This window comes from Pogoniulus pusillus, chromosome 19, assembly GCF_015220805.1.
Source record: "Pogoniulus pusillus isolate bPogPus1 chromosome 19, bPogPus1.pri, whole genome shotgun sequence".
Taxonomy (NCBI): Eukaryota; Metazoa; Chordata; class Aves; order Piciformes; family Lybiidae; genus Pogoniulus; species Pogoniulus pusillus.
Genome location: NC_087282.1, coordinates 7,671,910 through 7,812,149, shown reverse-complemented (window position 1 = coordinate 7,812,149; position 140,240 = coordinate 7,671,910). Strand labels below are relative to the sequence as shown.

Sequence of the window (140,240 nt, the reverse complement as noted above, 5' to 3'; positions counted from 1 at the left end):
CACAGCAGAGCTGCTGCAGCCCTCTCAGCATCCTCCTGGCCCTGCTCTGAACACTCTCCAGCATCTCCACAGCCCTCTTGTCCCAGGGGCTCCAGAGCTGGATGCAGGACTCCAGGTGGGGTCTCAGCAGAGCACAGCAGAGGAGGAGAATCACCTCCCTGGCCCTGCTGGCCACACTTCTGCTGCTGCAGCCCAGGCTCTGCTTGGCTTTCTGGGCTGCAAGTGCACACTGCTGGCTCCTCTTGAGCTTCTCCTCCAGCAGCACCCCCAAGTCCCTCTCCTCAGAGCTGCTCTCCAGCCACTCACTGCCCAGCCTGGAGTTGTGCTTGGCATTGCCTCAACCCTGATGCAAGACCTTGCATATATATATGTATATATATTTATATATTCACCAAATATATTTCCCCACACACATAAAGAATCCAAAATTTCATCCTAACGTGTATCCATCCCTGGAAAAAGTTACAAAAGTGGATGAAATTCTTTCCATGAAGCACAAGCTGTGGTCCCACCTGAGCTCTCCCTGGCTCTGCTAAAGGCCTTCCCCATCATCCCCCTTGGCTACCTGATCTTCCTTGCCACGGATTCCCTAGCTGCCCAAGGGCTTTTTTCTTCTTGTTTTTACCTATTTTTCCCCAACCTACTAAAAACTGTGCCGAGCCCTCACTAAAGAGGCAAGGAAGATCAACCCTGCCCCTGTTGTTCTTGCAGGCTAATTTCAGACATGATCTAATGAGTGGGTGGTAACAAGACAGCAAGGCGGGACGGGAGAGAAAGGTCCAAGCAGCACTGCTGAGGTTAGAAGGGAAACTCAGCAAAAATCAAGTGCACAGGAGATTAAATCCAAGCTCCTGTCATTTTTTTTAATATTCATTTATTTATCAGAGATAAATAATGAAGAAAAGGAAGTGCAGGCTCATCTGCTGAGGGTAGGTGTTGTTTGCAAGAGGAGAAAAAAAAACCAAGCAACCAAAATGTTTGCAGGAAGAGCTTAGGCAAGGACACAACCTTGTCTTGCAAGACCAGCTTGCTTTGTAGTGGCTTGAAAAAGGGTGAGGGCAGGAGCAGGCAGCGCAGTGCAGCAGCCCTGCCAGCAGCACAGAGCAGATGGGAAAGGCAAAGAAGTGAGACGCAGCAGCAAGCGAGAAGTGGGTGTGCAGAGTCTTGAAGAGTCAGCTGGAACATAACAGGGTAAGGAAAAAGGGCTCATGGTGGAAGAGCTGTGTGACTGTGCCAGGCTGGAAGACAGACAGCAAGGTGTTCCCTGCAGATGCTTATGCCTGGATCTGAAGATGTTTGCCTCTCTCAGATGAGGTTTTTACACCAGATAGGAACAGAGAAATTGGTGGGTGTGCAGAGCCTTGAAGAGTCACTGGAACATAACAGGGTAAGGAAAAAGGGCTCATGGTGGAAGAGCTGTGTGACTGTGCCAGGCTGGAAGCAAGGTGTTCCCTGCAGATGCTTATGCCTGGATCTGAAGATGTTTGCCTCTCTCAGATGAGGTTTTTATACGAGATAAGAACACAGAAATTGAAATCTAAAAGGTCTCTCTCTTTTACTCTCCTGTCTCTTAAGGTTTACATGATGGAGCCTCCTATTGTGCTTGTTCTGGACAAAGAAAAACAAAGTACTTCACTCTCTCTGGATTTGCTCTTTGTTCCTGTTTAGCACTGCTGACCTTGTTCAGTACAGACTGAATTGCTGAACTTCCTGCTCTCTCAGGTCCCAATTTTGTCACTTCCTTGCACTCAGCTCAGTTTTTATGTATTAAGTTTGAAGGTTTGTTAGCAGTAGAGGAGAACCTCAAATCCAGATGCTTCTCCTGTTTACTTGGTGCGTGCTCTTACCTAGTTTCAGATACGAATGCAACCTCAAACTGGACAGGGCTGAAAGAACAAAGTTTTCTCTTCCTTTCAGAAGCTTTTGGCAATTTCCAGGAGTCCAAAGCTGATTATTTTTGGCACACAGAGGCACCAAAGAGTCTTTTAACTCTGCCATTTCTGTGTAATGTTTCCTTGACACTTCTGTCCGAGAGGAAAGAGAGGAGTAAAAAAACAACAAGCCCACATTTATCCTTTCTGAGATCCAGAACAGCTTCACTATGAGAAGAAATTAAATGGACAAGAGTTTTTCAGGTGGGCAAAAAGATATCTGCAGAGGAAAATGGCAGCAGCCTAAAATGCTGAGTGGAGGAGGTGCACAGAGAATAGTTGTTCACTTTCTCTTGCTCTCACAAAAGCTGAGGGGGCATCCAAAGAAGTCATTAAGCAGCAGGTTTAAAACAAACACACCCAAAAGGAAGTACACTTTCATGCTGGCCATAATTGCCTTGTGGCTATCAGTGCCTGAGGAGATTGTGGAGATGGAAAATGGATTTTAAAAGGCACTAAAGCACATTCATGGGGGACATTGTGAGCAACAGCAAATAAATGCAGTTAGCTTAGGGGGAACTTTTGGGTTTCAAACCCTTACCCAGCTGCTTTCCCATCTTTGTGGGTGCCATGGACAGAGGCACTGAGTGCACCCTCAGCAGGTTTGTTGATGACACCAAGCTGTGTGGTGCAGCAGACAGGCTGGAGGGCAGGGATCCAGCCAGAGGGACCTGGGCAGGCTGCAGAGGAGGGCACAAGCCAACCTCAGGAGGGCCAACAAGACCAAGGGCAAGGTCCTGCATCAGGCTTGAGGCAATGCCAAGCACAAATCCAGGCTGGGCAATGAGTCGCTGGAGAGCAGCTCTGAGGAGAGGGACTTGGGGGTGCTGCTGGAGGAGAAGCTCAAGAGGAGCCAGCAGTGTGCACTTGCAGCCCAGAAAGCCAAGCAGAGCCTGGGCTGCAGCAGCAGAAGTGTGGCCAGCAGGGCCAGGGAGGTGATTCTGCCCCTCTGCTGTGCTCTGCTGAGACCCCACCTGGAGTCCTGCATCCAGCTCTGGAGCCCCTGGGACCAGAGGGCTGTGGAGATGCTGGAGAGTGTTCAGAGCAGGGCCAGGAGGATGCTCAGAGGGCTACAGCAGCTCTGCTGTGAGCACAGCCTGAAAGAGGTGGGGCTGTGCAGGCTGGAGCAGAGGAGGCTCCCAGGTGACCTTCTTGTGGCCTTCCAGCATCTGAAGGGGGCTACAAAAAAGCTGGGGAGGGACTTTTCAGGATCTCAGGGAGTGCAAGGGTTGGGGGGTGGAGCAAAGCTGGAGGTGGGGAGATTCAGCCTGGATGTGAGGAGGAAGTTCTTCACCATAAAAGTGGTGAGAGGCTGGAATGGGTTTCCCAGGGAGGTGGTTGAGGCCCCATGGCTGGAGGTGTTTGAGGCCAGGCTGTCTGAGGCTGCGTGCAGCCTGCTCTAGGGTAGGGTGTCCCTGGGCATGGCAGGGGGGTTGGAACTGGCTGCTCCTTGTAGTCCCTTCCAACCCTGACTGACTCTATGATTCTATGATTCCCAAGGCTGGGAGGAGACACCAAGTCTTCACCACTGAACATGTGCTGCTGGCCATTCCCTGGAGCAGGGTGGCAGTTCCTGTTCCTCATTGCGGAGCTGCAGCTCTGAGCATTGCACACCAGTAACAAGCAGCAAACAGTCCTCTGCATTCTTCTGCTCAGCTCTTCTCCTGCTTCTAGCAGGCTTCTTCTGAGGCAGGATCTGCTTCTGGCAGAGCTCTGCAATCCTAACCCTCCCCCTCATTTTCCCTAGAGCAACCACACTTAATAATGGTGCAGAGAGAATATTGCATTAGCTACTGAAGTGCAAAGCTCAGGTTAAAACAAGGGAAATTGTAATCATATGGTCTGGTATTTCATTGTAGCTCACACTCAAAGGGTTGAAAACGTATCTGTCTTCCATTCCAGGTCCAGAAGTTCCTCCATAATAATTTGGTTGTATCTAGAAAATGAAAAAAAGGCAACCAAAGATGAGCTCCTCAGAGCCAGGTGAAAGCAATGATTATCTCAGACAGCAAGGAAAAAAACCAACCAACCAAATAGAAAACCCAGAAACTCCACCCTGAATTTACTCCATTTCATCTTAAAGAACCAAACCAAACCAGAACCAACCAAAGAGGAACTGCAATAAAAGATTTTTATGTGCAACATTCATAGAAGAGAAGAACGAAGAATTATGCCCAGCCCTTTTTTAATGTTTTATTTATCATTATTATCATTGTTTTGGGTTGTGATAATGCCAATCCTCTTCCAAACAGTTTCAAAACTTGAGCTTTAGGACCCTTTTCAAATGCCAATTATTGCCTATTCAGCTAAACTCATCGTGGTTGCAAGGAAAATCCAACTGAACTGGGAGTTCGTGCCAGCTTTTCCCCACGTCACAACACGCTCGTTTGTCGCCCCAGTGCTTCTCCAAGGTACGCTCCACAGCACCACACACACTCCCCCAACCCAAGCCAAGGACAGACAGCTTGTCCACTAACCCCTCAGCAGCCCCTACCCTCTGCTGCTGCAGTCTCCCCTTCCATCCTGCTCCCTCATTGTAGCACCCAGCAGCAAGGCAGAAAAGCCAGGAAAGCGTCAGAGAAGTGGGAAGGGAAAAGGACATGGGAGGATGATCAGTGCTGGGCACAGACTTCACTTAAATACAGAAATGAAACAGGATTAAAAACTCCAGGAGGAAGACCACAAAAAGCCTAGTAATGGTCTGGCACAGTGAAAATCTGAGAGGAGCTACTGATGATGACTCAAGGTTTCCACAGCACTTCTGTGCTCAGCTTTGGAGCACCTGAAACAATATCATAGAATCACAGAGTGTCAGGGGCTGGAAGGGACCTCCAAAGCTCATCCAGTCCAAGTCCCCTGCCAGAGCAGGGTCACCTAGAGCAGATCATAGAATCACAGAGTGTCAGGGGCTGGAAGGGACCTCCAAAGCTCATCCAGTCCAAGTCCCCTGCCAGAGCAGGGTCACCTATACCAGATCACACAGGAACACATCCAGGTGGGTTTGGAATATCTCCAGAGAGGGAGACTCCACAACCCCCCTGAGCAGCCTGTTCTAGAGTTCTGTCACCCTTACAGGGAAAAAATTCCTCCTCATGTTTCCATGGAACTTCCTGTGCCTCAGCTTCCACTCATTGCCCCTTGCCCTGGCATTGGGCATCACCCAGCAGAGCCTGGCTGCAGGCTCTGGGCACTCACCCTTTACATATTTATAACCATTAATGAGGTCACTCCTCAGGCTCCTCTCCAAGTTCCAAGCCCTTGCTCCCTCAGTCCTTGCTTTGAGGACTTCATGGATTTTCAGAGCCTCTTCCATCCCATCCCTGTTTCAGTGGTGCAGTGTCTCCAGCCTTGTGTGCATTGTCCTGACATTGGGCATCACCCACCAGAGCCTGGCTCCAGCCTCTTGGCACTCACCCTGCACATCTTTATCAACATTGATGAGGTCACCTCTCAGTCTCCTCTTCTCCAAGCTAAAGAGCCCCAGCTCCATCAGCCTCTCCTCGTATAAGGCATGAGGTACACTTGCCTGGAGAAGAGGTATTCTAGCCTGGAGAAGAGGAGGCTCAGGGCAGACCTCGTTGCTGTCTACAACTACCTGAAGGGAGGTTGTAGCCAGGTGGGGTTGATCTCTTCTCCCAAGCAACCAGAGACAGAACAAGAGGACACAGCCTCAAGCTGCTCCAGGGCAGGTTCAGGCTGGATGCTAGGAAGAAGTACTTCACAGCAAAAGTGATTGGCTTTGGAATGTGCTGCCTGGGGAGGTGGTGGAGTCCCCATCCCTGGAGGTGTTTAAAAGGAGGCTGGATGAGGCACTTAGTGCCATGGGTTAGTTAATTAGAAGGTGTTAGGTGATAGGTTGGAGTCAATGATCTCAAAAGTCTTTTCCAACCTGGTTAACTCTGTGTGATTCTGTTAAAGCAAGGGGAGTCCTAAGTTCTTTGGCATCTCTGCTAACGTGGTGCTCCTGGGAAGAGACTGGATACTGGACTGTGCCCTGCAAGGGTTACTATCTCAGTGCTAGTGCTTTGGAGCTTCCTACTCAGCTCACAGATACCTTGCCTCCCTCCCTGGAAGTGTTCAAGTTGGACAACCTTAAGCAACCTGCTCTAGTGGAAGCTGTCCTTGCCCATGGCAGGGGGCTTGGAAGTAGATAATCTTGAAGGTCCCTCCAACCCAAACCGTTCTATGATTCTATGCTCAGCTCTCATCAATGCTCACATATTAAGGAACACAGACAGGAGTGAAATGAAAATGGCAGGAGAATAGATGTCTGGAAGCAAACTAAAGAAAAAGCAATTTGAAAAGTAGTTGTGGGGAGGCAACAAAAGGTAGATCAGAAGGAAAATAAGCACAGAAAGAAGCACAGATCTAACAGCTGCTTGTTGTTCTTTAGGATGAATTACACAAAATGCAAAACTTAATAAACTGGGACTATAAACTACCCTTTGATAGAGCTTCCTTGGCAACCACAGGCACCTGCTTAAACTAAAATGACCATAAAAAGAGAAGATATCTTTTATTGTTTTCCAATTTAGAGATTAATAGCAAAGAGGATATTTAGCCATCAGGCTACTTAAAAAGAAATAAATCATAACAGGACATCTCAGTGCATCGAGGGACAACACTTGAGAAGGGTGGCAAAAAAAAAACCCCAAGAAACATTAGCCTCAGCCTTTCCAAGGAGAAATTCAGGGGGAACACAGACATTTCAGCTAATAGGCTCTGACTGGGGGTATTTTAGCTCTAGGCAGTGCAGCCTGCTGCACTTGGAGTTTAATTCTCTGAGGTATCAATCACTGGAAACTCCAGCTGAACTCAGTCAGACGAGCAGCTGATGTTAGTGGGAGTCAGGCACGGCTGTCCCGAAATGGTTAATCAAAGGCATTCCAAAGTGTGTATCCACCAAGGTTTTGACAACCAGGGGGATTAATCTGCAAAAAGGCTAAGAGGGGAGCTGGACCCTAGATCCAAGGATACTGCTTGCATCACTGGCAAAGCAATAAACAGCAAATGGGAAGGCTTTTGTGCTGACAGTGATACCCAAACATGCTCTTTTCCATACGCGCCACAGGCTGCGACGTGCAGCAGCCCTGCATGAAGCGAGGCAGTCCCTGGGCCTGGAGAGAGCAGGACAGCACCTGCAGCTCTGGAGGCTGTGGCTCCTGCAGGGAATGCCCTGCATTCCTTGCTAATTAAATACAGTCCCCAGGCTGCCAGCCAACTACTCCTGCAACCCTCCCATGGCCACGTATGCAAACCTCTGGTCAAATAAAGGCTGTATGGAGAGTTTGGAAGATAAATAAACTCCAGTTTAAAGCCTTGCTGCAAAGCAGATGCAAGCATCAGAGTTTTTTTACTTGTTTGCTGTTTTCAAGCAAAAGCAGCCAAAGATACCTGTCACCAGGCTGGACCCTTACATTCCGTCCTGTGGAGCTGCACCTCACTTGCAGAAACTCAGAAAGCTGCCCTATGGACCCTTCATAGAGTCAAAGATGGGTAGAGGTTGGAGCCAGCAGTGTGCCCAGGTGGCCAAGAGAGCCAATGGCATCCTGGCTTCTATCAGGAGCAGTGTGGCCAGCAGGACAAGGGAGGTTATTCTTCCCCTGTACTCAGCACTGCTCAGGCCACACTTTGAGTAATGTGTCCAGTTCTGGGCTCCTCAATTCAAGAGAGATGTTGAGGTGCTGGAAGGTGTCCAGAGAAGGGCAGCAAGGCTGGGGAGGGGCCTGGAGCACAGCCCTGTGAGGAGAGGCTGAGGGAGCTGGGGGTGTGCAGCCTGCAGCAGAGGAGGCTCAGGGCAGAGCTCACTACTGTCTACACCTACCTGAAGGGAGGCTGTAGCCAGGTGAGGTTGGGCTCTTCTGCCAGGCAAGCAGCAACAGAAGAAGGGGACACAGCCTCAAACTGTGCCAGGGCAGGTCTAGGCTGGATGTTGTTAGGAAGTTGTTGTCAGAGAGAGTGATTGGCATTGGAATGGGCTGCCCAGGGAGGTGGTGGAGTGGCCGTGGCAGGAGGTGTTGAAGCCAAGCCTGTCTGGGGCACTTAGTGCCATGGTCTGGTTGATTGGGCAGGGCTGGATGCTAGGTTGGGCTGGATGAGCTTGGAGCTCTCTTCCAACCTGGCTGATTCTATGACTCTATGGAAGGGACCTCCAAGGATTATCAAGGCCAACTCCCCTGCCAAAGCAGGATCATCTAGGGCAAGTTACACAGGAATGATTCCAGATGGATCTTGAAGGTCTTCAGAGAAGGAGAGACCTTCACCTCTGGGCTCCAGAACCAACACATCCACAGCATGCCAGCTAGCAGGAGCTGGTGATGTGGCAAACAGTGGGCAATAAAACAAGGTAGGGCAGTGCAGTGCTGCAGCAACACCACAGTAAAGCGTGCTGTGCTCACTGCCAGCCTGACATGGAGACTGTGCAGGCAGTGGAGCTCTTTGTCAAAGCACAAAATGAGAACCTTACCTGTGTCAAACCCCACACAGAGCTGCCTGTGTGCAAGCATTATGCTCAGCTGCTGCTTTTCCCAGTAGATAGGCAAAGGAGTGCTAAGTAATCACACTACACCCTGCCTTGTGCCTCAAAATGGAGCTCTTCCCTAACATCATTAAATGAAACCAGCCCATGAGAAATGGGACTCTGTGGACAATGGACTTCAGGGATTTGCAAACTGTTCTTTCCTGCCGAGGTTTATTTTCTCATCCCAGCCTAATCATGAGTTTTATGGAGGTAGAGAGCATGCACATAACTCAGCAAGGCAGCTGGCAGTGGCCACGTCCTGCCTCCTGCCAAAATCCACTTACGAGGATCTAAAGAAGTTTGGTATAAATCCTCATTTTGTGGTTGCTCTCCAACCAAGAAATGATTCTGTCACAACCAGGCCTTCCCACACACCCTTCTTTCATCTTGATTTTTATTCATAGGAACATGCAAATTTCCTGCAAGGCAAGCTGGAAATTGCTTCTGTTCCATTTCCAAAAGACACTGGAGGAGTTCAGCATCAGTCACTGTCTTATGCAGGCCATAAACCAAATGTTAGCAGGCAACAGTGAGGAAAAAGAACAACCATCAACCCTGAACCAAGAGCTAGGATGACAAACATACAAACTCAGCCCTCCCTCTGAAATCACTTTTGTTTATTGCTGCCAAGGTCAATGAAACTGCAGGCAAACTGCTCTAGCAAACCCCACAGATTTACACATGCTGGTGCTTGGCAGTCTTAGTTCTGAAGGTATTTGAGAAGCAGTAAAAATCAGAAGTAGGGAGGCCTCAAATACAGCAGCTGAACTACAACTCGGTGGGCTTGAGTGGCATCAAGGCCAAGACTGACCACAGAATCACACAATTGCTTAGATTGGCAAAGACCTTCGAGATCTTTGAGTCCAGTCATTAATTTCACACTGACAAGGCCTTGACCAACCCAAACCCCTCAGCACAACATCTCATCACTGTGAATCACTGTGGTTGGAAAGGATCAGCATCATCCAGTCCAACCTTCATCCCAGCAGCCTTCATCACCAGACCATAGCCTCAAGCACCACAGCCACTCTCCTCTTAAACACCTCCAGGGATGGTGACTCCACCACCTCCCTGGGCAGCCTGTGCCAGTGCCTGAGCACCTGCTCAGGAAAGAACTTCCTCCCAACATCCAACCCAAACCTCCCCTGATGCAACTTGAGGCCATCTCCTCTTGTCCTAGCATTAGTAACTGGGGAGAAGAGACCAACTCCAGCCTCACTACAACCTCCTTGTAGGTAGTTGTAGAGGGCAATAAGGTCCCCTCTCAGCCTCCTCTTCTCCATATCCAACAGATTCCCTTTCCTTCTGATTCAGGGGAGGGAGGAATATCCATTTTCTGAGACCTGGCACCAAAGGGAGAGTTTGGCATTACCTCAGGGGGACCCAAACTATATCCAGTGGCTTTAAGCCATTCCAGGTGTCTATCCCCAAATACCACAAAGCAAAGAAAGAAGATCCAGTTAAACCTAAGTATAACCAGATAGGAAAAAGCTCTCCAGAACAGCCCAGATCTGGGTTAGGATCATAACAAAACTCACATCCAACATCACATCCATGGTCTGGTTGCTTGGCTAGGGCTGGGTGCTAGGTTGGGCTGGCTGAGCTTGGAGGTCTCTTCCAACCTGCTTGATTCTATGATTCTGTGATTCAATAACTGAGTGCAGAAAATGCCACCTCACTTCTTTATTTGAGTCTGTTTCTTAAGGCTATGTCTTGGGTGATTGTGGAATAGCTTAGGCTGGAAGGGACCTCAGAGATCATCTCCAACCTCCTGGTTATGGACAGGGACACATGACCTTGAGCAACAGACCACATTGCTCAAGGCCTTATCCAACCTTGGACACCCCCAGAGAGGAGACATCCACAACCTCCCTGGGTAACCTGTTCCAGAGTCTCACCACCCTCATACTGAAGAACTTCCTAAGATCCAGTCTAACCCTGCTCTCCATCAGCTCCAAACCTCTCCCCCTTCTCCTGTTTCTAGACACTCTCATGAAAAGTCCCTCTGCAGCCTTCCTATAGAGGAAGCTCTGCTAAGATCAGGATGTGCTGGAATTGCTATTCCACAGCAGGGAGTCTGGTACTCAGGTGGGCATTCCTCTAGTCCCTTTCCTCATAGTGAGGGAGGTCACCCATGGCTTTGGTTGTGCTGCTGCAACCATGGCTGTGCTCTTGCTTAAACCACTCTCTTGCAAAGCCTCTGCTGTTGCAAAGCCCAGGATGTGTCACTTTGGCTGCCTGTGCCCCATGTGCTCTTGGCCAACCTGACCTCCTTCCACAACAAGATGACCTGCTTAGTGCACAAGGGAGAGGCTGCAAATGCTCTTTACCTGGACTGTAGCAGAGCCATGACCTGCACTAGATTCTATGGTCCTGCTTGGGCAGGGGGGTTGGACTCAATGATCTCCAGAGGTCCAGGGAGGTGGTGGAGTGGCTGTGGCTGGAGGTGTTGAAGCCAAGCCTGGCTGGGGCACTTAGTGCAACGGTCTGGTTGCTTGGCTAGGGCTGGGTGCTAGGTTGGACTGGCTGAGCTTGGAGGTCTCTTCCAACCTGCTTGATTCTATGATTCTGTGATCTTAAAGGCCTTTTCCAACCAAAGCAATTCTGTGTTTCTGAATAAGACCAGGCCTTTTATTTCCTTACTTTACTCTTTGGTGCTGCCTCCCTTACTGCAACAGTAAAGCATAAACACAGGCAGTTCCAGTTTTCAGGTTATACGATCCCAGCCTCCCTCTTTTGTTGTTGCTCATTCATCCCTTTTATGTAACTGTTGCCTTAGCTGTGAAAAACCATAAAGGTCAACTTGACACTAAACTGTATCACTGGGGAAGAGGGATCAAAATGATGGACAAAGTATAAAAGCTTGCCACCCATTTTCTTGATTCTGGGGAGAAAGCCTGTTGGGAATGTCACTCCCAACACAAACTGCACTCAAAACCCTTCTGCAGTCGACTTCACTGCCCAAGATTGTGTGTGCAGGAGGGGGAAGCTGCAGATAAATGGCCCAGTCTGGCTACTGGCTGTATCTAGGGCAGGAGCAAGGGCAGATGGCAGTGCTGCTGGTTTCACTCAACTCAGTGGATCTGACTTTTATCTCACACTTGCTATGATTTCAGCAGTGTTAGTTTATCAACTTTTATCCTAATATAACCTAACATGCCCCAGTGGCACCCTGCTGCTCTTAGGACTTTGTTATGAGCGTAATAAGGCTCTGGTGAAGTTATCAGTTCTGCTACAGTAACTGCAAAGGAACAAGAATATGCCAAGTGCAGTATCTGTGTTGTCTACACCAAACTGTGCTGAGGAAAGGAGCAACCCAAAGGATGCTCTAAGGCAGAAGTTTGATGAGGAACTGTGCTTCACTGGTACTGGCAACCACCCCCTTCCTACTCCAAGCCCAAGTTTACTGCAATTAAACACTTCAAGCAATCAACACTTAAAAAATTATCTCATTTTAAGAGAAAAGTGAAAAAAAAATCTCAGAGCATTTGGTGCCTTGCTTTGGTATTTTCCTTTCAGAACAATTTTGCTGTGACGTGTAGCACAGCAGTGTACACCAAGCTGTAGTGTCAGAGACTCTACCATTAAACTGTCAGTCATGCCTCTGTGGCCTGAATGCTGCACTCTTATCCCAAATAATGACCTGAACCTCATAATAACAGTGAAGGAGTTCAGCATTCATTGTGGAATTTCGTGGCTTCTTCCATTTCCCTCCAAAGTGAGGTGGGTGCAGTTCACAGGATGTTAGGGGTTGGAAGGGATCTCCATAGATCATAGAATCAACCAGGTTGGAAGAGATCATTGAGTCCAAGCCCCTTGCCAGATCAGGGCCATAGAATCTAGCTCAGGTCACACAGGAACACATCCAGACAGGGCTGGAAAGTCTCCAGAGAAGGAGACTCCAAAACCTCTCTGGGCAGCCTGTGCCAGTGCTCTGGGACCCTTACAGTGGAGAATTTCTTCCTCATGTTCAGGTGGAACTTCCTGTGCTGTAGTTTGTACCCATTGCCCCTGGTCCTATCCCAGAGCACAAATAAGAAGAGTTTGTCCCCTCCCTCTGCCCTGGGATAAGACAAGGGCAATGGATGGAAGCTACAGCACAGGAAGTTGCACCTCAACATGAGGAAGAACTTCTTGACTGTAAGGGTCCCTGGCACAGGCTGCCCAGAGAGGTTGTGGAGTTTCCTGTGGAGATTTTCCAGCCCTGTCTGGATGTGTTCCTGTGTGATCTGTGCTAGATTGTGTGGTCCTGCTCTGGCAGGGGGAGTTGGACTCGATGATCTCCTTGGGTCCCTTCCAACCCCTAATATCCTGTGATCCTGTGATCCTGAGGTGCCCCTCTCAGGCTGCTCTTCTCCAGGCTAAACAGCCCCAAGATCTCTTAGCCCCTCCTCATCAAAGAGATGCTGCAGTTCCCTCAGTACCTTTGTAGCCTCCCTTGGACTGCCTTCAGTAATTCTCTGTCCTTCTTGAACTGGGGAACCCAGAACTGGATGCAGTACTCCGGGTGTGGCCTCACCAGGGCAGAGCAGAGGGGAGGAGAACCTCCCTTGAATCATAGAATCATAGAATCAACCAGGTTGGAAGAGACCTCCAAGATCTGCTGGCCAGAGTCTTCCTCTATGAAGAAGGCTGCATTTGAGGCTCTCTCCACACGAAGAGCTCTGCAGCTCAGGCTGCCTTCCCCACGCTCACTCCTGAGTTGGCACGCTGGTTCCTTGCTGGCTAATGCTCACCGGGCAAAGCTGAGGAGGAGGAGGAGGAGGAGGAGGAGGTGACAAGCAGCATGTGGAAATGCAGCAGGAGGCTGAAGCAGGCCCTGCTGATGGTGGCAGCATTGCGGTGGCACAGCAGGCACTGCCCACAGCAACCTGCCGCTGGCTGTGCGCAGGCAGGCAGCGCTGAGCTGGCACAAGCCGCGCTCTGAGCATCAAGGAATCTGGAGAGAAAGGTTCCTGGCTGCAAACAGACAGGGATGAGGCTCCAGCAGGGTTGCAGCTGGGCGTCACTGAGCCAGCCTCCACCCCCCAAAACCGCCCCCACCAGCGAGCCGAGCAGCCCTTTTGCTGCATGCAGACTGCGCAGGGCTGCAGTTAGCCCCGGGTTAGGCTGCAACCCTGCCAGTCCCAGTTTTACTCCTACCCTTCTCCCCACCGAGCGAATCACGGAATCATTTCAGCTGGAAAAGCCCCCATCAAGCCCAACCGGCAGCCTAAGACCACCGTGGCCACTAAACCGCGTCCCAGAGTGCCACTTCCACAGGTTCCCTGAACACATCCAGGCATGGAGACTCCACTGCCTCCCCGGGCAGCCTCTGCCAGTCCTTGAGCACTCTTGCAGCAAAGACATTTTTTGTTAATACCGAACCTAAACCTTTCCTGGTGCCACTTGAGGCAATTTCCTCTTGTTCTAGCACTAGGGAGAAGAGCCCAACCCCCACCTCACTGGCTGATCCTTGTGGTCTCTTCCAACCCTGCCTGATTCTATGAAGTGGTTGAGGCCCCATGCCTGAAGGTGCTTAAGGCCAGGCTGGATGAGGCAGTTAGGGTTAGGGTTAGGGTTAGGGTTAAGCACCAGTGGCAGGTAGGACAAGGAGCAATGGATGGAAGCTGCAGCACAGGAAGTTCTGCCTCAACACAAGGGGGAACTTCCTGACTGGAAGGGTCCCAGAGCCCTGGCACAGGCTGCCCAGAGAGGCTGTGGAGTCTCCTTCTCTGGAGCCTTTCAAGCCCTGTCTGGATGTGTTCCTGTGTGCCCTGAGCTAGATTGTGTGGTCCTGCTCCAGCAGGGGGGTTGGACTGGATGATCTCCTTGGGTCCCTTCCAACCCCTAACATCCTATGATCCTTGTGGTCCCTTCCAGCCCTTGACTGATTCTATGATTCTATAATTTAAAATACATTTTGTTATGTTTTGATTTCAGGATAAATGTAAATTTGCAGCAGAACAACAAGCGAGGTGAAATGAGACTTCCAAATGTGCTGGTACAAGCTTGCCCATGAGGCAGTGGCAGATGATTGATATGATGACTGATACTATAATTTAGCTTTTTATGCAGTTGAAATGAGCACTCAATTCTGTAGCCTTTAATCAAAAGTGGCATTTCATCTCCTGCTGTCATTCAATAAAGGAAAGACTGCCCAACAGGAATAGGCAAAGTAGGCTGAGGGCTCCAAAAAGAACAAAACATGATTGGAGAAGTGAAATATTAATAGGGGGAAGGCTTCCAACTAAATGTTTCCTTTGGTATTTGCTCAAGTGAATGTTATACCTCTAGTGGCAGTAGCAGTGAATTACTTAGCATAATGACTCTGGAAAATTCAGACTGGAGTTCACCAGTTCCTATGCCTTGGGTATAGGTTTGTACAGACAAAGGTCTGCAGCGTTTTTGAAGAGGAAGATGAGAAGAAATGGGCTTAAGCTGCACCAAAGCTGGTGAGGAGTCTGGAGAGCAGGGCTGGGGAGGAGCAGCTGAGGGAGCTGGAGGAGTTTAGTGTGGAGAAGGGGAAGCTGAGGAGAGACCTCACTGGTGTCTACAACTCCTTGAAAGGAGGTGGGAAACATGAGGGGGTTGTTCTGTTCTTCCTAGTAACAAGTGGTAGGACAAGAGGAAATGGCCTCAGGTTGTACCAGGGGAGGTTTAGGTTGGAGATGAGGAAAAATGTCTTTGCTGCAGGAGTGGTCAGGGATTGGCACAGGCTGCCCAGGGAGGTGGTGCAGTCCCCATCCCTGGAGGTGTTCAAAGAACCTGTGGACAGGGCACCGTGGGACATGGTTTAACAGGTGAGGTGGTGTTGGTTGGCAGATGGACTTGATCTTAAGGGTCCTTTCCAACCTTTATGAGTCTGGGACTCCATGAAGCTCTTCTTCTGAACAGGCAGCAGGCTGCAATTCCAGCCTCTTGCAGTGCATCCCACCCAGGCTGTGTGTCTGGAGCTCTGCAGGGGATATGCTGCTGTAAACTATTCCCCTTGCGATGCTGCCCTGCTTTGCAGGCTGTTCCTCCTGGAGGCTCTTAGTGCCAGCAGATCTGGTGCTACAGAAAGGGCAACTAGCACAACATCCCTGCCCTCACCCACACACAGAGCCTGAAGAATCACAGAATCAAGCAGGTTGGAAGAGACCTCCAAGCTCAGCCAGTCCAACCTAGCACCCAGCCCTGGCCAATCAACCAGACCATGGCACTAAGTGCCCCAGCCAGGCTTGGCTTCAACACCTCCAGGCACAGCCACTCCACCACCTCCCTGGGCAGCCCATTCCAATGCCAATCACTCTCTCTGCCAGGAACTTCCTAACAACATCCAGCCTAGACCTCCCCCAGCACAAGTTGAGGCTGTGTCCCCTTGTTCTGTTGCTGCTTGCCTGGCAGCAGAGCCCAACCCCACCTGGCTACAGCCTCCCTTCAGGGAGCTGCAGACAGCAATGAGCTCTGCCCTGAGCCTCCTCTTCTGCAGGCTGCACACCCCCAGCTCCCTCAGCCTCTCCTCTCAGGGCTCTGCTCCAGGCCCCTCCCCAGCCTTGCAGCCCTTCTCTGGACACCTTCCAGCACCTCAACATCTCTCTTGAATTGAGGAGCCCAGAACTGGACACAGCACTCCAGGTGTGGCCTGAGCAGTGCTGAGCACAGGGGCAGAAGAACCTCCCTTGTCCTGCTGGCCACACTGCTCCTGATCCAGGCCAGGATGCCATTGGCTCATCTCAAAACCAAACAGGAATTGAAATAAGTGATGAGCTCAGGAAGAAATTGGTGGTGGATTCACCATCCCTGGATGTGTTCAAGAAACCTGTGGACATGGCACTTTGGGACATGGTTTGGTGTTGGGTTGATGATTGTACTGGATGATCCTAGAGGTCTTTACCAGTCTTATTGATTCTGTGATTCTAAATCCCCATGCCAGTAATTGACACTGCTCAGAGCCTGAAAGCCTATCAAGAAAGGTGAGCAGGCCTTTCAAAGCTATTCCTGTCATTTGTCCAAATAAAATGACAGAATGCAGGCACATGCCCAGTGCTTGGATGTGCCCATGGCTTCTGCTGAAGCTGCCAGATCTGACCATCACCTCACTTTGGAGGAAGGCTCATTACAAAAACGCTAAAGTACCCTGCTGGCCCCTGGGAAGGCAAAGTGCACCCTGCAGGAGATGCTCAGGAGAGCGAGGCATTGGGCATGACTGGTTTGGGCTGTGACAGTGCCAGGAGCCTGGCTGTGGACACGTGTCTCCTCCCAAAGCCAGCTGTGTTGACAGCAGAGTCCTCCCCCGGGCTGCCTAGAGGCTGCTGAGCACTGCCCTGCAATAGGCTGCCACCACTCTGATCTGGATATACTTGTTTGAACACTCCCTAACCTATTTCAGTGAGGAGCAGCTGGGCCAGCAAACACTTCTTGCTTAAAATCAGGTAGTGCCAGGACTGGGGGGAATGGAGCAAAGCTGGAGGTGGGGAGAGTCAGGCTGGAGGTGAGGAGGAAGTTGTTGAGCAGGAGAGTGGTGAGAGGCTGGAATGGGTTGCCCAGGGAGGTGGTGGAGGTCCCATCCCTGGAGGTGTTTAAGGCCAGGGTGGATGAGGCTGCGTGCAGTCTACTCTAGGGTAGGGTGTCCCTGCCCATGGCAAGGGGGTTGGAACTGGCTGCTCCTTGGGGTCCCTTCCAACCCTGCCTGATTCTAATGATTCTATGATAATCCCAGGCCAGAGTTTTGCAGACATCTTCTATCACCTGCAAATCCAGCTCCAGCTATTTCTACACTCCTAATCTTTGACCCTGCATCCCCCACCCCAGTGGCCTATGCACTATTTAATCTGTTTTGCCTAATCTAAGTTGTTGTGGGTTGGGCTTTTTTGTTTTGTTTTTAGGTTAGATTCCTCACACACACCCAGACTGACTTAATTAAATGCTTTGGTCTGTGCCAACACAACAGAGGAGGTGGCATGGGCCTGAAAAAAAAATGGCCAGGAGGTCCCTACACCAAATTCAGCCTCAGGCTAAATGTCTTCAGGAAGATGTAGTCTGGTACTCCCCTGGCCTTTGGTAGACTACATGACTCAAGTTACTTTACAGCCCTCTGATCAATGATCTCAATCTCTTGCTAGCATCACACTCTCTGGGTCCACCAAACTCAGTAGGATCTCCACAACCAATTATTTTTTGTTTCTTTTTCGACCTTTGTGTAAGTCAATCAAGATGTGGCTCTGGCTGAGTTGTATCCTCCCTTACACAGTTCAGAATATGCCCCAAAGCAGGTTGCTTCTAATGCCTTGAGCCAAAGGGGTGACCACAAGTGGAGATGTGGAGAACTAAAGTCTAACCACTGGGTGCGCTAACGAGGTATGGGGAGGATCTGTGCTGCTGCTGTCCTCTTCAAGTCAGCCTACACAGATTGTCTGCGCTGTAAACTTCTTAGTCACTGCTGGCAGCAAAGCACAGATCCAGAAACTTTCTGAATGTCCAGGTCAGAGATCAACCCCAGCCTGCTTGCCTTCAGTTGTCCTTTCTCTGTGCCATGTTTGCAACATACCAAAGACTGCATGAACTGAGCACAAGACCATCTGCTTAGCAGCAACAACAGTTTCTTGTTCTCAACTTCTAGCCTGTTTAAATCCCTTGTCTTTGTCCTGCTGGCCATAATAAGGAACAAGTTCAGCAGGAAGGACAAGTGGTTTCCAGAGCAATTCCCAACAGAACTCCAAGAGGGAAAACTCAGAGCACGCCTTGGCGCCGCTGCTCAAGAAAGGGAGCCTGCAGCGTGGAGAGCCCTTCAGAGAGCAGCCAGGATCAGAAAGAGAAGGACAAATGGTACTTGTGGTCAGCTCTGAAAGAGAAACCTAACTATCAGGGTAGGCATTTGCAAAGTGGATAGGCTGCCCTTGCCCCCCCTCTGCACTGCACAAAGCCTTAATAAGTCGCACATGTAGAAGGCTGCAGTGGCGGAGGTGCAAAAGGGATTGCATCAAGTGAAGCTTTTCATAAGATTTTGGTAACAATGATTTTTAGGTTAATCTCCAAAGAGTTTGCTTTTGTAACATTTAACTGATAAGCATATAATCTAGTTTTAATTTCATCTCTGCAGGTGTTGCCCAATGGTAAATGTTACATTTTTATTGCTTCCTCGGGCAGTGAGAGGAGGGGGAAATGTCTGGAAGGCTCCGACCGTCCGTTTGTATGCAGATAGCACCATGGTTTATAATGGCTGTAAATCACAGTATCACAGTATCACAGTATCACCAAGGTTGGAAGAGACCTCACAGATCATCAAGTCCAACCCTTTACCACAGTGCCCAAGGCTAGACCATGGCACCAAGTGCCACATCCAACCTTGCCTTGAACTGCCCCAGGGACGACGACTCCACCACCTCCCCAGGCAGCCCATTCCAGTGCCTAATGACTCTGACAGCATAGCCTCTTACTTTTGAGGTGACGTCATAAATAATGTGCCAACACTGAAACAAACATCTTTGGAAGGAAAATGAAATAGAGATGTTATTAGAGGCCTAATGAAGCAACCATAGCTGCTTAGTTATGAGAGATGTATGCGCAGCTCTTTGAAAGAAGCAGAGCCCACGCTGGGCGTGCAGCTTTCTGATGAGCAGGACAATGGAGAGTCTCAGCAGGGTCCTACAGACGACACAGAAATAGATCTTACACTTCATGAAGATGATGAGTGTCTGTGAAGCTCTAAATGTTGGCCTCCTCTGAGATTTCTAAATGATTATAAACACCATGGTGTCTAAGACTCGGTTATAGAATCACAGAACGCACTGCATTGGAAGGGACCTTTAAAGGTCACCCAGTCCAATTGCTCTGTGGTGAGCAGGGACATCCCCAACTGGATCAAGTTGTTCAGAGCTCCATCAAGCCACACAATTAATGTCTCCAGGGATGGGGCCTCCACCATCTCCCCGAGCCACCTGTTCCAGTGTTCCACCACCCTCATAGTAAAGGCTTCTTCCTAGTGTTCAACTTAAATCTACCCTACTCTAGTTTAAAACCACTTCCCCCATCCTGCTGCTCCAAGACTCTGTAAATATTCCCTCCTCAGCTTCCTTGTAGCCCCCTTCAGGTACAGGACTTGTTTCAGAGCTTCTTGGAGGGCAGCAAGTTCTGTATGGGCCAGCAATGTGCCCTTGTGGCCAAGAGAGCCAATGGCATCTTGGGGGGTATCAGGAAAAGTGTGGCCAGCAGGGCTAGGGAGGCTCTTCTCCCCCTTTACTATGCCCTGGTGAGACCACACCTGCAATACTGTGTCCAGTTTTGGGCTCCTCAGTTCAGGAGAGACAGGGACCTGCTGGACAAAGTCCAGTGGAGAGCCACGGGGATGATTTGAGGACTTGAGCATCTCCCCTATGAAAAGAGACTGAGAGCCCTGGGGCTGGTTAGTCTGGAGAAGAGAAGGCTGAGAGAAGATCTGATCAATGTCTATCAATATCTGAGGGGTGGGTGTCAGGTGGAGGGGACCAAGCTCTTTTTGGTGATCAGCACCAATAAGACAAAGAGCAACAGTTGCAAACTGGAACAGAGAAGGTTTGACCTCAACATGAGGAGAAACTTCTTTAGAGTGAGGGTGGCAGAGCCCTGGAGCAGGCTGCCCAGAGAGGTTGTGGAGTCTCCTTCTCTGGAGACTTTCCAAACCCTCCTGGATGCATTCCTGTGTGAACCATCCTAGGGGATCCTGCTTGGTAGGGGGTCTGGATCTGATGATTTCTGGAGGTCCCTTCCAACCTCTAAAGTTCTGTGATCCTGTGATTTGTGCAGCAGAGCAGATGTCAGGAGCTCCCACATGAAGAACCATAAAGCACCAAGCACAAGGAAGTGAACCCTGCTACCTGTCTGGAGTGACCTTCTTGTGGCCTTTCAAGGGAGGGACTTTTGAGGCTGTCAGGGAGCCTCAAAAGTGGGACTGGGGGGAATGGAGCAAAGCTGGAGGTGGGGAGAGTCAGGCTGGCCGTGAGGAGGAAGTTGTTGAGCAGGAGAGTGGTGAGAGGCTGGCAGGGGTTGCCCAGGGAGGTGGTTGAGGCCCCATGGCTGGAGGTGTTTGAGGCCAGGCTGGATGAGGCTGTGTGCAGCCTCCTCTAGGGTAGGGTGTCCCTGGGCATGGCAGGGGGCTTGGAACTGGCTGCTCCTTGTGGTCCTTTCCAACCCTGACAGATTCTGATTCTGTTCTATGATTCTACGAAGTGTAATGCAGTATTCACTCAGTACAAGATCTGAGAAGGACATCAGTGGTTGCTTGGGACTTACACTAGCCTTCTTCTCAAGGAAGAGCATCCATGAAACCTGCCCTTGTTTACATTTAGTATAAAATACAGCTTTAGGGTATATTTTCCCCAAATCATGTTACCTGTTCTGCAGCAAATATGTCATGCTGAGCTCACTGTGTCCATTGGCACACCTTGGAGACCCGTTAGCATGGCAGAGTTGCTGAGCTAAAGGACTTCTAAGGTGAAACTGGCTTGCCTCCAGCCACTGTGGATAGAGCATGGGCAGAGAGAGAGCTTCAAGCTGCCTTTACTCTCCTGTATAGGCATGCCCTCAAAGGGATTACACTTTAACAGAGGTCTAGATATTTCCTCAGCGGTGCTTTGATATGTGACTCCCAAGGTCCACACTATTAGTCAGAAAAACAAACAGTCCAACCTCTGACACACAAAAAAATCCGTGCTAGTCCCTAGTGACAGGCAAGGGGAATGCAGCATGCTGCCACTGGAAGGGGAGGGACCTGAAAAGCTGCCACATAAGCAAGTCAGAAGAACCCTTTTACTGGTGAAATAAACTTAAAGAACAGCTTGGGCAGCCGAGGTTGAGAAATTCTTGCTTCTATTGCAAGTCAGAACATGCATGCTGCTTTAAGGTGGTGATTTGCATGTGGCATTTTCTTTCTTTGGGTGGTCATTTAAAATGAAAAAGGAAAAGGAAAAGGAAAAGGAAAAGGAAAAGGAAAAGGAAAAGGAAAAGGAAAAGGAAAAGGAAAAGGAAAAGGAAAAGGAAAAGGAAAAGGAAAAGGAAAAGGAAAAGGAAAAGGAAAAGGAAAAGGAAAAGAAAAGGAAAAAGAAGAAGGAAAAGGAAAAGAAGGAGAAAAATAAAAATAAGAATAAAAAGGAAAAGAAAGAAAAAGGAAAAGAAAGAGAAAAATATAAAAAAAAAGGAAAAAGAAAAGAGAAAAATAAAAATAAAAAGGTAAAGAAAAAGAAAAAATAAAAATAAAAAGAAAAAGAAAATGAAAAAGAAAAAGGAAAGGGGAAAAAAGGAAAAGAAAAAGAAAGGAAAAGGAAAAGGAAAAAGAAGAAGGAAAAGGAAAAGAAGGAGAAAAATAAAAATAAGAATAAAAAGGAAAAGAAAGAAAAAGGAAAAGAAGGAGAAAAATATAAATAAAAATAAAAAAGAGAAGAAAGAGAAAAATAAAAAGGAAAAGGAAAAGAGAAAAATAAAAATAAAAAGGTAAAGAAAAAGGAAAAGAAAAAATAAAAAGGAAAAGAAAAAGAAAAAAGAAAAAGAAAAAGAAAAAGAAAAAGAAAAAGAAAAAGAAAAAGAAAAAGAAAAAGAAAAAGAAAAAGAAAAAGAAAAAGAAAAAGAAAAAGAAAAAGAAAAAGAAAAAGAAAAAGAAAAAGAAAAAGAAAAAGGAAAGGGGAAAAAAGGAAAAGAAAAAGAAAATAAAAAGAAAAAGAAAAAAGAAAGGCAAAAAAATGAAAAGAAAAAGGTAAAGAAGAGGAAAAGGAAAAGGAAAAGAAGGAAAAAAAAAGTAAAAATAAGAATAAAAAAGAGAAGAAAGAGAAAGAGAAAAATAAAAAGAAAAAAAGGAAAAGGAAAAGAGAAAAATAAAAAGAAAAAGAAAAAGGAAAAGAAAAATAACAAGAAAAAGGGAAAAATAAAAACGAAAAGAAAGAGAAAAATAAAAAGAAAAACAGAAAAAATAAAAATAAAAAGGAAAAGGAAAAGGAAAAGGAAAAAAAGGGCAGAAAAAGAAAAAATAAAAAGAGGAAAAAAGGAAAAGGAGAAGGAAAAGGAAAGGGAAGAGAAAAAATAAAAAGAAAAAGAAAAAGAAAAAGAAAAAGAAAAAGAAAAAGAAAAAGAAAAAGAAAAAGAGAAAAAAAGGAAAAGGAAAAGAGAAAAAAAAGAAAAAGAGGTAAAAAGAAAAGTAAAAAAAAGACAAAGAAAAAGAGAAAAAGGAAAAAGAAAATAAAAAGAAAAAGGGGGAAAAGGGTAAAGACTTTTTAATAAATGAATTGGAAAGAAAACTCAATTTTCCATAGAAAGACAAGCTCAAAGCAGCACAACATGGGCACAAATGGAAATGCAGATACATCATTGCCTGAGTTACTTCAAACTCAAAAAGGATACAGCACATTTTACCATGGAGAAGGCAACTGTCACTGGAATCATAGAATCACAGAAGGGCTTGAGTTGGAAGGGACCTTAAAGATCATCTAGATCTAACCCCTCTGCCATGGACACCTCCTACTAAATCATGTTGCTCAAGGCTTCATCCAAGCAGGTTGCCCAGGGAGGTGTTGGGGTCACTATCCCTGAAGGCACTCAAGAAACTTCTGGACATAGCACTTTGGAACATGGTTGAATCATAGAGTCAGAGAATGTCAGGGGCTGGAAGGGACCTTGAAAGCTCATCTGGTCCAGCTCCCCTGCCAGAGCAGGATCACCTAGAGCAGATCACACTGGAATGCATCCAGATGGTTCTTGAATACCTCCAGAGAGTGAGACTCCACAACCTCCCTGGGCAGCCTGTTCCAGTGCTCTGTCACCCTCACAGGGAAAAAAAAATCCTCCTCAGGTTCACATGGAACCTCCTGTGCTTCAGCTTCCACCCACTGGCCCTTGTCCTGTCAGTTGGCATCCAGAAGAGGCTGGCTCTATCCTCCTGGCACTCACCCCTTACCTATTTATAAACATTAATGGCCATGGTGGTGTTGGGTTGAGGGTTGGACTGGATGATCTCAAAGGTCTTTTCCAATCAAAACAATCCTATGATTGTAAGAAACACAAAGCATCACACTACAAATATGCACCATTAAGAAGCACAGATGCACCAAGAGCCATAGGTGAGACTCAAGAGAGATGAAATACACAGGTCTCTGCTGCCTGCCTGCTACTCCTTTTCCCATCAGACCTTGTAAAAATACTGTTTTATTTTCTGTTCCTGCCTCAGACTGGGGATTCATTAAAGGATCCTCCTTCACAAAGTGTTTGCAGTCAGGTTCTCCAGCCTCACCACTGCCACACGTGTGACAGGCACCCCAGGCTAGCAGGGAGCACAGAACCCCACTGCCGTGCCCTCTGTACCTCAACACTACACAGTGCCCTTATGCCATGGCAGATGAAGTGGATTTTTTTGCTCCTCAGCAGTGAGAATGACAGGGATCAGGCATAACACTGTTGTTTCTCACAACTTCAGAACATCTTCTGCATGATAGACAGAGCTGAGAATCTCCCATATAAAGTACTTTAACAGATGGATAATCACCGCAGCAACCAAAACCACCAGAGAGTCACCCAGGAGCATTCTCTATCTGCAGACTCCAGGCTCAGGTTTCGTGCTGCAAGGAGGCAATATTTTATGTAACAGAAGACTAGCCAATGCTTGGAGGGAACCCTCAGTGGTTTCTATGGTAGGCTTAAAAAAAAAAAACCCAAAACCCAGAGGACCAAACATTAGCTACAGGAACCAACATTTTCACACCTCAGATCACACCATGAGAGCTGACAAACTCTCTGCAGATGATCTACCGCTTCTGGTGTCTCTAGTCCTTTGCATCTGTATTTCTGACTGCTTCCTCATCCACACTTTTTATTCTTCCCAGCTTTATCAGCATCACAAAGACTGCAGCCCGAATCTGCCTCTGCCCTCAGAAATAATTGTTTGGGCAAAATAAAACAGTCCAAGGAAAAAAAAAAGGGGGGAAAAGTGAAATAGTTTTTATTACCTAATAAGTTTAAACCAGATGACTCTTGGGGTCCTTCCGAACCTGGTGTTCTGTGAATCTATGGAATAACAACTAAGGAAAAAGGAGAAAACTTTCCACAGCTCTGACGTCTGCCACACAAGGCTGTGGTCTCCATCTCCCACACCACAGATGAGCAGCCTAACTGCAGTACACGGCACGTGGGCACCACTCACAGACACCCTGGCAGTGATTTTTTCACCCACCTGAAGCACTGAGCCTTGCCGAGAAGGCAGTGAAAGGAGCAGCAGGGCCGATGCCAAGCCAGGCTTTGTGCATGCCCCAAACCAAAAAGCTCTGCAACAGTGAGCTTACCAATCACAGAATGAGAGAATCATAGAAGTGTTTTAGTTGCAAAAGCCCTCCAAGATCATCCAACCATAAGCCCAACACCACTGTGGCCCAGTGTGCCACAGCCACAGGTTTCCTGAACACCTCCAGGGGTGGTAACTCCATCACCTCCCTGGGCAGCCTGTGCCAATCCCTGACCACTCTTGCAGCAAAGACTAATATCCAACCTAAACCTTCCAAACCTTCCTTGGCACATTTCTTCTTGTCCTATCACCTGATGCTAGGGTGAATAGACCAACCTCCACCTGGCTCCAATCTCCTTTCAGGGAGCTGCAGAGAGCAATGAGCTCTCCCTTCACCTCCTTTCTTCCAGAGTGAACATCTCCAGCTCCCTCAGCTGCTCCTCACCACCCTGTTCTCCAGACCCTTCACCACCTTTGTTGCCCTTCTCTGGACACCTTCCAACACCTCAACATCTCTCTTGAATTGAGGAGCTCAGAACTGGACACAGCACTCAAGGTGCGGCCTGAGCAGTGCTCAGCACAGGGGCAGAAGAACCTCCCTGCTCCTGAGCCAGCCCACGATGCCATTGGCTCTGCTGCCCACCTGAGCACTGCTGCCTCCTCTGCAGCTCCTCTCTCCCAGCACCCCCAGCTCCCTCTCTGCCTGGCTGCTCTCAGCCACTCTGGCCCCAGCCTGTAGTGCTGCTTGGGGCTGTTGTGGCCAAAATGTCAAACCCTGCACTTGGCCTTGTTCAGTCTCATCCCATTGGCCTCTGCCCACCCATCCAGCCTGGCCAGGTCCCTCTGCAGGGCTCTCCTACCCTCCAACAGATCAACACCTGCTCCTAGCTTGATGTCATCTGCAAACTTACTGATGCTGGACTCAATCCCCTGGTGCAGATCATCAATAAAGATATTGAACTCCCTCTGCACTCAGCAGGGTCATCCTCAGCTAGATCAGGTTGCCCAGAGCCCTGTCGAGCCTCACCATGATTATCTCCAGGGATGGGGTCCCAATCACCTCCTCAAGAACCTGCTCTAGTGTATCCATACAAGACTTCACATTTAATTGGAGTTAACACCAGGCTTTTAAAACAACAAAATAACTCAGAAACAAGGTGCAGCAGTAGATGGGTGGCAGAGGAAGGAGGCCAACACGACTGCTGTTTTTCAGCAGGTGGCCTTTGGATCTAGGCATTAAATGTGCATGAGAAAAAAACAACAAAGCTGAATTCTGCCTAACTTACAAAGACCTAAAACCTGCTTTTAGAGATTGTATAAGTCTTTGTAAACCAGCTGGATGAAAATACCAACGTGGCTAATCGATATCCTTTTTCAGGAACAGGCTGCCCAGGAAGGTGGAGGAGTCACCATCCTTGGAGGTCTTGAAGAATCATAGAATCAATCAGGTTGGAAGAGACTTCCAAGATTATCCAGTCCAACCTATCACCCAGCCCTATCACTTTGGGACATGGGTTAGTGGCCATGGTGGTGTAAAGCTCACAGCTGGGCTCGATCTCATCCAACCAAAACAATTCTGTAATTATAAGCCTGGCCATTTTAAATTGTGTGTGTCTGTTTCCCAATTTGATCATTCTGTGCATTAATCTGAATATCTTTGAAGCATGTTTACATGTGCTTTATCTCCCGAGATGGGTTCCCAACATCAGGAACACCCTGCAATTGACTAACAATAAAAACATAGTAAATTCCTGCATGTCTCCTGGAGGCTCAGAGTCTGCTTAAAAACAACAGTTCCAGTTTGTTTTTAAACACGAAAGTGAAACCTTCTTTGGGCTAACAGACACTTGTCAAGAATCCTGGAATCAGTCAGGGTTGGAAGGGACCACAAGGAGCAGCCAGTTCCAACCCCCCTGCCATGCCCAGGGACACCCTACCCTAGAGCAGGCTGCACACAGCCTCAGCCAGCCTGGCCTCAAACACCTCCAGCCATGGGGCCTCAACCACCTCCCTGGGCAACCCATTCCAGCCTCTCATCACTCTCCTGCTCAACAGCTTCCTCCTCACCTCCAGCCTGATTCTCCCCACCTCCAGCTTTGCTCCATTCCCCCCAGTCCAGGTACTCCCTGACAGCCTCAAAAGTCCCTCCCCAGCTTTTCTGTAGCCCACTTCAGATCCTGAAAGGCCACAGGAAGGTCACCTGGGAGCCTCCTATGCTCCAGACTCAACAGCCTCAACTCTTGCAGTCTGTACTCACAGCAGAGCTGCTGCAGCCCTCAGAGCATCCTCCTGGCCCTGCTCTGGACACTCTCCAGCATCTCCACAGCCCTCTTGTCCCAGGGGCTCCAGTACTGGATGCAGGACTCCAGGTGGGGTCTCAGCAGAGCACAGCAGAGGGGCAGAATCACCTCCCTGGCCCTGCTGGCCACACTTCTGCTGCTGCAGCCCAGGCTCTGCTTGGCTTTCTGGGCTGCAAGTGCACACTGCTGGCTCCTGCTGAGCTTCTGGAAGGGGTGTCACCAGAGCAGAGTAGAAAGCCACCTTAACCTCAATCACTCTAATGCCACCTTAGAGATGTCTGGACTAGTACTCAAACAAAGACAATGCCTCACTGGAGCAGTGGTGTGTCCTGTAGAGATTCTAGAGGCAACACATAGTCTGTATTATTGTCAGTCCCTGCACTTCTCAAGGCCCACAGAGAAATGTCACCAGACATCAACAATCAATCAGGGTTGGAGATGTCCCTTCCTGTCCTGGATTGTTTCATGAGAGTATTGTGAAATGCTCATGGCTGCTGTGTTGATTTCACCTTAGAAGTGTGCTCCTTACACTGGTGGGTAAAGTCTGCTAATGGGTAAAGGATTTTCCAATCCTGCTGACGTGGATGGCTTAATATAAATTTTAATGACTCACCTGACTTGCAGATATTTTACTGCACTAATAATCTTACCTCTGGGGATGGATCTTAGGTGGCAACTATGCTGCTCCTTAGCTTTGAGAGGAGACTGAGAGGTGGCCTCATTCACGTTGATAAAGACGTGCAGGGTGAGTGCCAAGAGGTTGAAGGCAGGCTCTGCTCCATGATGCCCAGCGCCAGGACAAGGGGCAAAGTTGAGCCTGAAGTTCCATGGAAAGGTGGGGAAGGTCTTTTTCACAGTGAGGGTGACAGAACCCTGGAACAGGCTGCCCAGGGGGGTTGTGGAGTCTCCCTCCCTGGTGACATCCAGGACCTGCCTGGATGTGTTCCTGTGTGATCTGCTGTAGATGACCCTGCTCTGGCAGGTGTGTTGGACTGGAGGAGCTTTCAAGGTCCCTTCCAGCCCCAACCTTCTGTGATTTTTAATTATTCAAGGCTGGAAAAAACAAGTCAAGGGAAAAAAAATCCTGCAAGCAACGAAAGACCATAGTAGATACCACATAAAATGAGCTGAAGTCCACCAAGAGTTCAATTTCATAAAAGCAAAGTACATAAACAAGAGGAACACGGAACAAAGGTGAACAGGAACCGTTTGCAGAGCCAATGTGCCCCATCTAAGTCGTGCTGCTGTACGTTGAAGGCTCATCGATGCTCTCTGCACCTCTATGACCAGCTGTGTGTTCAGGCAGCTGAAGCCAGGCTGACCCTTCCTGCCCCAGCACCTGTACATCACCGCCCGATCCCGCCGAGCCGCAGCCCTGCAGCCACAGCCGAAGCGGCTTTGGGAACAGGTATGCCCGGACAGACAGCAGCCCCCAAGTGACCAGCAGTGAGGGGCAAGAGAGGGGGCCAAGAGGCTATTCCGGGATAGTCAGGCCTCAGAAACCATTGGATGAGGTAAATGAGCCTCCAGGACAACCTCCCAGAGGAAAGGCGAGCCAAGCCACCACTGCGCCTCCCTTTTTCGCAGCCCGGGAAGCACACCCATAGCGCAGGCATTCCCGGAGCGCCAGGGAAGGCCAGGGCGGCGGGCCGGGGGCAGGCTCTGCCGTCTCCCCGCGGGGAAGCAGCCGAGGCCCAAGGCCCAGCGCCGCCGGGCAGCGCCGCCCGCGCCCAGCCGAGCCGACATGGCGGCGGGGCGGGAGCAGGCAGGGGCGGGCGCAGGCAGGGGCGGGCGCAGGCAGGGGCGGGCCCGCGGCGGGGCGGGGCGGGGCGGTGCTGGCGATGGCTGGCGCCGGCGGGGGGGGGCCGCCGCCATCCCGGCAGCCATAGCGACGACGCTACCTGCAGTGACGGGAGCAGGCGGGGGGGGGGGTGGGGGGAGGCGGCGGACAAAGGGGGCGCCGCCGAGCCCGCACCCAGCGGCCCCGGAGGGGTGAGTTCGGGGCGGGGGACACAGCGCGACACCTCCGGGATGGGACGCGGGGGGACGGGGAGGAGCGACAGTCCCCCTCCCAGGGCTGTTAGGCTGGCTCCGGTCCGGGCGGTGAGGGGCCGTGGCAGGCTGGGCCTTCTTTCTCCTTCAGCGGGGAGAGCGGGGCTTGTCCTCCGGCACCGACAGCTCTGGCCGTGCCGGCTCGAGTGGGCAGCAGTAACAGTCTGGTGCCGCGGCTCTTCCCTTCGGCAGGGCTGTGAGGCGGAGCGGGGCGGCGGCCGCTCTAAGGCCCCCGGCAGCTCGGCGCCGCCTTGCCCAGCTGGGCCCCTCTCACCCGCGGCGCTCCTCTGCGGGGAGCGGAGAACCGGAGCCGGGAAGTCCCGAGGGGGTGCAGTGTGGGCTGGCTGCCGCTGAGGCTGAGGCTCGCTGGGAGCGGCTCCGCGGTGTCGGCGGGGAAGCCGTGCGGGACGGCGTAGGTGCTGGCTGCGGTATCGCCTGGGCAGGGCGCAGGCTGTGGGGAGAGGCCGTTAGAGCGCAGATGCCTCAGCCTTTATCTCCGCTGCAGGTTGTTGGAGAACAAAGAGGATCAATTAAGTGTGTGCAGTTATTGCCGTGGCTCTGCCCGCCGTAGCTGCGCTCAGAGAGTCAAAACTGCGCTGCTTTTCCAGCCGTGGCTCTCCGAGGAAAGAGTGTTTTCCTCATTTAATCTGTGGCATCTTGGCATTTGAGCGCAGTATTTATTTGAATCTGGTCTGAGACAGGGCAAAAGGCCATGTCGCGCTAATGAACACCACACACGCTGAAAACACGGCCCGTTCGGTGCATTAAACACAACCTGAAATCGAGAACGTTGAGACTAAAGCAGATGTGCCCTTGAAAGCCTTCTATGGGTTTCTTGAGAGCTGTGTGGGAGAATGGATCAGAAGCAGTGCACAGCTGTTACTTCGTTTTCCCTTCCTTTTGCATGTGTTAGTTGCGTTTGGCTTTTTTGTTTGTGTGTTTCGTTGTCGATATTTTTTTTTTGTTACTGTCACCTTTTCAGTATTTGAAATATAAAGGGGGGAGGGGGAATCTTCCTAATACATTTTGCTGTCAGTATCAGCATGGTTTATGCATGTCGTCGTCATCCATGCTAACAGGTAACGCTCAGACGACTTAATTTTGCAGCATCCTGGAGACAGTTACTAATTACGTTTCTCATCGACCTGCAAAGAGGTAAACAGCAGCATTATTTTGGCCCAGGCTTTGCAGAGTATCAGAGCGGTTCTGCCAGTTTAAAGGTGACTGTCCACCTACTTAAATAGTTTGCCGAATGTGTGCCTTCCGTAGATTAGCAAACCGAGGTGAGGTTAACCAACTTGCTCAAGGTCATGGAGTGTCAGTGACAGAGTTAGCAGTAGTGGAATGCAGCCATCCTGGCTGCTGGGTTCTGTGCTCTGAGTGTCGGTGACTCTCCCAAATAATTGCAGGTCGTTTAAACGCTGGTTTGCGTAAGTGCACGCGTTAAGGCCTTCAGAAACTTGGGGAGAAACAAAATGCTGCTAGATCTGCCTCAGATAGTGTGCTGTGTTTACGTGCAGCTTCAAGGACTGGCTCAGCTTGGCAGAAGAGGGACTTTTGAGGAAGACTTTGTGGTTTGTTTTGTAAATATGCGCTCAAAAGGCATCAGTGTATTGACTGGATAGCGTAGAAAGGCTTATTGTGTAGGTTTAGGGGGTAGGTTGTGAAATGCATCAAAACCAGATTATATTGTAATCAGTCAATTTATAAATGAAGAATGTGGAGACTACAAGTGTAAAGAGCTTATCTTCTGCGTAAAGTGTTTACTAGGTGACATTCTATAGAGTTAATTGCAGTTGTTAGGGGAAGAAAATCCCCCAACAGAGGTACTGGGAAGCCATGGTGATGAAGCTGTTGGCAGTTTAAAATGAGAACAAAAAACTTCCTGGCTTGATTTCTTTGGTTGTTTTTTTTTTTTTTCGGTAGATAGTTGTTAAGTAAAACCAAATCACAATCGGTGTTGTTTCTGACCCTAGGGAGAAGTTAACATTTCACTTTGTGTTATTCTCTGTCGAGTTTAATTTCTAAAGGAAGGGATTTCAAAGGAAATGCTGGCAGATCTGTGCTATTGTGACACCAGCAGTATATATTTAGTAACTTCAGGGAGGGAAGATCCTTGTTGTGCTAAAAAAAAAACAACATTAAAAAGTAGCAATGACAATTGTCTGTCTGGATTTCAAAGAGAGCTGGAAGGCAAGCTGGCGTTGTTCAGGTGTGACACTTTGGCCTGTGCCCTCTTCTGAGCCTTACATTTGATAGATCCTGCACCTGCAGGGAGTCTGGCTGGCAGAGCAAGGAGAAGCCCATCTGTGTAGGTCATGGAGCTGAGAGCATAGATCTTGAGTTTGCACTGTTTCTGCTTGCTTTGATATCGTGCAAATAATCTTGGTGACTACAAAATTCAATAGTGGTGGTGGTAAGAATCTGCTGTGCTGTTGCAGGCAAGTGTCCTTTCAGTGGTTGGCCCAGGTGTGTGACCCAGCAGTGTGCCCAGGTGGCCAAGAAGGCCAATGGGATCCTGGTCTGCATCAGGAATAGTGTGGCCAGCAAGAGTAGAGAAGTGTTTGTCCCTCTGTACTCAGCACTGGTGAGGCCACACCTTGAATACCGGTCTCAGGTTTGGGTGCTGCAGTATAATAGAGACATTGAGGTGCCTGAGCAGGTAAAGACCAGGGCAGGAAGCTGGTGAAGGGTCTGGAGAGCAGGTCTGGTGAGGAGCAGCTGAGGGAACTGAGATTGTTTATTCTGGAGAAAAGGAGGCTGAGGGGAGACCGTCTCAGTCTCCAAAATTCCCTGAAAGGAGGTTGGAGTGAGCTGGATATGGATCTCTTCTGGCAAGTCACAACTGACAGGGCAAGAGGAAATGGCATCAAGTTACACCAGGGGAGATTTAGGTTGGACATTAGGAAAAACTACACTGAAGGGGCTGTCAAAAACTGGAACAGGCTGTGCAGGAAGTGATTGAATCCCTGTCCCTGGATGTATGTAAAACCGTCTAGAGCTAGAGAATGGTTGGACTTGAAGATTTTAAAGGTCTTTTCCAACCATAGTGATTCTTTGTGATTCTGGTTTGGGTGCTAAGGGCAGGCAGCTGCTGAGCCTTGTTTCTGAATATGAGTGCTGCCTTTGAGTTAAGCTGTGCAGAGAAGGTCTGATGGTACAGCCTTCAAAGTTTCTTGTTGAGGAGTGCAGTATGATGGGTATGCTGTCATTAATACTAAGCCATCAAATCTCCCCAGGAGATCTATAATTTATAATGCAGGCTTTGGGAAAAGTGCTTTTAGTGATGCCACTTGGTGAGATAAAGTGACATACAAGCCAAAATGATGATCTCAAAAAAGGATACTGGTTGCTTGCTTAGAAATTCAGACATTTATCTTCTCAATGACACTACTGTGTCAGCAAATCTGTCTACTATAGGGTGGGTTTGCCAGGCTTTCCTTTTGCCTATTTGAGTGGTAACTTCTCCTCCAGTCAAGTTAAATAAGAAAAGGAAGAAATCACAGGATAGACAGTTCTAAGATCGGTGCCTTTCTTCCTGCAGCTTGTGGAATCCTGGAAGGTTTTGCATTGTGTGTTCAACGTATGTGTCAGAAAAAATGAGCTTGTAAGGAGGCTTAGTGATCCATACTTGCAGTGGTGTTGGGATTTGTGGTGTTTGGGACACCTGAACTCATCTGCTAGCTGAGCTGAGGAAATGAGTCGTGGTGTGATGTCAGGAATCAGAATAAACCATGCTGAGTGTTCAAATAAACTAAAGCATTAAAATAACCTTCATTAGTATCAATAGTTGCCTTTCTTTTAATGTAGTCACTTAAAAATACTTAGTAGCTCACACTTGGTTATATAGTTTAAGGCATTTATTTGGGGGGGGAACCTTTTAAACTTTCAAAGATTGCTTTTGTTCATGCTACACGTAATGGATGTAGTACAGATATGTATGAGAACCAAAGGGCTCTCACATATGCTTACTGCATACTATAGTGGTGGTGGGTGGGGAACCTAAATTCTTAATCTCCTGCCTTTGAGAAGTTCCAAAATAACTTATTTTGTATTCCTACAAGCTGGCATTTTTTCCACAGTAGCTCCTCATGTAGCCTTAATATAGTTGAATGGAACAATGAATCTCACTTTGCAGTAGTACATAAAGTTGTTCAAGAAATGCTGCTTAACACTTGCTGCACAAAGTGATTCCAGTGTTTGCTAAATTCTGAAACAAAAAGGATTCATCAAAATTTTGAGGCACAAGGAACCTAAATTGCCACTTAGGGAGCTATTTCTTTTTCTGGACTCTGCTTAATAAGGTAGCAGAACATCATCCTGGAACACTGTCATTGGGGATTTGTTTTCAGAATATTATTAGTAGCATTTCAGTGCAGTGGAAACAAACCTGTGCTCTGCAAAGAAACTGGATCTTGGGGAAGGACATTCCAATAAAAGGCATGAATTTAAATTCTGCAGGGATGATAGGCTGTTTTAAAAAAGAAATACATTTAAAAGCTCAGGATTAGGAATAAGAATCAGAACCTGTAGATCCGAAGATAGTGACAGATATATTCTGGTAAACACCTAAACTTGTGTCGTGTTTCAAATACGAAACACCTAAGCTTGTGTCATGTTTCAAGTATCTGGTGCTTGGAAATGTGAATGCTTAGAATGCAGAAATAAGCGTGAAGTTTTGATTTGTTCATAACACCAGGGCCACTCACTGCTACAAAGGTCAGAAACTGCATTTCTTAAGGTGCAAACCAACATAGATGGAGAACAGCTGAAGTGGACTTTGTTTTACAAAGCTTCGTGGGAAGTGGAAATGACAGCTGATGAGTCAGTAGAAACTTCTTGTTCTTTTAATATTTTCTACTACAGAATGAAGTTAAGCCTGAGAGGACACCTCCAGTTTGATAATTAACCTGTAGGAGATACAGCAACATATGACGTTCTTTGGGGGAAATACCTGTGTAGCTGTTTCACTTTGCTCTGGCTGGAGTGTATAAAGACAGTGGTATGTGTGCTGAAGAGCCTGGCTTTTCTTCTATGAATTACATTTGGGATTGTTGCTTGGTCAGGTCATGGATTCTGGTTTCAGTTCAGGAACGTCACTCAAAATAAAACCAAACCATGGAGGAGTGGCAGGGGGAGAGCTGCAGTAGTTCTACTTGGGTTAAAGACAGCGGTGGCAAGTCTTATAGTCCATCCCGAATCTATTTGGTGTTATTCATCCCAGTTATTTTTCAGCTCGTTGCCAGTGAGTACCATACCATTGTTGAGTTCAAGAAAGGTGTGAAGGTGTTCCCCATTCTTTGGTTCTGAATCTCAGGGCTTGGACATACCTCAGCGCCTACCTGAGCCTATACATCATCCAGGAAGGTCACCTGCCTAAACAGTGACTACTGCTGTCTTATGGCCTTGTGTTTCCTTGTTTCTGCTCTGTTTTTTCTCAAGTGACAGTATCCTAAGGCAAAGATGGGATATCTTTTTTTTGGTGGAGGTGTTTGGTTGGTGTTACAAAGACTGTAGCCTGAAGTGGGACCCCAAAATGCTGCCGTGGTACACTGGAGAAATGGTTATCTGTGTATTTGATAGCAGGGTTTTTTCCCATTTCTATGTTTTTGAGGGAACTTAAGTAAAGGTAGATCCTTAACTGAGCATCATGTTTGATGTTTTGCTTAAGTAAAGGTAGATCCTTAACTGAGCATCATGTTTGATGTTTTTTACCCCTTTGTTGACTGCCCAGTTTAGTACAGACTTATGGAAATAATCTTCTTGCCTTTTCTCTCTCTCTCTTTTTTTTTCTCCTCTTTTTTTTTTCCTCCAGAATTGCCAAAATGCTTTGGAATTCTTAAACAATTCAAAACCTGAAGTCTCTGAGGATACAAAACCGTAAGAACAGAAGAAGCAGCAAGGAGGATTCAGTGCCAATGCAGCAACAAAAAAGACAGCCAGAGTTAGTGGAAGGAAATCTTCCTGTTTTTGTTTTTCCTACAGAACTTATATTTTATGCAGATGACCAGTCCACACACAAGCAAGTGTTGACTCTATATAACCCCTATGAGTTTGCCTTAAAATTCAAAGGTGGGTTTCTTAGGTTAAGTTCTATTTAAGGGTTAGGTGGTGAACTTGAACAGTCCAATTATGATTCATGTAACAACGTGTATTTGTTACAAAACCAAACTCTTGACTTGTATCTGTTGATGAAGCTGGTGAGGTGTTCATTTCTGCTTTGTTACCACTGCTGTCCTTTTTATTGCAGTTCTTTGTACAACTCCAAATAAATATGTGGTGGTTGATGCCACAGGTGCAGTGAAGCCTCAGTGCTGTGTTGATATGTAAGTAAAAGCTGTTTGGTTGGTTTTTTTTTTCTGATGTACAACACTTTGTTATCTTAATTTCTTATTTAAGAGGTAGGAAAGGACAGCATAGATATGAGGAAGAAATTCTTCAGAGCGAGGTGGGGTGAGGCACTGGAACAGGCTGCCCAAGGAGGCTGTGGATGCCCCCTCCCTGGAGGTGTTCAAGGCCAGGCTGGATGGGTCCGTGAGCAACTGGGGCTAGTGAAAGGTATTCCTGGTAATGCCAGGGGGGTTGAAAATGGATGATCTCCATGGTCCCAAACCATGAACCTATGAATATATACATAAGCTAAGTTGTGTGAAAATACAGTATTTTCCTCATCTCCTATATAGAATCAGTCAGGGTTTGAAGGGACCACAAGGATCATCTAGTTCCAACCTCCCTGCCATGGACAGAGACACCCTACCCTAGAGCAGGCTGCCCACAGCCTCATCCAGCCTGGCCTTAAACACCTCCAGGGATGGGGCCTCAACCAGCATCCTGGGCAACCCATTCCAGCCTCTTGGCACTCATGCTGAAGACCTTCCTCCTCACATCCAGTCTGAACCTACCCATCTCCAGCTTCACTCCATTCCCCCTAGTCCTGTCACTACCTGAATATCCTTGTGGCCATCTGGGTTTTTTTGGCTGTTTTTTTTTCACTCAAGGGCAGAGGATTACAGTGTCAGAGACAGTCTTTTCTTCATCAGGCATAAATAAAATGCTGGTAAATTCATGCAGTAGTGTAGTTTGTAAACCAGCAGTGAGAGTCATATGAGACTCCTCTGAGTACTTTTCTGTTAGAAATAACATGAAAAGCAAGACCCCTCCAGCATTGAGGTTCCTGTGTGAGCAATATTTGTTTGCAGATTGGCAAAGTGAAAATGTTTGCAGTTCTACTGAGCACACTTTCTTGGGCCGTTTTTCATATAGGTACTTCTGTCTACCTTTCAACCTAACCACCTCTTGGTTTAGATCTGTTTCCCCTTTACTTGTTTCTTCTGTCAGGTCCCAAACCAATAACAGAGAAAATTAGGAAGGCCACTTAAGTGACCAAAGTAATGTATAAGTTCCATGGGCTGCTGTAATTCAAAGTAGAATAGATCTATAAGCTAAAACAGGCCAAATCTTTTCATCTTCATTTGCCATGTTGATTCTGTGTTGATGTACAGATAGGACTAAAGAAATTAGGAGGTATTTAAAAGAGCAGACAGAGCTTTCTGAACAGAAGTTTGAAACACCTTCTGGAATCTCTGGTTATACAGAAAAAAAAAAACACAAACCTCTACCTTTTGTTAGAGACTTTTCCTTAGGTGCAATTAGGAAAATTCAAAAGACTCACCAAATAGAAAGGAAGTTTAAAAGATGACACTAAAAAGTTTCAGTGGGTAGGAGCAACAATGCTAAAAATGGAAGGAACCAGGTCAGAATGTAGCAATATATCAGTGAGCTGTTGCAGCATTTGGCAGACATTTCTCCAGGGTTGATTATTTTGGTTAATCATAAACAAATGGGGGTTTTATTAACTTAAGACATATGCACGTTTCCGAGGGAGGGTTTTTTGTGCGGCACAAACCCCACCCAGTGCCAATGGCTGCTGTCTAAGGGCAGTGTTTACTGCTAGGATATGAGCAGTACTATGCAAGTATGGCCATTTGCCAGATAAACAGATATTCTACAGAGCTTCCAATTATGCAATGGTCTCTAAAAGGAAACAGGAGAATGTAGCTGTTTATAAGGGTCTGCAGAAAACATCTCTTTGCTTGGCAGCAGATGCATGTTCTCGCAGCACAGTGTTATGTAAAGATTCTGTTTAGGTTGGTACTACCACGGTACTAAAAGCGGAAAGCAAATTGTGAAAGGAGGGAATAAGTGTTGAATCTGCTGTTCTGACATGCTGAGAGTTGTGTGAATTAGGATCGTTGCGGGGGGGGGGGAAAGCCTTTTGTTTCGGCGAAGGCAGTTGCCCAACCAGCACTCAGCTTGCTGAAAGCCTGTCATAAACACACTGTTTTGCCTCTAAAGTGATGTGAAACTGCATACGTTCCTGCAGCCTTCTTGCTTGGGGGAGGGCAGTCTGTTTCCTTGTCCAATACACCGCTCAGTCGAGATACCAGTTACAAGCACTGGCTGGAGAAGAGAAGGCTCCAGGGAGATCTTAGAGCAGCCTTCCAGTACCTGAAAGGGGCTACAGGAAAGCTGGGGAGGGACTTCTTGCAAGGCTTTACAGTGATAGCACGAAGGGCAATGGCTTTGAGCTGCAAGAGGGGAGATTTAGACTAGAGATTAGAAAGAAATTCATTAGAGTGAGGATGGGGAGACACTGGAACAGGTTGCCCAAGTTGCTCATGGCTGCCCCCTCCCTGGAGGTGTTCAAGGCCAGGTTGGATGGGGCCCTGAGCAACCTGCTCTAGAGGGTGTCCCTATGCATGACAGGGGGCTTGGAACTGCATGATCTTTTAATGTCACTTCCAGCCCAAACCATTCTGTGGATCTATGTGTTAGTGATGGCAGATACAATTCCTTCAAATAAAGACTGAAACACAAAAAACTCTGTTTTTTTGCAGCATTTTAGTACATACGTTATCACAAAAATAGCTGTCTTGAAGCAATTTTAAGACTGCTGTCCTGTGTGTCTGAGGGTAGAATCATTTATTGATCTCTCAGGAGATGGCAGACTTCCTAAAGCTAAATCAGTTACCTGTAGGTACTTTTGTCAGAATTAGCTTTAAGCTCTAGAATAGCCTTTCACAAAACAACAACGACAACAACCACAGAAGAAACAACCCAAAACCAAACAAAACCAATTTTTTCCAGTTGGGAAAAATAATTAAAATCCATATTAACCCAAAGAGCTGCTACAGATTAAAAACCTGAATGTGGCATTTTTGTTAATGCTAGAGAAGTATTTTCATAATGAATCATAACTGCAGAAAGAAAGCAGCTGAGCAGAGCACCGCTCAGAGCTCTGTTACTGCCTTTGATCACTGTTCTTTTAAAACACTGCCTTTTGTAGGTCACACACACCAATTTATTTTCCCCTCCCATGAAATGCCCTCAAACTAGAAAGAATGCAACAGCTGCCTTACTGATGAAGCCACTTTGGTCAGTGTATTTAAAACAGCAGAGCAAGAGTGGCTGCTGGACAGTGAGGAGAAGGTTTACCAAGAGACTCTAGCTGTAACTCAGAGGATATTTCTACACTGCAATCTGAGACCTGACTGCAGCTTGTGCTACTACACCCAGCATAGCTCCTGGTAGCTACTGAAGTATCTGCAGCATCATGCATTTCAGTGCAGGCTGTGAAACGTGCCCAAGGTAGCTAGATTGATGACAGCACAGAGGTCTGCTATTGATACCCAGATTTCCCCACTGAAAAAGAGGTGAGAAATGTTTAGAGACACATAGCTGCCATTTTTACTGCACAGCTGTCGTTTTTACTGCACAGCTGTTACATGCTCTTGAGGGTAGGTTTCTGATTGTGAAAATCCCTTTACATTTAGCTGACTCTTGTACATAAAGGGAGTGAGTTTTACTCCTGAGCAAGTACAATTTAAAGCTTTGAGCCTGCTTTCCTCAAACCCTAGATGCCTATCAGTGTTTGGCAGACCTACTTTATCTCTTTCCTTCCCTGTCCGCTCCAGTTCTTCCATACCTTTGAAAATCATTGGTCAGCATCAAGCAACTTTGATGACTGAGAAAATACCTTTCAGATAATTGATGTTTCATGGAAATTTGGCAGCTAGGCCTCAGATTGAGGCAAAGGTGTACTTGAAATAAAGAACCAAGTGAAACACTGGAGCAGGTTGCTGAGCGAGGTTGTGAATGTCTCCTCTCTGGAGGTATTCAAGGCCAGGTTGGACAGGGTCCTGAGGAGCCTGGTCTAGTGGGAGAAGGGCCTTCAATATCATCTAGTTCCGTGCCCATGGGTGGGGGCTTGGAGCTAGATGACCTTCAAGGTCCTTTCCAACCCAAGCCATTGTGTGAGCCTATGATTTAACCATTCTTTTTGGCCAGCGAGTTAGGCATTTATATTTGGGAACCAGAGCAAATGTAAAGGACAGTGGGAAGTGAAGGAAAGATGAAATCTTCCAAAAGCTGTGGGTGCTGGAAGAGGTAGCAGGGATCTGGCTTGTAGCAGTGTGTCTTTGTGGGAGGCGTGTGGGCTGTCATTCCACAGGAAACAAGCTTCTGATGAGTTCCTCTTGTGTTTTCCTCTGCAGTGTGATTCGTCACAGGGATGTCCGTGCTGCATACTATGGTGTGATAGATAAATTCCGTCTACAGGTGTCTGAGCAGAGCCAAAGGAAAGCACTGGGGAAAAAGGAGATTATTGCTACTCTACTTCCATCTGCAAAGGAGCAACAACAACAAAAGGAAGAGGAGGAAAAACGAATAAAAGAACACCTGGCTGAAAGTGTCTTTTTCGATCAGTCTTTGTGTCAACCAGGTAGTTGAAATCTTTTACCCCTCCTGTCTTCTGAGTAGTCAGAGTGACTAGAAGGACTACACTAGGATGAACTCAAAAGCAGTTCTTTTTATCTACCTGTAAGACTGCTGTTTTTATCACTGGGAAATGACAGTATCCAAGAACTCAAACTATGGCTACTCTGCGTATGCTGTCTTGATTAATCAAGCCCCTTTGCTGCCCCATGTTTGCATGTCAGACCTTGGAGAGTGCATTTCCTGTTCCCCTGGTGGAGAAGCTCTATTGCAGCCCATGGCAGTTTGCCTGCAAAGGGATGGTAGAGTGTTTTATCCCTTGGGCTTTCTTAAAACATATGCCCCTCCTGAGTTTGTTCCAAACCCTTAATCCTCCATTTCCAGAGGAGCAGGAAATACTGCCAAAACATCTGAAGTGCTCCTTGTTTTGCACCATGTCCTTTGTCTGCCTCACAAGCACAGAAAAAACTCAGTGGCTAGCTGGAAACTCTGCATGCTTCACAGGTGAAGAGGTGAATCAACAGTCTGGGGCAAAGCCTGGACCAAAAGTGGTAGGGGAAGATTCAGAAAGTATCAAGTTCTACCAGCACTTAATCTCAACCATTTCTTGACTTGGTAGCCTACCTTCTTCTTCCTTTCATTGATTTACACTGTAATATTCTTGTCACTGTTCTATTTTACATGGCAAGAACAAGCATCTCTTGTAGAAGACAGCTGAACGTGCTTGAGTGTTCCTCTTGTTCACAGCAAACTGTTTCACTGTTTGTTGGTTGATGAAACAGCTTTTACTAAAAAAACCCTCAAGTTATCAGGGTACTTGGTCAAAGCAAACCCTGAATTCACAGATATAAATATTGCTGTGGTAGCTGTTCCAGTAGAGAAGTTTTGAACCACCCTGGGTAATCTGACACTGGTCTTGATTGAAAGGCTATTTCTCTGCTTAGAAAACCTTGGTGACTCCATTCTATTGCTTACACAGCAGCTAAAGTCTTTGCATACAACCTGCAACCTAGAAATTAGAGATTGCTGGAATTAGATTAGGACACATGTTGCTAGTCATTGAGGAGAGGAAAAACTTGATAAAAACATTGGCTGCTTTCCACTGAGTCTTAAGAATTTGGTTAGAGGGATTCACTGAGCATGTTAGCAGCTCTTTCAAAGATTACACAACGTGCCTTTGAGTAGGTTCCAGCTGTTAAACTGCAGCACAAGAAAGCACACGAAGGAGAGTTCAGCTGCAGTTTGTATTTCCTTGGTTTGGTGATAGTGCACTGTTCACTTTCACAGTTTTAAAAGCAAGATTCAAATATTACTGATTTATATTTTGTTGTTGTTGCAACTGGTTCTGGCAGGTGCAGCCCCTAAAGAAAGAAAGGGAACTGATCTGGCCCAGGAATCTCTGCTTGTCCTGTAGCCAAGTTTTATTCTGGAGTTATCTGCCTGTGCAGCTCTTTTAGGTGTTCTTTCCTAAGTGATTGCCAATCACTGAAGGCACTCAGCAAGGAGTGGAGTCAGGATGCATGGTGAAGCCTCAAGCACTGCTGAAACGTCTAACTGCGATGAGTGTGTGCAGCTACTGGGGCTGGCAGGCTCTGTCCTTCCAGACGGGAGGGGTTTGGGAACTCGTGTGAAAACAAGTTCCAGCATCAGAACAGGGAGCAGCTTTCTCCTCTCCAAATGCTGTCTAGTTTAGAAGGGTGGGTTGAAAAGCTGGTTTCCACCCTATCCAAGCTCCTCAGGGAAAAGCTCAGGATATTGCAGCTCTGCTGTACTGCAGAGTCTTTAACACTGATAGAGGTTGGCTGTTCCTCACCACTGGGTTCTCTCTTGTGTTTCAGAAAACAGAACTGCCTCGTCGGGACCTAGTTTACTAACAGTCTTCCTAGGAATAGTGTGTGTTGCAGCACTAATGCTACCTACATTGGGGGAAATGGAATCCCTGGTGCCTCTCTACCTCCATTTAAGCGTGAATCAAAAGTTAGTAGCTGCTTATGTTTTAGGTAAGTAGCTGGGGGGTTGTAAATGTTTTCTTGCAGCTTTTCTGATTTGAGAAACTCCTCTGCCTGCCAGTGGCTTCAGACAAAGCATCACCTTACATTTTGTTTTGCATCTCTGCTTATATTTAACTCGTAGCCATAGTGACATCAGGGTGAGTTAGCTATCGTAAGTATCTTAAACCAGATTTTAGGTGATACTTATTGTATACAGGCCTCTGCTTGTTAATTTCACCTTCATTTGGTGACCAGCCAACTGTAGTCATCTGCCAGCAAAACTGAATGGAACATGCTGTTTCTTATTCTTGTATTGTAATAGAGAGTTTCTCTGTTGCAGAACCTCAACCTCTTCTGTTATTTCATTTCTCTCTCCAACTGCTGTGAAAGGCTCCATTCACTGCCTGCTTGATAAGCAGTTGAAATGTGTAGAAATAAGTTGTTGTAAAGCCTTCTTGAGAGCCCACCACCATTGACAGTTCTTCCTCATTTGTAACTTGCTGCTAGGTTAGAATTCACAGAAACCTTCAGGTTACAAAAGCCCCTCAAGAGCACCAAGCCCAACCCAGATCCCTATTCTACAAGGTTCATCCTAAACCAAATCCCCAAGCAACCGTTAAATGCATCCAGGATTGGTGACTCCAGCACCTCCCTGGGCAGCACATTTCAATCCCTGACCAGTCATGCTGGGAAAACATTTTGTCAAATGGCCAGTCTAAACCTACCCAGTGGCTGCTTGAGGCCATTCTCTCTTGTTCTATCACTAATGACCTGTGAGTAGAGACCAGCAGCAGCCTCTCCCTGACCTCCTTTCAGGGAGTTGTAGACAGCATAGTTGAAGAACTGTAGCGATGTTGCACATTTCATTTGTTAAGACTCTCTTTCTATAACTGTTTCAGATTTGAGGAACAGTCTCACTTAAACTCAGTTCTCCTGTCCCACCTGGCAGAAATGAGGATTTAAAGGAAGCAAGCTAGGCAGGTTCAAACTGAGAGCTAGAGGTGAGGTAGTGATGGGGAAGGATGCAAGTACTTGATGGTTAATGCACTCAGCTGACTTGGGCGGTCTGCTGAAATGGTTTGAACACCCACTTGTTGCTTTTCACCTGAGCTGATGGTGATCTGTTTGCAGATCAGGACCTTGCAGTAATCCTGACTTTGGTTTTATCTCTAGTTTTGAAAATGACTGCGGTTTCTGCTGGTAACTGTTGTATTAAACCATCTGACTTTGTACATCTGCAGCAGCTGAACCCTAGTTCTAGATTCACTTGGAAGTCCTTGCAGATCTCGATGCCTTTGGTAGCAGGGGTTTTAGTTTTCATGAAAGGGATTTCTTCTGCATGCTGCTCTTGCTGGTGTAGAAATCTGATTGCTCTTGAAAGAATGAAACCACTTTCTGGTTTCATCCAGTCCAGCTGCATTGTGCAGCAAGGGAGCTTAATGCCACACTAACTGGGTTGTAGAAGATTTGAGAAGCACTTGCTTGGCAGAAATTAGTTAAACCTTTGCCTGAAAGTCCCTATACAAGTGGGGCAGGCTGCCCTGCAGCACTTTCCAGAAGCCTCTGTGGTGGTGCAGGGAATCTGAGGCCTACAGCAGTTGTGAGAGGACTGCCTAGGCTAATACAGACCTGAAGAAACAGCTGAACTCTAATTCATCTGTAATGGCTAAATTGCTTATCTAATGGAAGGCATCAGTACAGCTCTGTTCTGTCATGCTTCTATCTTCAAAATCTTCCTAAAGTAAATCATTAAATCAGGGTGGTAAAATAGTCTTAAAATGCCTTTATCCATGAGATCTGTAGGCTTTAGCTGAGCTCTCTGCACTGTAAGGCTGCTGGACTAACATCATCTCAGCCTGCAGGAAAGGAAGATTGCCTAAGAGCTGAGAAATGACTATTTTGATGTTAGGTAAGACTGGAATTGAAGGAGTCCTGATGGTTTTTTACCATACCCTCCTTTACCTCATGCAATATATCTCACAGCTAAAACCTTGCAGATTTGTGCTTTCTCCCCTACCAGCACATAATTAAAGTGAACTTTTCAGTGTGTCATGAGGAGGTTTATTAGCCCCACACATTTCCTACTTTCATCTGGTTTTAATTGGTTTTAACCTCTGTCAGAGCACTTCTTTTTTTTTTCTGCCTCTTTCCTCCCTCTTTAAAGGTCACCACAAAGAGTATGCAGAAAGCTTCCCTGTGCAGACTGGCAAGGAAACCTAACATCTTTGTCTGAAACTGGTCTTTGATCAGTTACTCTGTATGGGAGCAGAAAGAAAAATGGCTTAGAGCCTTCAGCTCACCTGCCTTAACATGATGATCCAGCATTTGGATTACAGTGCCCATAGCTAGCCCCCCTCTCCCTGAAAGCTGGTGCCTTGGCTTGGCTGTTGGTGTTTGTATAGGGTTAACACTCCTGGGGGAGTGACCCTGAACCTGACCCTAGGGGTCTTGGCCCCTCCTCAGGGGTGGGCCACACTCCAGGTGATGGTTAGCCCACTCCCCCCACTTCCTGTGGTATAAAAGACAGGAGTTCTCCTGTCTCTTTCTCTTTTCGCCCTCTTTCTCCCTACCTGCGTTCATGACCGCACACACACACTGATACTGCATACCAGCCACGAGGCAGAGACACCATCACACTACTCGGGTTGTATCCATCCCTGTTTTGTATTTTGCTGTTTTCCCTTCCTTATCCTTTGTAAACTCCCCTACCTCCAATCCCTTTTTCTAAGTTATTGTTAAACTTTTCCTTTTTTACTTCCAAATCGAGTGAGATTGATTTATTGGGGTGTCCCTACCTTTTATCTCTCTCCCTGTCTTTTGGGGAAAGGAGGGGGAGGAGGGGAGGGCACTCTATAAACTCTCTAAATTCTATAAATTGTCATTGGGTCTACCAAATTTATAAGAGTCTCTGGGAACTTGCATTTGAACCCAAGACAGTGTTACACTGCCCTCAGTCAAAATCTCAGGGTTCAGATTTTCCAGTAGTGAGGTCAGTCATTGTTTGGAGCATTTATAGCTCCTTTGGCATTTAGTCACTAGAGACACTGCACTTCAGTGGTCTTTGTTTGACAGTTGTTTGGGCTGCATCAAGAAAAAGTGTGGCCAGCAGGTGTAGGGAGGTTCTTTTCCTCCTCTCCTCTGTGCTGGGGAGACAACACCTGGAATACTGTGTCCAGTTTGGGACTCCCCAGTTCAAGAGAGGCAGAGATCTGCTGGAGAGAGTCCAGCAGAGTGGTAGGAGGATGATTTTGGATATGACGAAGCTAGTGAGGGGCCTGGAACACAAGGCCTACGAGGAGAGGCTGAGGGAGCTGGGGGAGTGCAGCCTGCAGAAGAGGCTCAGGGCAGAGCTCATTGCTGTCTACAACTACCTTAAAGGAGGTGGGGTTGGTCTCTTCTGCCAGGCAACCAGCAAGAGAACAAGGGGACACAGTCTCAAGCTGTGCCAGGGCAGGTCTAGGCTGGATGTGAGGAGGAAGTTGTTGTCAGAGAGAGTGATTGGCATTGGAATGGGCTGCCCAGGGAGGTGGTGGAGTGGCCGTGGCTGGAGGTGTTGAAGCCAAGCCTGGCTGGGGCACTTAGTGCCATGGTCTGGTTGACTGGACAGGGCTGGATGCTAGGTTGGGTTGGATGAGCTTGGAGGTCTCTTCCAACCTGCTTGATTCTATGATTCTATGACTGGAGGACTTGAATGTCTCTCCTATGTAGAAAGACTGAGAGACCTGAGACTGTCTAGTCTGGAGAGAAGGCTGTGAGGGGATCTGAGGGGGGTGTCTATAAATACCTGAAGGATGCATGTCATGATGAAGGTTGTCAATATGAATGTACCAGGCTCCTTTTGGTGGTATCCTGTGATAGGACAAGGAACAGCAGGCACAAGCTGGAACCTAGGAGGTTTTGCCTCAACATGAAGACAGACTTCTTTACCATGAGGGTGCTGGAGCCTTGGAGCAGGCTGCCCAGAGAGGTTATGGAGTCTCCTTCTCTAGCGCCTTTCAAAACCACTTTGGATGTGTTCCTGTGTGACCTGCCCTGGGTGATCCTGCTCTGGCAGGGGGGGCTGGACTAGGTGATCTTCAGAGGTCCCCTACCCTTTCATGATCCTGATTCTATGACTCCATCAAGATTTGGAGCAACATTTCTAACATTTCAGTGAAATGCTTCCATAAATCCATTCTTCACCTACCTCTAAATCCATTCTCTTGTCTATTTATGTACCGTGCCAGGGTCAGATGGTTGAAATGTTTTCTTTAATGAAACAAAAGCATCTAAGTTCTCACTTCTTTCTCTTTCAGGTCTCATCACCATGGTTATTTTGAGAACATGAGCAATGAGTTAATAGGATGTCCAACACCTTACTGTATATTCACACCATGAATGTGGACTGCCTTTTACTCCCATTCGGCTCACTAAGACGCTAGCAAACCCATTCAGTGATTTAAGATCCCTTCAGAAATGTAATATATTTTAACTCTGTATAATAAATGAAAGACTCAAAGCACTTTTTGCAGGTGCTTCTGTAACAGACAGCTATGAAATGTTCAGTGATAACCTGTGAAAATAATTTGAAAGGAACTTTTATATCTACACCTACTGTAAAATCAACCAACCAAACAAAACGAAGGAAACCAACAACAAAGAAATCTTTCTTAAAGCAACATCTCTTGGGTTTAGTTTATGTTCACATCAGTGTGTGCTCACTCTAAAAGCAAAACTCCCTTCTGTAAAACGTGTTTGGTTTGTGGGTGGGAAGGCTGAGGGGGGGGGATGCAGGCCTGAAGAGGATGAGAGGCTGTTGGCTGAAGGAAATGAACAAGGCCGGCAGCATGATGAGGAAATCAGCCATGAATTTTGGGTGAAGAAGTTGTACTTCCTTCCTTCATCCTTACCAATCTGTTGTTGAGTGCTTGGTTTCTTACCTGGGGAAAGAATAATTTCTGAGACAGCCCTTTTTGTATCACTGTTGTGGACAATAAAACCAAGTTCTGTAGTCAGATCCTTTTCCTTCCTTAGGGATACAGGCAGGTTCACAGATGGTATCGGGTTGGAAGGGACCCTCAAAGGGCATCTTCTCCAACACCCCTGCAGATGGCAGGGATGCACCCAACTAGATCAGGCTGCCCAGGGCTGGGGCAAGTCTGACCTTGAATGTCTCTAGGGTTGGGGCCTCAAATGCATCCCTGGGCAACCTGTTTGGTATTCCCCCCCTAATTGTGAAGAGCTTCCTCCTGCTGTCCAACCTACATCTACCCTCCACATCCAATCCACACCTACAGTGTGGGAGCTAAGCAGCACTGGCAGGAGAGGTCATGCTGCACACTAACAAAGAATTTAGCCTTTACCTTAGAGCCTAAACTATAGCAACAAAGGAACCCCTTTATAGCATCAGTCTGGAGAAGAGGAGGCACTGAGGTGACCTTCTTGTGGCCTTCCAGCATCTGAAGGGGGCCTACAAAAAAGCTGGGGAGGCACTTTTTAGGCTGTCAGGGAGTCACAGGGCTAGGGGGAATGGAGCAAAGCTGGAGGTGGGGAGAGTCAGGCTGGAGGTGAGGAGGAAGTTGTTGAGCAGGAGAGTGGTGAGAGGCTGGAATGGGTTGCCCAGGGAGGTGGTTGAGGCCCCATGGCTGGAGGTGTTTGAGGCCAGGCTGGCTGAGGCTGTGTGCAGCCTGCTCTAGGGTAGGGTGTCCCTGGGCATGGCAGGGGGGGTTGGAACTGGCTGCTCCTTGTGGTCCCTTCCAACCCTGACTGATTCTATGATCCCTTCCCTCTCCCCCAGCCCCAGCTAAGATGGGGGATTTCTTTTGCATCGGAATGTCCTCGAAATTGCAGTCATGAAACATTTCTCCTGGTTCACAGACCCAAGTGTTTCCCTTCATTTGGCACTTCCTTGCCCAGAAGTTCAGTTCAAAAGCCTTTCTGCTGCAGGGCTGCTCTTGCTGTGCTTGATCCACAAAACTCTTGGTGTGGCAGAAGTCTATATTAATTGATAATGCTCTGTATAAAAATCATGTTGGAAATTAAAACCTCCTTTCTCTCCCCCCTGCATGTTATGGGTCACATTTCTGCTGATGCATGGAAATAGAAAGGATGAAGAGAGCAGTGAGAGCAAGGCTGAATTTGGATTGTTAATCACTGTACTGGGTTTTTTCCTTTCTTCTTTTTCCTAATGGAAGGAAGCCTTTAAATGGCAATAAAATGTTGCTTTAGTTTGATCCTCAGAAGGATTGAGGTGGTGAATGTTGCTTCAGATTGGTTCTGGGAAGGACTGAGGTGGTGACCGTTGCTTGATTCTCAGAAGGACGCAGATTGTGACATCAGGTATCAGATGACAGGGAACTAAGGCAAACATTGCTGCTCATATCAAAGCTGAAGGCAGTAGCTGCTCTGAGAAGGCTGTGCCCCAGAGCCTGTGCTGCAGGCACCCTGCTTGCCTTGCAGTGGCTTCTATGATTCCATGATTCTATGCTAGGCAGTTAAGTGTCCACATTGTTTCCCATTCCTGACTCTCCACCCAAGCACAGCAGCCCTTTCCTGCCAGTGGAAAAGTGTTTTCAGCAGGCACTTAGGAGGACTTTATCATTTAAGGGGAGGCCTCATTGCTGTCTACAACTCCCTGAAGAGAGGTTGTAGCCAGCTACTATTTCTGGTTCTCAGAGAAGTCCTCTAAAATCTAAACATGCCAATGTGCACTCTAATGGAAAGCCAGCAAGCAGAGGGAGAAATTCCTCATCCAAACACACACAGAATCACAAACAGAATTACTGAGGCTGGAATAGACCTCTGGGATCATCGAGTCCAGCCTGTGCCCTGGGATAGGACAAGGAACAATGGATGCAGACTACAGCACAGGAAGTTCCACCTCAACACAAGGAGGAACTTCTTGACTGTAAGGGTCCCAGAGCACTGGCACAGGCTGCCCAGAGAGGTTGTGGAGTCTCCTTCTCTGGAGACTTTCCAGCCCTGTTCCTGTGTGACCTGACCCAGATTCTATGGTCTTGCTCTGGGAGGGGGGGTTCATAGAAGGTCATAGAATCAACCATCTTGGAAGAGAGCTCCAAGCTCAGCCAGTCCAACCTAGCACCCAGCCCTGCCCAACCAACCAGACCATGGCACTAAGTGCCCCAGCCAGGCTTGGCTTCAACACCTCCAGCCACAGCCACTCCACCACCTCCCTGGGCAGCCCATTCCAATGCCAATCACTCTCTCTGACAACAACTTCCTAACAACATCCAGCCTAGACCTCCCCTGACACAGCTTGAGACTGTGTCCCCTTCTGTTGCTGGTTGCCTGGCAGCAGAGCCCAACCCCACCTGGCTACAGCCTCCCTTCAGGGAGCTGCAGCCAGCAATAAGCTCTGCCCTGAGCCTCCTCTGCTGCAGACTGCACACCCCCAGCTCCCTCAGGCTCTCCTCACAGGGCTGTGCTCCAGACCCCTCCCCAGCCTTGCTGCCCTTCTCCAAACACCTTCCAGTACCTCAACAGCTCTCTTGAATTGAGGAGCCCAGAACTGGACGCAGCACTCAAGGTGTGGCCTGAGCAGCGCTGAGTACAGGGGCATATAAACCAAAACATCTGAGTCTCCTCCCTGCCAGGCTCTGCTTTGTTTGCACAGGTTGGTGAGCACTTCTACCCTTGAGATTACTGAAGAAAGGTAAGAACAAAGCCCACAGGATTCACTTCTCATGCTAATCTCGGCAGGACTGTGGGCAGCCGTTGAGTGCTCAGGGAGAGAAGGCACAGAGATCCCAGCAAGCAAATCTGCCTGCTGCAGTGCTCCTTCTTCCTGGCATCTGTAGCTCCCTCCCAACATGAGCTCTCTGTTCCTTTGCTAAATGCAGCAGCTACCGAAGCGCTTACTCCAAAAATAAAGTCCCCTGGGCACTGGCATGGTTAGCAGAGCTCCCTCAGCAGCTGTGGCATGCTGCAGAAGGTGGAAGGAAGAAAAACACCTCCCAGTTGTCAAGGAAGGCACACTGGCCCAAGACCCCATTTCAGTGCCAAACCAGTCCCGCAGGAGAGTTTCCAAGCAGCCCAATCCAGTGTTGCTCACAGGCACGGCTCTGGGACTGTGCCACTTGAGAGGAGTGGCAGAATCCTGGAGGGATGTGGCTGTGTGCCCTGAAAGGGCTGCAGAATCCAAAGAAGTTTCTCTCTAATAATAAATACTTCCATGTTTTGTTTTATATCTGAGCATAATATTTGGTGGACATAAGATGAACATAATATGAATAGGAACCCTCTGTGTTGTGCTGGTTTGAGGCTACTTGGAATATGTTCACAGAATGGTTTAGGTTGGAAGGGACCTCAAAGCTCATCCAATTCCAATCCCCTGCGATAGGCAGGGACACCTCCCACTAGAACAGGTTGCTTAAGGCCTCATCCAGCCAGGCCTTGAACACCCCCAGTCATTGCCCCTCCTGCTATCACTCCCAGCCTTTGACAGAAGTCCCTCCCCAGCTCTCCTGTAACCCACTTCAGGCACTGGAAGGCTGCTCTGAGGTCTCCCTGGAGCCTTCTCTTCTCTAAGCTGAACTCTCCCAGCCTGTCCCCATAGAGGAGGTGCTCCAACCTTCTGATCATCTCTATAGCGTCCTCTGGACCCTCTCCAGCAGTTTCATGACCTTCTTGTGCTGGAAGCACCAGAACTGGACAGAATTGGATACAGTGGTACAGGTGGAGTCTCACAGAGCAGAGCAGAGCAGAGCAGAGGGGCAGAATCCCTTACATGTGCTGCTGCTCTCCCTGCTCTGGATGCAGCCAGCACACAGCTGCCTGGTGGGCTGCCAGTGACCACTGCTGGCTCCTGGGGTGTTCATCAACAACAGCCCCAAAGCCACCAAGAGTCCCTTTTCACTGTGAATCCCTCTAGGGATAAACCAGATTGTTGAAGTCTTTTGACTTTGTTTAGTTTCATCCTTTAGTCTTCCTAGGAAACTAGGAAAACAGAAGAGACTGTAGAGGCCAAGCAGAGCAGGTGGAAGACAGATTCTGGTTTAACATTCAAACCTTTTAATCACAGAGGAGAACAAGGGCATGGTTACATCTCTACCAAAGTGCAAACCCAGCAGAACACAATTTCCTCTTTCCATTTATTGGCACTTCTTTGTCAAATAGCATAAATAGTCAACAGAAAAAGGAGACAAGTTGACTCACATGCAACTAGGAAACACCTCTGCTGCTGCATCTTCTGGAAAGAAAACTGGAAGAGACACCAGGAGGTTCAGTCTTATGAAATAAGCAAGATTCTAGAAGAGAATAATAACAATAATAATAATAATAATAATAATAATAATAATAATAATGATATGATAATAAATTCTTGCCCTCACCAGAGAAGAGCGAATGCACAGCAACTCTTTGGCACAAACCTGACACTGTGAACTTGAAGCCAGGCCAGAGGTGAGCAAACAGATGTGAAACACAACTTTGCCTCCATCTGCCACAGGGAGGGAGGGCAGCCTGGATTGAAGAAGGGACTGCCATGGGTAAACTGACCAGGATAATAAGTTAAGAGGAATGAAATCAGAAGTAAACCAACTCCTGCCTTGAGTCTAACTACTAAATACATTCTATTTGCTCCCTACAGTAAGGACACACAGAAAGTGGTCATTGGTCCTTAGGTCACCAGGTCTTTGCACTCTAAGCTGCCCATTTCTACTCTTGCTGCCTGCTGTCAATCAAAGCTTCACCCACTGAGTTTAGAGTGGGCTGCTGTCCTTACTTGAGGAAGCTTCCATGCTTCTCCCAGTTCTATCACACAGATTTAGTGTTAAAAAGAAACCATTGTGCCTCCTTGTGAACCTCCCTGGAGAGAAAGGCTTGAAGCCACTTAGCACAGCTGCAGACACACATACAGATGGGGACCTTCAGCTGTGTACCAACCAAGGTTGCTACTGGCAAAAACTTTCTGCTCCTGCTTGGGGAATTTCAGAGTTGAGATCGGAATTCCTCAACTCAATGGCTTCTCAAAATACAGGGTGAAAGTCCTCAGACACCTCAGACTGCCAAATTCGAGGCCTCCATGCAGCAGGTGAAGTTTCCAGCAGCAGAAGTAAGGAGATGCCATTAAGGAAGTGACATCAGGAGGTTCATTGTGTTGATCACCTCAGCCTGTCAAAAGGCATTCACTGCGTTAGCCCCACCCAGGTCAGTTATGTCTGTTAAGATAATGCACTTCTGAAGTGCTAAATGCTCTTTAGGGTTTTGTTCCAAACGTAGTTCCTATTTTTCCTCTATTAAAAGACCTTTACCTAAGCACACCTGTCACTCAAACACATCACCTAAAGAGGGAAGGAAACCCAAACTCATACAAAGAAGAATGTTCCCCACCTACTTTGGAATGAAGTCACCACAGCAGACATGATCATGAATGGACCCAACACATACATTTGACAATCTACCAACTTGCTCTTTTGACATCTAGTAGAACACAGAATTAACAGCCAACTGTAACAGAGCAGAAGAACCAATCCCCCCCACATCCCCTCCTCCTTCCCCCCCCCATCCAGCATTCCCTCTTTCCTATGAAGAACAAAAAATAGAAATATCTTCAACTCAGGGAATAAAAAACTATTTAGTAAGCTGCTTCCTTGGGTTTAGGGCTGAGGACAAATGTAAAGTTGTCTGCTCCTCTATAAGCACCACTTGGTATTGGTGAGGACACTGCCTGATGGCTGTTAGACAGCAAAGTCTTCCACAAGCAGAATGGGCACAGTGTTGGCAACTTGTGCCAACAAGACAACGTCCATTGGATGTCAGCATCAAACAGGGCTGCTTACTGCATGGTATTAAATGTCATACAAATCACTAGAAATGTGAATTCCTCCTCAAGGAACTATTCTGGAAGGTTTCTAGAAATAAGAAGAGTTCTGGAAGTTCCTATGAGGAACAGAATCAGTTACACACAAGAGAAAGTCTCGGTGCTGGCCAGCCTGCTTCCTGGTGACTTCTGCTTTTCAATTGATAGGTAACTTAGCTGTAAGATCTACTGGTAAAAAAGGAGATCTGGAGTCAGAGAGGGAGACTGGAGAGTCTGTGCTGGTGCCACCTTCAGCTGGTGAGTCACAGGAAGAGCCTGCACTGCTTCTGTTGTCATCCAGAACGTGTGAGGACAGACTGAAAAGAGAGCAACACGCAGGAATGAGAACGAGCTGCCCCTTCTGCTTCAGTTTCAGACATGAGCTTCCATCCTCAGGAAGCCCTTTTAAAATTCAGTGCCCATCTCTGTAAGGAACAGCAAGCCCTAGGATCTGAAAGGAGTTTGCAGCTGCACACCCTGCACTCTCAAACAGACAGGTACCAATTTCCTCCCTCAGCTCACCCAGGAAAGCTGGTACAGGTTAGAAGCACCAGAATGCAAGCTTCACCTCATCTTCTACAAGGTGCTGGGCTAGTTTTATGTCCAGAGGTCACTTCTGCCAGGCCAGCTGGTGAGAAACTCTGCACACTTCACTTGTACCACTCTCTAGGTATTCCACAGGACACAACACTGCAACTCTCACTAGTGAGAGCACAGAATCACACAACTGATTTGGCTGGAAAAGGCCTTTCAGATCATCCAGGCCAACCATTCTCTAACTCTACCGAGGCTGGTGCTAAACCATGGCCCTCAGCACCACAGCTCTGCCTCTGAAACACCTCCAGGGACAGGGATTCAACCACCTCCTTGGGCAGCCTGTGCCAGTCTTTGAGAACTCTTTCACTGAGGGAGTTTCTTCTCACCATCATCTGAGCAGATGCAGCAGCTGCCCTGTCCTGTTAGGCCTGCTGTGAACAGGGTGTGCAGAACAGGTTAAGGTTCTCAAGCACCTTTAAAACATGGATTTTCTCACTGCCACTGCAAGGGGCTCAAAGCTTGTCTACAGCTACAGCTGAGAGGCAAAAAGGACAGGAGTACTGCAAACAGCCCTGTCTTGAGAGCTGTGTGGGCACACCCTATGTACTATTAACCTCTTGACTAAGACACAGTCCCTTGCTATTCTGAGTTGTTAAGACTTTTACCATAGTACTTTACCTTCTCTCAGCAGGGAGGGTCAGGCAGGAGAGAAAGAAACAAAAAAACAGAGAGACAAAACCCACCCCTAATCTTCCCACAAGCATTAGCACTCACATTGGACTGCAGCTTGGAACTAGACTGCCAAAGTTGCCAGTCATAAGGCATCTTTTCCTGTACATGCTCAGCTCCCATACGCACGGAGCTATGTTAGCAGTCAGGCCCAGACACTGGGAAGCTGCAGTGGTATCACTGCCTGTTCACTGGGATCATCTCAGTGCTGCAAAGTCAGCTGTGCACCAAGCACAACCATTGCTAAATGGGAAACAGACTGGCAGTGCTTCTGCTCTGGCACAGAGGGACCTGGGAGTGCTGGGTGACAACAGGCTGGACACGAGCCAGCAGTGTGCCCAGCTGGCATGGAAGGTCAAGGGCATCTTGGCTTGTTTCAGGAATACTCAGCAGGACCAGGGCTGTCATTCTGCTCCTGTACTGGCACTGGTGAGGCCCCACCTCAGCACTGTTTGCAGCTCTGGGCCCCTCACTGCAAGAGAGGTATTGCGGTGCCGGAGCAGGTTCAGAGGAGAGCGACCAGACTGGGGAAGGCTGATGAGGAGAGGCTGAGGGAGCTGGGGGTGTCCAGCCTGGAGAAGAGGGAATTCAAGGAGGACCTCTACAACTACCTGAAGGGAAGCTGTAGTAAGGTGGGGGTCAGGCTCTGCTCCCAGGCAGCTTGTGCCAAGATGAGAGGGTATGGCCTGAAGCTGTGTCAGGGGAGGGTTAGGTCGGATGTCAGGAAGCACTTCCTCAGGGAAAGGGAAATTAGGCACTGGAACAGACTGCCCAGAGTGGAGCCTGTGTCCATGGAGGTGTTTAAAGAAAGACTGGATGTGGCACTCAGTGCCAATGTGATGGTTTGGGCCATAGGCTGGACTTGATGCTCACAGAGGTCCATAACAGCCTCAATAACTCTGTGAAATCAACACCATAAACAGCACAGCATTTACCATCCTCCAAGGTCTGCCTGATGGGAAACTTCAGGGCTAAGCATGTTGGTGGATCCTTGAAATAATCTTTTTGGATGATCTTCCATCTCTGTTACACCTTTAGCAAAGAGATAAGGAGAGAGGGAAAAAATTACTACTCATTTAAAGGGAAGTTTGCTTTCAGTGTATCTCTAGAGAGGGGTTTGAACTTGTTACAATACACTGAGCATCATTTTCTGTGTAGAACAGAAGTCTGATGCTGAAATTTTCAAGACTCTACTTTCTAGTCTGAGCTACAGTACAATGTGGTGAGTTATGAACTGCAGTGTAGATATCAAGCAGAAGAATCATCTTTTGTTTCAGTTTCTTCAGCTACCAGTTCGTTGTCTGGCTCTGCCAAAGCAAAGGAGCTGAGAATAAAGAAAACTGCTTGCAAGAGGCAAACAAGCAAGAGGAAGCTCCAGGATTACCACTAAGCATATACATTGACTTTGGTTTCCAAATACTTGAGTTGGAGAGAGGACAGACATATGTCTACTTAAATAGGCTGTAACAGAACCTCTGGAGAACTTTGAGTCCAACTCCCCTGCCAGAGCATAGAATCTAGCTCAGGTCACACAGGAACACATCCAGACAGGGCTGGAAAGGCTCCAGAGAAGGAGACTACACAACCTCTCTGGGCAGCCTGTGCCAGTGCTCTGGGACCCTTACACTCAAGAAGTTCTTCCTCTTGTTGAGGTGCAACTTCCTGTGCTGCAGTTTCCATCCAGTGCCCCTTGTCCTATCTCAGGGCACAAGTGAGCAGAGGCTGTCCCTGTCCCTTTCTGATCCCCAGCCCTCAGATATTGATAGACATGGAACAGCATAAAGGATTAACCCTCCTGGGGGGTGGTCTTGAACCTGACCTCAGGTCCTCCTGACTCCTCCCTGGGGGTGAGTCTGAACCTGACTCCAGATGTAGTGGTTGGCCCACTCCCACTTCCTATGTAGCCCCCTATAAAAGAAGAGGAACTTCCTCTTTCTCTCTCTCTTACCCTGCTTCCCTGCACCACCCTTTTGTTCCTGCTGCTCTTTGTTTTACCACGTGGTGGACAAACCCATTGCCATCAATATGGTTGTGTACATATATATATGTAGTATCTTATTTTCCCCTTCCCTATACCTCTTTGTAACTCCCCTACCTTAAATACCTTTTCATTTATTGTTCAAGTTGTTCTTTTCTTTTCTAACTTCCAAAATCAAGGCTATTTATTTGGGTGTGGTGCTTTATCCTCTTCCTTTTTACATCTAATTCTTTTCTTTCCAAAAGGAGGGGGGGAAGAAGAGAAGGCATTCTATAATTGTATTGGTTCTGTTAGCTATATTCTGAGCCTCAGGGACATTTAAACTAGAACCAAGACCAACTAACCACCAGGGTAACTATTTTTTCTGGTTTATCTCTACAGACAGCTCCATTTATGAGGTTATCTGCAATACCTCCTCTTGCTGCAGCTCTCTGAAGCAACAGTGATTGAGCAGGATGATGGAGAAAGCTGCATGCATTGCTCTCACAAGCACAAGCTGGGCTGTAGCAGGAGGCAGAAGCAAACACTGTACCTTTTCTTTTGATTGACCCAAGAACACTTGGTCGAAGGCAGTTGCTTGGGCTCTGGCTTCTCCTGCTAAAAAGAAGGCATGTGTTACACTCACATCACCAGCCACAAAGGAAGGCTGAGAACATGCAAAAGCATCAAAAGACACTTGGAGAACAAATGAATGATTGCTAAACACAAAGAACAGGCATTAAAACAGCTTAGCCAAAGGAATTCCTCTCTGTTTTTTTGTCTTATCAGACCAGCAAGCACAAACCTTGACAGAGAAAGCTGAATCACATTATTTCCCAGCTGGGGCACTCTCAATTTCACCAGACAGGCTGTGCTCTTTGCCCAGTATACAACTGCATGCTCACCTCACTCAAACCAGTACCCAACCCAACTGAAAACACAACCAATAACAAACTCTACATCTATTTGGCTTTCCCCCCCCCTTAAAATTCAATTCAGTTACTTCAAATGTGCTTAAGAGCAACACCAGAGACTACACTGAGAATCACAGAATCAGCCAGGTTGGAAGACACCTCCAAGCTCATCCAGTCCAACCTAGCACCCAGCCTTATCCAATCAACTAGACCATGGCACTAAGTGCCCTATCCAGGCTTTCCCAGTGCCATGAGGATGTTAACATCTATTTGAGAGTAAAACCTCAAGTTTATATGAGGGTCTAAAGTTGAACTGGTGATCAGAAACCAATTATGTATGCAAGCAGCTCTGGCCCTTCAAAAGCCTGCTGGCAGGAGCTGTGCCAGGCTGCTGGCATTGATGTGACCTGCTGCTTACCTTGAAAACCTTCTTGTTGGGCTCGGGCTGGTGCTCGGAGGTAAGCCACTGCTGCTCACCAAGCTTTGCAAAGATGGTGAGAAGCATTGCTGTGGGGTAAAGAGTTGGTGTTACTGAAGTGTAAACACTGCATCACAGGCACTTAAATCAACCACCTCAGAGCTGTTCGAGCTCACACTCTGCCCTTACTCAGCACACAGCAATAACAGCTGCAGACAGCTGGGAGGCTCTCTGCCTCCAGATCTGCAGTGAATACAGAATTGTCAGGGTTGGAAGGGACCTCAAAGATCATCTAGTTCCAACCCCCCTACCATGGGCAGGGACACCTCACACTAGATCAGTTTGCCCAGAGCCACATAAAGGCTGACCTTAAAAAGAGCCAAGGATGAGGCTTCCATCACCTCCCTGGGCAACCTGTTCCAGTGTCTCACCACTCTCATGGTCAAGAACTTCTTACTACTGTCTAATCTGAATCTCCCCTCCTCTAGCTTGGATCCATACTCCTCAGTCCTGTCACTATCTGACATCCTAAAAAGTCCTTCCTCAGCTTTCTTGTAGAGCCCTTCAGATACTGGAAGGCCACAACAAGGTCTCCTCAGAGCCTTCTCTTCCCCAGACTAAACAAGCCCAACTCCCTCAGCCTATCCTCACAGAAGAGGTGCTCCAGGCCGCTGACCATTCTCATGGATGTTAACATTAGATGTTAACCTTTATGTTCCTCAGGTGCCCCTTTAAGTCTTCCTCATGACCTTGACTAATTACTGTTTACCTTCCTGTCCCTGAGTTCTTTTTTTGTGATGAGCTGATAGTTTAGGTGTACCTTCAGTTAATAATCTCAGTGAACACTGCTATGCAAAAGTGCTGTTTGTTGCAAGACCACTGTTGTGTTAGGCCTGTGGCCTGTTCAGTGTGCAGAGGAGGGAAGCCTGGCATACTCAGTGGTGCCAAAGAATGTCCACTTCACAGCTCAAGGGACACAACCCTTAGGACTACTCCACATTCTTCTGTTGTGAAAGTCTTTAAGCTGCTCTGTTTTCTGCAGGCCAGGAGCTGCAGCAAAGCTGGTGAAGGGTCTGGAGAAGAATCATAGAATCAGGCAGGTTGGAAGAGACCTCCAAGCTCATCCAGTCCAACCTAGCACCCAGCCCTAGCCAATCAACCAGACCATGGCACTAAGTCTTATGAGGAGTGGGTGAGGGAACTGGAGATGTTCAGTCTGGAGAAGAGGAGGCTGAAGGGAGACCTTCTGGATTTACCTGCAAGGAGGTTGTAGTGGGGTGGGTATTGGTCTCCTCTCCCCAGTAACAAAACACAAGGAAATATCCCCAAGTTGCACCAGGGGAGGTTTAGGTTGGGTATTAGAAGAAACTTTTTCACTGGAAGGGTTTTCAAACCGTTGCATAGGCTCCCCAGGGAGATGGCTGAATCACCATCCCCAGAGGTGTTCAGAAGACCTGACCTAGCAGAGTCAGATAATGCTTGGACTTTTAAAGGACTTTTCCAACCAAAAAAATCTGTGATGTGGCAAGAACCAATCTTTATGGCAGTAAACAAGCAACTCACTACCAACAGAAGCAACCAGTCCCTGGGGCTGGGTGTACAGAGATACCATGTCTTGGTACTCAAAAGAAAGCTAACTAAAAAATAGAGCAGATTCTACTGTCATGTAGAATACATCAAATTGACAAGGATTTATTTCAGCCTGGTCTGGTTAAGGCAGTTAACACAGCCTGGTTAACTCTACTGAGGCCTCATCTGGAGTGGTGTCCAGTTCTGAGCTCCCCAGCTCAAGACAGATGGGGAACTACCGGAGAGAGTACAGTGGAGGCCACAAAGATGCTGAGGGGACTGGAGCATCTCTGTGAGAAGGAGAGGCTGAGGGGCCTGGGGCTGTTTAGTCTGGAGAAGGAAGGGCTGAGAGGGGATCTGATCAGTGTTTACAGATACCTTAAGGGTAGGTGTGAAGTAGGAGGGAGCAGTCTCTTTTCAAAGGTGCCCAGTGACAGCAGGAGGGGCAACCCAGCAGGTTCCACCTCAACTTGAGGAAAAACTTCTTTGCTGTCAGCTGCTGCTGCAGCCCTGGAGCAGGCTGCCCAGACAGACTGCTGAGTCTCCTTCTCTGGAGACTTTCAACACCCACCTGGATGTGTTCCTCTGTGACCTGCCCTAAGTGAACCTGCTTTGGCAAGGGATGATCTCCACCATCTTCCAACGTCTACCACTCTGTGATAACCAGGCATTTTAAATCAGAAACTATCCCCAGAAGGCAGCAAATGAAGAATGAGGTTTGTTAACCACAGACTAACAGCTGAACACTCCACATAGATGCACAACCACAAGACATGCAGCTGCCAGCTGGTGGTTTCTGGACCAGGGGTTTCAGGGTGGGGTTTTTTTTGTTCACTCTCTAGCTTCTTGTTTGCAGCTGAGGTAGAAAGGAGCAGGTGGCTTCATCTTTTTGCTTATGATTTGGTTTGCTACAAGACCAAGTGCAGGGTCCTGCATCTGGGTCAGGGCAATTCCAAGAACAAATCCAGGCTGGGCAGTGAGTGGCTGGAGAGCAGCCCTGACGAGAGGGACTTGGGGGTGCTGCTGGAGGAGAAGCTCCACAGGAGCCAGCAGTGTGCACTTGCAGCCCAGAAAGCCAAGCAGAGCCTGGGCTGCAGCAGAAGGGGGCCTACAAAAAAACTGGGAAGGGACTTTTCAAGATATCAGGGAGTGACAGGACTGGGGGGAATGGAGCAAAGCTGGAGGTGAGGAGGAAGCTGTTGAACAGGAGAGTGGTGAGAGGCTGGAATGGGTTGCCCAGGGAGGTGGTTGAGGCCCCATGGCTGGAGGTGTTTGAGGCCAGGCTGGCTGAGGCTGTGTGCAGCCTGCTCTAGGGTAGGGTGTCCCTGGGCATGGCAGGGGGGTTGGAACTGGCTGCTCCTTGTGGTCCCTTCCAACCCTGCCTGATTCTATGGTTGAATTCATTTAGCACTCCTCCAAATGATTATCCCCACGTTTTGCTCACCTTCCCTATTCCTCTGGTAGGTGAAGGAGCTGGAGAAACTGGGACAAAGTCCACTTGCTTTGGTGATGAGGACTTCTCAAAATCATTGTCGCTCTGCAAACAGCACATACAATAAATCTGACAAGGACCTCAGCATGGAGAGGACTAACTGGTGTGGAATTAAGTAAGACTCCATGGTTATCCTCCATCACATCCAGAATTTTTAGGTAGCCATTTATGAGCTTATGCCCAACAAGAACTACAACAACAAAAAAGCATCTTTAAACCTTACTTGATGGCAGAAGATGGAAGAAAATCTGCACAGGCAGACATCCATGCAATGTCCTTTTGACACATCAGCCCAAGGAACCCACAGGTATCCTCCAATTACAGATCAGTTTATGCCTTGTTAGTGGGAGAAATGGCTGAGCTAAAGCAGTGATATATTAACACCTTAACTGCAGGTGAAACCAGAAAAGAAAATGTTGACAGCAGAGAGTCTCTAGTGTCCTGATACTGATAATAGAAACACAAATTGAAGCATGAATGCATTACCAGGCTCAAGCTCTCCTCCCATGAGTGGCTCATCTGCATTGCTACTTGCACTTCTCTATAAAGAAGAAAAGAAATGTATTGTCCCAGGCCCACAGAAGACTGCATTAACTGTTCCAGTTTGCCTTAATGCTTACCTTTCATGTACTGTTTCTCTGTTCAGCAAATTCATTCCTTCCTCCTAAAAGATGTGAAGATGAAAAATTGGGATTAAAAAAAACAAACAAAAAAAAACCCCAAAAGCTTTGATACAGCAAATCACAGAATCATGGAATCAAGCAGGTTGGAAGAGAGCTCCAAGATCATCCAGTCCAACCTAGCACCCAGCCCTAGCCAATCAACCAGGCCATGGCACTAAGTGCCCCAGCCAGGCTTGGCTGCAACACCTCCAGGCACAGCCACTCCACCACCTCCCTGGGCAGCCCATTCCAATGCCAATCACTCTCTCTGACAACAACTTCCTCCTCACATCCAGCCTAGACCTCCCCTGGCACAGCTTCAGACTGTGTCCCCTTGTTCTATTGCTGCTTGCCTGGCAGAAGAGCCCAACCCCACCTGGCTGCAGCCTCCCTTTAGGGAGCTGCAGACAGCAATGAGGTCTGCTTTGAGCCTCTTCTTCTCCAGGCTAAATAACCCAAGTCAGAAAAGCTCATTTCATTTCACTTTGGTATGTGGAAAACTAAACTGAACTCTGTTAAGTAACAACAACCTTAAGTTCTCACTCCACCAAAAGGAGTGAGGGGAGAAGGTGGGAAAGAGATGTAGCAAGAGACAGCACACAGGGAGTGCTTCTGGGAGCTGCTGTTTCTCAAGCAGCTTTTTTATTGTCACTACTATTGAAGAGGTAGTGAAAACAGTAGGTGAAGAGGTAGGAAAACTGAGTAAGTCACAGATTCACAGTGCGCTGACCTCAAAGGACATCTTGTCCAACCCCACTGTCAGCAAGGACACCTCCAAGTAGATCAGACTGCCCAGAGAGTCTGATTTTGAATGCCTCCAGAGACAAGGCCTCACCTACATCCCTGAGCAACCTGTTCCAGTGTTTCACCACTCTCATTCTGCAGAACTTCCTCCTTGTGTCCAATTTGCACCTCCCCTGCTCCAGTTTCAAACCATTGCCCCTCACCCTGTCACCCCAGGCCCTTCTGAACAGTCCCTCCCCAGCCTTCCTGTAGGTCATACAATGGTTTAGGTTGGAAGGGACCTCAAGGATCATCCAGTTCCAATCCCATGCCATAGGAAGGGACACCTCTCACTAGCCCAGGCTGCCCAAGGCCTCATCCAACCTGGCCTTTAACACCTTCAGGGAGAGAGCAGCCACAGGCTCCCTGGCCAACCTGTTCCAGTGTCTCACCACCCTCACTGTAAAGAGCTTCTTTCTAACATGTAGTCTAAATCTTCCCTCTTCAAGTTTAAACTCATTACCTTTTGTCCTGTCAGGTCCCCTTTAGACACTGAAATGCAGCTCTAAGGTCTCTCACAGCCTTCTCTTCTCCAGGCTGAACAACCCCAATTCTTAGACTCTGTCCCCATAGCAGAGCTGCTCCAGCTCTCTGATCATCTTTGTGGCTCTCCTCCTGACCCACTCCAGCCCTTCCATGTCTCTCTTGTGTTGGTAGCCCCAGAACTGGATGCAGTGCTCCAGGTGAGCAGAGTAGAAGAGCAGAATCACCTCCTTCATTCTGCTGGCCACGTTTCTTTAAACATGGACCAAAAAAATCTGCCTGTGCTGGACTAACTTTATGAATCTGGCACAATGATATTTCACAAAGTAGAAACCAGCACAGATAATCCTCACAAGCAAGGCTGGATTCTTACCTTATTCTATAGATTAGGAACTAACTAGACACTTGCCAGCATTTCATTTGCAGGACACTGCACTGCATGTAATGAAACTGGGATTTAGGTTTGTCTTTTTGTTTTCCTAAAGCATCCATAAAATATTTCCTAATACAGATCAAAGATGCAAAATTAAAGTCAGCATGGGACAGGTCACCTTGAGTGCCATCACACAGCACCTGCAGGGATCAGGCCCAGCCAGGATGGGTTTAGGAAGGGCAGGTCCTGCCTGACCAACATGCTCTCCTTTTATGATCAGGTTCCCTGCCTGGTGAGTGTGGGGCATTGGGGTGGATGTAGTCTGCCTGGACTGCAGCAAAGCCTTTGGCACCATCTGCCACAACAAGCTCCTGGCACAGCTGGCAGCTCATGGCTTGGACAGATTCACCCTGATATGGGGCTGGAGGACTGGGCCCAGAGAGTGGTGGTGAATGGTGCCACATCCAGCTGGCAGCTAGCACCAGTGGTGTGCCCCAAGGATCAGTGCTGGGCACAGTCCTGTTCAACATCTTTATTGATGATCTGGAGCAGGGGATTGAGTCCAGCATCAGTAGGTTTGCAGATGACACCAAGCTAGGAGCAGCTGTGGAGCTGTTGGAGGGTAGCAGAGCCCTGCAGAGAGACCTGGCCAGGCTGCATGGGTGGGCAGAGGCCAAGGGGATGAGATTGAACAAAGCCAAGTGCAGGGTTCGACACTTTGGCCACAACAACCCCAAGCAGTGCTACAGGCTGGGGCCAGAGTGGCTGAGAGCAGCCAGGCAGAGAGGGAGCTGGGGGTGCTGGTAGAGAGGAGCTGAAGATGAGGCAGCAGTGAACTAACACATCAGCATGCAAGATGGAGGAGCCACATGAGTTTTAGCTTGCTGACTTTAAACCCCGAGTCTCCAGACTGCAGTCTGCTGTCTGGGAGCACTGCTATTTAAGCCTGCTCAGGTATCTGCCACCACTCCACCCCCCTCTTCCCAAGCGTTTGCTCTTGTGCCCTTCCCCCTCCCTCAGCTCACGGTGTGACAGCCCAAGCACAGTGATCTGGATAAGAAAGTTATACAGATGAAAACCAGCCCAACCAAAAGAGCCCAAATTATTTTTCAGGCAGCTCTTTCTTACCCAGTTCATTTTCTGAAGCATTGTGCCAACACCAGTCAAGGAACACTTTGTTATTGGCCCTGAATATTTGTGCTGGCACTCCTGCCAAACCCATGGTGAAACTTTAAGGCTTTACATTGCAAGTTTCCTTTATAAAATGTCCACTTGAAGATTTCTCTTTCTGCTCAAAGCTTCTTCTCACCCTAAGAATGCTTTCTATTTGATGAAATTCTGTAGACAAGACACAGCCTCTGCTTTGGAAAACTCTTTGAAGTGACAGACTGCAGTAGGCTGCCCTAAAATAAAATCTATAGCCATTTTGAGGACATCACAAAGACTGCAAAAAAAAAAACAACACCCAGAAAGCAATCACTCACAAACATAAATGAGAACCTCTGCTTACCTGCTTGATCTGATGAAGCCGGCTGCTAGGCATACGGATGGGAGATGATGACACAAACTGCAAAACAAAGCCAGAGACAATTAAAGCACACTTAGAAACTGCAGAAGGGAGGGAAAGGAGCAGCAAGGTTGGGGACCACTCTGCAGTGCTATCCCAAATGAAAAACATCAAAATAAAAAAGCAACTAAAAAAAACAACAAAACACCCCCAAACCATTTATAATGTTCTCAGTATATGTGAACTAGAGTCATAGCATCAGGCAGGGTTGGAAGGGACCACAAGGAGCAGCCAGTTCCAACCTCCCTGCCATGCCCAGGGACACCCTACCCTAGAGCAGGCTGCACACAGCCTCAGCCAGCCTGGCCTCAAACACCTCCAGCCACGGGGGCTCAACACAGCCCGTTCCAGCCTCTCAGCACTCTCATGATGAACAACTTCCTCCTCATGGCCAGCCTGAACCTACCCATCTCCCCCCAGTCCTGTCACTCTCTCACAGCCTCAAAAGTCCCTCCCCAGCTTTTTTGGAGCCCACTTCAGATCCTGGAAGGCCACAAGAAGGTCACCTGGGAGCCTCCTCTTCTCCAGACTCAACAGCCCCAACTCTTTCAGTCTGTGCTCACAGCAGAGCTGCTGCAGCCCTCTCAGCATCCTCCTGGCCCTGCTCTGGACAAGCTCCAGCATCTTCACATCCTTCTTGTAATGGGGGCTCCAGAACTGGATGCAGTAAACTACATTAACTACATGCAAGAGCATGGCAATAATGCAATTCCAGGGACAAGACAATAATCTAATTCCAGGGGCATGACAATAATGTAATTCCAAGGACAAGACAATAATGTAATTCCCTACTATACTGCTTTGCATGCTCACAGCTAATTGCTATCAGCCTGGCTTTCACTTCATTTCCAGGCAACTAGCAGCCAACAAACCTCTCCTACAGAATGAAGCTGTTTTAAACTAGCCCACTGCCACTTATAATACTTATGGTTGCATAAATATTTTCATTGAAGTGATCCAGAAGGTTCCTCCATAGATTCTTTTACAACACAAAGCCCAAACTATGTGTTGTGCAGAAAAAGGTTCCTGGATTGTTGTCTCCCTACAAGAGTGCTTTGAGAGGTGAAAAACAATCAGCTGCAAGGCTAACAAAGAGTCAAAACCCTTCTTTATTGCTTCTCCAGAGCCTCACCTATTGGGATGAAATCAGAGAGGGTGTCACTAACAATAATTTTCTGTTGATTTTGTCACTGTTTGCAACAAGATCTCACTGAAATGCTATGATCAAACCATGCACATTCAAACTTCAGGAATTAAAACTGGTTATCTTCTCAGAATATATTTTCCTTTCACATGTTTCTCATCTTCATACTTTTGTGATTAAATTTTTGTGAAAAGAAACATTGGACACCTTTAAAAGTTACTTGTTAAAGCAGATTGATTTATGTTGCTCAAATCTCTAATGTTTTAAGAGAGCATAAAGCTTGATAAAATCCACTGCAAACTCTTAGGCTACCAGCTGGAAGAGAAACACCTCTTCCTTCCCCCCTTTCTCCAGTATGTTAGACAGCAAAGTCTCAGAAGAGTCAGTGTGGCAGGCAGCAGAGCCAAAGTAAGCAGCCACCTGCCTCAGCACCTCTGCCCTTCCATTGCTGTCCCTGCAGTGCCCTCTGCCTTCTGCCAACACAAGCATTTTGTGGGGCCACGCAGTGAAATGAATCATAGAATCAGTCAGGGTTGGAAGGGACCACAAGGAGCAGCCAGTTACAACCCCCCTGCCATGCCCAGGGACACTCTACCCTAGAGCAGGCTGCACACAACCTCACCCAGCCAAACACCACCAGGGCTGGGGCCTCAACCACCTCCCTGGGCAACCCATTCCAGCCTCTCACCACTCTCACACTGAACAATTTCCTCCTCACTCCAGCTTTGCTCCATAACTGGAACAGGGAACTTACTGAGCTTTAATAAACATAAATCAAAACAAAGCCCAATGCTTTCAAAATACAGCACCTCCACACCTAACCACAGATGAAAATGCTTTGCTTAAGCATCAAATGAAACAAACAAACAACAAACCAACCACACAAACCCACCAAAACATTTGCTTGCTTAGATGCCACTGATAGCTACTGGAAGGAAACAAGCAGTGGCCTAACTGACCTTTTCTTGGCATGTGGTGTCAGAAAACTGCAGTTTAATTCTTCAAGTGGCATAAATGACAGAGCTGGAGTCTGAGGCTTGGAGAAGCTGAGCAAGGCGAACAACCACACCGGCCCTGAAGATGGGGCTAGAGTTTGACCTTCAGTTACCAGAGCCTTTTAGCAACTCCTATTGTTCCCCTCCCAGAGAACCCAACACAGATTGGACAAATACTCATCAACTCTTTTCCACACTTTAACAAAACGTAAACATGTTTAGCTGTACTTAGCACACGAAATTAACAGAGTTTCAGGCACTTACTGAATCTTTTCACCCTCTTTATTACAGCTCAGACTGCAATACAACTCGAATTGTTCTCTCTAAACACAAAGAGGTGTGGTTTGAAGGAGACTTTAGCACCTACTCACTGTAGATGTCATCTATCTCCTTAGAGCATCTCTAAGTTTGTGACACATACACTTGCTTGCTAAAGGAAGAATACTGTGTGAGGTTGCTTAGGGTCCTTAATATTGGAAGTTTAATTATGGTCACAAGGTTAATTTCTCTACAGGTGATCCTGAATTAATATCACAGCAGGCTGAGATGATCTCTGAGCTCCTTCCCAACTTCTACCACTTTCAACACAACCACAGACTGGATGGGAGTTCAAAGATACTTCTGAGTGGACAAGGAACTAATCCAGCAGAAAATGGAGCACTTGACTCTGAGCATAACAAAATGTCAGCTGTATTTTGTTAGCACCTGGTCAGCTGGGAGTGAAGAAAAGAAGTTTAACTTTCAGGATGATTTTTAATAACCTCGAAGTTAAGGTGAAGGGTTAAGAATATCAAAGAGCTAAGGACATCAGAATACTAGCTCCTGCCTTCAAGTAGGTTCTGGGCAAGGACATCTAAATTCAGTCAGGGTTGGAAGGGACCACATGGATCATCTAGTTCCAAGCCCCCTGCCATAAGCCCCCTACCCTAGATCAGGCTGCACACAGTCTCATCCAGCCTGGCTCCTGACTGGAGCACCTCTTCTACGAGGATCGACTGAAAGAGTTGGGGCTGTTCAGTCTGGAGAAGAGGAGGCTCCCAGGTGACCTTCTTGTGCCCTTCCAGGATCTGAAGGGGACCTACAAAAAAGCTGGGGAGGGACTTTTCAGGATATCAGGGAGTGACAGGACTACAGGGAATGGAGCAAACCTGAAGGTGGGGAGATTCAGCCTCAACATGAGGAGGAAGTTGTTGAGCATGAGAGTGGTGAGAGGCTGGAATGGGTTGCCCAGGGAGGTGGTTGAGGCCCCATGACTGGAGGTGTTTGAGGCCAGGCTGGCTGAGGCTGTGTGCAGCCTGCTCTAGGGTAGGGTGTCCCTGGGCATGGCAGGGGAGTTTGAACTGGCTGCTCCTTGTGGTCCTTTCCAACCCTGACTGATTCTATGATTCTATAACTATGTGTATTTACACCTAGTAAATATGTATAAAAGGCAAGTTTGCAGTTTATTAAAGCAGTGACGATCACAATGCACTCTAAGTACTCTCCAGGGCCAAACAGTCTAGAAATAACCTTTCTCTCTCTGAGCAGCACATTCATGCCCCAACCTAGAGCCTTGTCTCTGAAAACATGGCATTGTTTTCACAGACCACAGCCTCATTTTCTTCTTTAATCCTGTTTGCCACACTTCTGTGGCAAGACTAATAGCTTCCTTACCAAACTCTGGCGATTCATAACCGTGGTGCTGTTCCTGCGGGTTCGCAGAACGCTAGCCTGGAACACCTGGGAGTTATCACTGTGGAAAGAAACAAAGTCAAATGCAAAAGCCATTTCCTTCCCATCAAAAAACACCTCTTGGTGCAAGCTCAGCTTCCAATGCTATGCCAGGCAGCATTTCAGGACAAAGCACCCAAGAGACAGGTACATAAGAACACTTTTGGCTGTGCTGGCAGCGAGCGGAAATCAAATTTGCTCTTCTTCCAAGTCTCAGCTGCTTTGATTAATGATTTTAATTAATCATATTGAGTCTTCAGAATAGGTGGGAAAAAAAAAACCAGTAAGATAGATCATCTGTGTGGGAATTGATGTTTGGAATGGCTGCAGGTTGCATATTGCTTCAGACGTCACCCACCAGAACAGATGTATACATGGCATATAATCAAGAACTGAAACCAGTTTCAATGCCATAGATAACAGAATTAAAACACACAGTGCCTTGACACATTTTTATCACTACAAATATTTAATAGCTTCTAGACCTTTAATTTTCCACCCAGGAGAAGTTAAATTAAACACACACTAAAACCAGTTTTTAAAGCTCTAAGGCTTTTGAGTAGGATACCAAGCTGGGAGGCCTGGCTGAGACACTTGAAAGCTGTGCGGCCATGCAGCAAGGCTTGGACAGACAGAGATGGGCAGAGGTTCAACAGGGTTAAGTGCAGAGTCCTGAACCTGGGGAGGAGCAATAAACTGCACCAGTACAGGTTGGGAGGAGATCTGCTGGAGAGCAGCCCTGTGGAGAGGGACCTGGGAGTGCTGGTGGATAACAAGTTAACCATGGCACAGCAATGTGACCTGGTGGCCAAGAAGCCAATGGGGTCCTGGGGAGCATTAAGAGGAGAGTGCCCAGCAGATCAAAAGAGGTTCTCCTCCTCCTCTACTCTGCCCTGAGACTTCACCAGCAATACTGCATTCAGTTTGGGGCTCCCCAGTTCAAGAGGGACAGGGATCTCCTAGGGAGGGCTATGAAGATGATGAAGGGGCTGGAGAACTGCACTGTGAAGACAGGCTGAAGGACCTGGGGCTGTTTGGTCTGATGGAGACTTAGAGGAGATCTAATCAATGTTTATAAATATCTGAGGGCTGGGGGTCAAGAGGGAGTTGTGCCCTGGGGTAAGACAAGGGCAATGGATGGAAACCACAGCACAGGAAGTTGCACCTCAACATGAAGACCTTCTTGACTGTAAGGGTCCCAGAGCACTGGCACAGGCTGTTCAGAGAGGTTGTGGAGTTTCCTGTGGAGACTTTCCAGCCCTGTCTGGATGTGTTCCTGTGAGACCTGTGCTAGATTCTATGGTCCTGCTCTGGCAGGGGGGGTTGTACTCGATGATCTTTGGACGTCCCTTCCAACCCCTAACATCCTGTGACCCTGTGACCACTTCCTTCTAAGCAGGAGGCAGCCCACCCATCCATTGAAATAACACAGGACTCCTTATTTGATATCAAATGAGCTCCTTTCACAAGGAGTCACTGGGTTGGATCTTTGCTTCAGCTGCTAACTTGGGATGAGCAAAACCACCACACAAATACAGTTTCTCAAAACTCTTTGGATCAGTAGCATTAACTTGTTGTAAAGACTGACAGCCATCCCTCCTTTTGTTTGGCCAACAAGTTACCCATGGCACAGCAATGTGCCCTGGTGGCCACAAAGGCCAATGGGATGCTGGGGTGTATTAGGAAGAGTGTGTCCAGCAGATCAAGGGAGGTTCTATTCCCGCTCTACTCTGCCCTGCTGAGACCTCATCTTGAATACTGTGTTCAGCTTTGGGCTCCCCAGTTGAAGAGGGACAGGGATCTGCTGGAGAGGGTCCAGTGGAGGGCTAGGAGGATGACAAGGGGGACTGGAGGGCATGGCTGGTGAGGAGAGGCTGAGAAGACTTGGGACATTTTAGTCTGGAGAAGAGAAGACTGAGAGGGGATTTGATCAATGTTTCTAAGTATCTGAGGGCTGCCAGGAGTGGGGGGGACAGGCTCTGCTCACTGCTCCCTGGGATAGGACAAGGAGCAATGGGTGTAAGTTGTAGCACAGGAGTTCCAGCTCAACACAAGGGGGAATTTCTTTACTCTAAGGGTCCCAGAGCCCTGGCACAGGCTGCCCAGAGAGGCTGTGGAGTCTCCTTCCCTGGAGCCTTTCCAGGCCTGTCTGGATGTGTTCCTGTGTGATCTGTATTAGATAGGATTGTCCTGCTCTGGCAGGGGGGGTGGACTGGATGATCTCCTTGGGTCCCTTCCAATCCCTAACATCCTGTGAGCCTGTGATTCTCAAGACACATCACAAACCAGAATCCTCCAGTTTAGATTGCAGCAGTTAAGAGCTTTTACATAACTTCTACCTAGCTGCAAATAAAAGAAAATAAACAAAGCTTGTCCTGTGAAGTAAAAGCCAACAGCAACTGGCAGAAGCACTGTGTTTTTAGCCAAGAAAGATGACTGAATCTTCCTCTAAAACATCAAGTAACAAACAACCAGACAGCCTTTATCATGTTCAGAGAGGTTTCACTCAGTTTACAAGAGATCAATCAGCTGCCACTTGGGAGGAGGTGAACAGGATAAACTTAAGGAATCTCTGATGTGATATTCAGAGAAGAGATTTACTAGCTGTGACCAGCAGCTACAGCTTCTTTAGTCTTGAGTGAACTGGTTGGTAAGCAAATGCAGCCTAAACAGTACATCCAGAAATCCAGGGTTTGAAGGGAGGAAACAGGTTGGAATGATTCTGCAACACATTACCAGAGACTGAGTCCAATATTTGGCATTAACTAGAAGGGAGAGGAAAAACAAACCTACAGCATCACAGAATCATAGAATCAATCAGGTTAGACCTCCAAGCTGATCCAGTCCAACCTAGCACCCAGCCCTGCCCAAGCAACCAGACCATGGCACTAAGTGCCCCAGCCAGGCTTGGCTTCAACACCTCCAGGCACGGCCACTCCACCATTTCCTGGGCAGCCCATTCCAATGCCAATCATTCTCTTTGCCAACAACTTCCTCCTAACATCCAGCCTAGACCTGCCCTGGCACAACAGGAGACTGTGTCCCCTTGTTCTGTTGCTGTTTGCTTGGCAGAAGAGGCCAGCCCCACCTGGCTACAGCCTCCTTTCAGGTAGTTGTAGACAGCAATGAGGCCAACCCTGAGCCTCCTCTCTCTGGATTGAGATTCTTCCTTGTAATCACCCTTGCAAAAACATCAGAACTGATCAGACCTCAGACTTGCTTTTTCAGAGAAAATTCTTCCAGTTACCACTAAAAACCATTTTTATTTGAGGTGAAAACAAGAGTCAACAGCTCTGTGAAAGGTTAACCTCTAGATCTAAAATATTCCACTTTAAAAACGTTCTCTGGCTCTATGGTTAACTCATTCTCCAAGCTCCTTACTAAATCTGTAAGTGAAGAAGTCAAAGCAGGAGGCAGAGCAGAAAAAGCAAGCAGTTCAAGAGCAGGAGGTTTTGTTTCAGTTTACCCAACAAAGCCATTCTGGGAAAAACTGAAGTCTCTTGCCAAGAGCTGCAATCTTGCAAAAACAGTATTCTGCTGGAAAATTCCTAACAGGCAAACCACTGCCACCACCTCAAACCAGTTCAATGGCATTTCAGTTTAATCTGTATAAACACCAGAGCAGCCAGGAAGAAAGGGACCTGGGGGTACTGGTAGACAGTAGGCTGAGCATAAGCCAGCAGTGCGCCCAGGTGGGCAGGAGAGCCAATGGCACCCTGGCCTGGCTCAGGAACAGTGTGGGCAGTAGGACAAGGGAGGTTCTTCTTCCCTTGTACTCAACACTGGTTAGGCCACATCTCGAGTGCTGTGTCCAGTTCTGGGCTTCTCAATTCAAGAGAGATGTTGAGGTGCAGGAAGGTGTCCAGAGAAGGACAACAAAGCTGGGGAGGGGCCTGGAGCACAAACCTTATGAGGAGAGGCTTAGGGAGCTGGGGGTGTGCAGCCTGCAGAAGAGGAAGCTCAGGGCAGAGCTCACTGCTGTCTACAACTACCTGCAGGGAGGCTGTAGCCAGGTGGGGTTGGGCTCTGCTGCCAGGCAAGCAGCAACAGAACAAGGGGACACAGTCTGAAGCTGTGCCAGGGGAGGTCTAGGCTGGATGTTGCTAGGAAGTTGTTGTCAGAGAGAGTGATTGGCATTGGAATGGGCTGCCCAGGGAGGTGATGGAGTGGCCATGGCTGGAGGTGTTGAAGCCAAGCCTGGCTGGGGCACTTAGTGCCATGGTCTGGCTGACTGGATAGGGCTGGGTGCTAGGTTGGGCTGGCTGAGCTTGGAGGTGTCTTCCAACCTGCTTGATTCTATGATTCTATACCTAATGTATAGCATATGCACAGTTCCAAGGCAAGAGGGTCAAGCTTAACTCTACCTATCCAAACCCTGAATTAAATCATTTGTTTACAGCACAGTTATGGGATGCTTTGGGTTTTTTTTCCAAGTGTTAAGGATCTCACAGCTTTCATAAAAACAACTTATAAAAAGGCTGATATTATAAAAACATCACATTTTGGGTACCTAATTAATTTACCTGCTCAGAAAGCTCTCTGAGGAACATCAGCCACTTCTGCACTGCATGGAAATGCAAACTGAGAGCTGTTTCATTACCATTATGTGAAAAAAAAAATACAGTTATGTTTGCCTAACATTAAATCATGACTGAAGAGGCAAGACTCAGTGTTTCCTCTGAACTGTGATGTACATGTGGGTGCAAAAGGTTTAGGAGTTTTGTTTGTCACTATTGTAGTTCTATTCAGAAGCATGAATTTTAAGTCAAAAACCCAGCAATCCAGCCCAACAGAATTTACCAGGTATGATACTGTGTTTTATAAAGTTTACTGTCAATATCCTCTCCCAAACTGCAGACATATTCCTGCTAGCAGCAAATGGATCACTCTGAAGTTAGATGGTAGGCACGACACGGAGTAGATGGGGGCATCTCCTAACTTCACAACAGCCCAAAGGAGACAAGGGATTGCACTTTGGGTTATAATCTCACCCAAACACAAATCTATACAAGAAAACATACATATCTGAGAGCTTTCCCCTAGCTGTTGTCTGAGACTGCCTCTGTCTCTGGCCCATTAACTGAAGAGAGATAGAATTGGAACATGTGGCAAACATCCAATCCTCCTTCCCAACAAGCTGAAGGCAACATCCAAGTCAAGCTATCTACACAACTCCCTGTCTTTCTCCCAGTATTACATGCTACCAGAATAGTAACATCTAGAAAAACTTCATAGGATCAACCAGGTTGGAAGAGACCTCCAAGCTCAGCCAGTCCAACCTATCCCCCAGCCCTAGCCAGTCAACTAGACCATGGCACTAAGTGCCTTATCCAGTCTTTTCTTGAACACCTCCAGGGACAGTGACTCCACCACCTCCCTGGGCAAAGGATACTTAAAATCCTGGAATAGTTTGGGTTGGAAAAGACCTCAAAGATCATCTACTTCCAATCAGTTGCCATGGGCAAGGGATAACTCCTGCTAGACCAGGTTGCTCAAAGCCCCATCCAAACTGAAGGCTTCCACACTTGAAGCCTTCACAACTTCTCTGGGCAATCTTTTACAGTCTGTCACCACCCTCGTGGCGGAGGATTTCTTCCCAACGTCTCATCTAAACTTACATTATTCCAGTTTCAAGTCATTACCCCCAGTCCTGTCACTCCCAGCCCATGTCAAAAGTTCCTCCCCAGCTCTCCTGTAATCCCCTTCACACACTGGAAGGTTGTTCTAAGCTCTCCCTGGAGCCTTCTCTTCTCCTGGCTGAACAACCCTTAACTCTCTCAGTCTATTTTCACGAGAGAGGTACTCCAGCTCTCTTGATCATCTTCCTGGCCCTTGTACCCCAAATCATAGAATCAACCAGGTTGGAAGAGACCTCCAAGATCATCCAGTCCAACCTATCACCCAGCCCTATCCAGTGAACTAGACCATGGCACTAAGTGCCTCATCCAGTCTTTTCTTGAAGACCCCCAGGGACGGTGCCTCCACCACCTCCCTGGGCAGCCCATTCCAATGGGGAATCACTCTCTCTGTGAAGAACTTCTTCCTAATATCCAGCCTGATACATTGTTTTACACAAAATGCAAAACTTATGTATCTTTCAAGCACCCATGAAAAAGTCTTCACTTAATTCACCCAATTATTCTCACAGCAGTGAAGAGAACCTTTTTCCTCGGACCTGAACCATCAGAGAAATCCCAGAGCTCACTATAGTAACAACCACAACCCTGATGCTGTGCCCTTTACATCAATTAGCTACACGACCTACAGCAGACCTAGATGAAAACAAACTGTTTTAACACAGCTACAGCACATCTACTCAGGGTTTCTTGCACCCCTTCACACTTCGAAGGGGTATCTTAGGAACATTTTGATTGGAAAAGACCTTCAAAATCATTGCGTCCAACCGTTCTCTATCGAGTCTGGTGCTAAACCACATCCCCCAGGACCTCATCTCTGCCACATCCAGGGGTGTGCATTCGACCACTTCCCTGGGCAGCCTGTTCAAGTCTTCGACTCTTTCAGAGAAGTTTCTTCCAACGTCCAGCCTGAACCTCCGCTGCTGCAGCTTGCGGTCGCTTCCTCTCTCTTGTCCTGTCATCGTTACCAGGGAGCAGAGACCGATCTTGCCTAAAGCCCTCCTCGCTTGGGACACCACTGAGGAATTCACTTTTCCCCACGGACGCAAGGCACCCCACAGCACGCCCACGCCTTGGCGCTGCGGGACGGGGGTGTGCAGCACGGCTCCAGACAGGCCTGGATAAACAGGGAGCGACCCCCGGGATTACAGATAAGGGGAAAGGGACCCCCTCCCCCAGCACAGCGGCGACCAAACTCGCGCACTTGGCAGCCTGAGCCGGGGCTGAGGGCCCCGCAGCTGCCGGACAGGCCGGGCCGGGCCGCGCTCACCTGAGCCCGTGGATCAGGGGGGCGCTGTTGGATCTCCTCAGGCCGCCCCCGTCGCTCGGGGCCGCGGCGCTCCCCGGCGGCAGCTCCAGGTCCAGCTCCATTTTCTCCTGAGACATTGCGGCGGCGGCAGCGGCTGCAGCAGCAGCACCGGCGGCGGCTCCGTCTCCTCCCGCTCCGCCCTTACGCCCATTCACTGCTGGCGGCCGCAGCGGCTCCTCATGCCGCCGCTGCCCCCGGCCAGGCGCGGCGCGGCCGCCCCTACAGGCCCCGCGGGCGGCGCCGCAGGCAGAACCCGGGGGCGCGCAGGACCCAGCCAAGGGGCTGACCCCAGCAGCGCCCCATGCCGGGAGCGGCCCGTTCCCCGACTCGCTGTTGCCGACGGACGAGCTGCCGGCACCGATGCTGCCTGCGGAGCGCAGTGAACGCTTCGGGCCGCGCACCCCCCCGCGCCCGCCGCGGCACGGCGCATGCGTCACGGGGAGCCCCGCACCGCGGCCGGCGCCGGGGGGCCCGCGGCAGCAGGGAGCATGCGCGGAGCCTCGACCGGGACCACCGGGACCTGCTGATTTTGAACGTGTCCAGGCTTGGAGCCTCCTCAGTTCTCTCGGCAGCCTCTTCCACTGTCTCAGCACTCTCATGGGGAAGAATTGGTTCCTAATGTCTCATCTAAATCCGACTTCTTCCAGTCTTGAAGCCATCATCCCTCCTCCTGTGATTTCATGCCTTGTACACAGCCCCTCTAACACTCCTGTAGCCTTCTTCTGGCACTGGATTGCTGCTGTACGGTCTCTCCGGAGCCTTTTCTTCTCCAGCCTGAACAGACTACATTTCTGTCCTCACAGCAGAGCTGCTCCACCCTCTGCTCGTCTTTGTGGCCTCCTCCTGCTCTACCAGTTCGTATCCTCCATGCGCTTGAGGCTCCAGAGCTGGACACAGTACTCCCTGATGCTATCAACTATCTCCCACACTGTTGCCCATACCACAACTTCACACCCACCACTTTCTCAGCACCACTGTGACCTGCGAAATGAACCCCCAAACCTCATGCAGAGTTATAAAGTAGGAATGGTTTATTACAGCGCTGGGTGCAGGCAGCATGGCTCCATCAACCCTGCACACCCCATGCTGGCACAAGCCACAGTTTATGTTACAAGAGCATGCATGTACCTAATAAGAGGTAGGATTATTACAATTATCTCTTGGAGTTCATTAGCAGAGGTATTTTTCCATTCTCCACCCCCCGTTCCAACCAGCCCCGGTGGTCTTGAATGGTTATCTGAGATGAGTGCCCATTACCTCTTGTCCTGTCACTGGGAACCACTGAGACTGGCCCCATTTCACTGACACCCACCCCTTAAATACTTATAAGCATTAATAAGATCATCCCTCAGACTCCTCCAGGCTAAACAGACCCAGCTCTTTCAGCCTTCTCACTTGTGATAGATGTTCCTGTCTCCTCATCATAGAATCAAGCAGGTTGGAAGAGACCTCCAAGCTCATCCAGTCCTAGCTGGTGACACTCCAGAGAAGACATTGAGGTACTGGAGCTTGTCCAGAAAAGGGCAATGAAGCTGGTGAAGGGTCTGGAGGTCTGCGAGGAACAACTGTGGGAAATAGGATTGGTCACCCAGGATTCTAAAGGTATGCCATACTCTCTACAACTCCTTGATAAGAGGTTGGAAGCAGGCAGGAGCCAGTCTCTAGTGAAAGGTCCTCAAATCTAAGTCAGACATTAGAAGTGCCTTCACTCAAAGGGCTCTCTAAGACTGGTACAGATTGCCCAGGGAAGTGGTTGACTTCCCATCCCAAAGAGGTGTTTCAAAGAGGCAGCGATAATGGTGCTGAGGGACACGGCTTAGCACCAGCCTTGTCAGAGTTAGATCGTAGTTGGATTCGAAGACGTACAACCGACACCGCTGCCTCCATGACCCAAGCACGGCGACGGCGGCGACGGCCGCGGCGGCCCCGGCGCCCATTGTAGCGTTTCAAACACGCCCCGCCGCGCCAGCCAATCAGTGCGCGCCCCGCCGCGCCAGCCAATCAGTGCGCGCCCCGCCGCGCCAGCCAATCAGTGCGCGGCCCGCCTCCGCGGTGCTGCGAGCCGCGGCGCAGGCGGCTCCGGGGCACCGCTTTTGGGGCATGCGCAGTGCCGGGGACGCCGGTGCGGGACGCATGCGCTGTGCAAGGCAGGCAGCTCTGCCTCCGCCTCGCCTCCCGCGCAGGCGCGCAGTGCCGCGGCGGGCGCGGGGGGGTGTGCGGCTGGGGCGCTCGCTCCTCTCCAGAGGCAGCGTCGGTGCGGGCAGCTCGGCTGTCGGCGGCAGCGAGTCGGGGAACGGGCCGTCCCCCGGGCCGCCCCCGGCATGCGGCGCTGCTGGGGTCAGCACCTTGGCCGGGTCCGGCGCATCCCCGGACTCAGCCTGCGGCGCCGCCCGCGGGGCCTGTAGGGGCGGCCGCGCCGCGCCTGGCCGGGGGCAGCGGCGGCATGAGGAGCCGCTGCGGCCGCCAGCAGTGAATGGGCGTAACGGCGGAGCGGGAGGAACTGGAGCCGCCGCCGGTGCTGCTGCTGCAGCCGCTGCCGCCGCCACAGCAATGTCTCAAGAGAAAATGGAGCTGGACCTGGAACTGCCGCCGGGGAGCGCCGCGGCGCCGAGCGACGGGGGCGGCCTGAGGAGATCCAACAGCGCCCCCCTGATCCACGGGCTCAGGTGAGCGCGGCCCGGCCCGGCCTGTCCCGCAGCCCCGGCAGCTGCGGGGCCCTCAGCCCCGGGAGCGCCTTGCATGGCGGCACTGTGCTGCGGGAGTAGCTCGGGCCGCAGCCCGCTAGGCCCCTACGGCTCTCAGAGGTTGCCGAGAGCCGCCGCTGGCCGCGCTTCTTGCAGCTCCCGCAGCTTCCCCTAGCGCCGCGGCTGCAGCGCGGTGGAGGTCTCTGAAACGTGTCGCTTGTCTGTCGGATGCGCGACTCGGCTGCTCGGAAATCCAGAACCGCCGTGTGCGGATCTCTGGAGGCCGGCAGCAGGAAACTGCTTGCTGGGCCCCTGCAGGGAAAGTAGTGCTTCCAGGGAAGTAAAATGGTTGCTAGCAGAGCGCAGGAGACTGCGGCATGCATGGCAGCGCTGCGTGGCTTTGATGGAAGCACAGCTTTAGAGAGTCCTTAATAAAACTTTTTTTTCCTCGTCTTCAGTGACAACTCCCAGGTTTTCCAGCCTTATGTGTTGCGAACTCGCAGGAACAGCACAACAGTTATGAGCCGTCACAGTATGGTAAGGAATCTCAAGCACGTTTTGTTTACACGTAACGAGAAATAATTGGGCTGGAGAAATGAAGTTAAACTCGATTTGTATTTGCACTGAGCATCCCGGCAGACTTTCAGGCTGCAGATTATGCGTTTTCTTCATCTGTAACCACAACCGAAAGTGAAATAGTGTCCCCACGAAGATAAGAGTAGCCGAAGCTATGTGTCGTTCCCGTATTGAGTACGACTTCCAAGTTAACTTGGCCACGGATTGGAAGGGGAAACTGCTGCCACTATGTAAAGTCGTGAAAAGGCGTTTTAATCTGTTGTGAAAATAGGAGGGTGTGTCGTGAGTGTTGCCTTGGTGTTGTTTGACTGTTCACTCTTGGTTTTGGCAAAGACCGAACGCAGAAAATGATTTATTTGTCGGCTGGTATTCTGCCCTAGTTCAGCCTTTCCTTGCAAGAAAGCTGCTCCAGTGCTTTCAGCATCTTTATAAGCCTCCATTGGCCTCTCTTTAGTAGTTCCCTGTCTCTCTTGACCTGGGGAACCCACGGCTGGGCACGATACTCCAGATGTTACTACTCAGGTAGTAACAGGACTAGGGAAAATGGAGCAAAGCTGGTGGTGGGTAGGTTCAGACTGGATGTGAGGAAGTAGTTCTTCAGCATGAGAGTGGTGAGAGGCTGGAATGGGTTGCCCAGGGAGGTGGTTGAGGCCCCGTGGCTGGAGGTGTTTGAGGCCAGGCTGGCTGAGGCTATGTGCAGCCTGCTCTAGGGTAGGGTGTCCCTGGGCATAGCAGGGGGCTTGGAACTGTCTGATCTTTGTCGTCCCTTCCAACCCTGACTGATCCTGTGTTGCCTCACCAGTGCAGAGTACGTGGGGAAGAGACTTCCTCTCGACCTGCTGGCCACGCTCATCTTAATGCATCTCAAGTCTTCTGTTACAAAAAAAAGGGATGAAATCTTAGTTCCAAATCTTCTATTGTAAGATTTCTCAAAAATAAGAGTCCCAAATGTTGCAATTCAAATCAGTAGGTGTTACTGTAGACACAGGTATCCTTGGTGGGAACTCTTGACTCATTTATGGGATGGTAGCCAAAGTTTCAGAGGAATTAGATGCATGGATTTGTATGCAATTGAAAAACACTGCAAAACTAAAGTTTTAGGGAGTGTTGTTCCAAGACCAAGTGGAAACATTGAGCTTTCTTCTTAATAGCCAGTTGGTTGAGTAAGTTAGTACAGGAGTTTGTTTTGCTCTGCACAGTTTGGAATTGTATGATGTTGGCATGCTCATTTTTGCCTGTGTGAGGTTTCTGTATCTCACATTTGTCTGCGTGTGAGGTATTTGAGAAGCTAAGCAGTATCTGCTTACAAGTCTGAGACCCCTGCCACTTGCTGAGCGACAGCATGAATTTGTCAGTGGCAAAATGAGTCTTTTCTCTTAGAGGTCAGCGTTTGCTTTCTGCAGCGTTGAGTCATCCACACGCGGTTGTGCAGCTCATTTTTAATTCACTAAGAAGGTAGCTGATGGTAAATGGGACATAGGCAAGCTGTTGATGTGTGATTTAATTCTTGTGGCTGTCACTTGTTTCCAGTTGTTGTCATCGTCTCCTATTCGTATTCCGAGTAGCCGACTTCATCAGATCAGAAGGGTAAGTGTAGTTTTCCATCTGTGGATTTAGTGACAGAACGAAACTTAAGTAACACTTTAAAACCTGCATAATGGTAGTTTCTTCCCTATTGAGTTTTTCAAGTACTAAAGGAAATGGAGTCTTTTTTAAGACTTCTTTTCAACAAGGAAATGTACTTGCAAGGCTTATTGGTGTCGTGTTTAAACTGCCTTGCTTTTTTTCTGAGGAAGAGAAGCAGTGGGCTGGGCTGGTAGCATTCTGTTCTTTCTGTTCACGTTTCGATGCTAATGACAAGTGATTTAATCACAAGTGTTATTCCAAGTACCTGTGATGAAGCTAATGTTGTGGGAAAGCTGATGACACTTATCTTCTACAGGAGGAAGGAGTGGACTTAATGAACAGAGAAACAGCACATGAAAGGTAAGTGTTACTGAAACAAGATGATAAAGTAGCCAGAGTTATCCTCTTTGTAGCTACTGATGGGATTTTTTGTGTTCTAGGGAAGTGCAAACAGCAATGCAGATAAGCCAGTCATGGGAGGAAAGCTTGAGCCTGGTAATCTCTTTATAGATGTTTCCTATTTAATGCTACTTTTACACTCAACCGACTAAGGGAAAGAAAGGAATTGGCTGTGCAAATAATTTCAGAAGAGCTTAAGTTCATCAGTTTTACCTATTGTGTGCATTTGACCCAATGTCTTTCCATTAGAAGGTTGTGCCTTGGGTTCTGAGGTGATGTCCTCTGTCAGTGTTAAGTCTGAAACTTTATATTTGCAGAGTGACAATGACTTGGACAAGTCTGAGAAATCTTCCTCCCCTAAGAGAATAGACTTCATTCCAGTTTCACCTGCACCTTCACCTACAAGAGGAATAGGAAAGGTAGGATAAGTAAAATACCAAACTGAGAGAACAGTTTGGGACAGTTCTTTAGAACTCCCACAACAAAAAAAATCCCTAATCCAACACTGCATTTTATTGGTTTCTAATGCTCAGATTCTTCTCATCCTAGAGCCTGCAGACCATGAGCAGTGTGCCAGTTCTGTCACATTGAATGCTTTTAGTTGCTGCTCTTTGTGCAATGTTTGGATGAGTTAGAGTTCCAGTTCTGGGGAAGCTGAAGGAAGTTATTAGACTAAACAGATTTGGACTTGATCTTCAGCTGCATAGGTGGAAGGATGCTGGTGTAAAAGCACTAAAATTGGAATGTATCATATATATGAGAGTAAAAATGTAGGCAAAGACCAAAAGCTGCACATCTGTGTGGTGAGGATGAATATTTGTCCATCAGTCATGGCAAAGAGAACAAATTACTGTGAAGGAGGACTTGAGTCTGCTGAACTTGCACTGAAGACTGATGGCAGGTGCTGGAGGAAGGGGAGAGGTGGATCTTATTTAAACTATTTTCTTCAGTGTGGAATTGAAACCTGAAATGCAGCACAGAGAAACTCTCTTTACAAAGGGCTGCTTGACCTTTCTCTCATCTTCTGGTGGTTCTGGTTTTGTACTACTATTTTATTGCCTTCTGCCAGTACTGGTGCACAAAGCAATGGGCAGATTTGTTCTTAGTGTAACATGCATTCTGTCAGCTGGTCAAATACCTTGGGAATTGGTAAAGCAGTAGTAGATAACTTGGAGAAACAAACATTTTTTACTGGGGCTGTTCAAGGCAAGGTTGGACGTGGCACTTGGTGCCATGGTCTAGCCTTGAGCTCTGTGGTAAAGGGTTGGACTTGATGATCTGTGAGGTCTCTTCCAGCCCTGATGATACTGTGATACTGTGATACATTCATGAGCTAAGCTCAGATTAGCTGCAGAACCAGAGAGTTAAATTCTCTCTTCTATATTCTGGAATATTGTGTAAGTTTTTCAGGTCGGGTATATTTTGAGCAAACTGAACTTGTTGAATAAATCCTGAGTGCTGTGCTGCGCCTTCTGACTGTAAGGGAAGGAACAAACCTAACTGTCTTACGTAGAAAACAGTGTCTTGAAATTTCAGGTTGCCTGTGGGTTTGAATTGTAGGTTTATCTGAGCAGTAGTGCCTTAGCCAGCTTATTTTTGCCAGTTTTAATGCTTCTGAGGTTGCATGTGATCATCTCTACCTTTCTTACTAATTTCCTTAGGATATTCTCTCTGGAGAGGGAAGTGAAACATCTGTGTATTTAAAAAAGGAAATTCTGAAGTAGCTTCATGTCACTTTTCTTTTCTGCAGCAATGTTTTTCACCATCCTTGCAAATGTTTGTGAGCAGCAATGGATTACCTCCAAGTCCTATTCCCAGTCCAACGAGGCGGTTCTCCAAGTAAGTAACATCTACAAGTAACAGGTATAACTTGGCTTAAATTCCAGCCTAGCACAAAGATGAGTTGAAGCTGATGATCTTGGAGGTCTCTTCCAACCTGGTGGATTCTATGATGTTGAGGCATTAAAGGAGAATTTGGGTTTTACAACAGATAAAGTATTGCCATGTAAAAATGGTCTGTAAGTTCAGTTTTTACTTCAGAGTCTTTCTTGTAGGAGCTGGTGTCAGTTCTAAACTAGATTTGATAACTTGTGGGGAAATTCCTAGGTAGTTCAAATGAACCTGAATAACTTTGCTAGCATGTTAATTTGATACAAATATTGCACACAATTTAGAAGTGGATTGAAGTGAGGATGTGATGCAGTAAGGGAAGGAGAAAATCTTCCAAAACATACTCCAACTTTATGTGGCAGATAACCTGCTCTAATAGGCAGTAGTAGTTAGATTCCCTAAGCATTCCAGTTGTGCAGGAGTGGTGGTAATGAATGTTTCATGTGCTGTGGCTGTGTTGATTTGATGCTAGGTATGGTGGTGGTCAGTCTTGGAACCTTTACAGGCCTGGTTGAGTATCAGTGTTCTCTTCTCTAGCAGGAGGAGTCAAAGTCCAATCAACTGCATCAGGCCCAGTGTTCTTGGCCCCATTAAAAGAAAAGGTATGTTCATTTACGTTAAACAGATGCTTTAACTTAGGTGTAGTTTAGCAGCTGAATACATTTCTGCCTCCCCTGTAGCTTTTTTAGCTTGTTCTGTAACTCTCTCTTGTATTCACAGTGAACTGGAATTTGCCAGTTGTACCTTAAAACTAAAATGTGAAGTAGCTAGCCTGAAAGATGAGAACAAAGAGCTTTAAAAGCAGATACTACTTGAAAGAGACAAACTTCAGTACACATCAAATTAAATGCTATGAATATTCATAAGCCCTGGCATTCCTGAAAGCACCACTGTACAGTGCACACCCTTCAGATCATCCTAGGAATGTTGCTTATCATGCAGTTGTCTTCTAAACTTAGTACTGAATGTTTGTTTTTACTCTGAAAGTTCAGAAGGTGAGTGTTTAGAGAAATGGAATAGATCACTGCCCTTTACTCCTGGAAGGGAGCAAGTTCACCCTTTCCTGGAAATAGTCCATGTTAAGGATGTCCAAATGACATCCCAGAAGAGATCTCCCTAGCAGAACTGTAAGACTGAGGTATTTACAAGTGTGCCTCGACCTCTGCTTGTCCTTTATGCAGTTCCTTTTTTAACTTGAGCATTAACTGCACCAAAAGCATATCCTTTTGTTTGACAAGAATTAGCCTTTGAGAACAGTGAATGTTTATTGGGGTTTTTATTGCAGCACTCTCTCTCCTGATAAAGAATCAGATAAAGAATCTTGTCTGATGTATTAATCTGATTGACAGGAGAGAGAGATTCTCATAGATGCCAATTCTGTCTTGACTGCTACTCTCTGTGGATCTTGAATGGGGGTTAAAAACGGGACAAAAGTTTTATCAGGCTCAGTGGTCATCAGGGAACATAATTTATCTTGCTTTGTTTCACTTTTACAATAGGCTTTACACAGGTTGTGTTAAATCCAGTGCAGGTAAAGGGCAGGCTCTGCTCACAGTACCCACGTGGAGCATCTTTTCCAAAGTGGAGTTTGCCTTTTTTGACTCAAAATAGCAAAAGAATTGCCAAAATTGACTTAAATTTTAAAATCCATTTAGATGAACCTAATTCATTGTTCTAAATGCCTAATGTTGTCATTTCCTGAATTCTAGGAGTAGCTTTATGGTTTATATTCTACAGGCATGACATGGTAGCAAGTTGAAACCATGATGAGGGAGGAAGAAAACAGCATATTGGGGAATGTTTCACTGCTGCAAGGGATGCTGGTAGACAATGTGGTGTTGCAGTGCAGATTTGGCTTTGTGGAGTTTCAAGTGGGAGAAGAGTTACCTAAGTTGGTAGTTTGGGTTTTTCCATCTTGTTGGAGACAACCTGACAGCAGCTGTTACTCCTTCCCTTCAAAGGGAATGTATCCCCATGGGCTAGAGGAGGCAGGAGATTTGGGGGAGGTTTATCAGGCTTTTCTAATATGATTTCTAGTATAATTCTTTTGCATAACACAGGGTTTGTGCTTTGATGCTCAATCTCTGTCAGCTTTTCAAACTGACACCACAGCTGCTGTGAAGTGTAGGTAAAAACCTAGAAAATCTCTTTCCATTTCCTGTGGTTTTGTTGCCAAATTAAAAGTGAAAACGCTGTGGCTGAGAGGGTTTTCTTCTTTCAAGCTTGTTATTGGGAAGTTGATGATACTTCCAAATGTGCTTATTGGACAGCAGCTATTCATGAATTAGCTCATTCTCAAGGCAGGTTATAGTAAACATGATCTGAATTCTCTCCATAGTGTTTAATCTTTTAATGCCAGTAGATAATTACAGGTGGAAGGAGTCTTATTGCTGGTAAGAGGAAATGCAGACACATGCCACATATTTTCTGTTCAGAATTTGATGTCTGCAGCAGGATGAAACTCAACTAAGCTGACATTCCCATCTTCACATTACTAGGAATTTGAATCTCTGTATTTTGGCTTCTATCAGATGCCTCATCTCAACTGCTTAATTTTAAGTCAATTAGTTTGCTTTAGAATATTTTGTCTGATTATAGTCCAAGTAGCAAGTGCCATAGTTTTGTATCTTTGAGATCATTGTAGCTTCTCAGACACAGCTGAAGCAGTGGTTAAATTAAGGATGGAGTGGGTGGTTAAACAACAGCTAGCATCAAATTAATGTTTCACCCAAGTGCTTGGTTGGCTGAGTTAGAAGATTTGTGTTACAGATGCAGCCTTGCTGAACTGTGGGACAAACCTCTCTTCTTGCAGTAGAGAGATTCTAAATGGACATTGCAGAGACTCAAAATATGTTTTGATTATTTGCCCTGTTTTCTTTAGGTGAAATGGAAACTGAAAGTCAGCCAAAGAGACTTTTTCAAGGGACAACCAACATGCTTTCCCCAGATGTTACACATCTGACAGATCTCAGTTCATGGTAAAATATTTCACCTGCCCTGAAATGCTGAATCAGGGAATGTTCATTTATTGCAAGCTTTCTCTTTCTACTTTTCCCTTTTTTTTTTCCCTTAGGAAAAAAAAGAAGTATTTTGTCTGTAGCTTGTGCATGCATATTACTGGGAGCTATGCTTGTGGTAGTGCATTGTGGCAGTGTTCTACCTCCTGAGCAACCTTGATTTTGTTAACCTAAACTTCTATACTGAAAACAATGGTTACAAATACCTTTTGATTCAGAAGTAAAATTACACCTCCCAAGATGTTTCTTCATTTTGGTATGTTGTAGGTAGTGGCTATAGCTTACCTGAAGACTGTGAATGTGTGTTTTCAGCTTACATAGTTCATGTTGATATAGCTGTGATTGTTAGGTTCATATAAAGCTGAGTTCTTTCTGTGTCAAGAGCTACTACTAAGTATTCTGAAACAACTCAGCTTACCTACACACTTGAAAATGCCTAGAAATAAGTTGTTTGTTTGTTTTTTCTTCTTAATTACAGGTAAGTTGCAAAAGAATTGATTTGCCTTCAGGAATCTTGTGTCAAGACTTCAAAATCCAAACACAGGAATTCCAAACACCAGCAAAAATTAGGTTTCAAAATCTTACTTTGCATAGTGGGACATTAAAGAATGTGCAGGCTAATTAAGGACAACTTTGCTTCATTAGCTTCTTACTATTCCTTTCCTATAACCTTTTAAGTTGTTTTGTTTTTTACTTCTTTAGTTGTCACGTTTTTCTATGACAGATTAGAATCAAGAGTTGAAGTTTCTTCTGCATGTTAAAAAAACCCTCCAAACATTCTGCTCCTCCTCCCCGTAAGGAGCATGAATCTCTTTATAACATGCTACAGAAAACAAGGAGTCTTCAGGGCTGCCAGTCTTGCAGAAAAGACTGAGTGGTAGTATATGCCTCCTACACCTTCTCTCCACCTTAGCTTTGATCAAAGTCATCAAGCCCATGTTACTAAATTACCTTTCTCTTTTCCCCCAGCCTGTCTTCAGATATCCTCGATGGGAGTAGCAGCAGCGTTGGCTCTTCCTCCGACTCGCTGACTAAAGGCAGCATAACCACAGAGTCTCCAGTAGCATGCTCAAACTCATGCTCTTCATTCATTTTGATGGATGATCTCTCACCTAAGTGACTTAAGTTCTGAGTCTGTGGCTGGCTGTGCCGTTCCCTCCCTGTACGCTTGTACAGAGAACTGAACTCTGATCCTTGAACCGTTAGCACCAGGATTAGCAAAAGGAGAAGCTGTTCTAACTCTAATCCTTGGTGACTTTCCAGTGATTGATTTATCCATTTAATGGACATTGTAGACCATATTAATGTCTGGTTTTGCAAATTGATTTGATTTATTTTTTCTTTTCCCAACAAGATGTCTGCTCAGATGATACTAACTTCTGTTTGCTTTCAGGAACTTGCATACACTTTTTGATTCCAAGAATAGGTATCTACCTATTAGTGTTGCAGTTCTTAGGAAAAAGACTTCTATTGTTATCATGGTCACTATGTCTAGGGAAATAATTTGGTTCAGAAGGATTTAAAAATACTAATTTATTCTCTGGCACTTCTACCATTGAGTAAAAAAAAAATACTCCCCTTGAGGTTTTGTTTTGTTTTTCAGTCACCAGCCTCAAATTCTCTTATGGAAGGGAGGAAAAAAGACAACCCTTTTTTTTTTTCTTAGTGCTGCTAGTAATTTTTATTACAGAAGACCACAGTGGGTATGGAAATCTCCCTCTATTACATTAAAAACACCCCAACCAACCAAACCAAAATAACTCATGACTGGCACTTTTGCCATCAGTGAAGAAACACCTATACTCTATGAACGTAATTCACATAGCTGTGTAGTTCTCTCCCCAGATCCTTTACCCTACAGATTGTATATGAAATAAGGTCAATGTTGAGTTAAAATTTGACCAAGGGAAATCAATCCAAGACATACAGTGCAGATAACTTAAGTTATTAAACTACTGTGTAGGAGAACCATGTATGGCACCATCGATGTCTCCTGTGGCATTGAGGTCATAGGTATTTTTGTGCCTTAGGGGACATTGTTACAAAAACTATGGAATGTAAACCAGAGGGGTGGGTGGGAAAAGGCCTTTTTTGGTTTTGGTGTACAGCCTGTTTTATAGAGTGCTTAACCAGAGTCTGTTGTTGATGCTGCTTCCACTTTAGTGTTCCTTTCCAAGGAGCGTGCTCTGTGCCAAGGCGCTGCGGGCAGGCCCGGCTCTGCTATGAGACAGCAGGCAGAGGAACAGCCCTTTGCAGCTGCTGGGCACAGCGTTTGTACCTGTTTGCAGCAGGGCAAACAGGCAGAGCAAATGTCAGATGGAGGAAAGGCTTCAAAGTTTTAAGATTTGGACACGAGCTCTGCAAGTGGTTTGGCTCAGGAGGTGTGTTTTGAGCTAGGAGGAGTCTCAGTACCTTGGTCAGACAAAAGAGATACTTTACTTTTTAGAGACTTTAAGGGGGGGAGGAGGGAAGGGGGGCAAAAATAAATCAGTTTGTAATCTACTGTGTTATGCTATTTATTATTTATAACTGTAAAAAGTTCTGTGGTGATGAATGAATAGTATTTTTTTATGATTGAATAAGGTGGGGTTTGGGTTTGTTTTTTTTATGTTCAGTAATTGCTGGCTGGTTTGTATTTAAATACTCAACCTTTGTCTGCCAGAATCAAAAGCTTCCCTTTTTTTTTAGTTCCTTCTCTTTTTTTTCTTTCTTTTTTTTTGGGGGGAATGTTTGTAACATAAAAGCTTTTTGTTTTAGCTCCAAAGTTACAACTCCTGATATTTCTGGAAGAGAAAAAAAAACAGCACTGAATTTAAAAAAGGAAGATTTTTAACGTGCTTGAATTCAAGTGAGCACAACCTCTGGCAATACTCTCTGGCTAAAACAAAAAGGGAGGGGGGGGAGAGGTCTGTAGTTGTGGTTTGTGTTGTTGTTGTTGTTGTTTTTCCTGTTCTGAAGAAGCTGTGGAGTTTCCAGAAGATGTGTACATAGCAGATTATTTTTAAGAGTGTTTCCATGAAATTGTAAGAAGTACCATGATGGTCCAACAGTGGCACTACTATTTGTATTACCATTTTTCACCTGTGGAGCTTTAGCTCTCCTTCCCTTCCCCCTCCCACCCCCCCAAATAAATGTGCATATTGTAAAATGATTGTCCACTGGTGCCCTTTTTAAATGAGCTCTTCAGTCTCTTGGTGCTGTTAATTCTCTTTGTATCTGCACAGTGCTATTTCTTGACTTTCTGGTGTCTTAAATGGCTTGAATTAGTATTTTTCTCTTCATTCGTGCCTGTGTCTTCTCTACCTTCCTGATGCCAAGGAAAGGCTGCTTTGACCTTTGCAAAATCCTGATAGTCTGTGAGCAAATTCAGCCTCTTACCTGTGCCCCTCTTTCATTATCCTGTGCTTTTGTTGGGACTGAGCAAAGGGGTGGCAGAAGTGGGGAAACCTATTGCATGCTTCCTTAAAACTGAGAAGGGCATAGCTCTTGCTTCTTTCCTGGCTGACTTTCCTGTACAACTGCTGTATTCCAGATCTGTGTGTTAGTGCAGAGTCTTTCATAGGAAAGTGCTGGCCTCTGTAAATGTTAGCATGTAAGCTTCATAAAGCAAACACACAAATCTTCACTCTTGGTACAGCATTTGGGCTTTTCTGTAGTGCTCTGCCTCTTCTCCACTCCTAGAGACATTGCTCCTTTATTAAGTGCACAGGTAACATACACAGAGGGAGTTTCAGGAGTGTTGTGTGATGAAACAGCTCCCCTTCTAGGACTGTGTGCTGGCTCATAGACACAGCTGCAAGCCCACTCGTTCATTCTCAAAGTGTCTAATGATATTTAATTGATTTATAGAATCAGAGAATAAGGCAGGGTTGGAAGGGACCAGAAGGATCAGCCAGTTCCAACCCCCCTGCTATGGGCAGGGACACCCTACCCTAGAGCAGACTTACCTTTAACCTTGTAACCAAGGAGAAGGAAACTTAAATTATCAGTAAATCCCGAGGTAGTTCAGGCAGGATTTCAGATGGGCTACTGTTAAGATGTTAATTAGTACAGCTTTGTGATGTCTTTGTACAGCTCACTGACATGAGGAGGAAGTTGTTGAGCATGAGAGTGGTGAGAGGCTGGAATGGATTGCCCAGGGAGGTGGTTGAGGCCCCATGGCTGGAGGTGTTGAGGCCAGGCTGGCTGAGGCTGTGTGCAGCCTGCTCTAGGGTAGGGTGTCCCTGCCCATGGCAGGGGGGTTGGAACTGGCTGATCCTTGTGGTCCTTCCCAACCCTGCCTGATTCTATGACCTGCTCTGTCTTTAGGTCATAGCTGAAGCAGGCTAAATCCTTATTTTTTGGGTTTCAAATGCTGAAAGGATTTCTTTTTCTAAGCAATGGTTTAGGAGAGAAAAAAATGTGTGTCAGCTGTGGAGCTCGGTGTGTTTTGATAATATCAAGTGTTCTGAATCAGGAAATGGGTCACAGTATGCATGTTTCATTCACCTTCATTGAATTTCAAATGGGGGAATCGTGGGCCCAAAAGGCTGTATTGAAGGGGGCTGGGTGGTGCTTTGGTGGTGTTTTTTCTGCCTGTATGTGATTAAATACTTTCTCTTACAATGGAAATAATTAAGTTGTCAGTGGGTAGGCAAGTAAAGCTGAATCCTGCAGACTTTTATTGCAGAAGTCATTTTTGAGCTGCACCAGGAAAAGCTATACTGTATAAAAAACATTAATGTTTTGTTTATCATAGAACCATAGAATCAAGCAGGTTGGAAGAGACCTTCAGCCTGAGTCTGATAACATTAACTAGAAGGGAGAGGAAAAACAAACCTACAGTATCATAGAATCAACCAGGTTAGAACTCCAAGCTCATTCAGTCCAACCTAGCACCCAGCCCTGCCCAACCAACCAGACCATGACACTAAGTGCCTCATCCTGTCTTATTTTGAATACCTCCAGGCACAGCCACTCCACCACTTCCCTGGGCAGCCCATTCCAATGCCAATCACTCTCTCTGACAACAACTTCCTCCTAACATTCAGCCTAGACCTGAACTGGCACAGCTTGAGACTCTGTCCCCTTCTTCTATATCTGCTTGCCTGGCAGCAGAGCCCAACCCCACCTGGCTGCTTCAGGCAGCTGCAGTCAGCAGTGAGCTCTGCCCTGAGCCTCCTCTGCTGCAGGCTGCACACCCCCAGCTCCCTCAGGCTCTCCTCACAGGGCTCTGCTCCAGGCCCCTCCCCAGCCTTGCTGCCCTTCTCTCAACACCTTCCAGCACCTCAACAGCTCTCTGCAATGGAGGAGCCCAGAACTGGACACAGCACTCCAGGGGTGGTCTGAGCAGAGGGGCACAAGAACTTCCCTTGTCCTGCTGGCCACACTGCTCCTGAGCCAGCCCAGGATGCCATTGGCTCTGCTGCCCACCTGGGCACACTGCTGCCTTATCTTCAGCTCCTCTCTGCCAGCACCCCCAGCTCCCTCTCTGCCTGGCTACTCTCAGCCACTCTGGCCCCAGCCTGTAGTGCTGCTTGGGGTTGCTGTGGCCAAAGTGCAGAACCCTGCCCTTGGCCTTGTTCAGTCTCATCCCATTGGCGTCTGCTCACCTATCCAGCCTGGCCAGGTCCTTCTGCAGAGCTCTCCTACCCTCCAACAGATCAACACCTGCTCCTGCCTTGGTGTCATAATGGAACTTAATGAACTCTCTTGTTTCAACCCAAAGCATTTTGCATGAAAGCTGCTTTTTTAATTAGTTGCTTTTAGATCTCAAAGCCTTTTGACATGAGGGCCTGTTGGAGCTTGGGTTTGAGCCTTGCCTCTGAGCAACGTGCCAGTGGCAACAACATTTGTGAACCTGGAGCGATTGCTTGTGCCATGGTCTGGTTGATTGGCCAGGGCTGGGTGCTAGGTTGGACTGGATGAGCTTGGAGGTCTCTTCCAACCTGGTTGATTCTGTGATTCTGTGCTCTTCTTGCATTGTAGAATTAGGAGATACAGAGCAAGCAAGATGTTAGGAGGAAGTTCTTCACAGAGAGAGTGATTTGCCATTGGAATGGGCTGCCCAGGGAGGTGGTGGTGTCACCAAACCTGGAGGTGTTGAAGCCAAGCCTGGCTGGGGCACTTAGTACCATGGTCTGGTTGACTGGATAGGGCTGGGTGCTAGGTTGGAGTGGATGATCTTGGAGGTCTCTTCCAACCTAGTTGATTCTATGATTCTATGCAGGTAGGAAGCAGGTGATATATATATATGTATATATATATATATAAAAAAAACCAAAACCACTCTGGGCCAAGGTAGAATAAGTAACCAAAGTGAAGTATCCCAGAGTCTAAACCTGAATGCTGGGTTGAAGCAAAGCCTCTGCTCCACACGTTTTGGAAAGCTGTAGCTATTTGTATGAACTCAGCAGCTTAGCCTCAACCCTGCTCAAGTGTCAACATTTCTCTATTTATGACCAGCCCCTCCAAGAATTTGGAAGAAAAATAAATGTGAAAGGGGGAGCTAGGAGGAAAAAAATGCCTCTCTGCTGATGATGTAGGAGTATTGGTTTGAAAAACGATCCAGAGAACAAAGTAGAAGGAGCTGGGACAAATGTGCTTTGAATAAAGGGCCGGGGATGTGCTGCACTCAGCACACTTCACATCTTGTTCGTCTGCAAGAACACAGCTTTGTGTGGGGGACAAGACATCAAAGAGCCTGGAAGGACTGCCACTGTAATGGGAAACATTTGTCTCTTGAGGGCTGGTCACTTTCTTCCTTAATTTTGCCTCCTTCCCTCAGCCTGTATTAAAACCCAGCAGCGAGGCTGCACGGAGAGGATCACAGAGGCACAGAATTGATTTGGTTGGAAAAGACTTCTAAGGTCATGGAGTCCAACCATTGACCCACCCTCACCACAGCCACTAAACCATATCCTGAAGTGCCCTGGCCACAGGTTTCTTGATCACCTCCAGGGATGGGGACTGCACCATCTCCCTGGGCAGCCTGTGCCAATCCCTGACCGCTCTTGCAGCAAAGACATTTTTCCTCATCTCCAACCTAAACCTCCCTTGGTGCAGTTTAAGGCCATTTTGTCTCATCCTGCCACTTGTTACTAGGGAGAAGAGCCCAACTCCCACCTCACCCCAACCTCCTTTCAAGGGAGTTGTAGAGAGTGAGAAGTTCTCAGCCTCCTTTTCTCCGGATAAAGGATCCCAGCTTATTCTCTAGATGCCTTTGCCAGCTGCTTGTGACGGGCATAAGAAGAGGATAAAGGCAGCAGAGGCAGGCGCCTGCAGCTGCCTTGGGAGCAGGGGCGGTGTGTGAGGAGTGCCTGGCGGTGTGGGTGACCACAGGATGGCGTAGGGTGGCTTGCGAAGCCCAGAGCTGTGTTCCTCCCGCGGTCGCGCAGGCTGCTGAGCTCCGCTCCTCCTGCAGCCTCTGCTGCTAGGAGCTGCTGATGCTTCCTTCTTCTCACTCGCAGTGTAGCCTCCTCCTCACGGAGTCAGTCCTGGCTTTCCACATGGAGAGCTGGGAAAGACCTCTAAGGTTATCGAGTCCAACTCTCAACCACCACCACTGTGTTGTCATGAGGGAGGTTTGGACTTCACTGGACTAAAACCGATTAGAACAGAGCAGATGCAATTTGGTTATCAGAGTAACAGTCACATATTAGAGGATACTTTGATCAGGGTCAGACTGGGACAAGAGCACAGCCACAGAGATGATCAGAGGGCTGGAGCACCTCTCCTGTGAAAATAGGCTGAGAGAGTTGGGGCTGCTCAGCCTGGGGAGGAGAAGGCTCCAGGGAGACCTTAGAGCAGCACTTCGATATCTGAAGGGGACCTGCAGGGAGGCTGGGGAGGGACTGCTTAGAAGGGCTTTTAGGATAGGATGAGGAGCAGTGGTTTGAAACTGGAGCAGGGCAGAATTAGGAGGAAGTTTTGCACAGTGAGAGTAGTGAAATGCAGGAACAGATTGCCCAGAGATGTGGTTGAGACCCTGACCCTGGAGACATTCAAGATGAGACTTGATGTGTCTCTGGGCAGCACTGATCCAGTTAGAGGTGTGCCTCTAACCCCTCTAACCCACCTCTGTCCAAGGGGGTTTGGGCACAAGATAACTTTTGAGGGTCCCTTCCAACCCAATGCAATCTGTAAATCAGTGAGCTGCTTTTCTTACCTCAAGAACTCTTCCAGAACCACACTGAGGCACATTCCAATTGGTTCCAGTGAACTGCATGCACAAGCTGAGGTGGTTTGGGTTATTTTTTCCCCCTGAAGAGCAGTGTTGCCACCAGACCATATGCAAAAAGCCTCTGTCTGCTTCTCTTTGTGGGCTAACACACACCTGGGTCTTGGAGAACTCAGAGCAGCTTCAGCTGTGCAAGGGGAAGATCTGCCTGCACTGAGCAAGTGTCTGCCCATGCTGCTGTGCTCCAGCACTGGGTCTGGGTGAGCACTTGGGTAAGAGCTGTCTAGAACACATCTTGATGTCTGCTTCTGACATTGATTGGATTATCATTTGGTCAGGCACTAGAACAGGCTGCCCAAGGAGGTGGTGGAGTCTCTGTCCCAGGAGGTGTTCAAGAAACATGTGGGCATTGGAGAATCCAGAGCAGCTTCAGCTGTGCAAGAAGAAGGTCTGCCTGCACTGAGCAAGCATCTGCCCATGCTGCTGTGCTCCAGCACTGGGTCTGGGTGAGCACTTGGGTAAGGGCTGTCTGGAACATGTCTTGGAGTCTGCTTCTGACATTGATTGGATTATCATTTGGTCAGACACTAGAACAGGCTGCCCAAGGAGGTGGTGGAATCGCTGTCCCTGGAGGTGTTCAAGAAAGATGTGGACAGGGTACTTTGGGACATGGTGGTGTCAGACTGAAGGTTGTACTCAATGACCTTGGAGGTCTTTTGCAAGCCAAACAGCTCTATGATTTCCTGGAAAGGCAGATGTAAAAATAAGCAAGCCCCAGGCTGGGGAGCAGCCTGCAGGGCTAGAGCGTGGGGCTGGGAAGGTCCAGCTGCTGCCCCTCACCTGCTGGTGAAGATGGATGAGCCTGGTCCTCTGCACAAAGTGCTTTTTGGCTCTCTCCATGACATATGCTGCGCTCTCTCAGTGCCCCTGTTGCTGGGAGATTTGCTGTGCCCCCCCCAGTCCCAGCAGTGCCTGTGCTGCACGTAGGTTCGCCTTAGCTGGGAGCGGTCTCTCTGCTCTTTCATAGTTTGCCTTCTCCCTCGCACGTCTCCAGCAGGAAGTGCAGATTCAGCAGGCATTGTAGGGCTCAGCAGCCTGCCAGCTGCCTCGCCGGAGCTGATTCACGATGCAAGTCACTCCTGATAAGTTTGCAAACAATGCGCAGTGATTTCGGAGCTAGATAGCAGCTGAGCCGGGCTGAGCTCCTCGGCTGCCAGCCTGCCAGCTGAGGGGAGCTCTGCACTCGCTCTCTGAAGTTCATGGGTCAGACCTGCTCTTCGCATTTTGTGCTGCTGGGGTGTTTCAGGAATTCCTTACTTGCTCAGAGATGACTTTAACTGAGTGTTGCTGTCATTATTAAAACTCTCAGAGCGAGTGTGAGCAGGCGCAGAGAGGGCTTATGATTGAATCACAGCATCATAGAATCAGGCAGGGCTGGAAGGGACCACAAGGAGCAGACAGTTCCAACCCCAGGGACACCCTACCCTAGAGCAGGCTGCACACAGCCTCAGCCAGCCTGGCCTCAAACACCTCCAGCCATGGGGCCTCAACCACCTCCCTGGGCAACCCATTCCAGCCTCTCACCACCCTCATGATGAATAACTTCCTCCTTGTGTCCAGCCTGACTCTCCCCACCTCCAGCTTTGCTCCATTCCCCCCAGTCCTGGCACTCCTTGAGAGTCTAGAAAGTCTCTCCCCAGCTTTTTTTTTCGTCCCCTTCAGATCCTGGAAGGCCACAAGAAGGTCACCTTATTTGATTCGATTGATGTTGGTTAAATATGAGCTGGGAGCTTCTGATGTGCAGTTTGGTTCTGTGATGGGTGGATAATTCTCTTACCTCCCTTTATAACACACTGGAATCATAGAATCAAAGAATTGTTAAGGTTGGAAAAGGCCTCTGAGATCATTGAGTCCAGCCATCAATCCAACAACCCCATGACCACCAAATCATATCCCAAAGTGCCATGCCCACAGCTTTCTTGAACACCTCCAGGGAGGGGGACTGCACCACCTCCCTGGGCAGCCTGTGCCAGTGCCTGACCACTCTTGCAGCAAAGACATTTTCTCTAATCTCCAACCTAAACCTCCCCTGGCAGCATTTCAGGCTGTTTCCTGTTGTTCTGGCACCTGTTAGTAGGGAGAAGAGACCAACCCCCACCTCACTCCAGCCACCTTTCAGGGAGGTGCAGGGAATGAGAAGGTCTCCCCTCAGCCTTTTCTTTTTCAGGCTAAACAATCCCAGGTCCCTCAGCTGCTCCTCCCCAACCCCTTCAGCAGCTTTGTTGCCCTTCTCTGGACATGTTCCAGCACCTCAGTGTCCTTCTTGGAGTGAGTGAATCAAAACTGGACACAGTATTCAAGGTATGGCCTCTGCAGTACCAAGCCCAAGGACCTGATCTCTTCCCTCCAGTGATGAAAAGAGCAACGTTTTTCCTTGAGCTGACTTCAAGTGGCAGCCACTGAAAGCTTGCACTGAGGAACTGGCCCTGAGGAAGTGACTCTGCTCATGGCTCATCAGCCCCAGCAGGAAACAGCAGGTCACTGTTAGAAGGAACTTACACAAAGTGTGTGGTGCAGCAAGCATTGAGAGAAAGTATGGTTCAACAGCCAGCAGAGGAGCTTGAGGCTCTCTCTCTCAGTGCTTATTGCACTTGTTCTCTGTGGGTTCACATCTGTTTCACCGGAGAGATGCCAAGGTGAGGTGAGGCTGTGCCTTCTCCTGATCTGTGCACAGCTCTCCCTGGATGACAGTACAGAGCACCCACTCTTACTCAGTGTGTTGGTAAGAAATGAAATCCACCTCTACTCTGCCCTAGGGAGATCACACCTGCAGTACTGTGTCCAGTTTTGGGCTCATCAGTTCAGGAGAGACAGGGACCTGCTGGAGAGAGTCCAACAGAGAGCCATGAGGATGGAGACTTGAGCATCTCCCCTATGGAGAGAGACTGAGAGCCCTGGGGCTGGTTAGTTGGAGAAGGCTGAGAGGAGATCTGATCCATGTCTATCAATATCTGAGGGGTGGGTGTCAAGAGGAGGGGGCCAAGCTCCTTTTGGTGGTCAGCAGCAATAAGCCAAGGAGCAATGGGTACAAACTGAAACAGAGAAGGTTTCACCTCAACAAGAGGAGAAACTTCTTTAGAGTGAGGGTGGCAGAGCCCTGGAGCAGGCTGCCCAGAGAGGTTGTGCAGTCTCCTTCTCTGCAGACTTTCAAACCCTGCCTGGATGCAGGGGAATCCTGTTTTAGCAGAGGAGTTGGACTCTCTGGAGGTCCCTTCCAGCCTCTAAGGTTCTGTGATTATATGACTCTGCTCTCAGCTTCCCTTCCAGATGCTAAGGTTCTGTGACTATGTGACTCTGCTCTCAGCTTCCCTTCCAGCCTCTAAGGTTCTGTGACTATGTGACTCTGCTCTCAGCTTCCCTTCCAGCCTCTAAGGTTCTGTGACTATATGACTCTGCTCTCAGCTTCCCTTCCAGCCTCTAAGGTTCTGTGACTATATGACTCTGCTCTCAGCTTCCCTTCCAGCCTCTAAGGTTCTGTGACTATATGACTCTGCTCTCAGCTTCCCTTCCAGCCTCTAAGGTTCTGTGACTATATGACTCTGCTCTCAGCTTCCCTTCCAGCCTCTAAGGTTCTGTGACTATATGACTCTGCTCTCAGCTTCCCTTCCAGCCTCTAAGGTTCTGTGACTATATGACTCTGCTCTCAGCTTCCCTTCCAGCCTCTAAGGTTCTGTGACTATATGACTCTGCTCTCAGCTTCCCTTCCAGCCTCTAAGGTTCTGTGACTATATGACTCTGCTCTCAGCTTCCCTTCCAGCCTCTAAGGTTCTGTGACTATATGACTCTGCTCTCAGCTTCCCTTCCAGCCTCTAAGGTTCTGTGATTATATGACTCTGCTCTCAGCTTCCCTTCCAGATGCTGAGGTTCTGTGATTCTGTGGCTCTGTATCTCAGCTTGGCAGCAGTTGGTGTTCCAGCAGTAGGTGTTCCAGTCATGAGTAAGGTCTGTAGCCAGACGTGTAGCAGCCTAGAGCTGCAGGATGGCTCTGACCCTTCTCTGCACAGCTCAGTACAAGCCAGGGGCAGAAGCAGGCATTCACAGTGCTGCTGCCAGGTGACAGCAGGGCTTGGTTTATAGGTAAGCTTGGAGAGGCTCACCTGGGTGCCCTCTGCCAAGGGCATGAGGTCACACCATGGGCAGGCTCACATTCTGAGGTGCATTTGTCACTGTGCCAAGTGTTGGGTTCATCATTTTTAATCCTCCTTTAGTGTTGGGGTTGGAAATCCAAGCTGGAGAAATGTGAAAGCAATTGGGTCTAATCCATCCCTGTTGTTAACTCCTTTTGTTTTCACTGGAGGTACTCCAGAGCTGAATTCAGCTTATGATGTACATCTTGTTCTCCAGAGCTGGAGCTCAGGGCAGAAGGTTTTAAAGGGCTCATCAGGCGACTCTGAAGCTCCTGCTCAGACAACTTAAGCTCCCACCAAAGGGACAATATATGGTGGGTTTGGCTTGTTGAATGCAGTACAAGATTCTACTAATGAGAGGCCTTTAGTCATAATAAGACTTTATTATCCATCAGAACAATTGCTTGAATGAAACCCAACTGCTAGCTGACTTACACTGGATGGAAAAACCATAGCTGCTGATCTCAGCTGTCAGTGAGCTGAACAGATCCTAACCACCAGCAAGCAACAAATGGTTTTGAGCCTGGGAATCCTCTTCCTGCCTCCTTTTCCTCTCACTTTTCTCTGGAAGCAGCCTCTCTAGAGCTGCCCCTGGTGAAATATTGCCTGCTTTTCACTCAGCTGCAGCTCCTAAGGCTGTTTCAACCCTCCTTTGGTTAGGTGGGAAAAGCAGAGTGATAGAAACGATGGAGAAGCTGCACATTACCAACTAGTGGAGGGACTTTTTAGGCTGGCAGGTAGTGACAGGACATGGGGGAATGGAGCAAAGCTGGAGATGGGTAGCCTGGGCTGCAGCAGAAGTGTGGCCAGCAGGGCCAGGGAAGTGATTCTCCCCTCTACTGTGCTCTGCTGAGACCTCACGGGGAGTCCTGCATCCAGCTCTGGAGCCCCTGGGACAAGAGGGCTGTGGAGATGCTGGAAAGTGTCCAGAGCAGGGCCAGGAGGATGCTCAGAGAGCTGCAGCAGACTTACAGAGTTGGGGCTGTTGAGTCTGGAGAAGAGGAGGCTCCCAGGTGACCTTCTTGTGGCCTGCCAGGATCTGAAGTGGGCTACAAAAAAGCTGGGGAATGATTCTTTAGGCTGTCAGGGAGTGCCAGGAGTGGGGGGAATGGAGCAAAGCTGGAGGTGGGGAGAGTCAAGCTGGAGGTGAGGAGGAAGTTGTTGAGCAGGAGAGTGGTGAGAGGCTGGAATGGGTTGCCCAGGGAGGTGGTTGAGGCCCCATGGCTGGAGGTGTTTGAGGCCAGGCTGGCTGAGGCTGTGTGCAGCCTGCTCTAGGGTAGGGTGTCCCTGGGCATGGCAGGAGGGTTGGAACTGGCTGCTCCTTGTGGTCCCTTCCAACCCTGCCTGATTCTGTGATGTCTCACTTTGAAACTCTCCATTCCTTCTAGCTCTCAAGCCACCTGAGAACTGCAGAACCTCAGAGCTCAGAAACAAGAGGACTAAAAAAACCAACCCCAAACCAACCCCAACCCAAGAAACAAAGTCCAAAACTCTTTTGCCCTAATTGCTGGAGGGGATGGATTGTAACTCCTTTTCTTGAGCACTGTGGTTAGGTGTTCAGGCCCATTTCTTCTGGTAAAAAAAAAGAACTTGATTATTTGGTGATTTGTTTTGCCCTGTGAAGGCTTTTCCTCAGGGCTTTCTTCTCTCTCCAGGTTAGGAGTGACACCAATGGAGAGAGGCTAACTCCTTACAACCTAGAATCAAGTCTGGGTGGAGGACACAGATAAGCAGCCTGGCGTGCAGAGTTGGTGAGGGTGTTTTGGATGACTTATTCTGCCTCAGCTGACATGATTCCATGCCATACTCCTTCTAGTCAAGCACAAACATTCCTGAAACAGGGAAGTCTGGGGGTCCAGCTCAGCTGAGAGAGCTGAACACCGCGTCCCAACGAGCATCCCTGCCCCTCCTTGAACAAAACCACAGCTCAGTCTTGACCCCCAAGGCAGCAGATTTCTTCCTTGGTGCTTTTCTTGAGCCCCCTGTCTCAGAGGGGCTGTGACCAGCTGGTTTGAGGGGCTGTTTGTCAGGCCTGACTGCAGAGGCTGCTGGAAAAGAAAGCGAGAGGTGCACCTCTGAGCCAGGTCCTGGCGAGTGCTCTGGATATCTTTTGGGGTTTTTTCCCCTTCAACTATGCTGAAATGCATGGCCATACTTCAGGACCTTGAAAGGGCTGCTTCTCTAATCTCCCCAGAAGGATTACTGCTGCTGGAAATGATGAGGGCTTGGAACTGGCTATCAACTTTATCAGGAAAGCTTCTTTCCGGGCCAAGCAAGTAAGAGCTTTGCTAAGCGGGAATCTTGGGTTGAAGCTGCTCTTCTCATATTTCACAGATGGCCTCAATGAATGATTTACTAGGAGAGCAAAAGATTAGCCAGATTCCTCCAACTGCCTCTCAAGCTGTATGAAGCACTGAGGTTTAGTGGGGCCTGGGCAATTCCTGACTCTCCAGCCTCGTTAGGCTGTTTCGCAGAGACTAATTGCTCCACGCTCCCTTCCCCAAGCCTCAGCTGCCTCTTGGTGAGGAGCTCAGGAAACCTCACCCAAGCCAGGTGCCCAAAGATACAAGATGCTATGGCCCTGGTTGTGTTTTATTGGAGAGATCAGTGTGCTGCTGGGAGGGAGATGGTGAAGGGAATACTTTAATAGCACACTGAGGAGCTTCCCTCCAAGCGCACAGATCCTTCCTATGGAGCAGAGCCACACGAGCAGTGCTTTGGGCAGAGCAAAGCCTCTTGCTTGAATGTTTTAGCTGATCTCCAGGGCTTGGAGGAGCTCTTCTAGGAGAAGAGAGATCAGCCCATGTTAGGGAGTTTCTCACATAGTGCTCTTTACACTTGGCAGCCAGAACTTTGTGTCTGACTCTCCATGGTGATTCCTACTGAGCTTGGCTGGTTTGAAGCACTGCAATACTGATTAAACATCCAAAGTGGAAAAGCAGGGTTGAAGGTGGGACCTATTTTTTTCCCTTCAGAGTGAGACCTGCTAACAATCTTTGCTGAATTGTTTGCCAGTGGTCTCACAACCTCGACAGAGACCTTTGCAGTCAGTCATTCGTGGCTGATCCCCAGGGGTCAGTGCTGGGTCCAGGTTTGTTCAATGTCTTTATCAGTGATCTGGATGAGGGCTTTGAGTTCACTGATGACATCAAATGGGGAGGGTGGCTGACACCTGTCAGGCTGTGCTGCCATCCAATGTGATCTGCACAGGCTGAGTGATGGATGGAGGCTAACCACACGGAGTTCAGTAAGGACACGTGCAGGGCCCTGCATCTGGGGAGGAATAACAACAGGCAGCAGTACAGGTTGAGGCTGCCCTGCTGGGAAGCAGCTCCGTGGAGAAAGACCTTGGAGTGGCTGTGGCTGGAGGTGTTGAAGCCAAGCCTGGCTGGGGCACTTAGTGCCATACTCTGGTTGATTGGCCAGGGCTGGGTGCTAGGTTGGGCTGGCTGAGCTTGGAGGTCTCTTCCAACCTGCTTGACTCTATGATATGGCTCTATTTCCTTTTAGTGGCCAGGCAGGAAAACAAGAGAAGAGGCAGGGATGATTACATTACAGGGTACCTTCTCCTCCATCCCATTTAGCAACCACTTTGTGAAGTGATCTGAAAGTTTATTTTCATTGGGCTACATCTAAGGGAATGAGTAAGGAGAAATGCTCTGAACAGGGCTTGCAGCTGTTTCCTTTCTTGCCTGCCTCTGCTGCTGAGCAATTGTCCACATGCTGGCCAGCAAGACAGGGATCCTGGGCTGTGCTCAGGAGGGATCCTGGCAAAGTGCAGTAAAAGCTGGTGAGGAATCAGTGTTTTGAGGGAATCTCATGAATTCATTAGCAAATTAATTTCTTCCTGAGCTCATCACTTCTTTCAATTCCTGTTTGGTTTGGTTATCTTCAGCCTCTGTGTGTGGGTGAGGGCAGGGATGTTGTGCTAGTTGCCCTTTCTGTAGCACCAGATCTGCTGGCACTAAGAGCCTCCAGGAGGAACAGCCTGAAAAGCAGGGCAGCATCACAAGGGGAATGGTTTACAGCAGCATATCCCCTGCAGAGCTCCAGACACACAGCCTGGGTGGGATGCACTGCAAGAGGCTGGAATTGCAGCCTGCTGCCTGTTCAGAAGAAGAGCTTCATGGAGTCCCAGACTCATAAAGGTTGGAAAGGACCCTTAAGATCAAGTCCATCTGCCAACCAACACCACCTCACCTGTTAAACCATGTCCTACAGTGCCCTGTCCACAGGTTCTTTGAACACCTCCAGGGATGGGGACTGCACCACCTCCCTGGGCAGCCTGTGCCAATCCCTGACCACTCCTGCAGCAAAGACATTTTTCCTCATCTCCAACCTAAACCTCCCCTGGTACAACCTGAGGCCATTTCCTCTTGTCCTACCACTTGTTACTAGGAAGAACAGACCAATCCCCACATGTTTCCCACCTCCTTTCAAGGAGTTGTAGACACCAGTGAGGTCTCTCCTCAGCCTCCTCTTCTCCAACACTCCATCAGGCTGTGCAGAAGGAATGAAATGGACACAGATCCACCAACCCTTCCCTACCAGCTCCTGCTCCCAGACACAGTCCTCATCTCTGTTCCAGCACACTGGGAGGCAGCTTTCTCTTCTCCCTCTCAAAAAGCCCTACTCTTCCCTGGGTTCTTACCAGAGAAGGCAAATCTCTGTGCTTCTTTGCTCCACAACCTCCCTGGGCAATCTCTGCCAGTGTCTCACCACCCTCAACCTGTGCCAGTGTCTCACCACCCTCACTGCAAAGAACTTCCTCCTAACATCCAGTTTGAATCTCCTCTCTGCCAGTTCAAACCCATTCCCCTTGTCCTGTCATTACCAGACCTTGTCAATAGTCCCTCCCCAGCCTTCCTGGAGCCCACTTCAGATCCTGGAAGGCCACTCCAAAGTCTCCTGAAAGCTTTCTCTTCCCCAGGCTGCAGAGCCCCAACTCTTGCAGCCTGTCCTCATAGCAGAGCTGCTGCAGCCCTCTGAGCATCTTGGTGGCCCTGGGAGTAACATGCACCTGTGCTGCCTTCTGTCAGAGAAGATTGGTGCCACTCCCAAGCAATACCCCTCAGGTCCTCCAAACACAGATGCAGGCAGAAAGTAGCACACCACTGCTGCATGGAGCATCCACCCCATGGAGGAGCAGAACAGTCCTAAGCACTCAGCAGATGGAGGAGAAATCTCTACCTGGAGTGCCTCAATTCTTCCTCCAGCTGCACCTACATTTGTCCATCTCCCCAGCTCTGGGTGCAAGACACTGTCCTGGCTTGCAGCTCAGCAGGTTCAGTTCTCCACAGGGGCAATCCCAAAGTGTTGGGCAGGGGTTTCTCAATGTTCCTTCTGTGGCAGAGTGGATAAATCATTGCTGTTGTTCTGTTCTCCACACTGCTTCAGAGCAAGCTGCCTTCCTGCTGCAGAGAGAGACACTGGTGGGGTGCCAGCTGCCAGAGCAGGCAGGACACTTCCAGTGCCTGTGTTTTCCCTGCAGGATTAAACCCAGCTCTACACAACTGTATCAGCACACAGGCAAGTTTCATTTCTCTCCTCTTGTTTTTTGTTCCTTTATTCCAAACCACACCTTGACCCAAGGGGTGACCCAGCTGGGATGTCAGCTGGGCAGCTTGGTCAGCCTTGCCAAGGAAGGAGCTCAATGAAATGTGGATCTTGGGGCAAAACTCTGCTGGTGGAGAATTTCCCAAGGCTCTGCTATAAACTGCTCTGCTATAAACTCAACCAGGTTCTGCCAGGTTCAGTCAGCCACCTCCTGCCATGCTGCTGAGAAAGCTCCAGCAACATGCCCCCCCCTGCCATGGGGAACAGGTTTTTGGGGGTAAGCAACTTCTATCAGACCTGCAGCTACCCTGAAAATGGAAACAAATAACCCACACATTGCACCAGTGCCATTCACCTGGGGTGAACCCTACAGCCTGTTTCTCTTTGCCCTGGCCAGAAGACCACCTGGTGTGGTCTAGCACAAGGCTGGGCTTGGCAGAGCCCCTGGATGGCACTGGGTGCCACGCCGTGCCACAGGGAGGTGGTGAGGACCAAAGTGATGGTTGGTGTGGGAAGTTCGTGGAGCTGCTGGCAGAGAGCCAAGCAGTCCTTGACTGCTCCAGTCAGAGAAACCTCCCAGTGCTGGATCCACCCAGCTCAGCTGGAGCAGAGCTGCTTGGCCAGACGACAGGCCTGGCTCCCTCTCCGAAGTGGATGAGTGCCAAGGGGGATTTTGAATTTCCAGATGCTTTTAAATGAAAAATAAAGGTTCTGCTGCAAGCTGGCTCTGAACAGAGGCTGCTCCTGCAGCCAGCTAGCTGACTGGTAGGGGCTGGGTGGCTGGGCAAGGAACCTTCCGTTGCCATCTGCTACGTGGTGAGTGCTGGCGAGCCCCATGCCCAGCCAGTCGTGGCTACTGGCACAGCATTGCCCTCCCTGCCCTTCTTTGAAAGGAAGGGGAAATGCTCCCAGGAGGAGACAGCTGGCAGCAGCAGAACAGCACCTCACACTACATCAGGTTGATGATCTTGAAGGTCCCTTCCAACACAAACCATTCTGTGGATTTCCTCAGGGCCAGGTTGATGAGACCCACAGCATGGAATCATAGAACCATGGAATCATAGAGTCATGGAACCATAGAGTCATGGAACCATGGAATCACAGAGTCATGGAACCATAGAGTCATAGAACCATGGAACCATAGAATTATAGAGTCATGGAACCATGGAATCATAGAGTCATGGAACCATGGAATCATAGAGTCATAGAACCATGGAATCATAGAGTCATGGAACCATGGAATCATAGAGTCATAGAACCATAGAATCATAGAGTCATGGAACCATGGAATCATAGAGTCATAGAACCATGGAATCATAGAGTCATGGAACCATGGAATCATAGAGTCATAGAACCATGGAATCATAGAGTCATGGAACCATGGAATCATAGAGTCATAGAACCATAGAATCATAGAGTCATGGAACCATGGAATCATAGAGTCATAGAACCATGGAATCATAGAGTCATGGAACCATGGAACCATAGAATCATAGAGTCATAGAACCATGGAATCATAGAGTCATAGAACCATGGAACCATAGAATTATAGAGTCATAGAACCATGGAATCATAGAGCCATAGAATCATGGAACTATAGACCCATAAAACCTTAGAACTATAGAACCTTAGAACCATAGAATCATAGAACCTTGGAACCATAGAATCACAGAATCAGGCAGAGTTGGAAGGGACCACAAGGAGCAGCCAGCTCCAACCCCCCTGCTATGCCCAGGGACACCCTACCCTAGAGCAGGCTGCACACAGCCTCAGCCAGCCTGGCCTCAAACACCTCCAGCCACGGGGCCTCAACCACCTCCCTGGGCAGCCCATCCCAGCCTCTCACCACTCTCATGCTCAACAACTTCCTCCTCACCTCCAGCCTGAACCTACCCATCTCTCCCCAGTCCTGTCCCTCCCTCACAGCCTAAAAAGTCCCTCCCCAGCTTTTTTGAGGCCCCCTTCAGATGCTGAAAGGCCACAAGAAGGTCACCTGGGAGCCTCCTCTGCTCCAGCCTGCACAGCCCCAACTCTTTCAGTCTGTGCTCACAGCAGAGCTGCTGCAGCCCTCTGAGCATCCTCCTGGCCCTGCTCTGGACACACTCCAGCATCTCCACAGCCCTCTTGTAATGGGGGCTCGAGAGCTGGATGCAGGACTCCAGGTGGGATTTCCAGATGGGAGAGAGGATCCTGCCTGAAATATTTGCATCTGGATTAGACCTTCGAATGCCAGCAGCTGCAGCTCTGTTCCCCCATGTCACTCCTGTCTTCCTGACTCGACACGCCTGCTGGCTGGGCAAAAAAACCCAAAACCACAGCAAATTTGCTTTTTTGTCCCACTCTTGTTTGGGTTATTGACTGCTGTCGCCTGCTACACTCCACTCTGGCCTCAACCGCTTCACTTGTGGCTCTCCTGAGCTACACACCCTGCCGGGCAGCCTCTGATCATTTAACATATGAATGCTGTCAAAGTGTTTGATCGAACCTGGGATTGCTGCCTTTGTGCCCTGGGCTAATTCGTTGTGACTGCAGAAAGGGAGGTCGGCTCCCCTAGACAAAGAGGGATTGCAGCCTCCCTCTTTGTCTGCTCTCTTTGCATAATTTCCTGATCCCTGCCCTGCTCCACCTGCTCACCACTGTTAAGCTTATTTATGGATCATTTAGATGCAGCCAACTCCACAAATGGAGAGAGTCCAGCGGAGGGCTAGGAGGATGCTGAGGGGACTGGAGGGCTAATGGGGAGAGGCTGAGGGACCTGGGGCTGCTTAGTCTGGAGAAGAGAAGACTGAGAGAGGATTTGACCAATGTTTATAAGTATCTGAGGGCTGGGGGTCAGGAGGTGGGGGACAGGCTCTGCTCACTTGATGCCTGTGACAGGACAAGGAGCAATGGGTGTAAGTTGCAGCAAAAGGGAGGGAGCTGGGGGTGTGCAGCCTGCAGAAGAGCAGGCTCAGGGCAGAGCTCATTGCTGTCTGCAGCTACCTGAAGGGAGGCTGCAGCCAGGTGGGACTGGGCTCTGCTGCCAGGCAAGCAGCAATAGAACAAGGGGACACAGCCTCAAGCTGTGCCAGGGCAGGTCTAGGCTGGATGTTGTTAGGAAGTTGTTGTCAGAGAGAGTGATTGGCATTGGAATGGGCTGCCCAGGGAGGTGGTGGAGTCCCCACCCCACCCGTGGAAGTGTTCAAAAGCTTGTGGACACGGCACTCTAAGAGTGCTTTTGTGGGCAGGGTGATGTTGGGTTGACGGTTGGGCTTGATCTTAGAAGTCCTTTTCAGCCTTAATGATTCTGTGAGTCTCTCATTCTCTGGCCCTGCTCTCTGCTTCCACTAATAGTCCCAGGTTCTCATCACCCTGCTGGGATGCCCTGGAGGAGGCTCGCAGCAGCTGCCTGTGCAGCGCACCTGGAGCAGCGCCCCGCGGGAGCAGCTCTCTGGGGCCAGCAGTGATGAGAAGCAGGAGTGCCCGGCCAGAGCTGAAGGGGTGTCTCCCGGCCAGGAATAACTCTGCAGCCTCTGCCAAGATCCCAGCTGCCTGCACTGGGGCTGCTGGTGACCCCGGGTCACTCGGCCACGCTCCAGCCCGGGGGCAGTGGGACTGGCCCCTGGCAAGGAGGAGCTGCGTGCCCCCAGAGGAGCTGTGGCACTGCAGGTCAGCCCCGGGGCGGTGGCTGCAGCCAGGCAGGCTCCTTAGCAGCTGTCTTTGCAATTAGCCCTCTGCTTCCATCAGCATCCCTGGGAACGAGGCTTGTCCTGGGATGGCTGCAGTGGAGGCAGGGGGTGGCCCCGAGGAGAATGCTGGCCCAGGAACCACCGTGGGACACTGCCTGCCAGGGTCGATGCTGGGGCGCTGCAAAGCTCCTTCCCACTCCAAAATCTCTGCATGTGGCTGAAGAGAGCAGCCAGGCCAGGCGTGGGTGGTGCTGCCAGGTGAGGCACTCAGTCAGAGACTGTCTCAGCCGAGGAAATCTGCTCCTCTCTCTGCTTAGGAGCTACTGAGAAAGCTGCTGAAGAAGCCTCTTTAATGCTTTGAATTCTCTGAGGCAAATTTCCTCTAGAATCTGACCACTTTATCACATCACTTACAGCTGACCAACCTGAGCTCCTGTTATGATCAGGTTCCTGTCTGGTGAGTGTGGGACAGGCTGTGGGTGTAGTCTACCTGGACTGCAGCAAAGCCTTTGACACTGCCTGCCACAGCAAGCTCCTGGCACAGCTGGCAGCTCCTGGCTTGGGCAGATTCACTCTGATATGGGGCAAGAACTGGCTGGAGGACTGGGCCCGGAGAGTGGTGGTGGCTCTGAGTGCAGGGCTGGTAGTTCCACTGAGCCTGAATGGGGAAATGAGGGCAGCAGATGCCTGTCCTGGTGCCTGAAGAGAGTTATCAGCCCAGAGCTCACCAGAAGATAACATGAAGAGCCCTCTGTAGATAAGGCTGCCCAATCTACCACCTGCCCTGGTTTCACCTCCTCGTGGATGCCCAGCGTGCAGGGAAGAACAATGCCACTCGCTGGCCTTGAGCCACTCAGGATGGCAATGCTTAGTCAGTTCCCAAGGGCAGAGTTGGGCTCTGAGCAGAGGGAACAGCAGCCCAGCCAAAATGTTCCACTAAAAATAGCCCAGTGGCTGGGTGGAAGCATACTGTGGTTAGCCAAGAGCTTCGCATTCCTGAGAGAGCCTGAGCTGAGCAGGGTCCCTTTGCTACTGTTATTGTCCACTTTCCTCCCCTCTCCCTCTGGAGAAACCCTGGGGATTAACCAACAAATACAGGGCTTTACACAGGGACAGCAACAGCTTGTGGGGTCAGTCTTCACAGTGTGGTTTGGGAGCTCTCTGGAAGGTGTCCAGAGAAGGGTGACAAAGCTGGTGAGAGGCTTGGAACACAAACCCCATGAGGAGAGGCTGAGAGAGCTGGGGGGGTGCAGCCTGCAGCAGAGGAGGCTCAGGGCAGAGCTCATTGCTGTCTGCAGCTCCCTGCAGGGAGGCTGTAGCCAGGTGGGGTTGGGCTCTGCTGCCAGGCAAGCAGCAACAGAACAGAAGAAGGGGACACAGTCTGAAGCTGTGCCAGGGCAGGTCTAGGCTGGATGTTGTTAGGAAGTTGTTGTCAGAGAGAGTGATTGGCATTGGAATGGGCTGCCCAGGGAGGTGGTGGAGTGGCTGTGGCTGGAGGTGTTGAAGCCAAGTCTGGCTGGGGCACTTAGTGCCATGGTCTGGTTGGTTGGGCAGGGCTGGGTGCTAGGTTGGGCTGGCTGAGCTTGGAGCTCTCTTCCACCCTGCTTGAATCTATGATTCTGTGACTCTCTGCAAGGACCAAGCCAGCTGCCAACACGGCCTGGAATAAGTGAGAGGCTGTGGTGGGGCTGGGGAAAGGAGAAATGCTGGGGCAAAGGAGCGCAGCCTGAGCCAACTCAGGGCCACCACAGAAACAGAGCTGTCTGGAAGAGAGCCACGGGTGGGTGGCTGCAGTGGAGCTGCAGTTCAGCTGAGAGAAGAAAATCCAGAAAAGACAAGTTTAGGACAGTGCTGATGACAGGAGCTCATCCCAGGGCGTTGAACTTTAGCAAGCTGTTGGGCTGCCAGATTTGTGAGCCCTTGTCCAGGAGCATCTCCAACTTACTCTGATTGGACTTGATTGATTTGGGAGTTTTATGAAGCTCCTTCCTGAGCCACAAAAGTTGAATTGCAGACTGATCAGAGCTTGCTGCTGCAGTTGCCTTTGTCAAATTGTGAAACACAGAACCACAGAAAGGGTTTGGATGGGAAAGACCTCTAATATCATTGAACTCAGCCATCAAAGCACCATGCCCGCTGAGCCATGTTGCCCAAGTGCCATGTCCACATGTGTTTTGACACCTCTGGGGACAGTGACTCCACCATCTCCCTGGGCAGCCTGTTCCAGTGCCTGACCACTCTTGCAGGAAAGAAACTCTTCCTGAGGGTGGTGAGACACTGGCACAGGTTGCTCAGGGAAGCTGTGGCTGCTCCCTCCTGGAAGGTGTTCAAGGCCAGGTTGGAGGAGGCCTTGAGCCACCTGTTCTAGTGGGAGGTGTCCCTGCCTGTGGCAGGGGCTTGGAACTGGATAATCCTTGAGCTCCCTTCCAACCTAAACCACTCTATGATTAATCTCCAACCTAAACCTTGCTACTTGAGGCCATTTCTTCTCATCCTGCCACTTGCAACAAAGGAGAAGAGGCCAACCCCTACCTCACTCCATCCTCTTTTCAGGAAGTTGTAGAGAGCCAGAAGGTCTCCTCTCAGCCTCCTGTTCTGCAGGATAAGCAACCCCAGTCCCCTCAGCCACGGGAACCATCCTGAATCATGTTGCCACTGCCAATGGCTCCCAAGGCAGTTTTGTCATGGTAAAAACTCTGCTGAGGTCCTAGACATGGAGCTGGCTGCCTGGCAGAAGAGACCAACCCCACCTGGCTACAGCCTCCCTTCAATGAGCTGCAGACAGCAATGAGCTCTGCCCTGAGCTTCCTCTTCCCCAGGCTGCACACCCCCAGCTCCCTCAGCCTCTCCTCACAGGGCTGTGCTCCAGGCCCCTCCCCAGCTTCGTTGCTCTTCTCTGGACACCTTCCAGCACCTCAACATCTCTCTTGAGTTGAGGAGCCCAGAACTGGACACAGCACTCAAGATGTGGCCTGAGCAGTGCTGAGCACAGGGGCAGAAGAACCTCCCTTGTCCTGCTGCCCACACTGCTCCTGAGCCAGCTCAGGATGCCATTGGCTCTGCTGCCCACCTGGGCACACTTCACAAGCAGCATTTCAGGTTTTTCCAACCCTCCCAGCACCTGCCTTGGGAACCTTGCCCTGCACAAAGGAGGGCTTTCTGCCCTCCACCGACGGTCGGGCACTCTCCCAGCGGTGCCCCTGCAGCTTCAGCATCCCTCGCGTCAGACACCACAGCTCCCTAGGGACGGTCCCCCGCTGGCACAGAACACCACCGCTGATGGAAAGAGAAGTTTGTTTGCTCGCTCAAGAAAAATACAGCCCTTGACCCTCGACAAGACCTGTGCAGCAGTGGCGCCGTTGACTCCTTGTGAAAGTGTGTGGGTGGGAAGGCAGACTGTGCTGACTTGGCTGCTGGCTGCCTGCGCTGGGCGAGAGCAGAGCCTTTCGAGAGATGCCTGATAACGCTGCGCTGCTCCTCCCCTTGCAGCCTGCGAGCCCCCAAAGCAGCGCTGCCTCCGAGCACGGAATTAGAGCCTCCCACTCATGAGTCGAGAGGGACGTGCCTTTCACAGCCAAGCGGCCTCTGTTTGCTTGCAGGGAAGCATGTGCTTATCTCTTATTTATGTGATTTATCCCTTCAGACGAATGCATCACACTGGCTTGCTCCCAGGCTCTCACTAAAGTCTCCCTCTTCGTGGGACCGTCCCCGGAGCACGCAGAGAGCTTCGCTGCTTGCTCTCTGAAACTGAGGGGTTTATCTCGGTCATAAAGCAAGGGGTTTTGTTTTGGGGGGGGGGGGATGGGGAAGAGGGTTTGCAGATGTAAGGCAGCCAGCGTTGTTTTGATCTGCAAGCAAATGATAGCCTTCTCGGAGTTGAAGGAGGGCTGTTAAACCAGCCCCGTGGAGACAGGGCAAACAAAAGCAGACGGAGCAAAGGAGTCGAGAGGGGAATGTTCCTACTGGTAGGAGAAGGCACGAAAGCGGAGCAGGGGAGGCTGGTTAATGATCAGCTCATCTGGGGTGTTTACTTTTACATGCCACTGGGGTAAATAGAGCCCTCCAGCCTGCTCTTGTTTATAAATAGACAATAACATTTACAGCTGAGCAGGCTGCACTGCCCTGGGTCCGGGCTGGAGAAGCCAGAGGGCTATTGTCTCCCACTCCTGCATTGGACAACTGCTGCTCATCTATCTTCCAGCTCTGTGTTTGCAAGGCATGAGCCCATCTCCCAGAGCAGCCTCCTGGAGATGTGCCAATAGAGATAGTCTGTTGGAGATGCTCCATTAGAGATAACCTGTTGGGGATGCCTCAGTGGGAGATGCCACATTGGGGATTCTCCATGGGAGATGCCCCACTGGGGTGACACTGTTGGAGATGCCTCATTGGAAATGCCCCACTGGAGATGCCCTGTTGGAGATGCTCCATTAGAGACACCCCATTGGAGATGTCCCATTGGAGATACCCTGTTGGAGATGCCTCATTGGAGATGCCCCATTGGAGATACCCTGTTGGTGATGTCCTATTACAAATGCTCTGTTGGAGATGACCCATTAGAGATGCTCCATTAGAGTTACCCTGTTGGACATGTCCCATTGAAGATGTCCCATTGGAGATACCCTGTTGGAGATGACCTACTAGAGATGCCCCATTAGAGACACCCTATTGGAGATACCCTGTTAGGAGATGCCCTGTTGGAGATGCCCCATTAGAGATGCCCTGTTGAAGGTGCTCTAGCAACATCTTCCTCATCTGATGTTTGTAGGTACCTGAAACTATCCCTTTGTGTTGCAGGGTTCAGAGCACCAGCAGGGCCCAGAGCCCTCACTGGTGCTTTACCTGCACGCAGAGATCAACAGGCTGATGTTTGTGTCCATCAGCTTACCAGGATGACAGTCAGAGCAAGGACTTGAAGTCATTGGTGCTATTGCCTGCAATTCACAGTTAACCTTCAAAGTGAGACCCCACCTGGAGTACTGCATCCAGCTCTGGAGCCCCTGGGACAAGAGGGCTGTGGAGATGCTGGAGGACATCCAGAGCAGGGCCAGGAGGATGCTCAGAGGGCTGCAGCAGCTCTGCTGTGAGCACAGACTGAAAGAGTTGAGGTTGTGCAGGCTGGAGCAGAGGAGGCTCCCAGGTGACCTTCTTGTGGCCTTTCAGCATCTGAAGGGGGCTACAGAAAAGCTGGGGAGGGACTTTTGAGGCTGTGAGGGAGTGCCAGGACTGAGGGGGAATGGAGCAAAGCTGGAGGTGGGAAGATTCAGGCAGGACATGAGGAGGAAGTTGTTCATCATGAGAGTGGTGAGAGGCTGGAATGGGTTGCCCAGGGAGGTGGTTGAGGCCCCATGGCTGGAGATGTTTGAGGCCAGGCTGGCTGAGGCTGTGTGCAGCCTGCTCTAGGGTAGGGTGTCCCTGGGCATAGCAGAGGGGTTGGAGCTGGCTGCTCCTTGTGGTCCCTTCCAACCCTGACTGATTCTGTGATTCCAAATCATGCTTCACCTAAAAAATTCAGCTCCTTTGAATGGTGTGTAGGTGTATAAGATGCCTATAAATGGTGTATACATGTATAAAATTCCTAGAAATTCCCCAAAATTCCTCTGAATGCCACTATTCAGTGACACCCCCCCACACACACACACACACACAAAGGAAGAAGCAAACAAATGCTGAGCACTCAACATGGATTTTTTTTTTGTTCCAGATCCATTGATTACCACAGACAAATCTCCACAATCTCCCTATTTATTTATTTATTTATTTATTTATCTGGTTATATTTTCTTTCCAAATTTCTGCCCTAGCTCTTTGTGATGGTTTGGGTGTTACCTGCCCTCCCACTCTTATGGAATCACCCAGACTAGACTCAGCTAAGCTGGAAGTTAAGAATGAAGCTTTATATTGACAGCTTAGCACAAGATACAGGCAGATAGTTACAGTAGATATACAGCTATGGCCAGAAATAGACAAGCTAAAAGTAATACAGAAGCCAGAGTCCCCAGGAGGGGCTCCCAACCACCCTTCCACCTTCTTTCCACCCCTCTACCTTATCCCAGAGTTTGCCTTACGTTCAAGGTAAGTTTGGAGAATCAGCCAAGGGGGTTAGGAAGCAGCAGGATTAATTAGACAGCAGGTTTGGGAGAACAGTGCAGGCAGCCAGAAACACACAGCAATTCTGTTATCTATAGTTATTTTTCTGTTCTTATCCATCTCAGCAAGCCTATGAGTGCAGTAGCCACCACCACTGTTTCCTTTTCACAGCCTAGCTTCTAATTCTTCTCACCAAAATATTCCAGCTGGCTTCAAACTAGCACACTCTTGGTTTGCAGTCAGCACAAAAGATGCAGCAGCAGCCTGGGAATTTGAAATGTGACCCTCTACAAGGACACACAAGGCTGTGGTTTGTCTGCACCCAAATTTGCATTGACTTCAAGACACCGATGCAGCTTCCTGGACAGACACCACCGTGGTGGTTTAAAGCAGACTTCTGTTTAGGCTGTGCCTTACTGAAACCTCATTCCTGAATTTAAACTGGATGTATTCTAGCTAGAGTGAGACACATTGGTGCTCACATAGGTGTTTTCCCATCTGAGATCAGAGATTCATGGAAACGTGGAATCATAGACTCATGGGATCAGAATCATAGACTCATGAAATCATAGACTCATGGAATCAGAACCATAGAATTGTGGAATCATGGAATCATAGACTCATGGAATCATAGACTCATGGAATCAGAACCATAGAATTGTGGAATCATGGAATCATAGACTCATGGAATCAGAACCATAGAATTGTGGAATCATGGAATGGTGGAATCATGGAATCATAGACTCATGGAATCAGAACCATAGACTTGTGGAATCATGGAATCATAGACTCATGGAATCAGAACCACAGACTTGTGGAATCATAGAATCATAGACTCATGGAATCACAGAGTAATGGAATCACAGAATAATGGAACCGTGCAATCACAGCACGAATTATAGAGTCATAGAACCACAGAATCATTTTGGTTGGAGATTTGTACAATCATTAAGGTCAGAAGAGATCTTTGAGATCATAGAATCAAGCAGGTTGGAAGAGAGCTCCAAGCTCAGCCAGCCCAACCTAGCACCCAGCCCTATCCAGTCAACCAGACCATGGCACTAAGTGCCCCAGCCAGGCTTGGCTTCAACACCTCCAGCCACAGCCACTCCACCACCTCCCTGGGCAGCTCATTCCAATGCCAATCACTCTCCCTGACAACAACTTCCTCCTCACACCTAGACCTCCCCTGGTACAACCTGAGACTGTGTCCTCTTGTTCTATTGCTGGTTGCCTGGCAGCAGAGCCCAACACCCCCTGGGTGCTAGCTTGGGCTGGATGAGCTTAGAGGTCTTTTCCAACCTGCTTGATTCTATGATTCTAATAAAATTTAAAATAGCCCAATGGTCATCAGGGAGTCATCTGCTTCTGGGAGAGAAACAGTTCTGGGCTGGTTGATGTTCTTGGGCTGTAGAAAACAAATAATGCCCCAGCTGGCATGGATGCTGCCTCTTGTCATCACCCTGGTGGCATTTCAGGCTTATATCGAGATCAGCACAGGACAAACCCTGGGAAAAAAAATGCAATCACTAACGATGATGCAATGGAAATGCCAAACTTTGCAGAGAACCTTATTCACAGCAAATTATCCAACCAGCTGCAACCAAGGGGCACTGCAATCTGGAAGCATTCTCTATTGAAATCCACAACAATATTTGGGCCCCTTTCATTGCCCAACTGTGAGAAAGCCACAATTGCTCTGGTGTGGCTGTGTGCCCTGGGGTGGCAGGGCTGGCTCCGTGGGGATGCACCCATCAGAGCCCTCTTGCTGGCCAAAGAGTGCTGAGGAAAGCATCACAGACTGCACATCTCAGCCCTGTTATCTTCACTTTGGGGTCTGGAGAACAGGCTTTGTGAGGAGTGGCTGAGGGAGGTGGGATTGGACAGTCTGGAGAAGAGGAGGCTGAGAGGAGACCTCATTGCTCTCCACAGCTCCCTGAAAGGAGGCTGGGATGAGATGGAGGTTGAGCTCTTCTCCCTGCTCTCAGATGATAGGACAAGAGGAAATGGCCTCCAATTGCAGGGGAGGTTTAGGGTTGCTGCAAGAGTGGAACAGTCTGCCCAAGGAGGTGGTGGAGTCACTATGCCTGGGGGTGTTCAAGACACATGTGGGGAGGGCACTTTGGGGCACGGTTTAATGGCTTTGGTGGTGTTGGGTTGTGGGTTGGACTTGAAATTATTCTACAGCTCTGTGAAGGGCAGGAAAGCTGCTGGCAAGGGTTCATGAGCAGGGAAGGGGATGCTCTGAAACCCATCACTTGGCACCTGTGCAACTGCAAGGGATGTGTCTGTCTTTGGGGCTGAGGACCCCAGAGACTTGAGCTCAGCAACAGGAACCCTGAGCCTGCATCTCTGCACTTCACACAGGGGGACAATAACCCTTCCTCAGCAGCCAGCTCCATGGCAGCTGCTACACCAACCCACTGCCCAGCTAGGAAAGGAAGCCCCAAAGGTAGGAAAGGCAGCCCCGAAGGTAGGAAAGGCAGCCCCAAAGGTAGGAAAGGTCAGATAAGTTTTCTAGACAAGTGCTGAAGCTTTGCTGGCCAAGCCCCAGCAGCTCTCCCCATGGGGGCACCAGGGGCCACTGTGTGAACTCCCCAGTGCAATCGAATTCCTTTTCTGGAGTGCCTACCAGCTCTGTTCCTCCCATCTGACCTCTGCAGACCTCCTGCCACGCTATTGTGTTAAACTCTGCACCAAGGAAGATAACTGAGCCTAAAATTAAACCCTCCAGCACCTTTCTAATATCAGCACAGGCGAGGAGTGAATTCCTCCCAAGTGGTATTCACCTCTTCTTGAGCAAGCAAGCAACACCAGCCCCCACAAACGTACCAGCAGCAGTGAGATAACAGAAAGTATTTGTTTAGTTGTTTTTTTTACCCTGTGATCCCTTGCAATAGCCTGTTTTGAATACCTGGCCCAGGTAAAGCCCATTCAGGGCATGTGTTAGTGGCCACGGTGGTGTTGGGTTGATTGTTGGACTCAATATATTATCTTAGAGGTCTTTTCAAACCTTAGTGACTCTGTGATTCTGTTCTGCTACTGCTGCCAGGCACAGGGTGCTGGAGGAAGTCCCAGCAGGAGCATTGCATTGCAGATAGTTAGAGACTTATCTGATCACAGAATCACAGGACTGCCAGGGCTGGAAAAGGTCTTTGAGATCATCAAGTCCAACCATTATTCTAATGCTGACAAGTCCATAGAATCATAGAATCAAGCAGGTTGGAAGAGAGCTCCAAGCTCAGCCAGCCCAACCTAGCACCCAGCCCTGCCCAACCAACCAGACCATGGCACTAAGTGCCCCAGACAGGCTTGGCTTCAACACCTCCTGCCACAGCCACTCCACCACCTCCCTGGGCAGCCCATTCCAATGCCAATCACCCTCTCTGACAACAACTTCCTAACAACATCCAGCCTAGACCTCCCCTGGCACAACTTGAGGCTGTGTCCCCTTCTTCTGTTGCTGCTTGCCTGGCAGCAGAGCCCAACCCCACCTGGCTACAGCCTCCCTTTAGGGAGCTGCAGACAGCAATGAGCTCTGCCCTGAGCCTCCTCTGCTGCAGGCTGCACACCCCCAGCTCCCTCAGCCTCTCCTCACAGGGCTCTGCTCCAGGCCCCTCCCCAGCCTTGCTGCCCTTCTCTCAACACCTTCCAGCACCTCAACATCTCTCTTGAGGTAGGAGGGGACTTGCTGATCACACTGTTCTTGGTGCCACACTGATTGGCCTTCTTGGCCACAAGGGCACACTGCTGGCTCCTGGTGAACTTGCTGCCCACCGGCACTCCCGAGTGCCACCTTCTGCAGCCTGCCTGGACACATCTCTGTGCAGCCTGTTCTAGGTGACCCTGCTCTAGCAGTGGGGTTTGGACTAGGTGATGCCCAGAGGTCCCTTCCGACCCTCGCCGTGCTGTGACTGCCATCTGGGTGACTTGAGAAGCCTGCAGCATCTCTGCCGAACTCGGGCCTGTGTGCTGGGCACCTACCCGGGCACCTCCGCTGCTCCCAGGTGCCCTAGGGGCTGCCGCGGGGAGCCCGAGTGGTGCCCGCTGCCCGCAGCCACTCTCACGGGCGGTGGGCATCGCCCGCAGCGCGCAGCAGCCGTGGGGCCAGGCGCACCAGCGCACACCAGCGCACACCAGCGCACACCGGTGCCGCAGGAGCCTTCTCTCTGCTCCCAGGTGGGATTTTTGCACTCCTGTGCTCCCTCTGCTGGTCCTCGGCCCGGCGAGGTCCGCACCGGCACCGGCACCGCCACAACGCACCGCACCCGCACCGCATCCACACCACAACTGCTCCATTGGCATCACTCTGATATCGTCCCAACATTGCTCCGGCACCATCCCAGCATCCCACCGGGACCATTCCAACAGAGGTGAGCTCTGGCTCCAGTCTGTGAGCTGCAACTGCTGGAGAAAACCAAACCTGCCCAGACGTTTCAGCAGGCACCCATGCCTTCCACTGACACAGCTGGCCCCCAGATGTGACCAGTACCAGGAGCTGTTGCTTTTCTCCAGCTCAAGGCACCCACCTCACTACAGGACATGCTGCCACAGCCCCCTGAGCTGCCAGTACTTCTGCCAGCACCAGCTGCAAGTGCCAGGTGATGCCTCACAGACGTTTTTTCTCAGGCAGAGCTGACAGCTGGTTCCACAGAGCTATTCCCATCTAACCACCACCCCACACCTCTTAGGTGTCCTGCTTTGCCTGGGCAGCAGTGGCAGGGGACAGCCACCCCTGTCTGCTGGGGCACACAGCGGTGATCCATGAGCAGTGCTGCTCCAAGGACCCAGCTGCCTCTGCAGGTTTGCACATTGCTGCTCCCCTACAATGCAAAGCTCCACGTCTGAGTGGCTGCAGGCAGGAGAGGTGCAGCTGGTGACCCACACCATGGGCCCAGGAGAAGCCTCATCATCAGCCTTCCCACTTTGCATAACTCCTTAGGCAAAATATTTGCCAGGCAGAGTACAGCAAAGGGCTGCAAAGGTGCTGAGGGGACAGGAATAGCTCTCCCACAAGGAAAGACTGAGAGAATTGAGGCTTTTTAGTCTGGAGAAGAGCAGGCTGAGGGGGATCTCATCCATGCTGATCAGTACTTAAAGGGTGGCTGTCAGGAGCATGGGACCAGGAGTGCCCAGGGACAGGACAAGGGGTAACAGGCACCAACTTGAACATAAGAAGTTCCATCTAAACCTGAGGAGGAACTTCCTGACTTTCATGGTGCTGGAGCATGGCAAAAGGCTGCCCAGAGAGGCAGTGGAGTCTCAATGTTTGTAGATATTCAAAACCTGCCTAGCCATGTTCCTGTGTGACCTTCTCTAGGTGACCCTCCTTTAGCAGAAGAGTTGGACTCGATGATCTCCAAAGGTGCCTTCCAACCTCTGTTGTTCTGTGACTCTGATTCCTCACCTTTCCAAACTGATCACAGAATCATAGAATCAGCCAGGTTGGGAGAGATCTCCAAGCTCATCCAGTCCAACCTAGCACCCAGCCCTGTCCAATCAACCAGACCATGGCACTAAGTGCCTCATTCAGGCTTTCCACAGAATCACAGAATTAGTCAGGTTGGGAAAGGCCTTCAAGATCATCAAGTCCAACCCTTCATACAGCATGGAGCATGGTGGTGGAGAGTGCATGGACCATGCTCCCTCTCCCTGCTAACCCTGCCCATTCCTCCTCATCTTTGCATATATTCTGGGGTTCATTGGTTCATAACCTTGAGGGAAATGTTCTCCATGCTGTACCTTCTCCCCAGTCTTCACTGGCAGTGAAGAGCTATCCTCCATGCTGGTGTTCTTGTCCTCTGATGATGGCAACTGAGCTAAGCTGCAGCCTTTGCTCCATGGTGATGTTTTCCTCTGCTGATGGCCATTGAGCTGAGCTGCAGCCTTTGCTCCACCAGGCTGCCCCTGGGTTGGGTTGGAAGGAACCTTCAAGATCACCCAGTTCCAACCCCTCTGTCATAGGCAGGGACACCTCCCACTAGCCCAGGTTGCTCAAGGTCTCGTCCAACCTGGCCTTGAACACCTCCAGGGATGGTGACTCCACCATCTCCCTGGGCAGCCTATTCCCATGGCAAATGATCCTGGGAGCATTTGTTTTTGCTGGATGCAAAGAAATAGGCATGGTGGTGCCTGCTGCCTTCATTGCCCTGGGTATCCCAGACAGATGATATCCTTTCAGTGCTTGAAACTGCAAAGTTGAAGTGAAAGCGTAGAACACCCAGGGCTCAGATGCTGAAACCCTCCCCACCAGAGGCTGACAGAAGCAACAAGAGAAGTTTTTCCATGGTGGAGAACATCCCTACTGTCTCCCAGGGAGACAGCAAACTTTCCTCTTCAAGAACCAGGTGAGTTGGTAGCACCACAGTATCACAGTATCACCAAGGTTGGAAGAGACCTCACAGATCATCAAGTCCAACCCTTTACCACAGTGCCCAAGGCTAGACCATGGCACCAAGTGCCACATCCAACCTTGCCTTGAACTGCCCCAGGGACGATGACTCCACCACCTCCCCAGGCAGCCCGTTCCAGTGTCCAATGACTCTCTCAGTGAAGAACTTTCTCCTCACCTCGAGCCGAAATTTCCCCTGGCGCAGCCTGAGGCTGTGTCCTCTCGCTCTGGAGCTGGCCACCTGAGAGAAGAGAGCAACCTCCTCCTGGCCACAACCACCCTTCAGGTAGTTGTAGACAGCAATAAGGTCACCCCTGAGCCTCCTCTTCTCCAGGCTAACCAACCCCAGCTCCCTCAGCCTCTCCTCGTAGGGCTGTGCTCAAGGCCTCTCCCCAGCCTCGTCGCCCTTCTCTGGACACGCTCAAGCATCTCAGTGTCCTTCCTAAACTGGGGGGCCCAGAACTGAATGCAGTACTCGAGGTGTGGTCTGACCAGTGCAGAGTACAGGGGCAGAATGACTCAGGCACAGCCCAGCGCAAGGAGAAGCACTCCAAGGCGTAGCCATGCACCCAGCGACACAAATCAACTCCTTTGCTGTTGCCTATTCTGCAGCAAAATCAATTTTCCAAATCTCCCCCAGAACCAGATGTGGAAATATTTAGCTACCTCTGCATTCCTCCAGCCCTGAGCATGAACAAAGTGTTTCAAAGCAGATGAGAGGCAGGGGGGGGGGGGGGTGTGGAAACCGTGCCTGGTTTCAGTGAAACTCCTGCATTTCCCAATTCATGGTATCATTTACTGACATCATGAAACTCACTGGGGCTTTTCTTCCCTTTCCTTCTGTCTCTTTACAATTAGGTATTTGCCCCAAGAGGATGAAACTACTCTTTCTTTCAAACAAAGCTGGATCTCTTTCCTGTTAGGAGCACAGAAATGCAGCCCCCTTCCCAGAAGCAAGATTCAGAAATCATTGGTTTTCTTGGTTTAATGGAAACAGTTTATTAGATGCAGTCAGTGCAAAAGACTGAATTAAAAGGCACCAGCTCCAACAGACCAGCTCATTGAGTGGTTGGACTCCAGGATCTCAAGGGTTTCTTCCAACCTCAGCAGTTCACAGAATCATAGAATCAAGCAGGTTGGAAGAGAGCTCCAAGCTCAGCCAGCCCAACCTAGCACCCAGCCCTGCCCAACCAACCAGACCATGGCACTAAGTGCCCCAGCCAGGCTTGGCTTCAACATCTCCTGCCACAGCCACTCCACCACCTCCCTGGGCAGCCCATTCCAATGCCAATCACTCTCTCTGACAACAACTTCCTAACAACATCCAGCCTAGACCCAGAACAGGCTGCACAGAGATGTGTCCAGGCAGGCTGCAGAAGGTGGCACTCGGGTGTGCCGGTGGGCAGCAAGTTCACCAGGAGCCAGCAGTGTGCCCTTGTGGCCAAGAAGGCCAATCAGTGTGGCACCAAGAACAGTGTGATCAGCAAGTCCCCTCCTACCTCAAGAGAGATGTTGAGGTGCTGGAAGGTGTTGAGAGAAGGGCAGCAAGGCTGGGGAGGGGCCTGGAGCACAGCCCTGTGAGGAGAGGCTGAGGGAGCTGGGGGTGTGCAGCCTGCAGCAGAGGAGGCTCAGGGCAGAGCTCATTGCTGTCTGCAGCTGCCTGCAGGGAGGCTGTAGCCAGGTGGGGTTGGGCTCTGCTGCCAGGCAAGCAGCAACAGAACAGAAGAAGGGGACACAGTCTCAAGCTGTGCCAGGGGACATCATCCAGTCCAACCTAGCACCCAGCCCTGGCCAACCATCCAGACCATGGCACCAAGTGCCTCATGCAGGCTTTTCTTGAACACCTCCAGACACGGCGACTCCACCACCTCCCTGGGCAGCCCATTCCAATGCCAATCACTCTCTCTGCCAACAACTTCCTCCTAATATCCAGCCTAGACCTGCCCTGGCACAACTTGAGACTTGTGCATTTCCATTTGTGCAGGCAGCCATGCTCCATCCAGTCACACCTGGTTGTGTCTCCCTCACTGACACCAGTCAAAACCAGACCTGTTCCCAGCAGGATCAGCTGTGGGGCTGGCATTGGGCCCAATCCTGCACCCCATCTTCAGGGCTGTCCAGAGTTGCTGCCTGCAGCCTCTCCTCACTGCCTGCACACCCTCCTCCCGTGACTCACCAGTGCCATATCTTATCACACCCATCTGACTTGACATTTTATGAAGGTGAAAATGAATGAGAGATGAGCATTGAGAGCAAAGGGAAGCACTAATTTAGGAAGAGTACTAATTAAACGTGCCCTGGGTGGTCTCATTTTGGCATTCTGCCTTTTGGGTTAGACTGGTTTTGCTGCTGTTTCCATCCCTCCCACATTTTCCTCCTCACCTTTCTCAGGTCATTTGCACCTACAGCCATCCCTGAGAGGCTTCCTGATGTATCTGGGGCCAGTGATGGGGGGTCACAAAGTCACCCCCCCACCTTGGGTGCAGGACAGGTGCTCACTGTCATCTCCTTGAGGATGGTGGCATCCTTGCCCTGCATGCAGCTCTCCAGCCACATGCAGTGCAGCCTTTCACATGAGCCAGGGCAGGTCACAGGCACAGAGACACAGAGGTGCCACAAGCCTCAGGGATGGCTGCAGCTTCAAGAGACAGAAGTCCATCCGTGATGGTAAGCACACATTGATCTCCTGCCTCTTCCTCTGAAGCTTGTTAGATGTTGCTGTGAGAGACACACAGCTTCACTGCTTGGGTTTTCTTTGCACCCAATCCAGGAATGAGTCTTTAGGAGCAACCACAGCTTCCAGGTAAAAAGCCAGAAGACAGACTTCCCTAGGAGGAGAGCCAAGGCACCTAAAGACAACCACCGACATTTCTCAGCCTCCTCACATGTCTGAGGAATGCCCCTGGGGGCTCTTGCCTTGGATTGTACAAACTAAGTCGTGGAAGGTATAATTTAACAGTGTGTATCGTATGGCAGAGGGCCATGGGATGGTCAAGGAGCATGACACAAACAATGTGCAGCTGGAAACAGCAGCGTTCCTACTGGCTGCAAAGATGCTGAGGGGACAGGAACAGCTCTCCCACAAGGAAAGACTGAGAGAATTGAGGCTTTTTAGTCTGGAGAAGAGCAGGCTGAGGGGGATCTCATCCATGCTGATCAGTACTTAAAGGGTGGCTGTCAGGAGCATGGGACTAGGAGTGCCCAGGGACAGGACAAGGGGTAACAGGCACTAACTTGAACATAAGAAGTTCCATCTTAACCTGAGGAGGAACTTCTTGGATTTAAGGGTACTGGATGGGAGTACTTGGATGGGAGATTCTATGGAGCACTGAAAGAGGCTGCCCAGAGAGGTGATGGAGTCTCCATCTCTACAGACATCCAAAACCTGCCTGGCCATCTTCCTGTGTGACCTTCTTAGGGTGAACTTAATGATCTTCCAACCCCTAGTGTTCTGTGACACTGTAATCAGCATCAGAAGGACTTTTGCAAACATCTCTTTTGCAGAGGGACCTGGCCAGGCTGGATGGGTGGGCAGAGGCCAATGGGATGAGACTGAACAAGGCCAAGTGCAGATTTCTGCACTTTGGCCACAACAACCCCAAACAGCACTACAGGCTAGGGGCAGAGTGGCTGAGAGCAGACAGGCAGAGAGGGAGCTGAGGGGTGCTGGTGGATAGTAGGCTGAAGAGGAGGCAGCAGTGTGCCCAGGTGGGCAGCAGAGCCAATGGCATCCTGGGCTGGCTCAGGAGCAGTGTGGGCAGCAGGACAAGGGAGGTTCTTCTGCCCCTGTGCTCAGCACTGCTCAGGCCACCCCTGGAGTGCTGTGTCCAGTTTTGGGGCCCTCAGTTCAAGAGAGATGTTGAGGTGCTGGAAGGTGTTGAGAGAAGGGCAGCAAGGCTGGGGAGGGGCCTGGAGCACAGCCCTGTGAGGAGAGGCTGAGGGAGCTGGGGGTGTGCAGCCTGCAGCAGAGGAGGCTCAGGGCAGAGCTCATTGCTGTCTGCAGCTGCCTGCAGGGAGGCTGTAGCCAGGTGGGGTTGGGCTCTGCTGCCAGGCAAGCACTGAACAGAAGAAGGGGACACAGCCTCAAGTTGTGCCAGGGCAGGTCTAGGCTGGATGTTGTTAGGAAGTTGTTGTGAGAGAGAGTGATTGGCATTGGAATGGGCTGCCCAGGGAGGTGGTGGAGTGGCTGTGCCTGGAGGTGTTGAAGCCAAGCCTGTCTGGGGCACTTAGTGCCATGGTCTGGTTGGTTGGGCAGGGCTGGGTGCTAGGTTGGGCTGGCTGAGCTTGGAGGTCTCTTCCAACCTGGGTGATTCTATGATTTGATGATCTGATGCTGGAGCTGGTTTGTGTTGCAAATGACCCTGTCTAATCCACAGCTCTGTCTAAAATAACACATTACCCTACCGTGACATTTCGCTTTGCCAACGAGCACAGCATTTATCCACACAAGCCCACGGCGCTGCCCTGCTGACAAATTGCAACTTTGGGCACACAAAGCCTGAGTGCTGCTGGCTTGGGGAAGTGAGAGAAGCTTGGTTAGGCACCGAAAAACAGCGAGAGCAGAGGAAGTCATCAGTTGAACAAATATTGATCTCCCAAACTGTCAGAAGCATCGCGCTGGGAGGCTGGAGAGCTGCTGGAAGCAGAGAGATTCTCAGTGCCTGTTTCAAACGTGTGAGAGCAGTGTGAGTGGTTCTCCACCCGTGGTTCTTCAGCCCATCCTCTGCTGATGGCACTTTGCTTGAGGACAAAACAGAGTGACAGGGACAAAGCAGTGACCAAACAAGAGGAAACAGACTGTGCCCCAAGGCAAGTTCGGGATGGATGTTAGGAAGAAGTGCTTCAGAGTAAGAGTGATTGGCACTGGAATAGGCTGCCCGGAGAGGTGGTGGAGTCCCCATCCCTGGAGGTGGTTAAAAGGAGGCTGGAGGAGCAGTGAGGTGGATTAGGAACAGGTTACAAGATAGAGTTCAGAGGGTGGTGATCAATGGTGCCAGGTCCAGCTGGAGAGCTGTGACCAGTGGAGTCCCCCAGGGATCAGTGCTGCGTCCAGTCCTGTTCAGCATCTTCATCAATGACATTGATGAGGACACAAAGTCTGCTTGGTGCCATGGGTTAGTTAATTAGAAGGTGTTAGATTGGACTGGATGATCTCAAAGGTCTTTTCTGACCTGGTTAATTCTGTGGTTCTGTGACATCTCCACCTCCATCACACCTCTAGTTACCCTGTGAAGAATCACAGAATCGGAGAAACACAGAAACAATCAGGGTGGAAATGACCTTCAAGGTCATCAAGTCCAACCTATTGCCCAACATAACCTAATCAAATAAATCATGGCACCAGCTGCCTCATCCAGCATCCTTTTAAACACCTCCAGGCACGGCCACTCCACCACCTCCCTGGGCAGCCCATTCCAATGCCAATCACTCTCTCTGACAACAACTTCCTAACAACATCCAGCCTAGACCTCCCCCTGCACAACTTGAGATTGTGTCCCCTTGTTCTGTTGCTGCTTGCCTGGCAGCAGAGCCCAACCCCACCTGGCTACAGCCTCCCTGCAGGCAGCTGCAGACAGCAATGAGCTCTGCCCTGAGCCTCCTCTGCTGCAGGCTGCACACCCCCAGCTCCCTCAGCCTCTCCTCACAGGGCTGTGCTCCAGGCCCCTCCCCAGCCTTGCTGCCCTTCTCTCAACACCTTCCAGCACCTCAACATCTCTCTTGAATTGAGGAGCCCAGAACTGGACACAGCACTCCAGGGGTGGCCTGAGCAGTGCTGAGCACAGGGGCACAAGAACCTCCCTTGTCCTGCTGCCCACACTGCTTCTCAGCCACCTGGGCACACTGCTGCCTCATCTTCAGCCTACTATCCACCAGTACCCCCAGCTCCCTCTCTGCCTGGCTGCTCTCAGCCACTCTGTCCCCAGCCTGTAGTGCTGCTTGGGCTTGTTGTGGCCAAAGTGCAGAACCCTGCACTTGGCCTTGTTCAGTCTCATTCCATTGGCCTCTGCCCACCCATCCAGCCTGGCCAGGTCCCTCTGCAGGGCTCTCCTACCCTCCAACAGATAGCTTGATGATCTTAGATATCTTTTCCAACCTTAATGATTCTAAAACAGGGAGATCTCATGCTCCAGCCAAACTCTTCAACCCAGAAGGGCTGGAAGCGGGGCCAAGCTGAAGCAGGGTGGTGCATGGGGTGACAACTCACATCAGCAGTGCTGAGGGCTTGCCTGGGACAGGCTGGAGCATCTCCCTCTTCCCTGCCCTGGCTTTAGTGAGACTATTTTGCTGGCAATTTTCTATCTGGATGTCAGCCTTGCTATCAAACCACCCCCCCCCTCCCCTGCACATCATCAAAATATTTTGATAACCAAAAAATGTCAGGCAACACAGCAAAATTTGCAGCAAATAAACAGAGCAAAATAAGTGCAAAAACAAGGAGGGGAGGAGCGAGGAGAGCTGGTGCCTCTGCAGAAGGTTTCCATCCCCCAAGCAACAGAAAAGATCATTTCAAATTACCCTTTTGACAAAAATAGGCATTTCCTACAAAAATAACCTCCTCCTCCTCTGGTGGAAAAAGGAGACTCGTGGTAGGCAAGCTCATGGTGTTGGTTCACACCTCTGGTTCACACCTCACTCCACCTAGAGTACTGCATCCAGCTCTGGTGAGCTCAACACAAGGAGGACATGGAGCTGTTGGAACAGGTCCAAGGGAGGCCATGAAGGTGATGAGAGGGCTGGAGAACCTCCTCCCTGGGGACAGGATGAGAGAGTTTGGGCTGTTCAGCCTGGAGATGAGAAGCTCTGGGGAGATCTTGGAGCAGCCTTGCAGTACCTGAAAGGGGCTACAAAATTGCTGGTGAGGGATTTTCCACAAGGGTTTGTAGTGCTAGGGTGAGGGACAATGGCTTTGAGCTGGGAGAGGGGAGGTTGAGACTGGAGATTAGGAAGAAATTCTTTAGAGTGAGGGTGGAGAGAGACTGGCACATCCACAAGGAGGTTGTGGATGCTTTCTTCCTGGAGCTGTTCAAGGCCAAGTGTGATGGTTTGGGTGTTCCCCACCCCCCCACACTTTAGAAATCACCCAGACTAGACTCAGCCAGCTCTGGAAGTTGAATGAAGCTTATATTTACAGCTAGCACGATGTACAAGCAGATATTTACAGTATGTACAGTTATAGACAGAAATAGACAAGGTAAAAGGTAACACAGAAACACAACTCCCCTCCCAGAAACCTGAGTCCCCAGGGGGGGCTCTCAGTCACCCCTTCACCTTCCCCCTACCCCTCTCAACCTTACCCCAGTGCCAAGGAAGGTTCAGCCAGGGGGTTAGGAAGCAAAGTGGATTAGTCCAGAATGGAGGGTGAGGTTAGAAGGATGCAGCTCAGCCAGCAGCCCCAGCAAGAGTGGTGCTGAGTGACTGAGATGCAGCTCAGAGCTCGCCAGCAGTAGAAGTGACCTTGTCTATGTTTTGACTCAGATTCTTACACATCTCAGCAAGCCTGTGAGTGAAGTAGACATCACCATTGTTCTCTTTTGGCCTGAGTGATCCATGGGAGTGCACCTCTGGAGGTGGGTAGGTTCAGAGTGGATGTGAGGAGGAAGTTGTTGAGCAGGAGAGTGGTGAGAGGCTGGCATGGGCTGCCCAGGGAGGTGGCTGAGGCCCCATGGCTGGAGGTGTTTAAGGCCAGGCTGGCTGAGGCTGTGTGCAGCCTGCTCTAGGGTAGGGTGTCCCTGGGCATGGCAGGGGGGTTGGAACTGCCTGCTCCTTGTGGTTCCTCCCAACCCTGACTGATTCTATGATTCTATGAGCTCTGCTTGAAGAAGGCTGTGGTAAAGCATCCATCTACAAAACCAGCCCAGCCAACACCATCCCTCCCCCTCCCCGGGGCTGTGCGAGCCACGCTCGCTCCTCGCTGCGGCTGCGGATCCAGCACGCCCAGTCCTTTGCTCCCCAGGAGTATGCTCCCTTTACAAAGCAAGATCATAAAGCAGTGACATAATCCAAGCTTGGCAAACACTCCTGCTGATGTTAAGCCAGTGCTGGTGGTGATTCTCGCTGCAGCATGATATAGATGGTGCAACTGGCTGATTAAATGTGCAGGAGCCTCCCCAGATACCATTTCATTCGAAATGCTGACATTTATATTTGACATTCCAATAAGTCTGGGACTTTTTCCTCTTCTTTTTTTTTTTTTTTTTTCCCTCTCTTTGGGTTTTGTTTTGGTTTTTTTTTTTTGCATCCCCCCCCCTTCCCCCCTTCCTTTTTTTTTAAATTAGTTCCTGCACACAGACACACAATGGATCACAGGATCACAGGATCACAGGATGGCAGAGGCTGGAAGGGACCCAAGGAGATCATCCAGCCCAACTCCCCTGCCAGAGCAGGACAACCCTATCTAACACAGGGCACACAGGAACACATCCAGACAGGCCTGGAAAGGCTCCAGGGAAGGAGACTCCACAGCCTCTCTGGGCAGCCTGTGCCAGTGCTCTGGGACCCTTACAGGAAAGAAGTTCCCCCTTGTGTTGAGCTGGAACCTCCTGTGCTGCAGCTTCCATCCATTGCTCCTTGTCCTATCCCAGGGAGCAGTGAGCAGAGCCTGTCCCCCCCCTCTCCTGGCAGCCCTCAGATACTTAGAAACATTGATCAAATCCCCTCTCAGTCTTCTCTTCTCCAGACTAAGCAGCCCCAGGGCCCTCAGCCTCTCCTCATCAGCCATGCCCTCCAGTCCCCTCATCATCCTCCTAGCCCTCTGCTGGACCCTCCCCAGCAGATCCCTGTCCCTCTTCAACTAAGGAGCCCCAAACTGAAGGCAGCATTCAAGAAGTTCTCCAGTAGATAAATATATATATATGTATATGCATAGGTATGATTCAAACAGACAACTCCTGGCCAGATTTCCCAACCCACCCACCTTAGGGGCAGAAAGCCTCGAAGCCAAATTAATTAGAGGCCACCCACAAGGAAGATGTGAGAGGTGGAGGTGGATCTCTTTGCTCCTCCATTCCCTGCTGAGCTCTCCATGTGCACACCGAGGGGGAGCAAGAGGGCTCTGGTGCTGAATAAATGACTTGAGCCTTTCTCTTTGACACCGAAACACAGCCAGGCAGAGAGGCTGAGGAGGAAACAATAGGAATAATGTGGGAGGGGAAAAAAAACCCAAAACAAAAGCAAAACAAACTCAAAAAAACCCCAAACCAAACCCAAAAAAAGAAGGGAAAAATTAAAATGAAAGCAGCACATAAGATGGCTGAATGAAGAGGTGTGATTGTTGGCAGAGCGTGCCCTGGTTGAGTTTATGGCATGTACAGAGCCTTTTTATTGGGCATGCCTTTTGCTGTTAAGCATGAGATAGATAGATATATAATCATAGAATCAGGCAGGGTTGGAAGGGACCACAAGGAGCAGCCAGTTCCAACCCCTCTGCCATGCCCAGGGACACCCTACCCTAGAGCAGGCTGCACACAGCCTCAGCCAGCCTGGCCTCAAACACCTCCAGCCATGGGGCCTCAAACACCTCCCTGGGCAACCCATTCCAGCCTCTCACCACTCTCCTGCTCAACAACTTCCTCCTCACATCCACTCTGAACCTACCCATCTCCAGATTTGCTCCATTCCCCCCAGTCCTGTCACTCCCTGACAGCCTCAAAAGTCCCTCCCCAGCTTTTTTGGAGCCCCTTTCAGATCCTGGAAGGCCACAAGAAGGTCACCTAGGAGCCTCCTCTGCTCCAGACTGCACAGCCCCAACTCTTTCAATCTGTGCTCACAGCAGAGCTGCTGCAGCCCTCTGAGCATCCTCCTGGCCCTGCTCTGGACACTCTCCAGCATCTCCACAGCCCTCTTGTCCCAGGGGCTCCAGAACTGGATGCAGTACTCCAGGTGGGGTCTCAGCAGAGCACAGCAGAGGAGGAGAATCCCCTCCCTGGCCCTGCTGGCCACACTTCTGCTGCTGCAGCCCAGGCTCTGCTTGGCTTTCTGGGCTGCAAGTGCACACTGCTGGCTCCTGTGGAGCTTCTCCTCCAGCAGCACCCCCAAGTCCCTCTCCTCAGGGCTGCTCTCCAGCCACTCACTGCCCAGCCTGGAGTTGTGCATGGTGTTGCCCCAACCCAGCTGCAGGACCTTGCACTTGGTCTTGTTGAAGCTCCTGAGGTTGGCTTGTGCCCACCTCTGCAGCCTGCCCAGGTCCCTCTGCATGGATCCCTGCCCTCCAGTCTGGCTGCTGCACCACACAGCTTGGTGTGGGCAGCAAACTTGCTGAGGCTGCACTCAGTGCCTCTGTCCATGGCACCCACAAAGATGTTGAACAAGACTGGTCCCAGGACTGATCCCTGAGGGACTCCACTTGTCACTGGCCTGCACTTGGCCATGGAGCCATTGACAGCCACTCTTTGGGCGTGGCCATCAAGCCAGTTCCTTATCCATCAGTGCTCCACCCATCAAACCCATGTGTCACCAGCCTGGAGACCAGGATGTGGTGAGGGACAGTGCCAAAGGCCTTGCTCAGGGCCAGGTCAATGCCATCAGTTCCTCACCCCTCATCTATTCATGCTGTGACCTGTTCATAGAAGGCCACCAGGTTTGTCAGGCAGGATTTGCCCTTGGTGCAGCCATGCTGGTTGTACCCAAATCATATCCATTTAAAAGGTGGGGGGAACCAATTGTTTGTGCCACCTGAGAAAACTCTTGGTGGAACAGGCAGAAATCCAGCATCCATTAAGGAAATAACAGTGCACAGCCAACAAGAGAACACATTTCTATGTTCAAAGATGAAGTCCCTGCAGAAATGCTTGGTAGTGATTGCAGTTCTTTCAAAAAGAGGGAGGTGTAGGGTGGGGGGAAAACCCCTTCTAAATGAAAAGCAGCAGCAGCCACCAGCTCAGCTCTGAGGGCTGGATGGAAAAAGATCAGGGCTGCAATACCCTTTGGTGGTGAGGCTTTTTCCGTTTTCACCACCCTTATCAGCCTCTGCAAGCTGCAAAATGACAGAGTTCTGCCCTTACATGTTTCCACCAGAGGATCAGAAGCCCTTCACAAAGCAGAGTTAATTGAGCTTTGCTGCTCACCTGTGAGAACAGAGCAATTAGTTAGCAGCAGGGCTCAGGGTGAGTTTGGTTTGGGTTTGTTGTTGTTCTTCTTGTTGTTTCGGGTTGGTTTATTTTTCTGTTTCAGGTGGGGGTAGAAGTAAAAACTGAGGGAGCTGGGCTTGTTTAGTCTGGAGAGGAGGAGGCTCAGGGCACAGCTCATTGCTGAAGGGAGGCTGTAGCCAGGTGGGGTTGGGCTCTTCTCCCAGACAACCAGCAACAGAGCAAGGGGACACAGTGTCAAGTTGTGCCAGGGCAGGTCTAGGCTTCATGTTAGGAGGAAGTTGTTGTCAGAGAGAGTGATTGGCATTGGAATGGGCTGCCCAGGGAGGTGGTGGAGGCACCATCCCTGGAGGTCTTCAAGAAAAGCCTGGATCAGGCACTTAGTGCCATGGTCTGGTTGACTGGGTAGGGCTGGGTGCTAGGTTGGACTGGATGAGCTTGGAGGTCTCTTCCAAACTGGTTGATTCTATGATTCTATGATTCTGTGATTCTATGATGATGAACCCACCAAGCCAACAGAAGATTTCAACAGCTTTGCTGGTTCCCAATGATGTTTCTGGCCTCCAGATCCAGGTTATCCCTTCGGAAGGGACCACTTTTCTCCCAGCAGCCCTTTTGTCCAGACACTGGGTTACCAGCTGCTTCACAAGATCACGGGGCCACAGGATGGTAGGGGTTGGAAGGGACCTCTGAGGATCACTCAGTCCAACCCCCCTGCCAGAGCAGGATCGTAGAATCTAGCACAGGGCACACAGGAATGCATCCAGACAGGTCTTGAAAGTCTTCCCATCCTTGCAGGTTTTGTGATTATTACATGGGAGTTTTCTTGTTGTTTTTCTGTTTGTTTAGTTGACTGGTTTGGGTTTTGCCTCATTGAGGGTTTTGGCTGCTGCACAGATGCAGAATTCTTTTTGGTTAAAACCTGGGATGGCTGAGCCCAGAGGGGTGGTGAATGGAATCAAATGCAGTCGGCGGCTGGTCTCTCGTGGTGCTTCCCAAGGCTCAGTGCTGGGGCAAGTTCTTTTTAGTATCTTCATCAGTGATGCAGATGAGGGCACCAAGGCACCCTCAGTAAGTCTGCAGATGACACTAAGCTAGGAGGGAGCATTGGTCTGCTGGAGGGTAGGAGTGCTGTAGAGGGACCTAGACAGGCTGGAACAATGCAGATAGGTCCATTGTAAGAGATTCAGCAAGGCAACTCCACCACCTCCCTGGGCAGCCCATTCCAATGCCAATCACTCTCTCTGACAACAACTTCCTAACAACATCCAGCCTAGACCTTCCCTGGCACAGCTTCAGACTGTGTCCCCTTCTTCTGTTGCTGCTTGCCTGGCAGCAGAGCCCAACCCCACCTGGCTACAGCCTCTCTGCAGGGAGCTGCAGACAGCAATGAGCTCTGCCCTGAGCCTCCTCTGCTGCAGGCTGCACACCCCCAGCTCCCTCAGCCTCTCCTCACAAGGCTGTGCTCCAGGCCCCTCCCCAGCCTTCATGCCCTTCTCTGGACACCTTCCAGCACCTCAACAGCTCTCTGCAATGGAGGAGCCCAGAACTGGACACAGCACTCCAGGGGTGGCCTGAGCAGTGCTGAGCACAGGGTCAGAAGAACCTCCCTTGTCCTGCTGCCCACACTGCTCCTGAGCCAGAGGTGTGCTGCTAGTGGAATGGGCTGCCCAGGGAGGTGGTGGAGTGGCTGTGCCTGGAGGTGTTGAAGCCAAGCCTGGCTGGGGCACTTAGTGCCATGGTCTGGTTGGTTGGGCAGGGCTGGGTGCTAGGTTGGGCTGGCTGAGCTTGGAGGTCTCTTCCAACCTGCGTGATTCTATGATTCCGTGACTCCATGATACGCGTTAGCACCCGACCGGGCTGAGTTCGCGGAGGTTGGACTCGATGATCTTAAAGGTCCTGTCCGATCTACACCATCCTACGATTGGATGATCATCGCAGGCTCCCAGCTCCCCGCAGCGCCACGGCAGCAGCGCCGGGGGCAGGCGACTGCACCTCTCCGCCTCGCCTCGACGCCCTGCCCGGAGGACGCTCACCTCCCGCCCCGAGCCGGCAGCGGCGGCAGCCCGAGCGCAGCGCGTCCCCGCCCGGGCGCGTCCCCGGCGCGGCGGCCATGCGGTCCCGCCCCGGCGGGCGGCGCTCCCGCCCCCGCTCCCAGCAGCCCTTGCCGCCGCCTACAATGAAATTGGCGAAGTTTTTTCGGTTTCGGCGCCATTTTCGAGTGGACTCGGAGGTGAGCAGGGAGGGCGGGCAGGGCGCCGGGCACGCCGCGCCGCGGCGGGGGCGGCCGCCAGCCCCTCTGCCCTCGCCCCGCTGCGGGCGGGACGGTTCGGCCCGGCCTGGCCCAGCTTGGCCTTGGCGGGGGGGAGGGGAGGGGAGCAGCGGGACGGGGAAGGGGGCGGCTGCGGGACGGGACGGGACACGGACACAGAGCGGCCGCCCGGGGCGGGGTCGCGCCGCTGGCTGTATTGCGAGGGGGGGAACGCGGCATGGAGACGCGGGCCCGGGAGAAACTTTGGAGCGGGGCTGGGAGGGGAGGAAGGAAGGAAGGAAAAGAAGGAAGGAATAAAAAAAAAGCCAAAGGCAACACTAAGAAAAACTTCTGGGGGGGTGGGGGGGAAGAGCCGGCGGCAGCGGCGGCGCCGCCCAGCGCCGCACAAAGGCGGCCCCGGGGCGGGAGTGGAAGGGGGTGGGGGGGGGGGGGTGGCGGTCGGTGGCCTCGGGGGGGGGGGTGGCGGCGGCGGCAGCGGCCCGTGACGCAGCGGGCAGTGACAGCGGGAGCGGCTGGGCCCGGGGCGGTGCCCCCCCCCCCTCTTCCTTCGGTCCGCCCCCCACTCCCTCCCACCGGGCCGTTAAGGCGGGAGCGGGACGGTTCCCACGTGGGTGCGGGGCGACACCCTCCCACCCCACTCCCCCTCCCCCCCCCCGGGGACGCCTTTTCCTCGCGGATTTTTTTACGGTTAATAGGTTTTTATGTCTCTTATTTTACGTGACACCCCCTTCCCCCCCCCCTCCCCGGGGCGGCTGCTTTTGTTGCGGGGTTGGCTTTGTGTTTCCCCCCACCCCCCCCACCCCCATTTCCTTCTTGTTTTGAAGCAAACCCAGAGCTGGCAATAGTTCTATGCCCCCTTCCCCCCGGTCCCCCTGGCACACGCACATAAAATCGTTCTGTACATGAAAAGCTAATAAAACTCCGAATAAAACTCGGTGAAATCATCGAAAAGTATTAAAACAACTCCTCCCTCCCCCCCCCCCCCAAAAAAAATTGCACTCAGCTTTTGCTATTTTGTACGGTTTCCCCCACCCCCCCCCCCCCCCCCTTGCTTATTTGCCTTGTACAGGAAATTTGCATGTCCTGGCATGGACGAGGAGCTGTGAGGATGGAGCAAAGCAGCCCACACTCTGCATTTCTCCCCTTTTTATCCTCCCCGCTAGACAATATTTTCCCTACATATCCATTAGGTCCCTAAAACCATATTTTATTGGATCTCTGGGTTGCTTTTTTCTTGGATTTGATTTTTGGGGTTGGTTTTTTTTTTGGGGGGGGGGGGGGGAAGGGAGGAGAGAGTGAGACTTTTGCCAGGTTAAACCACGCATCTCTCCCTCCCCAAGGGAAAAAGGAGTTGTGAATTGTGTCTTGTTTGTCGTGTAGGTGAGGGGACCCTCTGCCGAGTTTCATCATCTTCTTCTGCTCTGAAGGAAGCTTCAGAACGAAGAAAGCTTCAGAACTGCGGGCTGCAAAAGCCTGTCTTGAGTTAAACCACTTCGGTGGGAAATAACAGTAAAATTCAGCTGCTAATATAATAAAACATTGATGAAATAGAAGAGGGAGCTTAGAAGTAATGCTTCAGGCAAACTGACCCATATATATATATATAAAAAACCCCAACCTTTGTGCTTATGTTTTGAATTATTGCTCATCTAACCTCAAATTTTGTTTTGTCTGTTCGTTTTTTTTTTCCCCCCGTTCTTAACAACAACTCCAACAAAAAAAAAATATAACTCTTTATAGGAATTGAGCTTCCAAATCTTGTTTAAAACTGGATGAGATTACCAAAAACAAACCCGGATAAATATATGGCTATGACAAGAAGCATCCAAGCTCTTCTCCTCGGGAGTGTGGAGGAAATAGAACCAAAAAATACCCTGTGGACCCTGGAGTTTTGCTGTGGTTTTGACTGGGTTGGTTTTTATTCTGGAGTGCTGTAAGTTGAATTCTCACCCCCTCCAGACCTTTGCGAGCACCGGTAGCTCTTGGCTGCGGTCACAACTCTCCTCTTGCTCCATCCACCCAGCTGATCCGTAAGGCGCAGCATCTTGGGGTCGGGTTTCTAAGGGAGGGAAGTTAACGAATTCATTGTTTGCCTTCTTTCAGTCGGCCCCGGGTGGCTGCGGTTTGGTTGGGGGTGATGTAGCCCACCTCGGAGCACTCTCAGGTCGCGGGGTTCAGAGGTGCTTGGTGCTGGGATTAGTACTCAGCCCCAGCACGTCAAATACTGCTGCCGATGCTGCCTTTTTTTTTTCCTGGGTACTTCGGTGAGAGGAGGGTGGGGGAAATAATTATTTCTAGTAAGTGCGTGAGGGTTTGTCTGCTCTTGTCAAGTCCGAGTTGCAAACAGGGAGGAAAATGTTATTTTGGGTGTCTTTATGCCACCCAGGAGGAAGTCTTGGCTGGCTAACCCAGCGAGTGACTGCGCACGCCGTGGGTGCCGTACAACTGAAAGTAACTCTGCTGGCAAGCAGTGTCCCACCTCTGGCTGCTCCTGCTCCGGGGGTATTTCCCTTTCCTCCTGAGGATATTTCTCTCCTCGGTCGATTTGAGGCAAATCCTATCGGGAATGTACTGGCTGGAACCATTTGGTGGCTGTCGATCAAGCATCGGGTCTGATCCCAGCTATTAGCCACACCTGTAAATATTAACACAGGACTTCGGTTTAGATTTCATCGTTCAGAGGGAGGCAGGGGTAGAACCAGAGTGATTTTTTTTAATGCAGATACAAAGTGTTTCGGTGCTGCTCTCACCTCTTTTATTTTCACTTTTGCTGCTAGAGTTGTGAATTGCTTCGTGAAATGCTTGGGACTTCTGCTCAGAACGAGATTTAGTCTGTAAAACAATACATTTTGGGGGGGGTAAGGGGGTGTTAATCTTTCAAACGAGAACAATGACTTCAGGATTTGTTTGTACATGTCTCCTGCAGAACTGGTAGCAGGCTCGGTTGTTGTGTTTTTGGTTTTGTTTGGGTGTTGTTGGGTTTGTTTTTTTTTTCCTTTCCCCTCGGGCTTTTAAAATATCTTTTCGAAATGCTTAATAGTTTCTTATCTTTGAGTTTACCCAGCCCCAAAATGTGCCAGGCAGTGAAGGCTCTGGACACAAATCTGCCCTGTCAGGGGCTCCTGTATTTATTTCCTTTCCAATGGCATTCTTTCTCACTTGTTTTTCACCCTGATTTTCATTTGTTAATCCTGGTTGCAGTGTCAGTGAGGAAGGAGTGAATTTTTTTTTAAGGGAACCCTGTATTCCCCGGGTGAATTTGTTTTGCTTTTGTGCCTGTCTTTTGGCCTGGGGGGAGGGGGTTGTTCTGTTTAATTGCCCAATATACTTTGGCAAGCAGAAGTTGCATTGTTTCGGGAGCTGCGTTAATGGATTTCTGCCCGCTCAAATCCCCCGGTTATTTGGGGGATTTAATTAAACCTCTGTAGGTGGCTGGCTCACGGAGATGACAGATAAGAGCCTGCATTGCTAGAAGTAGCTGGCGTGCAGGCTGCAGGCGTGGAGCTTGTGGCAGCAGAAAGAGCTGGTGCGATACTTTTGTGGTGAAGTGGAGCTTTTGGGGCAGTTCTCTTGGTGTTTGGAGCTACCAGTGCAGCAGGACCACCTCTCCTTCTGGCCCCGGTGGGGAGCTGCTTTAAGGCTGGGGGTGCTCCTGGGCTGCTGCCTCCCCTGGCAGCAAGGGGCTGAGTGCCCAGCAGTGCCACTACAAAAACTCTAACCCCTAGCTGCATCTTACCTTCTTGTCCCGAGGGATCAGCTGCTGCTCTGCCAAAGCCAGTAGGATGTCCCTGCCTCCGCTGTTTTAACCCCTCCAGGGAAGTGGACTTGCTGCCAGCTGCAGTGGTGTCCTTGGCTTTCCCACTCATCCCCAGAGCTGCCACTGGTTTTGACTGGCAGGAGCTGTGTCATCCCTCCTTGCTGCACAGCTCCTAGATTGTAGCTGGAGGTTAGCAGTGTCATGCCATGGCAGCAGTGGTGCTGGTAGCCCAGGCTGTGGGAATGGGGAGGATGGGGCAAGGAGGCAGGTGGCTGTTCTTTAAGTGCTGCTTTGTAGTCTGCCTTGTCTGGACTTGAAAGCTTGATTGATTCCTTCTTTATTTCCCTAATTTTTAAAATGCCTGTGATCTATGCATGCCAGGAGAGGTGACAGCTCCAAGCTGCCCAGCAGCCCCTGTCCCCACTCCCAAGGCATGGTGGTGCCTCTGTGAGAGCCTCTTAAACCTTTCCATGTTGCTTTCTAGTTGCCGTTGGAACTGCAATTGCCCGGTGGCCAGGGAGAGGCAAGGCAGAAGGAGCCAAGACACCTGTGTCCAGGTGAGTTGGGAAGGTAAGCTGCAGCATCCCTCTGGGTAAATCCAGGTTCCTTAAAACGGCCCCTCCCTCCTTGGGTGCTGCAGGTGACACTTGGAGAGGTCAGGATAAACATGAATCATCCTCTTCAGCTGCTGCCTTTCTGATTTAATATGCCAAGCACGAGCTAGGTTTGAAAGAAGCTGAAGTGTGAGATGTCATGATTCAAACACAGAGCTTTATTGCTTAAAATGATGCTGCTGTCCTGTCACAATCAGAGTTTCTCAGGTATGTATTTCACTGCCTATTCCAGATACACACCTTGTGAGTGCTGATTCTTCTCTCTGCTAGAGGAGAGGTTGGTGATAGTGTGTTGAGCCCTCACTTGAGTCATCCTTTCTGGAGAGAGCTCTTGTCCCCCATGTCAAACTAGGCTAAAGACTGAAGTTTTGGGGTGTTTTTTAATGTCTAAAACCACCGATTAGTACCTGAACCTCAAACACAATCAAAACGGATTCTAGAGCTGAGCCTGTTTGCTGTTGCTTTTTTTTCTTGAGCCACTTGAAGAAATAACTAAGACTACACAGGTGCAGTCAAGTAAAACACAACTTATGGTCAAATCAATGTGGGGAGGGTGGTGGTGGGGTTGTTTCAGCTTGTCCAGGTTAAACTGGGTACTTGCTGGCTTTGCAATAAGCAGTCTCTGGCTGGGGAGTTGTACCAGCTGTTATCGGTCCTGAGGACACTGAAGTGGTGACAAAACTGCCTTATTTTTTTTTCCCCCCCTCTTGTGGCTGGCAAATATTTGATTTAAAAATCTGCAATGATTTGGCACGGGTCATGAGAGCTTTTTGAAATTCCTATTTTTAAGTTTGCTTAGGATAGAGGTCAGCAAAAGTGGAGCTCAGCTCCTGCGTTGAGCGCCGGCGGGGGCTGCGTGAGCGTTTGAACTAACAGCCTCCCTTCTGACTTCGTTCAGGGGGTGCTGTGATGCTGCTGTCACAGAAGGTGAATTGAAGGAAGTTGTCATAGAACTGGGGAGAAGGGGGGGAGGGAAAACAAGCTGGATTTCTTTTTGTTTCATTCCCACTATTTGCATAGCTCCTGGGCAGCTCTTGCAAGCTGGCATGGAAGTGCTGCTAAGCCTCCTTGCTCTGCCCTGCGCTGGTGTGGGGGAGGTGGTAAAGTTTCAGGGTAGCTTTCATTTATTTTGGTTGCATAAAGTGGTTTGTTTTTTTCCTCTGTTGAAACAGAAAATAATTGTGGAGTCTTGAAAAAAAGAATAATTAAATGAAAAAGTTGATGGTTTAGATTTCTCCAGAAGCAAACCAAGCCAAATAAAAATCTGTGGATGAAAACTTGTAACAGGTTTGGACTGTTTGGGGGCTGAATCCAGCTGTTAATTTTGCAACTCCCGCAAAGTCCTTGATGCTCAGCAGCCCCTAAGAGGGAAGTACAAAGTAGCATTTCCCCGGAGCCTGTTGGGAAGGGCCAGGAAAGGGTTGCAGGACCTGCTGCAAGAGCCAGCAGGGTTGCTAGATCTGAAAGTGAAGATTTGCCGAGGTGGGTGGGGGGCACGCAGTTGATTTCCGATTCTTGTTTCTGAAACTGCTTTGTTTGCAATGTGTAACTGCTTCTTCTCTTATAGTTACAGACTTTCTGATAGCACCCAGGAAGAAAAATTCTGCCCTGTGCTGTTCATGCATGTTTAAATATCTTCATTGTTGAGTGTTCTTCAGTACCTTTATATCATGTTTTCTTAAATACATATATATATACATAGTACCATTTGGAATGCCAACATTCAGTGGGCTTTGAGGAGATGTAGCAGCACATCATGGTTTGTAGGGACAAGGAGATACAGACCATTCTGGGCTGCCTCATTACCTCAAGGATAAGACAAGAAAGTGAGCTTCTGGTTATCATAGATGTGGAAGCTAACACATTCCCATGTATCTCTGTAGTTCAGTTGAACACCAGGTATGTGTAGAGACAGTCTCTTGGTGCTTGTATCTGTGCACAGCCTTTGCAGCTAACAAATAAAATCCCTCTGAGTGTGTGTGTGTGTATCTCAGCGGGGCTGGCCCTGCAGGCAGGAAGGACTTGCAGTTCCTTTTTGTTCTCCATCATGGGCATGGCCCATGGTGGCTTTTTCAGCACCCTGCCTTCAGCTGGCACCTTACCCTTCACCTGCTGCCCATTGCTCCTTTCCCTGGGAAAGAACCAGCCACACCTCCCCTGGTGCCCTGTGTCTGGGAGGGGAAAGGGGTGTCTGGCGGCGATGGAGAGCTGTCAGCAGTGCTCTAGCAGCACGTAAATACTGGAGTTTGGGATTGCCTGTTGCTCTCCAGTATTGCATTGCTGCTTTAGTGAGGCTGGAAACTGGTCCCTGCTGCAGGAGCTGGTGCTCTGGCTCTTGGGGTGCTTCCTGAGCACCCCCATGGCACCTTCCACGCTGCTGCTCCTCGGGGGCTCTGGGCTCCCGCACCAATAAACCACTGCGGAGGCAGCAACCAACGAGGGCTTGGTGTCGTTACTGGAGCGGGGCTGGGGGGAGCTGAAGGGGAGGGAGCTGCAGGTTGTTAAAGGTGCTGGGCGGTGCCCCAGGCCCTGCCCCAAGGATGGACATGAGAGCCTCGGCTGGGTGATGGTGCCAAGCTGTTCCCCAACCTCTGTGGGGAGGGAGGGCCTGGGGTTGGACGGCGGCAGTGGGGGACAAGGGCTGGTGTTGACCTCTGGATGCTTTCCCCTAGTTGCAGTCTGCCTCCAGCGGCTGAGTTGGGGCTGTTGAGGGCATTCCGAAGGCTCGTAGGACCGGGAACTTAAACGGGGTGGAAAGAAGGTGGAGGGGGCCCGCAGTTGTGCTTTAGGGAGGAGATCATTCCTCGGACACATGCAGCACATCTCAGCCACCCTCGGGGTACCCAGACCACGCACAGCCTGAGTCGGTGGTGCCGCCAGCCTGAAGCGTTCGGGTGATGGTGGGAAGAGTTTGGTGGGTCCGGAGCTGAGGGTCTGTGCACAGATCCGTCCCCGCAGCAGTGAGTGCCTCCAGAGCAAGCCCAGCTCCGGAGGTGTTTCCAGCCCAGGTGTTTTCCTTCCTCTGCCCTTAGCATTGCGCCACTTGCACCTCGCCAACCCTGTCAGGAGCGAGCGTTAAATACAGGGACCCCCGGGGGGTCGGGGATGGTTCCTTTATGGCTGAGCATCCGTCTTTAAGGGTGGGAGTGAGGTCAGCGATCCTGTGGGTGATGGTGCAGCATCACTAACCCTGCTCACAGGGGCCAATGTTGAGTGCTGATGATTCAGAGTCCCCCAAGATTGGATTTTATCATCTGTTTTTAAGGAATAAATGGTCAATGGTGGCAGGGTGTGGCGAGGGATGGTCTTGATGAATCTGTGGGGTGGCTGCTGGTACAACCAGGAGTCTGACACAAAGGACCTTGCCCTCAGCACACAAACATCGTTTGTAGCACAGAGAGGGTACAAAAGTTGTGTGCATGGGTGAGAGCAGC

The 140,240-nt window shown here is 49.4% G+C and overlaps 3 protein-coding genes, 1 long non-coding RNA gene and 1 other non-coding gene across 11 annotated transcripts; 4 read left to right on the top strand and 1 right to left on the bottom strand.

The window, feature by feature from the left end:
* Positions 1–28,835: 28,835 nt before the first annotated feature.
* On the top strand, positions 28,836–47,810 carry MOSPD1 (motile sperm domain containing 1). Of its 4 annotated transcripts, none has more exons than XM_064159123.1 (6): positions 28,836–28,941; positions 34,817–35,073; positions 35,252–35,327; positions 39,555–39,781; positions 41,613–41,774; positions 46,061–47,810. In XM_064159123.1, exons 2-6 carry the CDS (start codon positions 34,920–34,922, stop codon positions 46,090–46,092), a joined length of 651 nt encoding a protein of 216 aa, XP_064015193.1. In that variant the 5' UTR covers positions 28,836–28,941; positions 34,817–34,919; the 3' UTR covers positions 46,093–47,810. The 4 variants fall into 4 exon arrangements, with proteins under 4 accessions (XP_064015193.1, XP_064015190.1, XP_064015192.1 ...); XM_064159120.1 differs by having other exon boundaries at positions 39,555–39,784; XM_064159122.1 differs by lacking the exon at positions 28,836–28,941 and adding an exon at positions 30,133–30,156 and having other exon boundaries at positions 39,555–39,784.
* Positions 47,811–50,751: 2,941 nt separating this feature from the next.
* On the bottom strand, positions 50,752–75,243 carry LOC135183861 (P2R1A-PPP2R2A-interacting phosphatase regulator 1). Of its 3 annotated transcripts, XR_010305741.1 has the most exons (11): positions 74,803–75,000; positions 67,840–67,918; positions 63,991–64,047; positions 60,800–60,843; positions 60,666–60,720; positions 60,132–60,224; positions 57,119–57,207; positions 56,340–56,404; positions 54,765–54,861; positions 51,134–52,880; positions 50,752–51,010 (listed from the first exon to the last, which is right to left on the bottom strand). XR_010305741.1 is itself a non-coding variant. In XM_064159119.1 (10 exons), exons 1-10 carry the CDS (start codon positions 74,916–74,918, stop codon positions 52,721–52,723), a joined length of 855 nt encoding a protein of 284 aa, XP_064015189.1. In that variant the 5' UTR covers positions 74,919–75,243; the 3' UTR covers positions 50,752–52,720. The 3 variants fall into 3 exon arrangements, 2 of the variants coding, with proteins under 2 accessions (XP_064015189.1, XP_064015188.1); XM_064159119.1 differs by having other exon boundaries at positions 50,752–52,880; positions 74,803–75,243; XM_064159118.1 differs by having other exon boundaries at positions 50,752–52,880; positions 56,340–56,401.
* A 1,750-nt stretch (positions 75,244–76,993) lies between these two features.
* PABIR2 (PABIR family member 2) lies at positions 76,994–88,181 on the top strand. The gene is made up of 10 exons (XM_064159116.1): positions 76,994–77,507; positions 77,984–78,062; positions 79,632–79,688; positions 80,044–80,087; positions 80,168–80,222; positions 80,444–80,545; positions 81,877–81,965; positions 82,554–82,618; positions 84,898–84,994; positions 86,003–88,181. The coding sequence occupies exons 1-10, from the start codon at positions 77,392–77,394 to the stop codon at positions 86,151–86,153; spliced, it is 855 nt and encodes a 284-aa protein (XP_064015186.1). The 5' UTR covers positions 76,994–77,391; the 3' UTR covers positions 86,154–88,181.
* Positions 85,784–85,932, top strand: LOC135184161 (small nucleolar RNA U109). The gene has a single exon (XR_010305874.1). It is a non-coding gene; the product is annotated as a small nucleolar RNA U109 (small nucleolar RNA).
* Positions 88,182–132,319: 44,138 nt separating the features above from the next.
* Positions 132,320–139,242, top strand: LOC135183859 (uncharacterized). Of its 2 annotated transcripts, none has more exons than XR_010305740.1 (4): positions 132,320–132,396; positions 134,176–134,368; positions 136,677–136,749; positions 137,979–139,242. It is a non-coding gene; the product is annotated as an uncharacterized LOC135183859 (long non-coding RNA). The 2 variants fall into 2 exon arrangements; XR_010305739.1 differs by lacking the exon at positions 137,979–139,242 and adding an exon at positions 136,833–137,760.
* The last annotated feature ends 998 nt before the right edge of the window (positions 139,243–140,240 follow it).

What these genes read in the sequence shown, in the direction of transcription:
- MOSPD1 (XM_064159120.1), top strand. Translation starts at nt 34,920, where the DNA reads ATGCAGCAACAAAAAAGACAGCCAGAGTTAGTGGAAGGAAATCTTCCT. An exon ending in GTTTGCCTTAAAATTCAAAG is followed by an intron (nt 35,074 to 35,251) that starts GTGGGTTTCTTA and finishes TTTTTATTGCAG; the next exon opens with TTCTTTGTACAACTCCAAAT. An exon ending in CCTCAGTGCTGTGTTGATAT is followed by an intron (nt 35,328 to 39,554) that starts GTAAGTAAAAGC and finishes TTTCCTCTGCAG; the next exon opens with TGTGATTCGTCACAGGGATG.
- LOC135183861 (XM_064159119.1), bottom strand. Translation starts at nt 74,918, where the DNA reads ATGTCTCAGGAGAAAATGGAGCTGGACCTGGAGCTGCCGCCGGGGAGC. An exon ending in TTATGAATCGCCAGAGTTTG is followed by an intron (nt 64,048 to 67,839) that starts GTAAGGAAGCTA and finishes TTTGTTTTGCAG; the next exon opens with TTTGTGTCATCATCTCCCAT. An exon ending in GGCTTCATCAGATCAAGCAG is followed by an intron (nt 60,844 to 63,990) that starts GTAAGCAGAGGT and finishes CACATCTTTTAG; the next exon opens with GAGGAAGGAATGAATTTGCT.
- PABIR2 (XM_064159116.1), top strand. Translation starts at nt 77,392, where the DNA reads ATGTCTCAAGAGAAAATGGAGCTGGACCTGGAACTGCCGCCGGGGAGC. An exon ending in CCAACGAGGCGGTTCTCCAA is followed by an intron (nt 81,966 to 82,553) that starts GTAAGTAACATC and finishes TCTCTTCTCTAG; the next exon opens with CAGGAGGAGTCAAAGTCCAA. An exon ending in TGGCCCCATTAAAAGAAAAG is followed by an intron (nt 82,619 to 84,897) that starts GTATGTTCATTT and finishes TGTTTTCTTTAG; the next exon opens with GTGAAATGGAAACTGAAAGT.